The 121,896-nt window shown below is 34.9% G+C and overlaps 3 protein-coding genes, 1 long non-coding RNA gene and 1 other non-coding gene across 11 annotated transcripts; 3 read left to right on the plus strand and 2 right to left on the minus strand.

Annotated features, from left to right (window-relative positions):
* Positions 1 to 17,080: 17,080 nt before the first annotated feature.
* Positions 17,081 to 18,865, minus strand: LOC113693251 (uncharacterized). The gene is made up of 4 exons (XM_027211814.1): positions 18,580 to 18,865; positions 17,834 to 18,483; positions 17,515 to 17,719; positions 17,081 to 17,340 (listed from the first exon to the last, which is right to left on the minus strand). The coding sequence occupies exons 1-4, from the start codon at positions 18,863 to 18,865 to the stop codon at positions 17,081 to 17,083; spliced, it is 1,401 nt and encodes a 466-aa protein (XP_027067615.1).
* Positions 18,768 to 18,874, plus strand: LOC113694419 (small nucleolar RNA R71). The gene has a single exon (XR_003449370.1). It is a non-coding gene; the product is annotated as a small nucleolar RNA R71 (small nucleolar RNA).
* Positions 18,875 to 55,512: 36,638 nt separating this feature from the next.
* LOC113692275 (probable polyribonucleotide nucleotidyltransferase 1, chloroplastic) lies at positions 55,513 to 87,165 on the plus strand. Of its 7 annotated transcripts, none has more exons than XR_003448904.2 (25): positions 55,513 to 55,903; positions 57,915 to 57,983; positions 60,620 to 60,726; positions 60,864 to 60,906; positions 61,076 to 61,159; positions 61,266 to 61,330; positions 61,426 to 61,582; positions 62,870 to 62,926; positions 64,654 to 64,767; positions 67,821 to 68,084; positions 70,588 to 70,662; positions 74,547 to 74,660; positions 76,659 to 76,751; positions 77,402 to 77,580; positions 77,764 to 77,947; positions 78,165 to 78,212; positions 78,413 to 78,485; positions 80,773 to 80,846; positions 80,931 to 81,038; positions 81,150 to 81,244; positions 81,568 to 81,631; positions 82,521 to 82,574; positions 82,658 to 82,699; positions 83,715 to 84,178; positions 86,712 to 87,165. XR_003448904.2 is itself a non-coding variant. In XM_027210663.2 (24 exons), exons 1-24 carry the CDS (start codon positions 55,625 to 55,627, stop codon positions 84,099 to 84,101), a joined length of 2,829 nt encoding a protein of 942 aa, XP_027066464.2. In that variant the 5' UTR covers positions 55,513 to 55,624; the 3' UTR covers positions 84,102 to 84,179. The 7 variants fall into 7 exon arrangements, 3 of the variants coding, with proteins under 3 accessions (XP_027066464.2, XP_071909941.1, XP_071909943.1); XR_011816181.1 differs by having other exon boundaries at positions 55,679 to 55,903; positions 57,931 to 57,983; XR_011816180.1 differs by lacking the exon at positions 78,165 to 78,212.
* A 22,824-nt stretch (positions 87,166 to 109,989) lies between these two features.
* On the minus strand, positions 109,990 to 114,270 carry LOC113692460 (probable arabinosyltransferase ARAD1). The gene is made up of 2 exons (XM_027210869.2): positions 112,627 to 114,270; positions 109,990 to 110,870 (listed from the first exon to the last, which is right to left on the minus strand). Exons 1-2 carry the CDS (start codon positions 113,509 to 113,511, stop codon positions 110,316 to 110,318), a joined length of 1,440 nt encoding a protein of 479 aa, XP_027066670.2. The 5' UTR covers positions 113,512 to 114,270; the 3' UTR covers positions 109,990 to 110,315.
* Positions 114,271 to 116,479: 2,209 nt separating this feature from the next.
* Positions 116,480 to 119,935, plus strand: LOC140008102 (uncharacterized). Its single transcript, XR_011815509.1, has 4 exons — positions 116,480 to 116,938; positions 118,494 to 118,560; positions 118,666 to 119,005; positions 119,455 to 119,935. It is a non-coding gene; the product is annotated as an uncharacterized lncRNA (long non-coding RNA).
* The last annotated feature ends 1,961 nt before the right edge of the window (positions 119,936 to 121,896 follow it).

The raw sequence follows: 121,896 nt of genomic DNA on the forward strand, positions 1-121,896 counted from the left end.
TGCAAAATATCATAAAGTACAAGTACAAGAAAGATAAAAGAAAGCTTAGCCAATTGATGGTGAAGCCCTCCAATTTCAGCTATGTTCTTGTACAAGATGATTACAAGTGAAAACACCAAATGCTTCTCAAAGAACTCCTAGCTAGAGAGAAACTAGTTACAAGAAGAAAAACTAGCTACGTATGGTAATCAGACCTCTCCCAATGTCTTTGCATAAAAACTGCTCAAGAGCTCTATTTTTTCAAATCAAATTCTACCTTTTGATTCCCAAATCTCAACTTTGTTAGGATAGTCAATAACCAATGTTTTTGACTTGAAAATAAGCCATATTGTCTGCTCTTTTGTCTTCTGAAGTATGTGTGCCGAATTTCCTTACAACTTATAGCTGGAAAGTAGTCCGAACACAAGAGAAATGGCTGAGCAAATTGCAGATTTTCGGCTACAAAACGCGACTACACAAAACATGGCATCAACTCGCATTTTCAACTTGGCCTTGATTCAACAGCGATTTTCTCTATGGTGAATGCCGAACTAGCTTTTGTGCAAAACACAAAAGTTGTAGCCCTTTGAGTTAGCTTTCCATTGCTTTATGAATCATCCAAATTGGAGCTTTGTAGCCTGAGATATGATCGAAATGCTATCACTTGGTCAAACCCCTATTTCAATTTTCGACCACAGAATGCAGCTTCTGTATTTCGACTTTTTGTCCATGACAACAGCAGAATTGGATTTCGATGTCTTCATAACAATTGTAGATCTCTTTCTTAGCTTTAAAATGTTATAAAGATCATCTCAATCCGATAAGTGTAGCTCTAGATATAGTCGAAATACCAAAAAATGTCAAAACTGTCTTAAATTTCATTTCCTCACTTTGAACGTTTTTCACTTTATTTCTCTTTTAACCACTTGAATTCACCATCAATTATCTATTTTCACATCACTTGACATCCTTTGGTAATTGAATCATTAAATCTGCATAAAAATGAAGTTTTTATCACTAAAATCAATAGCAATGCAATAATAGCCATTTTTACCAAATAATTTATATTTTTACCAAAATCTATTTATTTTAGTTATAAAACTAAATAATCAAACCAAATTCAACTAATAAGATGCACTTAAAAATACGTAAAATAAACCCTTATCAAATACCCCCACACTTGAATCATTGCTTGTCCTCAAGCAATTAAAAACACTAACCAACAATGGTTCCAAGATTGAAAATAAACATACGTAGCATTTCAACTTCATTTTCTCGAATCAAGGTAAATAACCCTTATGTGATCTTTCAATTAACTTCAAATACTCATAATATCAAATAAAGAAGAGTCAAGTATACCATAATTTTACTAATTCAACTCAACTTCTCATTTTATCCAATTTCACAGGCAAGCAACTCCTATGTCAATAAAGATGCTAACTAATCTCATGATCAACTTCTTATTTTTCTTAAAGAGGGCTTTATTTTCTTCTCTTTTTTTTATATATATATCTTTTAAGAGTTAAATACTACTTAATTTGTAAAAAAATATTTTTTGACGCGAAAATCGATATTTTTAAATGAAGATCACCGGTTACTCAATATTTCACATATTCAAGTTGCAGTTCATACTCTTAATTCAAGTACCATTTTATGCGAAAGTCGACATTTGTAGATGAAAACTCCCGGTTACTAAGTACAAGAACCATTGGAATAGAATATTATTATTTTTTATTTAAATATATATAAAGAAATAATAAAATTCCCTCTAAGAATAATCATGAGAAAAGTATGACACTTATTAACAATATTAATTTCTTAACTTATAAAATCAGATAAAAAGAAGAATTTTCATCAAATATACAAAATGTAGGCATAATTTTCTCTACTTTACTAAATATATTTCCTATAGATGTAAAAATTATAATCACATAATAGGCATTTCCAAATTAAATGAGAAAAGAAGTTTCAAACCATATATATTTATTTCAAAAGGATAAGTGACAAAATTTTATTTATTTATTATGATTATTATATATATATGTATAAGGTTTTGAAAAAATTTTGACAGAGTCTCCCCTTAAAAGTGGACTAAACTCCCTGCCAGCAACCACAAGAAACAATTTTGAAGCACAAAAAATATAACCAACATCAAACACAACTAAAACCACAAGTACCACACATATTTCTACCCCACACTTAAAATACACACTGTCCTCAATGTGTAGGGAAGGAAAGAAAAGAAAAGAAAAGAAAAGAAAGAAATACTTCCCAAGGCAATGGCTGAGATCCTTATCAACCATTAATCACAAACCACTGCCAAAATACAAGTACCTACCAAATAGAAAACAGAAAAATAAAATGAAGTTAAACAACTTAAGTTCCACAATTTAAGACAATAAGGCAAACAAATCCAGCAACAAAAAATAGCATCTGCAGTGCGCCAAGTTAGTCATCCCCCTCGGCATCATTGTCATCCTCTGCATCACGATTGGGCGGTGGGTGAATGCCCAAATGATCTTCAATTCGGCTTAGACGATTCCTAAAGTCAGCAAACTGGTATGCAAAGTCGTCCATATGGTCAAAAAGTCGCTGCCAATTAGTCTGTGGCGGAGGAGGAGGTGGTGCTGTAGTAGATGGTCTAGTTTCATCGCGACCATGTCTAGCCTTCTGTCTTCGCTCACGAACAGAGCGTGGAACGTCCCCCGTGCCAATACCAAGCCGGCGGAGAGTAGTGATAGATAATTTAGCTCTCGGTGGAACATACTCCCACCGCATGCCTTCCAAGCGAACCTCAAAACGTGGGAAGATCAAAATTAGTAGACGAGGAAACGATAATTCGAAAGAAATGGTCTTACGCCTCGCCATAGACCGAATATGGCTAATGATAATGTTAGGCAGTGAAATGCGAGCATATGGAGACGTCCGATTATGAAACATATAATCCAAGAAGTAGATATCATTCTTGCGAACCTCCGTGTGCCCGTCTTCTTAGAAATTACATTGTGAGCCATCATATAAATGATAAGACGATGACGAGGTTCGAAGACATTCGCCACTATGGTCTCCTTCCTTGTAGAGCGAAAAGGTTGGTACTCGAGACCAAACCTAGCCATGGCCAACGAGAGATCCCACTTCCTATTCGGGGGAACAAACTCCTTCAAATCTACTGAACGTCCGTCATCCATACACCCCAAAATAGATGCCAAATCTTGACGTGACAAAACGATTCGTCGTCCACGCATCCAGGACTCAACCATTTCTCCAGTATGGCGCGCCTTACTCTCAATGTTGGCGTAAAATTCTCGCACCAAGTCAGGGTAGTAATAGTTTGGTAAGGTGAGAATCGGAACCCATCCAATCTAAGCAAAAGCCTTCGAGATGTTGTACATCATCTCAACTGGTGGACTCACGTGCATCTCAAACAAAAACTCCAAATTAGCATGCTCCTCATGCCACTCCTGATTCCTGCAATTGTTGAACTTAGTGTTGGAGTGTATGCCCTAAAACAATGTATTTGTTTTGTTTTATGCATTCCTTATTATATGTTTTGTATTTTAATAACTTTTTATTTATCTGTTAAATATTAGTTATAACCGATAAAGTCCTTAGAATATTTACTGATGTGATGGTAGTCACAAGAGTTGGTGACCATGAGATATCAATCGCATTTATAGTAATATTCTTATAATTCCCTAATTATAGTACTAATGAAATAGGACATCTTTAGTACGGTAAAACTAGTACATAGTTAACCTCTGATTAAGGTAATTAGTGGTTGTTCTCATCAACCATGGTATGAAGATATCTAGGCTAATGTGTAGATAATTTGAAGAGTTCAAATGCATTGGAGTGATCCGTTTAGAGATCCCATTAGAATATCTATCTAGTGCCAATGGTGTATCTCTAGTGAAAAATTGTGTAAGTGATCCTACGACTTGAGATTACCATAGTATCTTGAGTGTGAACCACTATATTTTGACTCTAATTACTTGTTACTCTTCATGAGTACTTTAAAGTGTAGAAATTGGATGTAGTGTGAAACACGTAAAGAAAATGGGTGATCAAGATAGAATTTACCACTCTGATAGAAGGAATTGATATCCGGATGGCCACTAGTAGAAAATGAACCCTGAAGTCGACTATTAGATAAATTGAAGAATGTCTTCAATTTAACCTAATTCAGGGTAAATTTCGGGAACTAGAAAAACTTAATTAGTCATCAGGGAATTGGCACTTATTCCTCATTCCTCACTAATTGGATATCATTGGTGAAAGGATAATAATTACACGGTAGTTTTTCACCGAAATGTTAGGTCAAATTCCCTTGACTAATTTTGAGGAATTGGGCAATCGCGATGTGTTGCTAGACACCGCTCGTGGTATAGAATTATGGATTGATGTTTTATTATAAGTTATGATAAAATAAAGTTGTTTATTTTATCTAATTATTAAACCATAATTATTACCAATTTATTCGGGATCTATTGGGTCATACGCAATAGAGATTTAATCCTGGATTAAAACTATGTAAATTATCGGGGTTTAATTTTAAAAGAAAATAAATTCCAGACCTATTTGAGTAGATAAGAGTGAACGATTATCCCTTATCTGTCAGATAACTGATAGATAGAGTCTTGTGTGATGAGAAGTCTTATCATTTGATTTTGAATCAGACAGACTCATCATTATATCTTATTATCTCTCTCTCTCTCCTTTTAACTCCTAAGAGAGAGTTAGAGGATGTTTTGGAGGGTGAGGGTAACCAGAAGGGCGAAAGAGAGAGTCTGTGAGCATCACATACTTCGAATAAGAGTAAGAAAGGCTAGCAACTTTTTCTTGCTCTTCAATACATAGTTCGTGAGTATATCTTATTATCTCTCTCTCTCTCCTTTTAACTCCTAAGAGAGAGTTAGAGGATGTTTTGGAGGGTGAGGGTAACCAGAAGGGCGAAAGAGAGAGTCTGTGAGCATCACATACTTCGAATAAGAGTAAGAAAGGCTAGCAACTTTTTCTTGCTCTTCAATACATAGTTCGTGAGACGACCCAGGGTTGCTCTAGCATAGATATCAATAGAGGCAGGACGGCTGGACTGCTCAAGTGCTGACCATTCTCAACAACACTACAGGGAGACGCCGCAAGGATTAAGGTAATCCTATAATCCTCCTTTTAATGCATCATACGTAAAATCTAGGGCGATTCCTGGATAGTTTTAGGAAAAAATTTTTATTTTTTCGCTGCATAGTGTCCCTAAAACCCATCACCTAGCACTGTTAAATACCGATTTTTCCGCTCCACGAGAGGTGCTCTCACCAGGTTGTCGGCTAACTGGTGGAGAATGAGGTAACATTTCCTCTTCAGTCACCTCCATTTCCTCATTCACCTCCCTCTCATCACTACTAGAAGATGAAGGTATCACTCATCTTCTCCTTGGCATAGTACCTAACAAATATTTTCAATTAACCACATGTACTATGTAAGGATCAAAGACAACCAAATGGAAGAGATAAACAATGTAAAGATCACAAACGTAACAATAAGTAAATAAAAAGTAAAGAATTGTAAACTAATTAACTACCCAACTCCTCTTGAGCTTGTAAATTAATTCAAACAAGATTCTTCAAATTGATGAATTACAATCACTCTTGTGTACAAAGAAAGGTTCACCTCCTCCTAACCCTAAATTCCACTCGGTCAAGTTAGGACGTTTTACTATCCCTCAGGACAACCCTCGCAGAACTACACTCATGAAGTATTCACTCACAAATGAAAAGTTTACAATGAAACTCACACTACTAAGACTATAAATTTTTCTTGGATAATATTTTCTCACTAAAATCACTCTAGATCTTTTGTATCTTCAGTGTGCAAAAGTTATTTTAAGTATCTGACCAACCACTATTTATATAAGACCAAAAAAGTGCCTCATTACTGCTTCCAACGGATAGAAAGTAGCTGAACAGTCAACTAGCCGTTGGAGTATCGGACGTCCAGTACTCCTGTTTTTTGCGTCCGACAGCAGACAGTGAGTTTGAGAAAGTTTCTTCAATTCTATCGGATGTATGGTGCAACCTTTTTGTGCGTCCGATAGCAAACAAAGAGATTTGAGAAATCATCTTGTTTCTATTGGACGTCCGTTGAAGACATATTCAGCGTCTGATGGTTTCGTTGATTTTGAAGAATCCTATCGGACGTCCGATGCTTATGTATGATCGAAGTCAGTGATCCAGGGGGAATGTCTTATTTCTTTCGGATGTCCGGTGGTGGAGTTCTTCATGCGTCCGAAGTTACACAATGATTATCGGACGTCCGATCCAAGCATCCGACAACTTTCAGCAGCCTTTGTCCCTTTCAGTTACGCTTGATTTTTTAATCTGATTTGCTTCACAATTGAAAATATTTCTTGAAAAGAAATTAGAATTATCCATTATTTTGTAAACATCAAAACCTAGGAACCAAGGTCAACATACTCCCCCTTTTTTATGATGATAAAACAATGGATGAAAGAAATAAAAAATTTTGCATATGAGAATAAACTCCCCCTCACTCATTGCATCAAAAAATTTTATAAACTCAGAGCAACTCCCTCTTTCACATAGCATCCATTTCTTCTCCTTTTTGTCATCATAAAACTTCAGTAATATTCAAAAATATTAAGAAAAACTCAGTTCAAAATATCAGAAACATCAAAAGAAAATTATAAAAAAAACATTGAATAAGAATCTCATCAATTTTATCATATCTCCTATTTGTTAGAGTTAGTATCATGTCTAACTATCCACATGCATTTCGTGCCTCTTCTAGTATTCTTTCTCATATAACAATCACTTTTCATGTGATCTTTTTTACAACAAAAATTAAACATAACCAAAGAATTATTTACATGAACAGGTTTAATAAATCTTACTTGTCTTCTCTTATAAATAGCAAATTCATTTGCAGCAGAATTTATTTTCTTCTCATAAGTGCAAAAATGAGGTTTTGATTTATTACTTTGAAAACAGTCTTATTTTTTATATTGGAGCAACTCATTTAAATTATTCATTCTTCTTTTCAAATCATCTTGTTCCTTTTTGAACATTTCATAAAGTCTTGTTTTTCTATTAATCTCAAAGTGTATAACAGTCTCACTCTTTTTTAAGAAATCACTTTCAGTTTTCAATTTTTTGTTTTCTTGAAAAAGACGTGCATTGTCCTAAAGAAGAAAGCTAATTTTATGTCTTAATTTCTTGTTTCTAGCATAAGATTCTTTCAAACTATCATGCAATTTTATAATGAAAGGTTCAAGATCATCATCAGTTTCATCATCACTTTCAAATTGAGAGTTAGAAGATATTACCTCATCATCTCCAATGACTATGAAAGTCAATTGAACAGATTTTTCTTCCTCTTCAATTTCACTATCGGAGTTACATTCATTTCATGTGAACTGAAAGTTGTTGAATCTTGGTTTTCTTTCACCTTTTCTCTTCTTCATTGGACACTCACTCATGTATGTCTAAGCTAGCCATATTCATAGCATTTGTCACCTTACTTTTTGTTGGTCTCATATCTTCCTTTGTTTCTTGTATTGTTGAATTGATTATAATCTGAATTGCTAGGTCCTTCTCTTCTAAATCTCTTTTTATTGAGAATCCTTTTGAAATTTCTTGTGATGAGAGCAAGATCACTGTCATCAATTTCCGCATCTTTTTCATCTAGGGAGACAGAATCATCTTCATCTTAAGATGCCTTTAGAACAATGCTCCTTTTTACTTTCGCATCCTCTTCCTCTTGTATTTTGGACTTAAGTTTCAGCTTATAAGAGATTAAAGAATTAATAAGAGATTCAATGGGTAAGGAATTTAGATCTCTAGCTTTTTCAATGGTAGTAACTTTACTCTCCAAATCCTTGGATAAAGCATTCAGAATTTTTTTATTTTTCTCACCTAGAGAGTATTCCTTTTTCAGCACCTCTAAATCCTTAATAAGGTCGTTGAATCTACAGTACATCTCATCAATGTTTTCATGAGGTTCCATCTTGAAGAATTCATACTTTGTAACTAGAATGGTCTTCTTTTGTTCTCTAACATTCTCACTATTTTCATGAATTTCTCTCAGTTTATCCCAAATTTTCTTGGCTGACTTGCAGCTTTTGACTCTAACAGATTCATTTGAGTCTAAAACACAATATAACACATTCATGGCTTTTACATTTAGGGTGAGATGAGTTCTATCTATAGCAGTCAGTTTACTTCTTATTTTTGGTTTAGATTTATGAGTATTTTCATCTATAAGAGAGGCATCATATGAACCTTCACTAATAATAAACCACAATTCAATATCAATAGATTGCAAAAAGATAATCATTCTTTCTTTCCAACTCACATAATTTGACCCATTAAACATAGGTGGTCTAATGACAGTGTGACGGCCCCACTTTCCCCTAAGGCGAACCAGAGGAGTCGGCGGACCGCCTGCCCATCTCTCGCCGGGACTCAGTCGATTACTACACTCACAGCTCTAAAGTACGCGTGATAGAAATCAAAGGAAACGAACAATTCGGAAGCCACCAAGTTAAATAATAACTGACCAAGCCACAAGATTGTCGAAAACCCCTGCCACACTTGTTTCTCTTTTCCTTTTTATGCCTGAATACCGTACTCGTACGAAACTTCAGTAATTACAATAACTCCAAGCAACCATAACGAATGAACATGTTGGAGAGGGGTAACACATTTACATGAGCAAACACTTTTAGATATATACATGATCACAATGTTACAAATCAAAAGGGAGTTGTTTGATCAAAATACATTCAAGGTTTCCATCTATTGAGGAGCTATACAAAAGAATATATATAACCAGCTCAACTCATGCTTCCAAAAGATTTTCCTGTAAGGAAAACAAGGATAACAAAACGGGGTGAGCTATAAGCCCAATGAGGTACCAAAATAAAAGATACAGTCAAGGACCAAGTCATTCCATGCTCAATTAATCACATACATGTACCCAACAGGAAAATAAGTAAACAATCCAGACAGAAAGGATACAGATGGCTCTCAGGAGCCAATTTCCCGTTGCAGTACTTGATCCGACTATGTTGACCCTCCGTCAACTTTCAAATAAGAAAAACCCGTCCAGTAGAACACCGCTTTAACGCCAAGTCCCGTCCACCATTCATACCCCTTACCGGGCCCGAACGCCGAATAGAAACAGGAATGGTAATACTCGAGTATACCGGGATTCAAGAGTCTCAATACTCAAGAATTCCATAAAGCAGGCACCCACGGATTGTCAATTTCCTCGACCAAGCCCTTGCATGGCTCGATTTAATTAACTCCCCATGAGGTTGAGCTCAGGTTTAATAAGGAAGCCGTTGGACGCATCCAAACGACATTATAACAAGTGCAGGTAACAGGTTCAAGTTCATAACATGTACAAGTGATAGATTGCAGTTTATACCACACAGGCAAGAGTACGAGTGTGATAAAGTACACCCTCGTCTCAATCACACTAAACAGGATTCACAGTCATTTATGTCATAGATTTCACGTACAGATAGCTTAAGTAGCAACAATACAAGGGGTGGTACACTCACCAGATCAAACAAGAACAGTTTCAAAAGTTTCCTTGCCAAATGTGGTTTTACTCGCTGGCACCTCCTAGAACAAACAAGGCAAACACTTACGACTTGACATTACAATTGGAATCAAAGAAATTTGCAAGTAACTCGGTTACAAGTCCTGTGCGTAACCACATGAACCATTAATGCAAAGGCAATGCGACTTCGGAGTGAAAAGGAGTAACAATCGGTCTTATAGGCATGAACAACCCCAATACTCTATCTATCATAAGTAACCAACTCCAAAGTTGAAGTAGAAAATGAATGTACAAACATTACTCGGAAAACAGGATTTTCCAGTTTTGCACAACCCTATTAGAAAAATCGTATCTCAAGTTTTGTAAGTCCAAAGTTGATAAAATTTACACCGTTGGAAACTACATTCAAAGGGTTATAACTTTCCAGAAAACACCATCTTATGATTCAGAACGCAAGTCGGTCAAATTTAGGTCGCAAGGTACTGCTTTAACCATCACAGGACAGAACAGGTTACAATTTTCAGTCAAATTTGAAAAATCACCATAAATTGCACAGATAGAAACAGGGTCTGAAACTTACACGGTTTATAGCCCTATGTGTCTAGTTTAAAACGCAACAAACGGAACTCAATTCCGATATTCCCACATCAAGATATAGCAATTTTCCTAAGACTACGCAGGAGCTCTTACGAAAATTTTGACAGCACTTCCTTTAGTTTTTCCTTACTTTTCCAACCAAACCTCAATACCAATTCACTCCTCAAATTCACCACAATCTTTCCCACAAACAACAAGCTATTAAACACCTTGAATTAAGACCACAATATCCTTCAAATGCAACCACATCAAGGAACAAAATATAAACCCTAAAACTGGAAATTTTGCTACAAAAGCTGAAATTCTTTGAAGACAAGTAAAACCAACATTCTCAAGCTCAAAATTACTCTTATCAACTACCAAATCATGCCCAAACATTAATCATCATATGAGGACAGAAATTTTTGCTATAAAACTGAAATTCACTATACCTCTACTTAAACCCATCATCTAAGCTACAAAACTTCACATGTAACCTCTCCAATCCACTACTTTGCAAGTACAAGAAGTAAAAGAAAGGTTCTACGTGGCTTACCTTGAAACTTAAGGAGAAATGATAGTTTAGAGCTCCCAACTCCAAAACTCACTCCACCAATCCCTTAAACCCCTCCTAGCTAGCACTTGTATGGAAGGAATTAGAAATCAAATGGTGAAATCTCAAGATCAAAGAGAAAATTGAAACTAGAAGTGGAAGAGCTTTCTTTCTTTTCCTCTCAAGCTAGCCGGCTGAACAAGGGAAGAAAATGAAGATATTTTGTAGCAAAAAGGTGATAAGTATGGAGGAAAACAGCCGGTCAAAGCTGCTGACCGGCTGTGCTACGTCAGAATCCGGCCAGAATCTGGCCGGATTTCCGGCCGGATTCTTGGCCGGATACTGGCCAGAGAGTAACTAGTTTTTTTTTCAAAAACGTCAAGCAATCCGGCCATCAATCCGGCCAAGAACTGGCCGGATTTCCGGCCGGATTCGATCCTTTAGTTCTTTCGAATTTTTTTTTTTTTTCTAAGGTCAATCCAATGAATATATATTTCAAAACTCACACAAAAATACTTAGTACACACCAATACATGTGCACATATATGAAATGAAACCCTCCTTAGTGATAGGTAACAAATTCTTTTCATTTACAAAAATAAGAGAAATAAGCATCCAAATAAATACGGAGAAAAGGTGAAAATTTAGGGTTCTCACAGACAGAATGTCCTTCAAAAAATATAGCATTATATTGATTGTCATTTTTACTCATAAGCCGATTGAGCTTAATCTCAAGGACACCAAGCTCTGATACCAATTGTAAGGATCGAAAACAACCAAATGGAAGAGATAAACAATGTAAAGATCACAAACGTAACAATAAGTAAATAAAAAGGAAAGAATTGCAAATCAATTAACTACCCAACTCCTTTTGAACTTATAGATTAATTCAAATAAACTTCTTCAAATTGATGAATTACAATCACTCTTGTGTACAAAGGAAGGTTCACCTCCTTCTTGCCCCGAACTCTACTCGATCAAGTTAGGACGTTTTACTATCCCTCAAGACAACCCTTGCAGAGCTACACTCATGAAATATTCACTCACAAATGCAATGCTTACAATGAAACTCGCACCACTAAAACTACAAATCTTCCTTCGAGAGTATTTTCTCACTAAAATTACTCTAGATCTTTTGTGTTTTCAGTGTGCAAAAGTTATTTTAAGTATCTGACCAACCACTATTTATATACGACCAAGAAAGTATCTCATTAATGCTTTCAATGGATAGAAAATAGTTGAATAGTCAACTAGCCGTTGGAGTATCGGACGTCCGGCACTCTTATTTTTTGCGTCCGACAGTAGGCAGTGAGTTTGAGAAATTTTCTTCAATTCTATCGGATATCCAGTGCGAGCTCTTTGTGCGTCCGACAGCAAACAAAGAGATTTGAGAAATTATCTTGTTTCTATCGAACGTCTGGTGAAGACATATTCAGCGTCCGATGGTTTCGTCGATTTTGAAGGATCCTATTGGATGTCCGATGTTTGCATTCGATCGAGGTCAGTGATCCAGGGGGAATGTCTTATTTCCTTCGGACGTTCGGTGGTGGAGTTCTTCATGCGTCCGAAATTACGCAATGATTATCGGACGTCCGATCCAAGCGTCCGACAGCTTTCAGCAGCCTTTGTCCCTTTCAATTGCACTTGATCTTTGAATCTGATTTGTTTCACAATTGAAAATATTTCTTGAAGAGATATTAGAATTATCCATTATTTTATAATATCAAAAGTTTGGGACCAAGGTTAACATATTAGGACATGAATCCTTATTCGGTAACAAAAATCTAGAATTAATCCAAATAACCTCAAATACAATTCCTCAAGTACTAATCATTCAATGATCATACAAAAAGAAACATATTTTCTGATAAAAATTGCCCAAAATCACCAACTTAAACAAGATATGTATCAATTATAATTCAATCAGTGAAAGTAGTATCAATCATGATTATAGCATTCTATAATTAATAATAATAATGTGCAATTAGCTATAATCATGGTTAGGCAAAAATTAAACTAATTAACTCACAAATGCAACCAAATTGTTCACTATACATAATGTACATGCTAAAACATCATCAACTAACCATTTTTAACCATAATTAATAATCACCATTAGCTCAAAAACATCCTAAATCTATTTTTCAATTTCCTCCAAATATAGCAATTGTGAATTTTAAAGCGATAATGACCAACAAATTAGTACATTTAAACATTTAAACATGCTTAAACAATCTTAATAAGCATGAATAACTTCAAAAATAGTCATATACATCATCAAATTTTCAAAATTAAAAGATGTAAGAAAGCTAAGGATAAAAAATATGAACTTCTAAAATCAAAAGATTTGATGAAGAAACTTACTTCAATCTCGTAGAAGAATGTTTGGTGATGCTAAAAATGTGAAAAGTCCTATGAAACAACCTCCAATTGAACTCTAATTGAAGAAATTAGAATTCACAAACCCTAGCTTTCAATTTCTTAAAAATCGAATTTAAGGTGTTTTTCTTGAATTTTAATCGGTTAAAAAGGTTGTTTGATGCTCAAAAGGTGCTGGGTTGATGTTTTCTAGCAAGATTATGGAATAAAATTGAAGATTTATGAGTTGGGTAGAAGAGAGCAGAGAAAATGCGACTGAAGTTGGGCAAAGAGGAAGAAAAATGAAGCTGAAATCGCGTTTCTGAAGCTCTTATTCGGACACAGAAAACGCGACTCAAAACGCGTCTTCAACTCGCGTTTTTGAAGTCACGTTTCATTCAGAAATCTTGTAGCAATGAAAACGCGACTATGTTGGAAAACGCGACTGAGTCGCGTTTTTGACTTTTGATCAGGCTTGCAAACACGATTGACCTGAAAACACGACTTTCTGTCGTGTTTTAAATCCCATTTTCTTCAGTGTAGGTGCAGAATTGAAAACGCGCCTACTGAAAACGCGACTCTAAGGCGCGTTTTCAGCCCAGGTACGTTTTTTCTGCAAAATTTTTGCAGAAATTCAACTTTAAAAAATTACCATGTACCCCAATCACTCAAAATGCATCATAAATCATTTGTTTGTCAAATTTATCGATGTGCACACATGTAAAACATTAAAAACATGCATTTTACTCCTTTTCAAAGGATCAAATACACCTGTAACGCAAATTAAGGGCTTGAGTTGTTTGATCAAAGTTCACCTTTTTCACCTCAAATGGTCATCTTTGCTTCCATATGTCAATCCTATAACACAAAAATAACAAATTAACTAAAATACATATATTAAACACAAAATCACTACAAATTAACACATATAACTTAAACATTGGGTTGCCTCCCAATTAGCGCTTTTGTTTAAAGTCGTTGGCTCGACTCTCCTATAGCTTCTTTAACTCTGTATTGCGTTTCCTAGGGAGTAAATTACCCCTTTAGGAACCTTTTCTCCGGCCAAATAGGGTTTCAATCTTTAACTATTTACTTTGAATGGGGCACCATTTTCTCCTTTTATTTCCACTGCTCTATAAGGAAACATGCGAACCACTTCAAATGGTCCGGACCATCGAGATTTAAGCTTTTCAGGGAATAATTTAAGTCTTGAGTTAAACAATAACACCTTTTGCCCTTCTTCAAAATGCTTAAGGAGAATGTGTTTATCATGCCAAATTTTCACTTTTTCTTTATAAATTCTGGCATTCTCATATGATGTTAACCGCGATTCCTCCAATTCGCTTAACTCGAACATTCTCTTTTCACCTGCAGATTTAAAATTAAAATTAATAGCCTTAATAGCCCAATAAGCTCTATGTTCTATTTCTATAGGTAAATGACACGCTTTTTCATAAACAAACTTATATGGAGACATTCCCAACGGCATTTTAAATGTCGTTCTACATGCCCACAAAGCATTTTCAAACTTGTTTGACCAATCCTTTCTCGATCGATTGACAGTTTTCTCCAAAATGATTTTTATTTCTCGATTGGCCAACTCCACTTGGCCATTGGCTTGAGGGTGATAGGAAAGTGACTTTTTATGCCTGCATCCATATTTAAGCAACAAAGTGTCAATAATTTTATTACAAAAATGCTTACCTTCATCGCTTATTATTGCCTTTGGGACTCCAAACCTACAAAATATGTTCTGTTTAAGAAACTTAAGTACAACTTTAGCATCATTAGTTTGTGAAGGAATGGCCTCCACCCATTTAGAGACATAATCGACTGCTAATAGGATGTAGTTATTATTATATAAGTTAGGAAATGGTCCCACAAAATTAATGCCCCAAACGTCAAATAACTCAACTTCCAAATATGTAGTCAAAGGTATTTCATTCTTCTTGAGATATTACTGATTCTTTGGCATTGATCACAACTTTTAACTCAATTTCTAGTGTCTCGGTACATAGTAGGTCAATAAAATCCAGATTGTCATATCTTTGCTACAGTTTTAGTTGTACTAAAATGACCTCCCGCTTCAAGAGTATGACAATGCATTAGAATACAATATACCTCTTCTTCCAGAACACATCTTCTAATTATTCCATCTGCACAATGTTTGTAAAAGAACGGTTCCTCCCAAAAATAATGTTTAGCATCATTTAAGAACTTTTTCCTTTGGTGAGAATTCAAACCACTTGGTATCACTCCACTAACTACAAAGTTAACTAGATCAGCATACCATGGTGACTTATAAATTGCCATTAAAAACTCATCTGAAAATTCTTCTTTAATGGAGGAATGGTCTTCTTGAGGCATGTTTTTCAATCTAGAAATATGATTAGCAACTAAATTCTCGGATCCTTTTTTATCTTTGATCTCCAAATCAAATTCCTGCAATAATAAAATCCATCGAATTAGTCGAGGTTTTGCATCTTTCTTATTTAACAAATATTTGAGTGCTACATGGTCGGTATAAATGATAACTTTAGATCCTACTAAGTACGATCTAAACTTATCCAATGCAAATATCACTGCTAGCAACTCTTTCTCTGTTGTTGCATAGTTAACTTGGGATTCATTTAATATTTTACTTGCATAATAAATGACATGAAGTCGCTTATCATGTTTTTGCCCAAGAACAGCTTCAATTGCAAAATCACTTGCATCACACATCAATTCGAATGGTAAGATCCAGTCTGGTGATGCTATTATGGGTGCAGAAACAAGTTCCTTCTTCAACCTATTAAAAGCAAATAAACACTCATCATTAAAGTGAAAAGGAACATCTTTTGCAAGTAATTCACATAAAAATTTAGCAATCTTGAAGAAATCCTTAATAAATCGCCGATAAAATCCCACGTGTTCAAGAAAGCTGCGAATGCCTTTCACATTGATAGGTGGAGCCAATCTCTCAATAACCTCTATCTTGGTTTGATCTATCTTAATACCTTTTGAAAAAATTTTGTGACCTAACACAATACCCTCACAAATCATGAAGTGACATTTTTTTCCAATTGAGTACAAGGTTGTTTCTTCACATCTCTGCAAAATTAGATCTAAATTATTAAAATAATCATCATATGTAGATCCAAATACAGAAAAATCATCCATGAAGATTTTCATAATTTTCTCATTAAAATCAGAGAAAATTACCATCATGCATCGTTGGAAGGTGGCTGGTGCATTGCACAGTTCAAAGGGTATTCTTCGAAATGCAAAAATGCCGTAAGAACAAGTGAATGTGATTTTCTCTTGATCTTCCAATGCAATGACTATTTGATTGTATCCTGAAAAATCATCCAAGAAACAATAAAATTCATATCCGGCCAATCTTTCTACCATTTGATCAAGAAAAGGAAGAGGAAAATGATCATTTTTAGTGGCTGTATTCAGTTTTCTATAATCTATACAAATTCGCCACTCAACTACAACTCTAAATGGAATCATTTCATCATTGTTACCACGTACTATGGTTATCCCCCCTTCTTCGGCACTACATGAATAGGAGAAATCTAAACACTATCAAAAATTGAAAAAATTATACCTGCATCTAGTCATTTAAGAATCTCTACTCTTACCACTTCTTTCATATTTAGATTTAATCTTCTTTGAGTCTCAACCATCGGTTTAGAGTTTTCTTCCAACAAAATCCTGTGCATACAAATAGTTGGACTAATTTCTTTGATATCAGAAATTGTCCATCCTATTGTCCTTAAATGCTTTCTCAAGACACGTAAGAGCTTCCCTAGTTGTTCCTCATCTAATGCAGAATTTACAATCACCGATAATGTCTCTTTTTCCCCAAAAAATGCATATTGATGTGTTTAGGTAGCGGCTTAAACTCAAGCCGTGGAGCTTGCTCACACGATAGTAGAGGTAATCCTTTGCTCAGTCCTAACTCCTCATAGGCATTTCTCCTTTTATAGGAAACCTGTGCCTGCAAAAATTCAGTCATTTTTTTAACTTGTTCCTCTTGTAAACCTATACATTAAGACAAAGTTCAAGTGAATCATCATCAAGATTAACTTGACTCATCTCTAATGCCAATTCATCACATATGTCAACAGAATAAACATGGTCAATAAAAGAGGGATATTTCTCCACTTTACTTAGATTAAACTCCATTTCCTCTTTACCAATTTGGAACTTGAACTTACCACATTTAACATCTATTATTGTACCTGCGGTGGCCAGAAATGGTCTACCAAGTATAATAGGTACATTGACATCTTTTTCCATATCTAAAACAATAAAATCAACAAGAATAATGAATTTCTGCACTTAAATGAGCACATTCTCCAATATGCCCATTGGATGTCTAATAGACCTGTCAGCTAATTGCAAGGAAATGTTAGTACGCTTTAACTCTTTCAACCCCAATTATCTAGCCACAGTTAAAGGGATCAATGACACACTCGCACCAAGGTCACAAAGTGCTTTAGAGAATTCTACATTACCAATAGTACAAGGAACTGTTAAATTCCCTGGATCTTTCAACTTGGGTGGCAATTTGTTTTGTAGGATGGCACTACATTCTTCTGTTAATGCAATTGTCTCGCTATCTACTAACTTTCTTTTTTTAGTCATTATCTCCTTGAGAAACTTTGCGTATGAAGGAATCTGCAAAATAGCATCAACAAAGGGAATATTAATATGTAATTATTTGAAAATATTGACAAACTTCTCAAATTCTTTGTCATTTTTCGAAGGTTTCAATCTTTGAGGGAATGACACCGGTGGAGGAATTGGTGTTGTATTTCCCATTTGTGGTTCATTTTCCTCCATCTTTTCTTTCCCTATGATTTCCTGGCCGTCCTCTCCTAACTCACTCAACTGCTTGTTTTCTCTTCTTTCATATTCAATTACCGGCAGTTCACCTACTTCCTTACCACAACGGAGGTTTATAGCCATCACAAGCTCTCTTGGGTTCACCTCAGTCTTGCTAGGTAAATCCCCTTGGTTGCGATTGTTTACCGCATTTGCTATTTGCCCTAATTGGATTTCAACATTCCTGTACATATTGGTGAGTTTGTCCATTCTTCCTTTAATTCTTTCAAACCGTTGAGTAGTGGCACTGGCTAACTTTTCAATTTTATCATTTGATACATTTGTCAGCTTTTCAATTGCCAATTTCCAAACTGGTTTGGACTCCGGAAGTGGTTGTTTTGATTGAAAATCCGGTGGATTAACTGGTCTTTGTTGGTTCCCTTGATCCTTCCATCCAAAATTCGGGTGATTACTCCATCTTGAATTGTAGGTATTAGAGTATGGATTGTTTTGGGGTGGACGGTTGTAATTGTTGAGGCATTGAACCTGTTCGCTGCTAGAACATATAGAATCATCATGATCTCCACCACAAGTAGTACAACATGCAACAACTACTCCTTAATTAGAGGTAGAACCAACGTGCCTATTAAGTATTTTAACCACATTATTCATTTTTGCACTTAACATATTCAAGGTATCTACTTCAAGCATACTTGCGGTTCTCCTTGTATTATCTCTTTCGTTGGCCCATTGGTGATAGTTAGCAGCCATTTCTTCAATTAGTTGTTGAGCTTCCTCAGCTGTCTTTCCCATCAATGCTCCTCCCGCTGCCGCATCTACATGCGTCTTTGTTGGATAGGTGAAACCATTGTAAAATGTTTGGACTACTAGCCAATCTGGTAAACCATGATGAGGACATCTTCGTTGCAATTCCCGATAGCGCTCCCAAAATTCATACAATGTCTCTCCTTCCTGTTGAGAAAAACTAGTTATATCCATTCTAAGTTAGCAGTTTTTTCAAGTGAAAAAAATTTATTGAAAAACGCCTTAGCTAATTCAGCCCAAATAGTAAAAGTATTTGGAGGATGAGATTGTAGCCAAACCTTAGCTTTGTCCCTTAGTGAGAATGGAAACAATCGAAATTTAATTGCATCATCACTAACGCCATTCAACTTAATTGTATCACAAATTTCAAGAAATGTTGACAAGTGAGAATTTGGATCTTCGATAGCATTACCTCCATATTGAGATTGTTGTGCCATTTGAATTAGTAATGGTTTAATCTCAAAATTATTAGCATTTATCGTTGGCCTTGAAATGCTAGTTTGAAAATCTTGTGTTCATGGTAAAGCAAAATCTCGTAGAATTTAACCTATTTGGTTCATTTTTCGCCATTTCTTGTTCAAATGGTAGCTCTATTAAAATTTGCTATATTGGTTGCCAAACCTTTTGTTCCTCTTGCTGTGGTGTATCCCTCCTTTGTTTGCGTAACGTCCTTTTAATTTCTAGATCGAAATGTGCTACTTCTCGAGATGTCCGATGCATACACTACAAACAGAAACAAGAAAATTTATGCAACTTTTATTTGTCAAAAATTGATTAAAATGTTGAGCTAACTATAGATAGTTCAACTAAAAATACAGATGTCTAAATTAATAGAGATGATTAGGCTCTAATATTACCACTCCCCGGCAACGAAGCTAAAAACTTGACGGAATTTTTATATCAATGCAAGTTTAAATCCGATTTAATACCCGTTGACTGCAAGTGTACAGGCCGAAATCGTAATGTAGGGTATGTATCGGGTCGATCCCACAAAGAGCAAATTAAACAAGTACTAGACCCTTATTTTTCTCTATTATTTAGACTTATAATAAATCTGAGTAAGAAAATTATAATGCTATTGTCTACAAATCTGGTTTAATCAATATTAAATGCAAATGAAGAAATTTCACTAAAGATTGAATCTAGGGATGTAGATTTCACTTATGGCATAAACAACACAAATGACTAGATTTACCTCTTGTTATTTTTCTTATTTAACCAGGGATTCATTTCCAATATTACCAATTCTCATTCTCATGATGAAATGCCCTAAAACAATATAGTTTTCCCTATTTTCATGGTGAAATACTAGTTTTACTCTGTTTTCCTTCATGAAATACTGGAAAACCCACTTAAGTGTACATCTATTTTCATGAATATACAATTCAAGCTCTACTCATGTTTTTTCATTGTTACTATCAATTCTCATTGAACAATAACAACTATAAACATGTTATTGGTGATCAATCAATAACAAGTAATCTCAACTGTACAAATAGACAAGTTAATACAAGATATAACAAGTGTAAATCACATTCAATTCATACTATTTAGCCATAAGTTTCATCTACTCCCTAGATAAAGAAAATTAGCTACTCATGAATGATTTAACAATCAAACTCACAAGTTTATTAATGCAAAACATCATAAAGTACAAGTACAAGAAAGATAAAAGAAAACTTAGCCAATTGATGGTGAAACCCTCCAATTTCTGTTATGTTCTTGTACAAGATGATTACAAGTGAAAACTCCAAATGCTTTTCAAAGAACTCCTAACTAGAGAGAAACGAGTTACAAGAAGAAAAACTAGCTACGTATGGAAATCAGACCTCTCCCAATGTCTCTGCATAAAAACTGCTCAAGAGAAATAGCTGAGCAAATTGTAAATTTTCGGCTACAAAACGCGACTATACAAAACGCGGCATCAACTCACGTTTTGTCAACTTGTGTTTTCAACTTGGCCTTGATTCAACTGCGATTTTCTCTTTGGTGAAGGCCGAATTAGCTTTTGTGAAAAACATAAAAGTTGTAGCTCTTTGAGTTAGCTTTCCAATGTTTAAGAATCATCCAAATTGGAGATTTGTAACTTGAGATATGATTGAAATACTATCACTTGGTCAAACCCCTGTTTCAATTTTTTACCACAGAATGCAGCTTCTGTATTTCGACTTTTTGTCCATGAAAACAGCAGAATTGGATTTCGATGTCTTCATAACAATTGTAGGTCTCTTTCTTAGCTTTAAAATGGTATAAAGATCACTTCAATTCCAAGTGTAGCTCTAGATATAGTCGAAATGTCGAAAAGTGTTAAAATTGTCTTGAATTGCATTTCCTCACTTTGAACGTTTTCACTTCATTTCTCTTTTAGCCACTTGAATTCATCACCAATTATCTATTTTTCACCTCACTTGACATCCTTTGGTGATTGAATCATTAAACCTGCATTAAAATGAAGTTTTTATTACTAAAATCAATAGAAATGCAATAATAGCCACTTTTACCAAATAATGTATATTTTTACCAAAACCTATTTATTTTAGTTACAAAACTAAATAATCAAACCAAATTCAACTAATAAGATGCACATAAAAATACGTAAAATAAACCCTTACCACAGCAGTCAGTTCACTCCTTGTTTTCGGTCTAGATGCATGAGTATTTTCATCTATAAGAGAGACATCATATGGACCTTCACTAATAATAAACCACAATTCGATATCAATAGATTGCAAAAAGATAATCATTCTTTCTTTCCAACTCATATAATTTGACCCATTAAACACAGGTGGTCTAATAACAGAATGTCCTTCAAAAAACATAGCATTATTGGTTGTCATCTTTACTCCAAAGCCGATTGAGCTTAATCTCTAGGAAACCTGGCTCTGATACCAATTGTAAGGCCCAAAAACAACCAATGCAAAGATCATAAACGAAACAATAAGTAAATAAAAAGGAAAGGATTGCAAACCAATTAACTACCCAACTCCTCTTGAGCTTGTAGATTAATTGAAACAAGCTACTTCAAGTTGATGAATTACAATCACTCTTGTGTACAAAGGAAGGTTCACCTCCTCCTTGCCCCAAGCAGCACTCGGTCAAGCCAGGACGTTTTACTATCCCTCAGGACAACCCTCACAGAGCTACACTCATGAAAGATTCACTCACAAATGAAAAGCTTACAATGAACCTCACACCACTAAGACTACAAATATTCTTTTTGGAGTATTTTCTCACTAAAATCTCTCTAGATCTTTTGTATCTTCAGTGTGCCAAAGTTGTTTGAAGTATCTGACCAACCACTATTTATATAGGACCAAGAAAGAGCCTCATTAAAGCTTCCAACGGATAGAAAGTAGCTGAACAGTCAACTACCCGTTGGTAGTGTCGGACGTCCGATAGCACTGTTTTATGCGTCCGACAGCAGGCAGTGAGTTTGAGAAATTTTCTTCAATTCTTTCGGACGTCCGATAGGCTGGTTTTCTGCGTCCGAAGGTATGATGTAAAACTGAGAATTTTTCTTCAATTCCTTAGGACGTCCGATAGGCTGGTTTTCTGCGTCCGAAGATATTCAATGGTTGTCGGACGTCCGATGCAGTCTTTTTGAGCGTCCGACAGCTTCAGCATGCTTTGTCTTTTTCCAATTGCACTTGTTCATGGAATCAAATAATTTCATAACTGAAAATATATCTTGAAGAAATATTAGTATCATCCATTTGTTTTGTAAACATCAAAAGATAGGGATCAAACTCAACAGGATCTATTTGAGCGTTGGGGTTCTAAGTACGATAATTTCACTGGCTTACAAGAGCAACCTACATACATTTGATCACTGATTCATGATATCATTTAAATGCATTATTGTGAAACTGGTTGATTACTGATTTTACTGGTCACTCGATGAACTTCTAACTCACCTAAAAATATATTTTTCCCCTCCACAGGGCTCGAGGCAAAAGATATGCGTGTAATGAGTTATTAGTATGACTGGATGGATTATCTCATGTACAGTTTGTTTTAGTTTTATCTTGTGTAATATTTGAGATTAATATTGTAAGTGTAATTTGTTTGAGAACTGAGAACTTGTTTCTTATTCAGGGAATTAGTATTTGCTTCGTTATGATATGTAAATTTATGGAGTATGTGATGTAATATTTGAGATGTGTATTTGTAATTTAATTGAGAACTGTAGTGAGTGAATGAGTCTCAGCAAGAGTTGGGTAGGCGGTCCGTCGAACCCTTTGGTTCGATTTAGGGGGAGGTGGGGCTGTCACAATTGGTATCAGAGTTTAGGTTTCAGATCTCTGCAGTGTATTCTAAGTTAAAGTTTAGGATGCCGGACTGTGGGACTGGTTTGAAAGTGGTAAGTATAAGATATGACCTTGTTGCTCTCAAGCGTACATCAATCGATTCTGGTACTAATGTACGGCCGGAGTTGTACAATTTCTTAGTTTTGAGATTCTTGACTTGAGTACTCGACACTTTTTCTAAAAAAATGTTTGTGAGTTTAGAAGGAACATAGTCTAGTGTATGATGATGTGAATAGAAATCATAAGTGACTTTGAGATAAGTTGTAATGGCACAGTTTCGAATATAACGGATTTTGTATTGGACTCGAGACTTAAATGAATGAGGAGATTAGAATGATGAATATTATCCTGGACGTGTCCAATAAGATTTTGGCTAGGGTTTTGATAGATTATGGTGCTGTTCGAATTTGTTAAGAAAACTTCTGATTTTTGCATCTTTCTTCTAGTCTTCTTATTTGATTAAGGTTTGCACGATCCAATTTATAAGTGATGAGATTTGAAATATTTGAACTACTTGAGACTGACTTTGAACTGCCTGAGACCAATTAGATTGAGTTTACTTGAGACTTGAACTTGTTTAGGCGAGTGTGCTCTTACGTACATTTAATGGACCTGACTTGACTGAATTTATGGTATCTCTTTTACGCATGAGTAAGTAGTTTGATTCGTACATGACTTATATGTGGACTTGAATACTGTGACTACTTGAGAAGGTGAATCGCTGGACATAGGTTAGACGAGTGTGTTCTTATTCGTACCAATGCTCCATGAACTTGAAGTAATTGACCCTACTTTTGAACTTGTATGCTTTTATGGGTGGTTGTAAACCGGCTACTACTCTTCTGTAGCGATTGAACTGAAGCTCTCTGGCGAGGCATTGCCTGTTGTGTTCTCAAGCACCGTCATTCTTCTGACGAAACATGCCTGTTGTGTTATCAAACACCGCCAGGAATGAACTTTTGAACTGAACCTCTCTGGTAGGGCATTGCCTGTTGTTTTATCAAGCACCTCCATTTTTCTGGCGAGACATGCCTGTTGTGTTATTAAGCACCGCCAAGGATGAACTTTTCGAACTGAGCCTCTCTGGCGAGGCATTGCCTGTTGTGTTCTCAAGCACCGCCATTCTTTTGGCGAGACATGCCTGTTGTGTTATCAAGCACTGCCAGGAATGAACTTTTGAACTGAGTCTTTCTGGTGGGGCATTGCCTGTTATGTTATCAAGCACCGCTATTCTTTTGGCGAGACATGTCTATTGTGCTGTCCAACACCGCCAGAGATGAAATTCTTGAACTAATCCTCTTTGATGAAGTATAACCGTTGTGCTAGCTTGTTGTGTTGTCTAGCACCACCAAGGACAAATTTCTGAGACTCTCTGGTGAAGTATGGCTGTATGCTAACTTGTTGTGTTGACTAGCACCGTCAGGGGTAAAATTTCCGATCTGAGGCTTCGCTATGTCCTGAATTTCTTCCAAATATCTGGGACTTGATTTCCAACTCAGGGCTAGTTGGTTGAACCAAGCCCTTTTACATGTTCTGTTTGGTTACTTGTTTAGCTATCTGTTGGCCCGTTGCAAAGTGATAAGAGGGATTAGAGTGATTCTTAGCACTTGATTGATTTTCAAGAACGATTCTGATCTGATTAGTATAAGTTGCTATCTGTTGGCCGTTGCTAAGTGATAAGTGAGATTGGAGTGATTCTTATATTTGACTACCATTCGTTTGAGGATTATTTTGATCTAATTAGTACAAGTTAAAATGTCGAAAATGACATTCTTTTAAGGGTGGGAATTTGTGACGCCCGGAAGAAGAAGAAAGGAATTTCTGGTGAACAGTGGGACTCCGGCAAAAAATCTGGCTAGATCTTGGCCGGATACCTAGCCGGATTGGCTTGGTGTTTTGAAATAAATGATTTTTGCCACTGCCATAAATCCGGCCTGGAATCCGATTGGAAATCTGGCCAGATTCTGGCCGGATTGTGACGTGTCACCTCCGGCAGCCAACTTTGGCTGACTGTTTTCCTTCATTCTTATCTTGTTTCTTAACTGATAATTCCCTCATTTCTTCACTTTCTTGGCCGGCACTTTGAGGAGCAAAAAAAGAGAGAAAGGTCTTCAATTTCTTGCTCAATCTTGAGATTTCATCGTTAGTTTTGCAATCCATTCCATACAAATGCTCATTAAGGAGGTTTAAAGCTATTGATGGAGTGATTTTTAAAAGGAAAGCTCTAAGTTGCTAGCTTTCTTGAGTTTTGAGGTAAGTTGGATAAGAAAGTTCTCTCTTTGCTTTAATAATGGTTAATTAGTGGTTTGTAGAGGTTAGATAAGCTATTTTGTGGTTGATTTCATGATTTTAAGTAGAGTTTAATCAATTTCTGATTTATTAGTGAATTTTTTGATTTTACATGATAATGGTGGGTTGGCCATGGAATAATAGCTTGATATGGTGTGAAATGGAGCCTTTGTGTGTTAGTTGTGATTGTTTGCGAAAAATTTCAGATTTGTGCAAAAAATTTCAGTATTAGGGTTTCTAATTTGGGGCTTAATTGTGTTTAATTGTGGACCTATCAAATGGTTATATGTGAAGGGTACGTGACCCTAAGAAAGTGTATTTACTAGCCTATGATTTGTGTGTACTATTTTGAGATGGTATTGGTGTTGTTTATAGGGTGGAAAGTCAAGAAATTAAGGGGAAGTGCTGTCCAATCTTTGAGAACACTTGATTGCTTTGAGTGAGTGGACTCGTGGTAGAAATGAAGGGTTTGGACTTGAGCAAGGCAATGAGTTATGATGGATGAGGTTCATGAGCCGTAGTTGGTGAGTGACTCCAACATTATTTTCGAACTAATTCTTGCATTTGTTACACGATTGCATATCATTTGTGTTTGCGTGTGTGCCATGACATGATTTGGCTCCAATGAGTTCTTGAAAAATCTTTTACTTGGAACCAACGTCTCCACCACTGGTTATTTGGAGCAAATGACTCCCTTGTACTGTTTGACTTACTGGATCTGTTTGAGCGTTGGAGTTCTAAGTACGATAATTTCACTGGCTCACAAGAGCAACTTACATACATTTGATCACTAATTCATGATATCAATTAAATGCATTATTGTGAAACTGATTGATTACTGATTTTACTGGTTACTCGCTGAGCTTCTAGTTCACCCCAAAATATATTTTTTTCTCCACAGGGCTCAAGGCAAAGGAAACTCGTGTAATGAGTTATTAGTATGACTGGATGGATTATCTCATATACAGTTTGTTTTAGTTTTATCTTGTATAATATTTGGGATTAATATTGTAAGTATAATTTGTTTGGGAATTGAGAACTTTTGTCTTATTCGGAGAATTATTATTTGCTTCGTTATGATATGTAAATTTGTGGAGTATGTGATGTAATATTTGAGATGTGTGTTTGTAATTTAATTGAGGACTATAGTGAATCAGTAAGTCCCGGCGAGAGTTGGACAGGCGGGTCCGCCGAACCCTTTGTTTAGCCTTAGGGGTAGGTGGGGCTGTCACATGTTTTCAGGCTCGGATCGGACCGGCCGATCGAATAAAAAATCGGACAGGTAGCCAGTCCGATCCTGAATAAAAACTCGGGGATTAATAAACCGGTAATACCCGGTCAAAAACCGGGTTTGACCGGTGACTCGGTACAATGTATTAAACCCAGTTTTTCAATTTTTTGCCTAAATTTTTTTTAATTCTTGACTTTGACACATTGACCGACTAAATAAGGAAAATAGAGGTAAAAAAACCTAAAAAAATAGCAAAATCAACAAAGTTACCAAACAATCTCTTTTTGATTTCTCTAATTCTCTTTCCATCTTCACTCTTCCGTCTTCCATTTTCTCGTGTAACCCTAACTCCTGTACAAGTCTGCCGTCGCTGCAGCGCCACTACCAACTGGTTAAACCTTTTCACTCACAGGGGAATTACAGCATCTGATTTGGAATCTGACATCAAGAAGACATATCGAAAGGCTGCTCTTAAGTATCATCCAGACAAGGTTTTCAAGTCATTCTGCTTTTTCTTTGGCTGTATATTGGTTGGAGGATTAGTATTTTCATTCATTTGCTAACTTTTTGTGCTAACATATGCTGGCCAGTACTTGGTGAGTGACGGCGGGGATAATAGGGCAGGATGTGACGCCCCCACTTTTTCCTAAAACGAACCAAAGAGTATCAGCGGAACGCCTGTCCAACTCTCGTCAGGACTCAAGTCAATTCCCGTTCAAACTTAACATATTACCAGCCATCACGACAAGGTAAGGTAAGAAAGATAAGTCACTTCCATAAATAACATTCAAACTTACACCCCGAGTTCCAAGATACATCAAGATTCAAAAAATTACATCAATTCCAAAAGTACAACCATCACGAGGTCTAGCCAAAATATATTTGAAACTCTAATACAGAAGTACATCAAGAGGGGTTTCTCCGAGTTCACTCCATGCCCATTCTTGTTAAAAAAAACCAAATCTACAGGCTGAATAAAACGCTCGTGAGGCCAAGAACACACATGCAAACACATAGTCCAAATAGCAAGCCCAAATAACAGGTCAAATGATAAAGTGCGAGTAATTAGCAATTTCAATGGAATGTAAACAGAAACAGTTCAAGGATATGGTAGCCCTCAGGATCTAAGTTCCACTTGGTTTGCCAATGTTATGCGTATACTTTTCCGCGATAACTCTCCGTCAACCGGGTTGGTATTTCAAATCCGTAGATCTCCACTTACTTCTCATGTCCGTCCAGCGTACACCGCACCGGCCCCGCACGACATTTATAAGGCGATACTCCACGAGTATGCCAAACGAGATCTCTCAATAGATCAAACTTATCATGTAATTCTCATGACTCACCGAGTTTCCCGACTAAACCTATGCCGGCTCGAGTCCCAAGATCGGCCTATGAGTTTAGGCGTCCCCCATGTACATTTGGGTGTCAAGGAGATTCACTCCAGCGACGTATACAACCATAGCATACTATTTCATGATATTCAAGCATTTGATATATCCAAACATTTGACACATTTTCAAGCATTTGATACATTCCAGCATTTCAAGTATGAGTTATTCATTTCAAATGTAAACGAGTGCGATAAAATACACACTCAACTCCATTTTCAGAATCTCAAGTCATGGATAACAAGTAAACATGTATCAAGTTCACAGGAATTCAAGTAATCATGCACTTGACACTCACCAAGTAAACAAAAAGTAATGCCCTCTTGAGGGTTTAAGTGTCCACTGTAGGATCCTCTTGAAGGTTCTCTTGTGTGCCTGAACAATTAATAAAAAACTATTACTTATAACCCCCAATTATCATAGAAGATCGTACGCTTGTACAATCTAGAAGATAGCGCGAAGATGAGTCTAGATTTTCCCTGTAAATTGAGGCTTAAAAGTGGGATTCAAAACTCAAGTAAAAAATCTGATTTTTAACTTTAAAATCATTGGACGAAAACGAGTAGGTATGAAATCATTCAATTAAATTTTCAAACGATCGATCGAAGATGAAATGAAACTGGCCACGTCACTATCCGATCGGAAATTGGCCGGATATCCGGCCGGATTCTTTGAAAATGTTCCCGCGCGAATTCTTTTCAAAACGGTCAAGATTTATCGAATTTGTGACATTTTTTAAAAAATCATAAGTCACTCTCCACAAGTCCAAAATTGAAAAATTTGGTACCGTTGGAAACTACTTCAAAAGTACTAAATTCCTAGAAAAACTTTTTCTTGATTTCAAATGGAAGATATTCAAAATTTAGCTCAAAGTGGATGTTCTAGAATATCAAAGCAGATTTGGGTTATTTTTTTACAAAGTTTGGAAATTCGGCAAAATTCACTCAATATGAAATAGCCTCTCAAATTTGAAACTCAATTAGAGTTGTAATCAAAGTTTATAACAAAATAAGCGGAACATGAATCGGTGTTTTGAGCACCAAGATATAGTAGCTCAAAGTTGTTGAAAATTTGAGGCAATTAGGCAATTTTCAGGTTTAAAGTACCAACTTTGGGATTTTGTTCGAGTATCGAAATGGACTCGGAAAGACACCAAAATTAGCAGTATTATACTACCATATAAGGGCTATTTCTCTGTAAAATTTCATAGAAAAATACAAATGGAAATTCGGTTAACAAAGCCAATAAAATTTTAAGAAGTTCCAAAGCAAATCTGCCTTGGACTTCCGTTTTTCCGTTTTCAAACATTTGGCCAAGGAAATTTCCTCAAACATGGTTCATTGGTGTAGACAAGGTCTAAACATCCAATATGTGTTTGGCAGGTGATTTACACCAAAACTTTCAAATAGCAAGTCCCAAATCAAGATTGCTTACAATCTGTCCAAAATGAGGGTTTTCGCCTACAGATTCGGTTTCGATATCTGGTCATAAATTACTCAATTCAACTCGGAATTGAGCATGGTTGGCAGCATTGAAAACTAGATTCATAAAGCTACAATTTCATGGAAGAAATCATTTCCAAAATCTGTCCACAGCTAGCTCATTTTTGAGCATCAACTAACTGTTCAAAACAGGGTTCCCAGTGTAAACGAGAAACAGGATAGTCACATTTAAACGTTGGTACGGATTGCTCAGGTGAAATCAAAAAATTCATATTATACCGTTGGAAATCTGGAAATATCTAGTTTCCATTGCCGTAAACGGCACTCGATTTCGATATCGAAGCAAAAAGTTATAGCCAAAACAATAATACTGCTAGAGCAGTTGCGGGGAAAAATTTTCGATTTTGCTGGTTTCCGAAAACACATCATTTGGCCAACCAAATCACGTTATTTTTTGATGAAACTCTCTACTCAACTCACACAATATATACACATTATAACCAAGTCATTAGAACCACAAAAAATCACTCTAAAGGTCACGGACAACACAGGGGCAGAAATGGATAATTTTCACCTTCACTCCCTTTTGAGTTTCTATCCAAAATATCACTCATTTCCAATAATTTAAGCACTAAACCAACATTAATATCATCAAAATATAACAAATTAGTCCATACAACTACAGTGGGAGTTCATAGAACCCACACATCAACTTTTTAATATAAATAAAGCAACCCACATGCATGCATGAGCTTATATGTGCAATAGATTTTCCATAAATCAAGATTTGAGAGGTTGATCGTTACCTACTTCCTTAGATGATTCAAGACAGAAATTTTGGCCCAATAGAGCTTAAGAAAACCGTGGAAAGCAGCCCCTTTTTGTAACTTGAGTGGTTCACCAAGTGATTAACTAAGTGTATGTGAAATTTGAGATGAAATGGTGAAGATTTGGTGCAGAAAAAGTGCAAGAAAATTGGAGAGATTTTGTTGTTTTTTCCTTCTCCTTGATATGCTGTTTGAGTGAGGAGAGAGAGGGTAAAAATCTGGTGGAGTTAGCTTCTAAAGGAAGCTTGATGGTTGGGTGTTTGATGCACAAAAGTCAACAGTGAATCGTGCGCATGCGCGCGCGTTTTGTGCTCGATTTCTCTCGATTTTGTTTCACTAGTGCACTAAACCTCTAATGCACTTCCATTCATATTATTATTATTATTTACTCTTAATAATCTAGAAATAAGGGTCTAAGGTCCCTCAAATAATCGCATACGCAAAAACGCGTACTTCCGATTTATACGCGATAAAACGAAATTTTTAAGAAATTCTTATAACGATTATATTACTAGTTAATACTTGAATACTTAAATATAAAAACACCTATTTTAAAACTAATGTACAAATCTCCAATTTTTCAAACTCACTGCACGCCCAAATCGGTTATTATTTCCAAACGCACAATCGCTATTCTCACTTAATGAGTTTCCAAAAATTAAATTTTGATACAAGTCATTTTAAAAATATAATTAAGTTATAGACCCATGTAATTAGGTCCAAGGAGGTTAGAAATAATATTCGGAGTAAATGACCAAATAAATAATTAAATGAGTTAGTAATAGGAATTTAAAATAGGTAAATTTTTGCGAGTCCTCACATGAGTCGAGTATTAATTTCTTAATTAACCTTTCTTAATCTACCATTGATCATTCTTAACTCTCCAATATTAATACACTCCCGATTCAAGTATAGCCCCAAAAAACGTGCACTCAATGTTCCGAACTAAACGGATTTTCGAAAAGCAAATTTTTTCAACAAAATACTTTAAAAATATGAAAGAGGCGTCGTTCCATATAAATGGATTTTAAATGGTCGAAATAAATAATTCAGAAAAAATAAGTAAATAAATATTTAAGTGAACTAGTAATATTCGATAAATAAGAAAATTTTCGGGTTCTCACATCCTCCCCTCCTTAAAAGGAATTTTGTCATCGAAATTCACACCTACGACAATATCATTCTCTTAATGGTTAAGTCTGCCAGATCAATCATTAACTTACGTTTTTTTTTCCAACCCATGCTTTACAATTTCTATTCATTCAACTGGCAGTCAAACCTTGATTTTCCTCATTAGATATTTTAATTTCCAGGTTATAGGGCAACACAATCGGTCTTATGTCTACCTCACATAGGTAACGTCTTCACTCTTAATGCTACTATTACCGCCACTAATTTCAAATCATGAGTTGGCTACTTTCTCTCGTGATATATTAACTTTTTAGAGACATACACAATTGCCTCATCATGTATCGTTAGTATACATTCTAATCCATCCTTTAAAGCATTTGGATAAATCACAAAACTACTTCCTCCGCTCGGTAGGACTAACACAAGTGCATCGGTTAAACACCTTTCACTTTTAAAATTTTTCCACACATTTAAAATCCCAAATGACTTGCTAAGTCTTGCACTATTAGAAAATTCCTTGATCAAACCAAAGGAAAAGTTCGACTACCTCCAAGAACTCCAAATTTCGATTGAATTTTTTAGTTGTTTCCTCTTAAACAACTTCCACTGTAGTTGAGTCAATAACAATTCCTTCCTTAGCTATTGTATAACCTATAAAGGCTATTTCCTTCCAATCGAACACACATTTATTGAATTTAACGAAAGTTGGCGCTCTCTCGAGGGTTATAAAACTATCGTCAGGTGTTTTTTCATGATTTTTTTTTCAAATCTTAGAATTCACCAATATATCATCAATAAATACCATCACAGATTAATTCAATTACGATTTAAAATCTTGATGCATTAAGACAATAATTGCTGCTGGTGCATTAGTCAATTCAAAGGGCATAACTGAAAATTCAAGCATCCCATCTTGAATTGGAAGTGGTTTTAAGTACATCAGTTCCTAGGATTCCCAATTGGTAATAACTCTACTTTAAATTCCTTATTCGCTGCTCCTAACCCTTGATTATAATTCTCGTTTATGTGAGGCTACAGAGTATTTGTTCTTAATAGTCACATCGTTCAAGTCTCGATAATATATATATATATATATATAGCCTCAAGCATCCATTCCAAATATGATATCCGGTCCTTAATCGTTAGGCTCATTCAATCCATCAAATATTCCCTTTCACTAACCCAAATCTCACAACTTTTAATATCTCAATTGGCGATCAAACATTGGATCCCAACTTTAACACCAAGTTCTCGATTTGGTCACGATCCCTAGTCGCCTCCAAGACCTCAGGGTGGTCTATATTCTCCAATACAATCTCGACCACGTCTAACACCGTTCGTATCTTATTATAAATCTAAAAGTGCGGGGCAAGATTTGAACATACATGTAAGTCATAAAACCAATCAAAAGCGAAGTAAAGTTTCATATGTCATAAAAATCATAATAGGTACATCAAGTTGGGATAGGTTTATCAAACCATTTCAAAAGGGGAAAGGAAACAACAAGATGTTGGCCTTGGTCCCTAACTTTTGATGTTTACAAAACAATGGTTAATACTAATATCTCTTCAAGAAATATTTTTAGTTGTGAAGCAAATCAGATTCAAAAATCAAGTGCAATTGAAAGGGACAAAGGCTGTTGAAAGCTGTCGGACGCTTGAATCGGACGTCCGATAATCATTTCGCAACTTCGAACGCATGAAGAACTCTACCATCCGACGTCCGAAGGAAATAAAACATTCCCCCTGACTCACTGACCTCGATCGAACGCAAGTATCGAACGTCCAATAGGATCGTTCAAACTCAACGAAACCTGTCAGACACTCACAAAGACAATACCGGACGTCGGATAGAATTAAAGAATATTTTGTAAACTCACTGCCTGCTGTCAGACACATACTAGGGTAGTACCGGACGTCCGATATTCCAACGGCTAGTTGACTGTTCAGCTACTTTCTATCCATTGGAAGCATTAATGAATCACTTTCTTGGTCTCCTATAAATAGAGCATAGTCAGAATCTTTGAATAACTTTTGCACAATGAAAATACAAAAGATCTAGAGTGATTTTAGTGAGAAAATACTCTCTAAGGAAGATTTATAGTTTTAGTGGTGTGAGGTTCATTGTAAGTTTTTCATTTGTGAGTGAATACTTCATGAGTGTAGCTCTGCGAGGGTTGTCCTGAGGGATAGTAAAATATCCCAACTTGACCGAGTGGAATTCGGGGCAAGAAGGAGATGAACCTTCCTTTGTACACAAGAGTGATTGTAATTCATCAACTTGAAAAATCTTGTTTGAATTAATCTACAAACTCAAGAGGAGTTTGGTAGTTAATTGGTTTGCAATTCTTTCCTTTTTATTTACTTATTGTTATGTTTGTGATCTTTACATTGTTTATCTCTTCTATTTGGTTATCTTCGATCCTTCCACAAGATTATAGCAAAACATGGCGAGTTACCAAGATACAAAATAACAAAAGACTTTCCCTTATACAAAAGATTAAATCTCCAAAAGTGCCAATCTAGTTTAGGGTAAAGTTACAACCTCTATCCCTCGAGTGGAGTTATCCACCCCCACTCGAAAACTTCCAGCACTTAAATCCCTTTTTGACACTCGATTATTTTGTAGCGAATCTAGCTGGCCGCTAAGTATTTCCTCTTTTTAGATGCACTGGGGCAATTCGAAATCTTATACTCAATACTATTGCACCTCAGACACTTTCCTTGATTTATCTAGCACTTATCCTCGATTTGGTTAATCTTGCCACAGTATGCACAATTTGCTTGAGAAGTGACGGATTGACCAGTTTCAGGATTTTCCTTGTATTCCTTCTCCAGTTCTACATTCTTACGTAGCAACTTAGTTTTCTCTACATATTCCTGTTTCCACCGTTCTTCCCAATAGTCAGCCAATTTCTTTTGAAATTCTACCTCATTTCGAAGAATATTTATCTCTTTACGCATTTCTTCCAAAATTATCATCTTACCAATTGACTTAAATCAAATGCTAACTTGTCAGGCAAATCAAAGGAACAAAATGAATAGCTATTCATAATAGAAGCTCGAGCCGTATTATTCGGGCATTTTTTCACTTATAGGTTACCAGGCATATAGATCTTAACTATTCTTTGCTTAATACGGGTAAGTTCTTAGATTTCCACGAGATTACTATCATCATTTACAAACACAACAAGATACGGGGCCTTATTCCTTAATGTGGAGATTCCATGTCTTAGTTCACTTTCCAACACTTATCTACAAAATTGTTCGAGAAGAAATCATAATCTCTCGCTCTCACTAGTGCTTTATTGTATCATTTCAAATCAATTTTACTATTTCGAAATTAGGTTCTCCGTGAAACCTAGATAGGCGAATTTCAAGAATCATTCCATTTTCACATCTCTCTTGATCCCCAGGGTGGTTGATTGGTTTAGAGCTTTAGTGCTCAACTAATTGTACTGGGGCATCAATCGTCTGGCTAATAGCAATAGCTACGCGATTATTTTCCTTCATTTCTAGGGTTTTGGTTCAGTCCAGCAGTCACTCTGTAATCGTCCCCTTGAACTTGGAGTTGTTTAACCCCTCGTCCTCGATCCTTTTTCACTCCTTTGGCCATCCATAAATTTAACATGTTTAAAGACATGACATAAAGTGAGTGCACATAATGGAGTTTGAAAAGTAACACCTTTATCACGCCAAACAAATACAAGAATAAAAGGGAAAACACCGAAATAATCGCAAATATGTACAACCCAATATGGATTTGAAATCGTAAAGCAGTAAAGTCAATCATGTCATGAGTAACGTTTAATTGTCTCAAAAGATAGGAAACATTGTAAAACAAGATACAAAATGTAATGGCCTTTAAGCGAGCGCCACCCCGTCTATCTTTGGCAAAACTATTAAAATAGTTTAAATCACTAGTTTAGTGATTGGCGGAGCCAAAAGTCTTCACTTCCTCCGTAGGATCATTTTCATTTCCAGCACTACGAGTTTTAGATCTCATGTCCCTTATCAAATATCTTGTCATTCTCCACTTGTTCAACCAAGGTAACACACCCAACCATCGACTTATCCATCCTGTCTTTAATTTCGGGCACTACCCTAACAAGTCGGGTCTTAGATCTTTTTTTTTATTTTTTTTAAAATTTTTCACAAGGAGCCTTTGTCTTCCTCGCTCCGTAAGTATCTCAATCTCCACTTTAGGAATTCTAATAGTCTAGACATCCGCAATTACCCTCAATTCTCGATTATCCCCTCGAATCACCATAATTTCCTCGGATAGCCACTTTTAATGATCGACCACTATTAACACCCCATTATTTGGGCGCGAACAAGTCCTTTGAAAATCACATGAAATGCTAATTCTGCGAATTGGATTATCTCTCCAATACTTCCTTAAGTCTTTCTCGATAATGGACCACTGGAAGGCGTCCCGAGACAATTTAATATCATCCTTAACTCCCATACCTTACCCTTAAAAGTAAAAGCTCATGTAAGTCCAGATATATTCAATAAACTAGATCTGATCATTTCGTACTATCCCACATGTATCACACAAGATCAAGACTCATTGTCATCCACTAATTCAAACCTAGGTTCTAATTTTCATTTTCACAAGCTGTCACTTAACTTTCTAACCAGTTCCACAGTCCGACATCCTAAACTTTTAAATCTAGAATACACTACAGAGATCTAAAGCCTAAACTTTGATACCAACTGTGACTCCCCCATTTCTCCCTAAAGCGAACCAAAGGGTATCAGCGGAACGCCTGCCCAACTCTAGCCAGAACTCAAGTCAATTCCCGTTCAAATTTAATATACTACCAGCCATCACGATAAGGTAAGGTAAGAAAGATAAGTCGCTTCCATAAATAACATTCAAACTTACACCCTGAGTTCCAAGCTACATCAAGATTCAAAAAATTACATCAATTCCAAAAGTACAACCATCACGAGGTCTAGCCAAAATATATTTGAAACTCAAATATAGAAGTACATCAAAAAGGGTTTCTCCAAATTCACTCCATGTCCATTCCTGTTAAGGAAAACAAATCTACAGGGTGAGCAAAACGCTCGTGAGGCCAAGAACACACATGCAAGCACATAGTCCAAGGAGCAATCCCAAATAACAGGTCAAATGATAAAGTACGAGTAATTAGCAATTTCAATGGAATGTAAATAGAAACAATTCAAGAATATGGTAGTTCTCAGAAGTTAAGTTCCACTTGCTTTGTCAATGTTATGCGTATACCTTCCTGCGATAACTCTCTGTCAATCGGGCCGGTATTTCAAATCCGTAGATCTCCACTTACTTCTCATGTTCATCCACCGTACACCGCACCGGACCCGCACGACATTTATAAGGCGATATTCCACGAGTATGCAAAGCGAGATCTCTCAATAGATCAAACTTATCATGTAATTCTCATGACTCACCGAGCTTCTTGACCAAACCCATGCCGGCTCGAGTCCCAAGGTCGGCTTATGAGTTTGAGCGTCTCCCATATACATTTGCGTGTCAAGAAGATTCACTCCATCGACGTATGCAGCCATAGCATACTATTTCATGATATTCAAACATTTGATATATCCAAACATTTGACACATTTTCAAGCATTTGATACATTCCAGCATTTCAAACATGAGTTATTCATTTCAAATGAAAATGAGTGCGATAAAGTACACACTCGACTCCATTTTCAAAATCTCAAGTCATGGATAACAAGTAAGCATGTATCAAATTCACAGGAGTTCAAGTAATTATGCATTTAACACTCACCAAGTAAATAAGAAGTAATGCCCTCTTGAGGGTTTAAGCATCCACTGTAGGATCCTCCTGAAGATCCACTTGTGTGCCTGAACAATTAATAAAAAACTATTACTTATAACCCCCAATTATCATAGAAAATCGTACGCTTGTACAATCTAGAAGATAGCGCGAATATGAGTCTAGATTTTCGTTGTAAATCAAGACTTAAAAGTGGGGTTCAAAACTCAAGTAAAAAATCTAACTTTTAACTTTAAAATCATTGGACGGAAACGAGTAGGTATGAAATCATGCAATTAAATTTTCAAACGATCGATCGAAGACGAAATGAAACTGGCAACGTCACTAACCGACCGGATTCTTTGAAAATGTTCCCGTGCGAATTCTTTTCAAAACGGTCAAGATTTATCGAATTTGCGACATTTTTTGAAAAATCATAAGTCACTCTCCACAAGACCAAAATTGAAAAATTTGGTACCGTTGGAAACTACTTCCAAAGTACTAAGTTCCTAGAAAACACTTTTTCTTGATTCTAAATGGAAGATATTAAAAATTTAGCTCTAAGTAGACGTTCTAGAATATCAAGGCAGATTTGGATTGTTTTTCGGCAAAGTTTGGAAATTCGGCAAAATTCGCTCAATGTGAAATAGCCGCTCAAATTTGAAACTCAATTAGAATTGCAATTACAGTTTAAAACAAATAAATGGAACATGAATCGGAGTTTTGAGCACCAAGATATAGTAGCTCAAAGTTGTTGAAAATTTGAGGCAATTAAGCAATTTCCAGGTTTAAAGTACCAACTTTGGGATTTTTTTTTGAGTATCGAAACGGATTCGGAATGGCACCAAAATTAGCAGTATTATACTACCATATAAGGGCTATTTCTCTGTAAAATTTCATAGAAAAATACGCATGAAAAGTGGGTTAACAAAACCACAAAAGTTCTAAGAAGTTCCAAGGCAAATCTGCCTTGGACTTCCGTTTTTCTGTTTTCAAGCATTTGGCCAAGGAAATTTCCTCAAACATGGTTCATTGGGGTAAACAAGGTCTAATAAACATCCAAGATGTGTTTGGTAGGTGATTTACGCCAAAACTTTCAAATAACAAGTCACAAATCAAGATTGGTTACAATCTGTCCAAAATGAGGGTTTTCGCCGACAAAGTTGGTTTCGAAATCTGGTCATAAATTACCCAATTTAACTCAAAATTGAGCATGGTTGGTGGTGTTGAAAACTAGATTCATAAAGCTATAATTTCATGGAAGAAATTGTTTCCAAAATCTATCCACAGCTAACTCATTTTTGAGCATCAACTCGCTGTTCAAAACAGGGATCCCAGTGTAAACGAGAAACATGACAGTCATGTTTAAACGAATGGTACGGATAGCTCAGGTGGAATCAGATTGTGCATTTTATACCATTGGAAAGTTAGAAATGTCTAGTTTCTAGTGCCATAAAAGGAACTTCATTTTGACACCGGAGCAAAAAGTTATAGCCAAAACAATAATACTGCTAGAGCAGTTGCGGGGAAAATTTTCCAGTTTTGCTGGTTTCCGAAAACACATCATTTGGCCAACCAAATCATGTTATTTTTTCATGAAACTTTCTACTCAACTCACACAACATATATACATCATAACCAAGTCATTAGAACTATGAAATATCACTCTAAAGGTCACGGACAACATAGGGGCGGAAATGAAAAATTTTCACCTTCACTCCCCTTTGAGTTTCTATCGAAAATATCACTCATTTCCACTAGTTTAAATACTAAACCAACATTAATATCATCAAAATATAACAAATCAGCCCATCCAACTACAGTGGGAGTTTACAGAACCCACACATCAACTTTTCAATATAAATAAAGCTACCCACATGCATGCATGAGCTTATACGTGCAATAGATCTTCCATAAATCAAGATTTGAGAGGTTGATCGTTACCTACTTCCTTAGATGATTCAAAACAGAAATTTCGGCCCAATGGAGCTCAAAAAAACCGTGGAAAGCAGCCCCTTTTTGTAGCTTGAGTGGTTCACCAAGTGATTAGCTAAGTGTATGTAAAATTTGAGATGAAATGGTGAAGATTTGATGAAGGAAAAGTGCAAGAAAATTGGAGAGCTTTTGTTGTTTTTTTCTTCTCCTTGGTCAGCTCTTTGAGTGAGGAGAGAGAGGGTAAAAATTTGGTGGAGTTAGCTTCTAAAGGAAGTTTGATGGTTGGGTGTTTGGTGCACAAAAATCAACCATGAATAGTGCGCGTACGCGCGCATTTTGTGCTCGATTTCTCTCGATTTTGTTTCACTAGTGCACTAAACCTCTAATGCACTTCCATTCATATTATTATTAATCACTCTTAATAGTCTAAAAATAAGGGTTTAAGATCCCTCAATTAATCGCGTACACGAAAATGCGTACTTCCGATTTATACGCGATAAAGCGAAAATTTTAAGAAATTCTTATAATGATTATATTACTAGCTAATACTTAAATACTTAAGTATAAAAACACCTATTTTAAGACTAATGTACAAGTCTCCAATTTCTCAAACTCACTGCACGCCCAAATAGGTTATTGTTTCCAAACGCACAATCGCTTTTCTCATTTAATGAGGTTCCAAAAATTAAATTTTGAAACAAGTCACTTTGAAAATAGAATTAAGTTATAGACCCATGTAATTAGATCCAAAGAGGTTAGAAAATAATATTCGAAATAAATGGCCAAATAAATAATTAAATGAGCTAGTAATGGGAGTTTAAAATAGGTAAATTTTTGCGAATCCTCACATGAGTCGAGTATTAATTTCTCAATTAATTTTTCTCAATCTACCATTGATCATTTTTAACTCTCCAATATTAATACACTCCCAATTCAAGTATAGTCTCGAAAAACGTACATTCGTTGTTCCGAACTAAACGAATTTTTGAAAAGTAAATTTTTTTAACAAAACGCTTTAAAAATATGAAAGAGGCGTCGTTCCATATAAATCAATTTTAAATGGTCGAAATAAATAATTCAGAGAAAATAAGTAAATAAATATTTAAGTGAACTAGTAATATTCGATAAATAAGAAAATTTTCGGATTCTCACATCCTCCCCTCCTTAAAAGGAATTTCGCCCTCGAAATTCACACCTAGGACAATATCATTTTCTTAATGGTTAAGTCTGCCAGATCAATCATTAACTTACATTTTTTTTCCAACCCATGCTTCACAATTTCTATTCATTCAATTGACAATCAAACCTTGATTTTCTTCATTAGATATTTTAATTTTCGGATTATAAGGCAACACAATCGGTCTTATGTCTACCTCACATAGGTAACGTCTTCAATTTTAATGCTACTATTACCGTCACTAACTCCAAATCATGAGTTGGCTACTTTCTCTCGTGCTATATTAACTTTCTAGAGACATACACAATCGCCTCATCATGTATCGTTAGTATACATTCTAATTCATCTTTTAAAGCATCTGGATAAATCACAAAACTACCTCCTCTGCTCGGTAGGACTAACACAAGTGCATCAGTTAAACACCTTTCACTTTTAAAAATTTTTTTCACATTTAAAATCCCAAATAACTTGCCAAGTTTTGCACTCTTAGAAAATTTCTTGATTAAACCAAAGGAAAAGTTCGACTACCTCCAAGAACTCTAAATTTCGATAGGATTTTCTATTCGTTTCCTCTTAAACAACTTCCACTATAGTTGAGTTAATGACAATTCCTTCTTTAGATATTGTATAACCTAGAAAGGTTATTTCCTTCCAATCGAACTCACATTTATTGAACTTAACAAAAGTTGGCGCTCTCTCGAGGGTTGTAAAACTATCATCAGGTGTTTTTCCATGATTTTTTTCCCAAACCTTAGAGTTCATCGATATATCATCAATAAATGCCATCACAAATTAATCCAATTACGATTTAAAACCTTGATGCATTAAGGCAATAATTGCTGCTGGTGCATTAGTCAACTCAAAGGGCATAACTGAAAATTCAAACATCCCATCTTGAATTGGAAGTGGTCTTAAGTACATCAGCTCGTAGGATTTCCGGTTGGTAGTAACTCTACTTTAAATCCCTTATTCACTGCTCCTGACCCTTGATTATAATTCTCGTTTATGTGAGGCTACGGAGTTTGTTCTTAATAGTCATATCGTTCAATTCTCGATAATTTATATTTATATATATATATATATAGTTTCAAGCGTCCATTCCAAATATGATATCCGGTCCTTAATCGTTAGGCTCATTCAATCCATCAAATATACCCTTTCACTAACCCAAATCTTACAACTTTTAATATCTCAATTGGTGATCAAACATTGGATCCCAACTTTAACACCAAGTTCTTGATTTGGTCACGATTCCTGGTCGCCTCCAAGACCTCAGGATGATCTATATTTTCAAACACAATCTCGACCATAAAACCAATCAAAAGCGGAGTAAAGTTTCATATGTCATAAAGATCATAATAGATATATCAAGTTAGGATAGGTTTATCAAACCATTTCAAAAGGAAAAAGGAAACAACAAGATTATAGCAAAATGTGGCGAGTTACCAAGATACAAAATAACAAAAGACTTTCCCTTATACAAAAGATTAAATCTCCAAAAGTGCTAGTCTAGTTTAGGGTAAAGTTACAACCTCTATCTCTCGAGTGGAGTTATCCACCCCACTCGAAAACTTCCAGTACTTAGACCCCTTTCTGACACTCGATTATTTTGTGGCGAACCTAGCTGGCCGCTGAGTATTTTCTCTTTTTAGATGCACTGAGGCAATTCGAAATCTTATGCTCGATACTACCGCATCTCAGACACTTTTCTTGCTTTATCCAGTACTTGTCCTCGGTGTAGTTAATTTTGCCACAGTATCCACAATTTGCTTGTGAAGTGACGGTTTGACCAGTTTGAGGATTTTCCTTGTATTCCTTTTCCAGTTCTACATTCTTATGTAGCAACTTAGTTTTCTCTGCATATTCCTGTTCCACCGTCCTTCCTAGTAGTCAGCCAATTTCTTTTGAAATTCTACCTCATTTCGAAGAATGTTCATCTCTTTACGCATTTCTTCCAAAGTTGTCATCTTACCAATTGATTTAAATCAAATGCTAACCTGTCAGGCAAATCAAAGAATCAAAATGAATAGCTATTCATAATTGAAGCTCGAGCCATATTACTCTGGCATTCTTTCACCTATAGGTTACCCCCGCGTATAGATCTTAACTATTCTTTGCTTAATACGGGCAAGTTCTTAGGTTTCCACGAGATCATTATCATCATTTACAAACACAACAAGATACGGGGCCTTATTCCTTAATATGGAGGTTCCATGTCTTAGTTCACTTTTCAATACTTATCTACAAAGTTGTTCGAGAAGAAATCATAACCTCTTGCTCTCACTAGTGCCTTATTGTATCCTTTCAAATTAATCTTACTATTTCGAAATTAGGTTCTCCTTGAAGACTACATAGTCGAACTTCAAAAATCATTCCATTTTCACATTTTTCTTGGTTCCCAGAGTGGTTGATTGGTTTAGAACTTTAGAACTCAACTAATCATGCTAGGGCATCAATCGTCTGGTTAATAGCGATAGTTACACGATTGTTTTCCTTCATTTCTAGGGTTTTAGTTCAGTCCAGCAGTCGCTCTGTAATCGCCCCCTTGAGTTTGGAGTTGCTTAACCCCTCGCGCTCGATCCTTTTTCACTCCTTTGGCCACTCATAAATTTAACATGTTTAAAGGCATGACATAAAGTGAGTGCATATAAACGGAGTTTGAAAAATAACACCTTTATCACGCCAAAAAATACAAGAATAAAAGGGAAAACACCGAAATAATCGCAAATATGTACAACCCAATCATGGATTTGAAATTATAAAACAGTAAAGTCAAGCATGTCATGAGTAACGTTTAATTGCCTCAAAAGGTAGGAAATATAGTGAAACAAGATACAAAATGCAATGGTCTTTAAGCGAGCGCCACCCGTCTATTTTTGGCAAAACTATTAAAATAGTTTAAATCACTAGCTTAGTGATTGGCGGAGCCAAAAGTCTTCACTTCCTCCGTAGAATCATTTTCATTTCCAGCACTTGGAGTTTAGATCTCATCTCCCTTATCGAATATCTTGTCATTCTCCACTTGTTCAACCAAGGTAACAAACCCAACCATCGACTTATCCATCTTGTCTTCAATTTCGGGCATTACCCTAACAAGTCGGGTTTTAGCTCTTTTTTTTATTTTTTTTAAAGTTTCTCACAAGGAGCCTTTGTCTTCCTCGCTCCGTAAGTATATCAATCTCCATTTCAGGAATTCTAGTAGTCTAGGCATCCGCAATTGCCCTCAATTCTCAATTATCCCCTCGAATCACCATAATTTCCTCGGATAGCCACTTTTAATGATCGACCACTATTAACACCCCATTATTTGGGCGCGAGTAAGTCCTTTGAAAATCACATGAAGTGCTAGTTCTGCGAATTAGATTATCTCTCCAATACTCCCTTAAGTCTTTCTCGATAATGGACCACTGGAAGGCGTCCCGAGACAATTTAATATCATCCTTAACTCCCATACCTTACCCTTAAAAGTAAAAGCTCATGTAGATCCGGATATATTCAATAAACTAGATCTGATCATTTCGTACTATCCCACATGTATCACACAAGATCAAGACTCCTTGTCATCCACTAATTCAAACCTAGATTCTAATTTTCATTTTCACAAGCTGTCACTTAACTTTTCAACCAGTTCCACAGTCCGGCGTCCTAAATTTTTAAACCTAAGATACACTATAGAGATCTAAAACCTAAGTTTTGATACCAACTGTGATGCCCCCCAGTTTTTCCTAAGGCGAACCAAAGGGTGTCAGCGGAACGCCTATCCAACTTTCACCAAAACTCAAGTCAATTCCCGTTCAAGTTTAATATATTACCAGCCATCACGACAAGGTAAGGTAAGAAAGATAAGTCGCTTCCATAAATAACATTCAAACTTACACCCCGAGTTCCAAGATACATCAAGATTCAAAAAATTACATCAATTCCAAAAGTACAACAATCACGAGGTCTAGCCAAAATATATTTGAAACTCTAATATAGAAGTACATCAAAAGAGGTTTCTCCGAGTTCACTCCATGCCCATTCCTGTTAAGGAAAGTAAATCTACAGGGTGAGCAAAACGCTCATGAGGCCAAGAACACACATGCAAGCACATAGTCCAAATAGTAAGCCCAAATAACAGGTCAAATGATAAAGTGCGAGTAATTAGCAATTTCAATGGAATATAAACAGAAACAATTCAAGGATATAGTAGCTCTCAAGAGTTAAGTTCCACTTGCTTTGCCAATGTTATGCGTATACCTTCCCGCGATGACTCTCCATCAATCGGGTCGGTATTTCAAATCCGTAGATCTCCACTTATTTCTTATGTCCGTCCACCGTATACTGCACTGGATCCGCACGACTTTATAAGGTGATACTCCACGAGTATGCCAAACGAGATCTCTCAATAGATCAAGTTTATCATGTAATTCTCATGGCTCACCGAGCTCCCGACCAAACCATGCCGGCTTGAGTCTCAAGGTCGACCTATGAGTTTGGGCGTCCCCCATGTACATTTGGGTGTCGAGGAGATTTACTCCAACGACGTATACAGCCATAGCATACTATTTCATGATATTCAAGTATTTGATATATCCAAACATTTGACACATTTTCAAGCATTTGATACATTCCAACATTTCAAGAATGAGTTATTCATTTCAAATGAGAACGAGTGCGATAAAGTACACACTCGACTCCATTTTCAAAATCTCAAGTCATAGATAACAAGTAAGCATATATCAAGTTCACAGGAGTTCAACTAATCATGCACTTGACACTCACTAAATAAACAAGAAGTAATGCCCTCTTGAGGGTTTAAGCATCCACTGTAGGATCCTCTTGAAGGTTCTCTTGTGTGCCTGAGAAATTAATAATAAACTATTACTTATACCCCACAATTATCATAGAAGATCGTACGCTTGTACAATCTAGAAGATAGCGCGAAGATGAGTCTATACTTTCCTTATAAATCGAGACTTAAAAATGGGGTTCAAAACTCAAGTAAAAAATCTGATTTTTAACTTTAAAATCATTGGACAAAAACGAGTAAGTATGAAATCATGCAATTAAATTTTCAAACGATCGATCGAAAACGAAATGAAACTGGTCACATCACTATCCGGCCGAAAATTGGCCAGATATCCGGCCGGATTCTTTGAAAATGTTACTGTGCGAATTCTTTTCAAAACGTTCAAGATTTATCGAATTTGCGACGTTCTTTGAAAAATCATAACTCACTCTCCACAAGTCCAAAATTGAAAAATTTGGTACCGTTGAAAACTACTTCCAAAGTACTAAGTTCCTAGAAAACTTTTTTCCTTGATTCCAAATGGAAGACATTCAAAATTTAGCTCAAAGTAGATGTTCTAGAATATCAAGGCAGATTTGGGTTGTTTTTCGGTAAGGTTTGAAAATTTAGCAAAATTCACTCAATGTGAAATAGCCTCTCAAATTTGAAACTCAATTAAAGTTGCAAATAAAGTTTAAAACAAAATAAGTGGAACATGAATCGGAGTTTTGAGCACCAAGATATAGTAGCTCAAAGTTGTTGAAAATTTGAGGTAATTAGGCAATTTCCAAATTTAAAGTACCAAATTTGGGATTTTGTTCGAGTATTGAAATGGACTTGAAATGGCACCAAAATTAGTAGTATTACACTACCATATAAGGGCTATTTCTCTGTAAAATTTCATAGAAAAATACACATGGAAAGTCAGTTAACAAAACCACTAAAGTTCTAAGAAATTCCAAGGCAAATCTACCTTGGATTTCTATTTTTCCGTTTTCAAGCATTTGGCCAAGAAAATTTCCTCAAACATGGTTCATTGGTGTAGATAAGGTCTAATAAACATCCAAAATGTGTTTGACAGGTGATTTACACCAAAACTTTCAAATAGCAAGTCCCGAATCAAGATTGGTTAGAATCTGTCCAAAATGAGAGTCGGTTTCAAAATCTAGTCATAAATTACTCAATTCAACTCAGAATTGAGCATGGTTGGCAACTTTGAAAACTAGATTCATAAAGCTACAATTTCATAGAAGAAATCATTTCCAAAATCTGTCCACAGCTAGCTCATTTTTTAGCATCAACTCGCTGTTCAAAACAGGGTTCCCAGTGTAAATGAGAAACAAGACAGTCATGTTTAAACGATTGGTATTAATTTCTCAGGTGGAATCAGAATGTGCATTTTATAGCATTAGAAATCTGGGAATATCTAGTTTCCAGTGCTACAAACGGCACTCGATTTCGACATCGGAGCAAAAAGTTATAGCCAAAACAATAACACAGCTAGAGCAGTTGCGGGGAAAATTTTCCAGTTTTGCTGGTTTCCGAAAACACATCATTTGGCCAACCAAATCACGTTATTTTTTGATGAAACTTTCTACTCAACTCACACAACATATATACATCATAACCAAGTCATTAGAACTACGAAAAATCACTCTAAAGATCACGGACAACACAGGGGCAGAAATGGAAAATTTTCACCTTTACTCCCCTTTGAGTTTCTATCCAAAATATCACCCATTTCCACTAATTTAAGCATTAAACCAACATTAATATCATCAAAACATAACAAATCAGTCCATCCAATCACAGTGGGAGTTCATAGAGCCCACACATCAACTTTCCAACATAAATAAAGCTACCCACATGCATGCATGAGCTTATATGTGCAATAGATCTTCTATAAATCAAGATTTGAGAGGTTGATCGTTACCTACTTCCTTAGATGATTCAAGACAGAAATTTCGGCCCAATGGAGCTCAAGAAAATTGTGAAAAGCAGCCCCTTTTTGTAGCTTGAGTGGTTCACCAAGTGATTAGTTAAGTGTAGGTAAAATTTGAGATGAAATGGTGAAGATTTGATGAAGGAAAAGTGCAAGAAAATTGGAGAGCTTTTGTTGTTTTTTTCTTCTCCTTGGTCGGCTGTTTGAGTGAGGAGAGGGAGGGTAAAAATCTGGTGGAGTTAGCTTCTAAAGGAAGCTTGATGGTTGGGTGTTTGGTGCACAAAAGTCAATCGTGAATAGTGCGCATGCGCGCGCGTTTTGTGTTCGATTCCTCTCGGTTTTGTTTCACTAGTGCACTAAACTTCTAATGCACTTCCATTCATATTATTATTATTCACTTTTAATAGTCTAGAAATAAGGGTCTAAGGTCCCTCAAATAATCGCGTACGCGAAAACGCATACTTCTGATTTATACGCGATAAAGCGAAATTTTTAAGAAATTCTTATAACGATTATATCACTAACTAATACTTGAATACTTAAGTATAAAAATACCTATTTTAAAACTAATGTACAAGTCTCCAATTTTTCAAACTCACTGCACGCCCAAATCAGTTATTGTTTTCAAACGCACAATCGCTATTCTCACTTAATGAGATTCCAAAAATTAAATTTTGAAACAAGTCATTTTAAAAATATAATTAAGTTATAGACCCATGTAATTAGGTCCAAAGAGGTTAGAAAATAATATTCGAAGTAAATGACCAAATAAATAATTAAATGAGCTAGTAATAGGAGTTTAAAATATGTTAAATTTTTGCGAGTCCTTACATGAGTCGAGTATTAATTCCTCAATTAATCTTTCTTAATCTACCATTGATCATTCTTAATTCTTCAGTATTAATACACTCCCGATTTAAGTATAGTGTCGAAAAACGTGCATTCGTTGTTCCGAACTAAACGGATTTTCGAAAAGTGAATTTTTTCAACAAAACGCTTTAAAAATATGAAAGAGGCGTCGTTCCATAAAATGGATTTTAAATGGTCGAAATAAATAATTCAGAGAAAATAAATAAATAAATATTTAAGTGAACTAGTAATATTCGATAAATAAGAAAATTTTCAGGTCCTAACACAGGATCATTGAAAGACATAGTTGAAAAGGTTCATGAAGATGCTGACAGACTATTCAAAATAATTGGTGAGGCATATGTTGTACTTTCTGATCCGACAAGGTAGGCCACTTCCATATATATTAGATAAGCATGGTTTGGACTAAAATTCCAGAGAATTTTTAAAAGGATTGTTGGTATTCAGAAACTAGGAGTGGCCTGAAACTAAAGAATCATTAATAAATTGAACACTGATGTTTCTATCAAGACCAAAGAAAAGGTAAAACAGGTTTAGTAGTGGTAGCTAGAGAAAGCGCTATGCTTAATTAAAGTTGCAATGAGCTCTTATTACCTCTACAATTTGCCTATAGTAATCACACGGGCTTTCTACTGATAGGTCAGGCCAATTGGTCATGGTCATAAGTCAGGCCAATTTAGTAATCAGACGGGCTTTCTATTGATAATTTGATATAGGTCAGGCCAATTGATCATATCTAATTAAGTTAATGAAAAAGTCTTTGTTTCATTGTCTAACACCTCTGCAGCCCACAATTTATTAAGAAACCCAACAAAAAAAAAGGAAAGAAAGTGTACGAGCTTGAGAAGTTTTATACAAGAAAAAAGAAATCCAAATGAGTTAGCCTCTGGGTTTATCACGATCCAAATTAAGTACACAAGTCTAGATAGCATTATGATTTTAACTAGATAGATGTCCTTCTATTGAAGGACCTTTATATATGTATAATATTTGGAATGGCTATTTTACTATAAGGCTGGCAGAATTGATCCTTATGAAAAAAATTTGTAAGATTCAAGATTTACTATCTTTGGTAGCCTGCCTTGCATGAACAGCTACATTTTGAGCTATAGCTTGTCTACGTTTTGGTCATATTTTTTCTTAAAGGAAGAAAAGTGTAGGTTACATAACCTTTTATATCTTAAATAGCATTGTGATTTAAAAGTGTCTATTCCTGCTTGATTTAAAAGTGCATTGTGATTAATTATAGTCTGCCTTATATTTATAATTGGCATGCATGAAAATTGGTTGTTAATAACTTGCATTATATTTACTCCTAAATGTGAAGGCATAATAAGAGAAAGAAAAAAAAAAAGGCAACCCAATGGCTTTGGATTGAGGCTTTTTTAATTTACTTAATATTTTCTCCAATTCATTCTAATAAAAGATAATGGAAGGTAGTAATTCACAATCCACACCAACAAATGAGTCAGCATCAAAGTCAAGTTCCGAAAATTATAGGCAAAAAACTAATATAGCTTGGAGACATGCTATAGAAGGCAGAAAAATTTTAATTTGTCAATGGTGCAATAATACTTTTAGAGGGGGAGGTATTAATCGAATGAAACATCATTTAGCAAAAGTCAAGAGTAATGTTGCTCCATGCAAAAATGTGTCGGATGATGTTTGTTTGTTGATGGAAGCTTCATTGAACGAAAATGTTCAAAAAGCAAAAGAGAAAAAAGGGATATTTGAAATTGGGAATCCATTTAGCCGAAGTGTAACAGGATTTGAAGGTGATGATGTTCAAGAAATTCCTCATCCAAAAAAAAAAGGCAACTCAAACTAATGCGGGTGAGAATAAGGGAAAAAGAAAGGCACAACATGGCATTGAATCTTATATGACAGGTATATCTCTTGATTATTCTCAATTGAGCATCAAGTCTTGTATGCAAAGTAAAGAGAGATGGCATGATACAGACATGGCTATAGCTTTGTGATTTATGATGCATGTATTCCAATGAATGCTTGTAATTCTCCTTATTATTAACAAGCAATTGGAAAAATAGCAAGTATGGGTCATGGTTATCAAGGGCCTAGTTATCATGCTTTAAAAGTAAATTTGTTGAAAGATGCAAAGAAACAAGTTGAATTAATTGTTGTGAATTTGCGTAGTAAATGGGCTGAATTTGGTTGCACAATTATGGGTGATGGTTGGAAAGATAATAGGTAAAGAAGTTTGATCAATTTTCTAGTCTATTGTCCTAGTGGGATTTCATTTATTAAATCGGTTGATGCTTCAGATTTTGAGTCTAATGCTGAATATTTGTGTAATCTGTTTTCTCACAGACAATGCAAGTAATTATAAAGCCGCTGGCCAATTACTTTCTGAAAAATATTCGACAATTAGTCGGTCTCCTTGTGCAGCACATTCTTTGAATTTAATTATAAAAGATATTGGAGAAATGACTCATGTAAAAGATATCATTACTCTTGCTTCAAGAGTCACTGTGTATGTTCATAATCGGAAGTGGATTCTTAGTTGGTTAAGAAAAAGGCTTGGTTGGAGAGAGATTTTTCGTCCTACTGAAACTCGATTTGGTACTAATTTCATTGCTTTGAAAAATCTTCATGATTTGAAACAGCATTTCGAGGCTTTAGTGACTTCTAGTGCATACAAGAGAGAGTTGAAAAATGAAAAAGGTAAAGAAGTCAAACAAATTGTTCTTGATGGCAAGTTTTGGAATAATTCTTTAATTACTGTAAGAATTATGGGTCCAATTATGTGCTTGTGATTCCGATGAAAAACCTTCATTGGGTTATGTATATGAAGGCATGTGGAGAGTTGTTAGTGGCATTAAAGAGTTGTTTAAGAACAAAAAAAAAATTTACAGCCGATACATTGATATAATAGATAGGAGATGGGATAATATGTTGAAAAAAGATTTTCATGCGGCTGCGTTTTGGTTGAATCCGGCCTTCCAATATGATAGAGACAACCCTTATCACATGTCTGAGATCATGAAAAGTGTTTTAGAAGTCATGCAAAAGTTGAAAATGGATGGACTTTAATACATGATGGATGAAATATCAATGTTTAGGTCAAAAAACCAAAGTTTTGGATTTCAATTTGCCCAAAATACTTACAAGACTGCCCGTCCAGGTATGCCTATTTTTAATTTTACATTTATTACATTAATTGATAAGAATTATTTTTGTTGTTTTTCTTTAAAAAGAGTACTAATTGTGTTTTACTAATATAGATGAGTGGTGGAGATTATTTGGTAATGATGCTCCATATTTACAGAAGTTGGCAATTAAACTCTTGAGTCAAACTTCTTCTTCTTTGAGATGTGAACGTAATTGGAGTGTATTTGAACGCATCCATACCAAAAAGAGAAATAGACTTGAGCATCAAAGGTTGAATGATCTTGTTTACATTCATTATAATTTACATTTGAAGCATAGGTATGAAATTACTATTACCCATTCTTACTTTCTTTTGTAAATTTATTAATTTTTAAAAATTTCTTACTTCTAATTTTTCATCTTTTTTTCATTGTAGACTTTCATATAAAAAGAGATCTTATGATCTGGTGGATTATGAAACTATTAATAAAGTTGAATTTTGGATAGTTGATGAGGAACAAGAAGGAGAGCTTGATTATGATGAGTTAGAAGAAATGATTGAAGAAGAATTTCCCAAGAATTTCTGACCGGGGATAGGTCCTATCACAAGAATATTTTTTTTATTAGGGCAATAGCTCTGAAAAGACAAATTGCCTATCTTTTCTTTAATCTCGGGAGAAATACGATCGGGGGGAGCTAATTCAAACCCCTCCGGTATCAATCCCCTTTTCTGTCGTTAAGGTGGAGAACTGAACCAAGAATTCTCTTTCTTCATCACCAATCGAATCACTGTTCGCGACCCAGGATTCTATTTTATCATCAATCCAATCCCCGTTCACGTTTTTTCTTTTTCTTATCAATGAATAGATCTCTTTACTTGTATGACTTAGATGTCTCGTATTTCTCGAAAAAGTGATTCGATTGATGGGATTTGGTATGAGATCGACGATATTGATGAGATTGATATTCAAATATTTTTTCTTAGAACGTATTGATTTGACCCCATAAGCGGGACCAAGCATGTTGCCGCTAGAAGCAGAACCCCATATTTCTTCTAGAGAATCTCCTAATTGTTTCAGAGCAGCTAGAAAGATATTCTTTAACCAAAAAGAATTTGGTTCAGATGTAGGATACCTATCCAGAAGTTTTCGCAACTCAATCATAGATGATGGAATTATCAAAGATTTGATCTTTTCGAACACTGTTTGTAACTCACTAGAGACCCGGGAAATGCTAATTTTATCTAAGTTTCTTTTTAGTTCTTGTCTATTTTTTAATATTTTTATTTATGAGTATTTAAATTATTTCTAGGTAAGAAAGACACAAATATTGTGCAACTTGATGATGAGAATGATCTTGATGATATCAACTTGGAAAGTTATGAAATTGGAGATAAGAATGATGAAGATGAAGATGAAGAATGGCTTAGATAATTCTTTACTCTAGAAATTAAACATGTTGTTTTATTTGAATTGATATTTATCAAGGATTGAACATGAACTTGTTATCTTCTGCGAATTGCTATTTGTTAAGGATTAAATATGTATTGGATTTCTACTTTGTAAATTTTGTGAGTTTGGCTGAATTTAGTGAATTTTTTGGTGAATTAGATATAAATTTGGATGATTGGACTCTTTGGTTATATTTTGTAAACTTGATTTGTATGGATATATATATATATATATATATATATATTTATATATGACGTATTTATGACGTTATCCGGTTCGACCCCCGGTCGAACCCATTGACCCCTGACCTCTGATCTCGGCCGAGTCGACTCCCGGTCCAAGTCTGAAAACATTGATTTTCCAATGATTTAATGTTAATCACCTATTTTGTATTTTGAAGACTGTGAGAAAGTATTTGCCCACTTTTCGATCACAGATTCATGCCTCCTCACCATGAAAGTAATTGCTGACAAATCTCCATTCGAAGTTTCAAGTCTAGTAGGATTCATTGTTGATGCTTTCCAAACCTTAAAACTAGATGAGAGTTTCAAGCATGGTAGTACAAGACTAATGTGAACATTTATAGAGGTGAAAACCCTAGGGGATAGAAATTAAGGGAGTTTAAGAGTGAAAACACTAAGTTTGAATTCATACTAGGTGTCCTTAAATCCCATTTTATCTTAATATCCCACTGGCTAAGTTTACTCTCAAGAGTCTCAAGAAAATTTCCATTTTCTTAATGTCTAAAAAATGTAATGGATTGCTTACTACCTTACCACTGCAACATCAGCTATCTAACTTTATTTGGTTATAGATTGCACTTTCACCAATAGCTAAATTTTGACTTCCACATTTTACTAATTCATACTGCCAATCTTTTGTCTTTATTATGCATATTAACAACATAAACCATAAATAAATTATTAACCAGATGTATTATTATACAAATTTTGCATATATGAAAATAACAATGTATCCTACAAGATTGAATATTACTAAGAATTTTCTTGTCCTTTCTTATTTGTAAAATTATATTACTAATCTTGATATATCAACTATAGCAATATGGCATACAATTTTTATGCAAATGGGTGGGCACAAATCTCCTACTACCATGCAACACGTGGTAGGAATTGCCTAATCTCCTTAAAACAATGTAGTTTTGTTTACTACCAAATTGAAGCAAAATAGCAAGTGCCATTTAAGCAATTTTTTACAAGCACTTCAAGAAAAGTGCCAACATATGGGTGCCAGTGAAGGCAATTTTTCTTGTAGTGGTAATAAAATCCAATGGTACAATATTTGGAGTTAGATAACACATTAAGTCATTTTTTCAAATCTATGTTACAAAAGAAAGTAGCCACCAAGATGCATGAAACTATAAGATGCAAAAATATATTATTTAAGTTATAAACACAGAGGTTTTAGCATTGTAGGCACTTCATAAAAGAGAAGAATAAACATGGAGAATATACCAAAGAAGAGCACATTGTCTCAGAACAAAAAGAAAGAACATATAAAATTAATGTAATAGTATTCCTACTAAAGAGAAAAAGACACAATAATAGAGATAGTAAGGAGAAAAACAAAACAAATTTATTGGGTTCGTTTGGGCCCTTTAGGTTAGTTGAATAAATCGACTAGTTTTTGTTTAAGTTGGACCTTAATTAGTTCATTAATTTGGGTAATTAAGTAGTTTAGTTTTGGCTAGTCAAGTAGTTACCTTGATTGTGGCGTCGTCTACCCAATCCACACGTTCTTAAACTATTCTTAAACGTCTAGGTTTCCATTGCCAAATTTAGATAGCATCCATTATTGAGCAAAACACATAAGTAGTTCACTAAAAAATATGGACAAATTTTGAAGCGTCTGTAACAAAAAAGTAAAAACAGTACAGATTTTTGTACATTATCATAGCGGATATTAATAGTTTTGACCATAAGTAGTTGCACAAACCACTAACCCAAACTATTAAATTGCATGACCCGCTGTTGCAAGGGTGGTGGAGGGGGAAGTGGTGAGGGGGGAGAGATAGGGTGGTGGGGGAAGGGGAGAAGGGAAGAGAGAAGAAGAGGAGGATGATGAGAGAGAGAGAGAGAGAGAGAGAGAGAGAGAGAGAGAGAGAGAGAGGAAAAAAAGAGGAGAAGTTGAGGCAGCCAGCGGCGGCAACATTAGAGAGAGACGGAGGAGAAAGAGCAGTGGCGATATTAAAATAACAATATTAACCTTAACATTCTAATGAAACTCCTTTATTTGCTATTTTGCTATATTTATACAAAGGATGGGTTTTATAATTCATTTTATAATTTCTCATTTTATTCATTACTCTTATATTTTGTCAGCAAAATCTCAGTATCATCAATCCCTAGCCTCCATCATGATTAAATGTCGAACTAGTAATATTTTTTTTGATAAATTTGAATATCTTCTAATTTTTTTGCAAATTATTTATTTATTTTTTTGGGTATCAAAATCGACAATAAATTAATAATAACTAAAAAATAAAATGGTCCAAAATCATTACTAAATTGTAGTAGTTCCACCACTTAACTAATTCACAAACTTTTCAAAAAATTATGGTGACACTTTTTTCTCCATTTTAAAAAGAATCTTTGGCTAAGACTGAAATCCTAAGCATCAGAGGTTCTGGGTTCAAATCTTTTTACCTCCTTCCCTTCTTGAGTCTTACCTCTTCTTTGTTGGAAAAATAAACTCTATCTCCAATAAAGCACTATTAAAAGTAGCCTATTCTTGTAATTGATTATCAAATAACAAATATGGGTATAAAAAACTTGACACTTATTCTTTTGTAATAGTGCTAAATTACTATACAATTATTTAGAAGATTAAATTAAACTTTATTACTATACAATTATCAGGGATTTAACCATCATCTGACCAGACGGGTGCACCACTCACCAGCATGGATTTAGAACTCCTCATATTGAGGCACATTGATGGGAGGCAAGATTTGAACCCTTGACCTCCCACCCCACTACATACAGTGGTGGCCAACTCCTCTATTGGGAGTTGGTTTATAAATATAAAGAATTAAAGATAGATATATTTGTTGTTTCAGGGGTAAAGTTGTGACTACACCTAAAGTTCAAGGGTACAATGTGCAATTCACTTAATAAAAAAGTAATCAAAATTAAAACCCTGCATCTATGACAACATGGCCATACTTTGCGAAAACGGATAAGTTTGTCCGGTTTCTCCCTCTCTCAAACAAACCCACAGCCGGAGATAGCCGTCCGGCCGGAGGCGTCGGCGGCAGCAGACTTCTTCAGAAATGTTAGCTTCTTGTCCTCTTTACCATGGCTTATCTTCGCCACAATTCGCAGCCTCGACTAAATACAAGCTTCTTCTCTCCTCATGTGCTTCTTCTTCTGCTCGTTCTCTTCAAACTCACTCTAAAAATCCTCATTTTTTCCCGCTTCACTTACTAAGTTCAAGAAAAAGAAGAAAGGGAGGAAATTCTAGTGGTAGGTTATGGATTGCAGCTTGTTTGGACTCCAGAGGTGGCGGCGCGGCGCCTTACTCCGTGAAAATCCCCGTGGGCAACCGACATGCAAGTCTCTCTGTCTATTTTTCTTCTTTAATTCGTTCTAGTATTGTGTGTTGAAATGCTAATATTGTGATGTACAATTGTTTCTGCTTGAGGTACAATGGTGTTTAAATGCTCGGTCCATACTACTTACAATTGCTAGATAAACAGGCAGGTTGCAGTTTCTGATAAAATTCTTTGGGAAAATTCATCACAAAAAAAGTACATTGTTATACTGTAATCAGCACAGATACCCTTTACATGATAAATAGTTTGAAATTACAGCCTGTTGATATGCTGGTTTTCCTGGACTTATATGCTGGACGGTGTTTGTTTATCGCTTGATAAGCAATAATGCACAAAGATATTGGATAAACTGAAATAGATAGAATGAATTCTTGGTCATCGGTTCAGCATTTCTTGTCCTTTTTTTTTTTTATTAAAGATATGGTTTGGCTGGTTCAGACTTTCATTTCCTAAGAGCAGGCTCTAGTTCTAGTAGCAGAGCAACTCTTTTGCAAGGCATTATGCCAGGTTTTGATCCTAACACTTTTTATTTGCACCACCCGTTTTATTCTTGCCATAGATTAGTAATATGATAAAAAGGATAAAAATGAAAAGTATCATTTCCAGAGATAATTATTTTAAAGGAAACAAATGCTATCTTTATAGAAAATTTTCTTCTAAGGCTTCTTTCAAGAAGAAAAAGGAATTGTCCATGAATTGTATTACTAGATTGAATATGTATCTGTAAGTCATGAGGTGTCCTGAGGTATTGTATTTTGCTCTAAACTCCAAGCAGCATGGACCTTGATGCTTTTATAATTGTCTCATGCTGTTTTAGAGAACCTAGGTTCTTTCTCAAAGATGTGTTGTATGATGATGTTTAAGGCTGTTTTAAGATGTAATTGGTGAGAACTGAGGAGATGGCAAAGTTTTCAAATGAATGTTCTTTTGGTTTTAATTATTTGTGTACTGCAGCATGGTTGGAATGTGAAGCAGCTATTTTTCAGATGATTTTTTGACAAGGAGAAATGGGAGACACAGTTTAGAGAGAAATTAAAATTTCATGGCTTCTTGAGAGTCTTACGAAAGAATATATTAGATCTGGCATGTGTGAGAGATATATGTAGATTAGTATCTGTCATTATTTGTTTTTCTATTGCAAATTATATGCAGAATTGAATTGCCTTTCCGAAGAGTTTCTTATGATAATAGAAGTTTGAAATCCTAACAAAGATTCTCCTTGGGAGTTAAAAAAGTTTGGCATGCAAAGTTTCCTATGCTTGCAACTCAAATGGGTGACAGTTGCAAGACCATGAGGAACAAAATTCAACATGGATTGTACTACCTACCAAAATGGCACTTTATGGGGGATTGACAAAACATTTTGTGTTATGAGTGTCTTAGAAGTACTCAGGAGCGAAATCAGAAATATATATTAGTGGGCAAGTGAACTGAGTAGGTTCCCAATTCTTGAATAATAATGAATCCAAATATCCTTTACATAAAATGCTTTCACATAATTGTGGTATCAATGACGTGGGCATGTATTTTTTTCTTTACACCAACAACAAATTCAGTAAAATTCTACTGCATGAGAGTCCAAGGTTCAGAAACACTGAAGAAAAATTTATAGCAACTTACCTGTTATTATTGATTATGCAATTAGATATAAAATACCATTGAAGTAACTTACTGATTCTAGCACATATGATCATATAAATAGTGAATGAAATATAATACGCGTAGTTGTTTAATAGCATTAAATGTTGTGAAAGGAGTGGTAGTTGCTCAGGCAGTGCGACCTGACAACAATCAGAGTGCAAATTTCTCTAGTTTTTACTTGATGGAATGGACCATTCCCCTGCAATTTCTCTCAAGAAGAATCACTAATCATGTGAAACCTGGAATGAAACATTGTCTATTAAAGTAAATATTCCTCTTTTTTGTTGGTAATTTAGAGTGAATAAACATCGAGTTGATGCTTTTTCCGATTGTTGGGAACTATTGAGTTTATGGTTTGATTTTGCAGATATTGATTGAAACAGGTCACATAGGAAGGCAAGCAAGTGGTGCTGTCACGCTGACAGATGGAGAAACTGTATGTATACTTTTGCTGGTTTGGTTGTATACAGGCTTGCTTGATCTCTCTGTCTTGATTGAGCTGGTACCTTAAGGGACAAAGTTCATCAATAATTTCTTCCCTTTAAATAGTTGTAACAAATGTATTGTTGTTTTTCTTAGCTATCCTATTTATTAAAGGTGAGCTAGCTTATGTAATTGATGAGTTTGTGACTGCCTTGATATATATTCTTTTTGTTGAACTTTCATATGCTTAGCTTTCTCATTGTGATAGTTACTGTCTGTAGAGTCACATAGGACCTAACTACATAGAGCAAAATGTAGTTATCATTTCCAGAGTAGGACCCTTCTCTGATCTCCACGAGTCTGTCTGTCTGTTACTCTCTCATTCTGTGTCTGTCTTTGACTCTATCTCTGTCTTTTTCTCCCTCTCTCTCACTCTTTGTCTGTCTGTCTGTCTGTCTCTCTCTCTCCCCCTCTCTCCCTTCCTAATTTATTAAGTATTTCATTTTGACAAATTTGTGGTTGCTTGTTCATGCAGAGATTTGGAGTTAATATGGTATTTTCTAAAGCTTCACAACTATAAGTGGTAAAAGATATGAAATCCTCTATCTAAAATACTAATATATGTTTTACAATTAGGCCTGAATTAGCCATCGCAGTCTCTATATCCTTTTCCTTTTTTTCCCCTCCCTACTAGGTCATGCATTTGATGATAAATGACAGTTGCACTTGGTGGAATTGTGGCATGGAAGAAAAAGATGTGAAGCATTTTGAGTACATCCTTATCATATACATGTGATGAAGAATAAATTAATGTCTGTTGTTTCTGATTAAACTTGGCAGATAATGAACTTCTGCTTGGCTTTGGTCTGGAAAATATGTTGGTTGCCTATGTTGATTTAAAGGTAATATGGGGTTTAGGGTTCAAAATGAAAAAAATTAGCATGACATTTGAGAAAATTGTGTTAATCTGGGGGATGTACTGTTGTCCACACTAGTATGTTGTTTTCAGTCAATCTTGTATCCTCCTTTCCAAGATATATTTCTTGCTGGAGGCTTCAAAGACCCTAAATAGTGGACGTTTTGGTATAGTGTAATAATTGGTTAAAGGATGGCAGCAAAATAAGCTTTAAATGTTGTCAGCGAAACATGATGCAACATGAAATTAAAGTAAAAGAGGGAGAGAAGGGAGTGAAAAGAGTTGGAGGAAGGAAAGATGTAACAAGTGATGAAGTTCCCTAGTTTGACACCCAAGTATCCCAGATCAGTATACGTGATGTTTGAGTGATATAAGACCTTATAGGCACTATGAGCTAAGTCAAAGGCATTAATTCAATGGGAATGAGAAGATGTTGAAGAAGATTCAGTGATCCTGTATGGTCAATGGCATCAGAGAAGGTGCACTTAGTGGCTTTAAAACAACTTTCTTTGTAAAGGAAGGAATGTAGAAGCTATTAAACGAGAAAGATTACAGCAAGTGCTGTTCTCCAAGAGATAATAAAAAAAAAAGCCTTCGCCGACCTGACTCCTTTGGCTTCCACAATGCACCAAACCAGAAAATAGCTGACTTCAACAACCGTCCATGTACAATCTATCCTAGATCTGACCAACGGCTGTTAGTTCGGTTTGCCTAGTTGCATTCAAGGGAGGAAGGTGAGGCATTGAGATCAAGTACGGTTGAAGTTTAGGAAATCTCTTTGAATGGATGAGAGACCCTTGCTTGAGGGCATGAATGAATTGACAAGAGAATTAAATTATCAGAAATGAAGGGTACCATATAATTCTACCAAGTCCCACTTTCACTCAACCAGCAAGTACAATACCAATAACATCGGATTCAAGACTTTCAACCTGTGCAGCCTCTGAACAAATGGATTTAAGCAGTTTGGATCAATAAGTTGGTATCATAGCGGTTTCCTAGTCAAAATTTGTAGAAGTAATTGCTATGCTTGAAGGGTGGGAGGCACCTGTGGAAACGATAGAATCCTACGTGGCTTGGTCTGATCCTGGGTTTTCAGTTGATTGGATTGGACATAATAGGGGGTGATTTTAGTGACATATTTATCCAGCATTTGTTATTCAGTTAATAAACTTATCAGGTTCCTAATAACATCACTTGAGCATTTTGTACTTCTGTCTTGGGCTTTGAAAAGTTGTGGCATCTGCATCTTTGATCGGTGTACTAATTGGTGTGCAAGTTGGCCTAGCTTAACTCTTGTCAAATTCAGGTCTGAGCCCGAGCTCGAGGCACGGAAAAGTTTCACATGCTATGCTATGTTCTCTCTGATAATATTTACATGCCCTAATATGTTTACACTAAAATTTTGGTAATGGGGGCCAAAGTCATTTTCTTTCATATTTGTTTTACTTCATAGTCCAGTTGAATGTGGAATGCCTTTTAGGAATTTTAAAGTGCATTGCCTGATTGCCTGTTGAATGCTGAGTCTTCTTATTAGTTCTTGAAGTTTTGTTGGAGCTTTGAAAAATGGTCCAATTAAATGCCATATCTGATTTTATCAAGTCTTTGATACTGTTTGCTGATTTGTCATGTATCTTTTAAGCTTGGAGATGATGCTGGATGTTGAAGCTTGCTTAATTTTCATATGATCTTTGTGTTTTTGAAAGAAAATTAATTTGTTCATTTTCTTGTAGATTCTATACACAACTGTTTCTCTGGATGATATTCCAAGTGAGCCTTCAGATTTTTTCCCCCTATCTGTAAATTATCAAGAACGCTTTTCAGCTGCTGGTCGAACAAGGTAAAGCGTATGCTTTTTTTCCCCTTCTCCTCTCGGTTACCATTTTTCTTATTATATAAGATATAAGATGTGTTTGTACAATTTATCTTTTAATTTATATGGAAGGGGATTGATCATCTTAATTCTAACAATTTTAGTGGAGGGTTTTTTAAGCGAGAAGGAAGGACAAAAGATCATGAGGTACCTTTCACTGTCTCCATATGTTCTCCTATATGTACCAACAATTGTCTTTTAGCAAATTATGTGTCTGTTCCTAGAATCTAGCTTCAGCAAACTTGGAGTGGTTTAGAGTTTTATTTGTATAAAGTGTTATCCAGTTTTAGGCTTTGACAACTATTAAAGTTTGCAGGTACTTATTTGTAGATTGATAGATAGGCCTTTACGTCCGACAATGGTTAAAGGCTTCTATCATGAAACTCAAATATTGTCCTGGGTAAGGTGTTGCAGACTGTGCATGTTTTCTTTACAGTTTCTAACAGTTGTGATGCTTGATGTTCTTAACATGGCTTTCGTATTACTACCTTGGGATGGACTTGCAGGTACTAAGCTATGATGGTTTGCATCCTCCAGATTCTTTGGCTGTTACAGCTGCTGGAATTGCTGTGTAAGCTAAGCTAGTCTTGCAGTTCTTGCTTCTGCTAGTTGTACTGGTTTCATGGTGAATATAAATAATTTCCCTTGATTATCTAAACAATACAGAGCACTATCAGAAGTGCCAAATTCCGAACCTATTGCTGGCGTTCGAGTTGGTCTGATTGGTGACCGGTTCATTGTGAACCCTACAACGAAGGAGATGGAAAAGTCTAAGTTGGATCTGTTGCTGGCAGGCACGGAGACTGCAATATTAATGATTGAGGTTCAATTTTCACTCTTACACATAGAAACAAGCTTTTGCAGCTCTTAATTGCAGATAAGGTCCTGGGTTACAAATTAATTTGAGTTTCTTAAGCAGATAAATGGGTAATGTATTGCCTGGTTCATCCCATTTTGCCATGAAAATTCAAGTGCTGAATTATCTTATGCCTTGTTTATGTTTTGCTCTATCTCCCTCCCTCCCTCCCTCCCCCTCTCTCTTTCTCTATCTCTGTCTCCACCAAAACATGTGTATGCCACTGTTTTCTGGGCAGCTAGATGCAAAACTGTAGGTGTCAGTTGCATGTTATTGGTCTCAAACTTCTGGTATGTCAAAGCTCGTGAAGCAATTTTGGCTGCTGAGCTGGTATATCGAAAGAAACTACATTCCTAATACCAAATAATGCATATGTATCTCCTTCCAAAATCTGGATACAAGATACTGATAGCTACATCTAATGCTGTATAGTGGTTAAACAAACATCTTGGTGATTTATCATCTGAACTAGAACATAAAATTGCATGTCAAGGTCTTAATTCACAAATTTTCAGAAGTTTGAGCATTTTTCTGGGAGCGATGTTTGACTAAATGAGTGATCTATCAATCATCGCTTAATTGGCAATCAAAATTCAATGTTTTGTGGAGAAGAACTGAAAATCCCTTTATTTGAGTGCTTTTTCCAGTGCCATGCTCTTCGTGCATTTTCCTGTGAGATGCAAGCTTAAATGCACTGTATTGACTTCACTAATTTGGCAATCTGAAATGAAGGTGGTAAGGTTGCTGTTGTGATGCAACTTTGTCTTTAAGCCCTAAATCTGTAGTTGATTCAATTGCGTACCATTTGCACCTCTTTTTTGCATTGAATAGTACTTCTGGGTAATGGTCATAGACCCAGAACTAAATCTGTTTATATTTGACAAAAGCCCTGCCTCCTGCAGTGGGAATTATTTAATTTTGATGAACCCACGATCTTTTATTGCATAAATATTAGGCAATCTGTCTTACACATTTTATTAACTTTTTCCGAACTCACTTTTCTACTTAACTTTACATGTGGAAAGTTCAAAATTTAAGAACCAGAAGTTGTATGAAAGGTGCAAAATAATGCATGATCCAGAAATTCTAGAAACTAAGGATCCAAGAACTATGTTTATTTTCTTTAAAATCAAGAGATCTGGTATAGGAATTAGTTTAACACCTTGTATCTGTGTTAGCAAGTTATGCAAGATTTTGCATGTTTACTGTGTTGTGTTTTACTGATTATGGGATCTTTTATGTTTGATCTCACAGGGTTATTGTGATTTTCTTACTGAAGAGAGGTTGCTTAATGCAGTACAAATTGGGCAGGTTGTTTATTGTAAAATGCTGCTTAATTGTTTAATACTTGGTTAATATTTATTTATCTGAAGACATTTCTTTTGGTTTTACTGTTTGTATTGCTTTAAAGTTCAAAATATCCAATTGCAAGTGTTTGGGAAGGTTAGCTGTTGTTCCTGCATAAGTAGAGAAGATGTTCGAGACTTTGTGTATCAAACTCCTGAGCTTATTGGTTACTTTGAAGCAACATGTGAATGGCAGACCATTGGGGGTGTAGGCCATTGGGGACATGGGGAGGCAGGCCTGCCTAAGAATCTTGAATAATTTCCTTTTAAGTATGAATAGTGTGCCTTCACATACTTTACATATAAATTATGGAGTATCATTAAAAAATGAGAATTTTGCCCCACGTATAGATTGAGCAATACCTCATTGTTCCCTCCTTTTTCTCTTTTTCTCTTTTTTACCAATGAAACTAAAAAGTCAAAACGTGACCATTGAATTTGTGTACAACTTTCCATCTTCAAGTTCTAGCAATTAATTTTTCGAAAGGTGGTCAAACAAGTTAATGTTAATTCTTTTGTTTTATTTGATTAAAAAAGTTATGTTATAGCACTTTATGTTTAACAAATTAATTTTATCTCATGTGCTAAATTGTACACGTATAGTCAATTTTTTTGGATAAATTTTCTCAAATATTTTTATTGGTTATTGTTTACCTTTTTTTGTGAAACAATCAATGACAGTTAAAGTTCTGTAGTTTACATGTTTTCTTCTTCGTACACTAACTTTTTATTGGTAGTTTTGGAGCATGCATTATGTTCTTTGTTTTGTATGAACGTATATCCATTCGGATTGAGTTTTTTTTTTTTTTAATTTTTTTAAACTTTTAACATGTTACGCCGTTGTTTGCTTTCCTTTCTTTTTTCTGGTTGCACATCATAGTCTCTTTTGGTCAAACTGTCAAATTTTAAGAATTTACTTCCATATTTCTAAATTGCTTTGGAATTTAACTTTCCAGGTGGTAACTTTATAATTTTTGCAAAGAATCTGTATATTGATAAGAAATGTTAATTACAAAATGAGTTCTTTTGACCAAGAGTGACATTATAGTGGGATAAAGGAAGTTTACTGTTCTCTTGAGCCTCATCACCCTGATGGTCCACCCAAAGCTAGATAATTGCATTTGTCATTGATTATTTCTACACTTAGACCCTTCATTACTGAAGGTGGTATCAAAGGGACAATTACTTGATGTGGATGGCTCAAAGGGTGACCTAGTATGGTCCTACTCCTGAATTTGTACGATCATTCAATTTATTATATTCTAGTATAGAAAAATGACCTAAAAGAACTGAATGAAGCTGACCCTAAATGAAGAATGTTAGTACATTATACTAGTATTTGAATCTCTAAAAGAATGTTGAAAATGTTAAGCAGTATTATTACCTGGTTCTATGTAACTTTCTTTAGGCTTAAAGACTGGAGAAAAGTGTTTTCATCCTTTCTGTATTGCTACAATAGATCTGGAAGAAATAAAAGTGAGAAAATCTTCCTCATGTTGCTGTAGCATTCCAGCAATTTTCATCATGATATAAGATTGCTTTATGCTATACCTTTTTATGTTGCTAGAGTTCCACTTACAAGTTTCCGTAGCTCTATAGTATCAATCAGAATCTTTCAGTGGTTAACTTCTGTCTAACAGCAATTTGTCATAGTGATAGTAATGATCAGATTCTTGCCTTTTGCAATGCCAGGATGCTGTGCGTGCAATTTGCAGGGAAGTGGCTGCTTTAGTGAAGCTATGTGGAAAGCCTAAAATGCTTGATGCAATTAAATTACCTCCTCCAGAGCTATATAAGCATGTTGAAGTATGTGATTATCTTTCTCTGTTTGGAAATTCTGATTCTTTTGTTGTTCGTTTACTCTTTGTAAATTCTTTCCTGTTGTTGACTTTGAACAACTGTATGTTTGCCACAATCCTCACATTTGTAAACAAACATACTACAAAAAATTCTATACACAGTAGTTAAGCATTATTATTCTTAACAGAAGATTCACTATAATTTTGTTTAGAGATTGAATTTTCCATGCATTCATAATTACAAATTTGTGAGCTATCTTGGTTCTACCATTCTTCGATGAAGGAGCTGTTTGGTTAGACTGGCTTCAGTGAAGCAAAGATTACCTATTTTCGAAAGGTTTTGGTGCAGCTTGGACTTAATTGTGAAGAAATTCATACTTTAAAGTGATGTTTTGTTTTTTGATGTTGTCAAATTGGCTGATGAACAATGACTGCAAAACAAGCCTGCAGTAATTGCTTAAAGTTATGGATGGATATCTAAACTGGACATTCAGGGAAAGTTCTGCTTTACCTGTGATATTCTTTTTTGGTGAACATCTACTGCATTCTGAAGTTGCAGGTACATGTTAGAGCCATTGAAGGTCAACGGATTTGATTATCTTTTCTTTTTAGATGAAGCCTTCTGGTTGGCTGGATATATTTGGGGAATCAAGGACAAAACATCTTTTAATCAAAAGAAGCATGCTTTCCATGTTGTTCTCTGTGTTTTCTTTTCTTTTTTCTTTCCTGTCTCTGTTATTTTTGCTTTGTCATTGTTTTGTTTCTTATTTCCTTGGGTTGGCTGGGTAGGGGGAGGTGCTAAGTTTGGTGGTCTGATTTACCTTGTTCTGTTTTTGTTTTCTAGAACAGTTGACCGTCCTTTCACTTATATGTTTACTTTCTGTCACAACTCCATTTTGAGCAGCTTCGAGGACAAATGACATAATTCCACTCTTATTGGATATCTCATGTTTATATATCTTACACCAAGAAGCACGGATGAACCAAAAAACGAAAAACCTATCCATTCCAAACCAGAAAATTTGGTTACCTCATGTGAGGCCCCCAATCCCACATTGGTGGGTGGAAGAGGAAAGGACATGTATATTAGCTTGGGCCCATCGGCTATCAAATATCTTGGGGTTAACCATTTTGAGCCTGTGGTTCCACTCAAAAGTTATTTGGGCTAGCCCGTGGATCTGGGCCATTACAGTTGGTATCAAAGCGAATCTCACATGGTCTGTTCATTGGATGAGCCAAGGCCAGTGTGTTATGGTTCCAACTATGCAAAGGAGTGCAGGAGCTAAGTACTGTGTGAGGCTAAGTGCCACGTCAGATGGGGACCACGTCTAGAGCCTGTATGAGCCATCTCTAGAATTCTAGCACAACTAAGTGGACAATCCGAATTATGACCAGGCCGTTGTGAGGACACAAAAAATCCCAGGAGGGTTGAATGTGAGGCCCCTAATCACACATTAGTGGGAAGACGATGAGAGGATATGTGTATTAGCTTGGGCCGATGGGCTATCAAATAACTTAGGTTAACCATTTTGACCCTAAGATTCACGCAAAAGTTATTTGGGCCAGTCCATGAATCCAGGGCATTGCACTTAGTTGGATTTTGGCAATTTGGTTATGTTTTGGTTATTTTTTGGTTATTTTCACCATTGGTATGGTCAGTGGGTTCAAAAATTTTTTGAACTGTATTTACCTAAACCACATCATATAAATTAGATTATTTTTTATTTTTTATTTGTGTGTTGAATATCGATCTTAAGAGTAGACATGCATTTCAACTTTGGATAATATCTGTTGAAAACTTCTGGACTAAGGTTTCTGTTGCTATATTGTTCTAGTGATTTTTTTAAATCAAGAAAATTGCAAATTTTTGAATTGTTTAGTGTATGTAATTTTTTAATATATAAATGAGAGGTCATTTTGAGAAGATTAAGAAAATTTATATAAAGAATTTGTTTATGGAAAAAGAATGGAAACATTTCTATGAAGCTTTTTTTTTTCTAAAATAATAATTCGTTTCACATAAAATGGATCGGTGACCTGATGTGTCCTAACCAACATTTTCGGGTAATGGACAACCTGTTACCTTGCAAAGATGAACTGGTTTTGGGTACATTTTTGGCCAAACTGGTTTTACTGGATCGAGTCCATTGACCAACACATGGACCAGGTACAAATTGCCCTATCTGTTAGCTGTTGGACTGTTAATACCATTATTAGGGTCTTAGTTTGATTCTTTCAGTTTTCAGTGTCAAGATGCATTGAGGAGTGCACCAAGTCTGCAGAATACCTTATACTAGCCCCATGAAAACCAGTTTGTTATCTGGCCTTATCTGAATTTAAGAGTACCTGTTCTAGTTCAGACTTAGTAATTTCTGGTAAACAATTTTTCTTTCTATTTTTTCAAGACCAATTGATGCCGCGTGGCATCCTTTTTTCGAAGTTAGCATTTTTACTGACCTTGGATAACTAAAGTGTTGGGTGTCAATTTGCATAGCAAACTTTCTGTCATGAAATGTCTTATGTTCTGTTGTGTGCCAATAGTGCAAGAACTTTTTATGGGCAGTGCCTATGGCCGTTAGACAGAGAGTAGTCGATGGTAAGCACTTTCTATTTTTTTTTTGTATATATTATTTATATATACTTTTTCTGTATGTATGTATGTATATGTGTGGACACATACATCTGGTTATTATTGGAGAAGTTATCTGGGATAGATCTTCGTGCAAGTGGAGTTCTTAAGTTTGTATTTGTGTGACCTCAATGCATAAGAAGAAATACATAGTAAATTAACTGGTTGTGGAGTAAGTGCTAAAAATGACAATTTTGCAGGGGTGGTGGATGTTTAGATCAAAATGATTTTTACTTTTCACATCTCAAAACAATGGTTTTTGCGCTGCACCTCTGTTCATTGCAGAGTTCCATCTGTGTAATTTTTTTCTTACCTGCCATTTCACATAAATTGCATATCCATCATTCTCAGATGATGGCCTCATTCTTTTGGTGCTCTAATCTAATACAAGATGTAACTATCATAATGTACAAATTCTGTGTGCTGCTCAGGATATTGCAGGTCAAGAATTGGTGGAAGTGTTACAAATTAAAAATAAGATCCCAAGAAGAAAGGCTTTATCATATTTAGAAAACAAGGTTCTGAGTATACTAACAGAGAGAGGTTACATTAGCAAGATTGATGCCATTGTTTCTACCGAGTTGGCACCAGATTTAATTGAGGATGAGGAGGAAGATGAGGAAGTGGTTGTGGATGGTGAAGTTGATGAAGGTGATGTTCACATCAAGCCAGTGTCTCGTAAATCCATTCCCTTGGTAGGGTTCAGCTTTTCTGTCTTCATTTCCAGTTTGCTTCGTTTCTCTCTTCCTTCTCCCTATTTTCATCCTTTCAAATTTTAAACACTTTTAAACATGTTTTGCTTTTTAAGTTATTTCCAGATTTGCCTGATGGTGGAAGTTTTAAGTTTTCTGCTTTATGTTGCTTATTATTCTTTTTAAACCTTTTGTCTTTTATTAGAATTAGAATTAGTTTTGATGGTGATCATTTGCTAGGATCACCTTACTCAACCCTGCTAATATTTCCCCAAACATCAACTTAAAATTTAGAAATTAAATTGCACCAATGATGTGATTTGCTCAATAAACCCTCAGCTACAAAACTTTTTTTTGGCAAAATCCTGTATACGGGGGAGGATGGCCAGACCTATATTTCATTAATACTTAAAATATTTACTAGGAGGGGGATATGACTGGTACTCCATAGCAAAAGTACAATAATCACAAAATACAAAAAGAAGGCCAAGCCTATCTAAGTGAAGATCCCCATTGACCAAGTGCGGTAGCTGAGCAAAAAACTTACCTTTTGCCAGTTTTTTTGAATTGTTGAGATTCTTAGGTTGGTTATCCTAATTATTCTTTGTCATCAATGGAGGTCCATTTTTCCACATCAGCATTCTACTTTTGGCTTAGAAAAACCATTTGCTTTTTTGCTAAACTAAGACAGGAGTTGTTTTGCTCCTCAAGTTGATATTGTTTTACCTGTTTTTCCATTTCTTAAAACTGATACTCATTAGTTTAAGCAACAAAATATAGCTAAGTAATTAGCTAAACTACTTTGAAGTAACTTAGAAATCAATATAAGTTTGCCTATGGATAACCTTTGTAAAGATCTTACATCAATCTGCTGAAATTAGCCAAATAACAGGATATCCCTAAGATTTGATTAAACACATCCAATGGTACTGAAAACAAGATGTAACATGACCAAAGACTGTTTGTAAGAGTTAGTAACACAAATGGTTACAACCACTCTGGACAAAAAAGAGATCGGCATCAAAGTGGTTGAGATTTAGGAAGATATCCATGACATACATTTATTGGCCGGTTTAGTTAAAACTTCTGGAATGATTGACGCCATAGATGCCAAGTTAAATCCCACTAGCCCCATTTTTATCAGAAAGGGGAAAGAAAATTTTATCTATCTGAAGCAATGTTGGAAATGCTAAAGATGCTTGTTGAAGTTTACTCTTACAAAAAAATGGAATTGAGAATATTAATAGGGATTAAACTCTGTGTTAATTAGTTCATTGGTTGCTGGATGTGTCTATTAGGCTTTTAATTATTTTTCTTGTATTTTTCCTTTTCTGCAGATAGTTTACCATGCCATCAGGGTACTTTATGTAGTAAATTTCTACTAAACCATGCAGATAAGGGCAGCAATTTATAGGAACTATATGTTGTTACCAATTTATAGGTCAAGGGAAACATATTCGACCTTTTGAAAAATCTACTCAAATCTAAAGATGCTAATTAAAAAAAAAAAATTGCTTGGTCAAGTAGAATGGTGTCCCATCTGGATTTGTATATTGTTATGTAAACTTCTCCTTTTTTAGCTTACACCTCCAGAAGTTGCTGGCATCTTCAAAAAGTTCTGTTTAAATGAAAATTTCAAAATGAGACTTTGAAACAGCATGTGCATAAGAAATCAAGGCAACTTTTTTCAGAAAACACGATTGTGTAAAAATTGTCATCAAAATACTAACTGTGGTGTGAACACATTACCAAAAACATATGAATAGGAATGTTTGAGTAGTTGAATAACCTCTGGGATGGTCTTCACACTATGTTGAGCTCATGGTTTTCGTTGGTGTATAGCCAATAGGTGATACACGTATTCCCTCCTATTAATGATAGAGTAGAAGGTAGTCACATTTTACTTGGACATCACTAGACCAATAGCACTTTGTTGTTCAAATCTGGTACCATCTTTCTAGGATGACTGGGTGATCTATGAATTGTCAATAACAAGATGTACAAGTGGATTGTATTCATCTTCCATAAGAATTCAACATGAAATTGTGGGAATCATTCTTGAATAACTTTGATTGGATGTGTACAAAAGTAGTTGCAACAGCAAATGTGTTTTGTTTATGAGAGTTGAACCCAACCCAAGTTTAGAAGACTTATTTATTCTCCAGGAAGTTGTTTATATAAGGTTATTTTTTTTCAATGATCTTATACTTGTCGATTTAAGCATGCGTCGGCTTATTTCATTTTGATTTATTAAGTACAGAATCCTAATATTGGCTAATTTTCTGTTAATTCTGATAACTGAGACAATGTACACACCTGAAACATCATTTACTGGATATTTTATGGTGAAATTTGGATTTATTGGGTAAGTTAATGCTTTCAGGCATCTGTTTTAGGGCTGTAATCAAGTTGATTTTTCAATTGTAAGGGTTGGATCATTTTGTAACAGGTCTAGTTGGGTTGATATACTTGCTCATTTGCTTTTTCTTGTTTCTTCCATTTTTAGCTCTTTACAGAGGTAGATGTGAAGCTTGTTTTCAAAGAAGTTACATCAAAGTTTCTCCGCAGGCGAATTGTGGAGGTACGATTTGGGTGGACTAAAATATTCAGCAACACATTTACTATGTTGTATAGCAAAAAGATTTCTTTCTTATATCTGGTTTGATCTTATTCAATGACCGATGTTGCCTGAGATCTTATCACTATTAACCTTTTCTGTGCCAATTCTTACCTCTGTCCCCTTTTCTAATCGTTCATCTTTTTTTATTTTTTATTTATGAAAGATGGTGGTGTCTTTTATATGATGTTCCAATGTTGCCCACATAAGTATGCATTGACCTGTCATTGTTCAGTGTAATACTTGACAAATGTGACAATCATCATTACATGTAGGCCCTGTCTATTTTGTCATTACCATCCAAAATTTTGGACCAGATTCTTGTAGTGATTACACAGACTACCATTCAAGGAACAATGAAAGTGCAGTGTATCTCATGCGAAGCAAAATTAATGGGCCCACTAATTTTGATAAAGAGTAGTAAAATTAAGGGAAGGAGTTGGAAATTGGTGAATAAGTTGGTGCAGTTGGAAGCACAAGAAAAAAGAAATTCACTTTGATCCATGATCAGAGGTTTGGTTTTTAGGATAAATCAGTAGGAAACTTAAAATGGGGGCTGGTTTAGTGGACACCCTTAGTAATTCTAGATGAAGAACTAATAAGAAATGATTATTTTATTAGATCTCCAAACTAAATTGCACATACTGAACCTGAATACTTACAGAAATGAATCTATGAGATAGGGTCTAATTTAATTTAAATTCTAACTAATTCTTAGCATCCTAATCTACCTTGTCTTCCTAATCTGATGAAAGTCGACTTTATCCTTCTAATTTTCAAAAATATATTTTGCATCGTAAATTTTTTGCCATTGTGGGTATGTGACAACAAATTAGGAACATATAGAAATTGGTATGGATGTTGATTTCACTTGGACGGAGGGAGTCCTCTTCTTGTAATGGGTGTAACAAGATGTTGAGGACCGTTTTGCCATGCTTACTGATCTATTTTTTTTTTTTTTTTTTTTTTTTTTTACTTTCCATCTATAGAATTTTTTATAAAAATTTGTACCTTAGTATTTGTTCAAAGCTTCGAAAAGAAAAAAATGTTTCTAATGTTTCTACAGTGAGGCTATCTGCTAAACATTAACATTTCTTTTTGGCTCTTTAACAAACAAGTGTTTGCCAAACTATGCGTAAGCAATGAACTTCAATGAATTTCACAATTCGAAACTCAATCACTGCAATTCTGTTTCTTTGCTTTTCCCTGTCAGCTTTGGTCCATGTCCTCGTCTGTCCTCCACTGCTCCACTAGTTCATCCTCCCTTTCTCCTCCTCGTAGCCCCACCCTCCAACCTTACAAAACCAGAGCCCTTCTGCTCCCTCTTTGACCCGCAAGACATTCCTCCTTCCCTTACTCAATACCTTCTACACCCTTCCTTCTACAGGAAGGCATTCTGTGGTGAAGCTCCATTTTGTATCCTAGAAGACTTCAGGATTTCTTTCTGAATATTGGTTCATTGTCTCCGTGGCTTTATATGGACTTTCATGGTGGTCTTGACTGATTTCAGTAATGAGTTTGGCTTGAATGGTTGTTAGAATACCGTAATAAAAAATTTGTTATTTTGGTGATTGTATTCCCTAGCTGAGTATAACAGAGCTAATTTGATGGGTGTTACTCAATTGACTAAATCTGATTGGCTGCCGCTGCCAGATGGTCATATGAAGATTAATTTTGATGGAGCTGTCCTTATAGACATTACTACTGATTGGGCTCAGTTGGTTGTGAGAAACCATGATTGTAAATTTTCGAGGGTCTGGCTAGGAAATTTGAGTTCTTCATGTATTCAGGCAAAGGAACTACTAGTAGATTCCACTCTTTGGTTTTGATTAAGTTTCTAAGAATTGTTGTAGATTGGTCCACAAATCTGCTCAAGATGCTGGACTAATTTTTTTTCTGAAATTTTGGTTGACCGATCCACCTTCTCATGCATGCAGTCACTTTTGCTGATATTTTATGTTGAAAATGAACATGAATTTAAGTTCCTTCTCTGATAAATGTTGGCCCTGTTCTCAACTGATATTGGAAACCTAATTTTAGCTTTTGATTTTTTTAAAAAAAGCTACCTTATTGTGATCTCAATTGCTTTTGACATCTTGATTTTAGGTTTTTTGGGCCCAAAAAACCTGAAAATCAGAAGCAGGTTCGGAGCTGCTTTTGGATTTTGATTCTAGGCTAACTTTTCGTCCAGACAAGAATCCCCTTAACAGTTTGACGTAATTACTAAAATAACTAAAGGCCACATAGTATTTGTTATTTTTTCAGTTATTGAACTTCTTTCGTGATATCTTGGAATTTCGTTTTCAATTTGAAATCATTTATTTAGTTAGTGAGATTAACTGCAATGTTAATGCCTAAAAAAAATGCATTATTAATGATAAGATTGAATCTCCATAAGTAACTAATTACATCAAAAATTTATTTAATGAGCATAAAAGTCCATTTGTGCAGCACATAAGGGTAATTTGGTCATTCAATAGTCAAAATCAGCTTGTCCACTTGTTTTGAGAACACCCATGCGTTCATTAAAATAGAATTTTTAACTGTTTACTGGCAAAACATTGAGTTATTTTGGAAAATCTGAATTTTCGAGAATCAATTCTACAAAGTCAGCTTTTACAAACAGTTGAGAACAAGTCCTTTGACTATGCTTTTCCTTTTGGCTTTGATTAAAAGATAATTATTTGAAAGATCAGCAAAATAAGGCACAATGTTTTTGTTAAATCTGATCTGTTTGTCTTAGCCGATTATGAAGCAATATTGATGTATGAAAATAAGTTAATGTTCTTCTTTTTGCTATTGATAGACAAGTTTCACATTTTGCCCATAGCAAAAACATGGAAAGTAAGTAACATGAGCTTTATGGAGTGGCCCCCAATTGATTATGATGAAACATAGTTCACCATAATAATGGTCTTAAAGCTTGCTGCTGCATGGACATGGTTTTGATGAGAATAAGTACGTAAATGCAGTTGAATTTTCTAGAGTAAATTTTTTGTGAGTGTGTTTGTATGGGGCGGAGAGAGAGAGAGTTTGTATTTGTTTCTGAAGCATGTTAGTGTATGACTACTGTCCACCTGGGAAAGTTTGGTCTTTTAGAAAAGTTGAACAAGGAAATTAGTATATTACGTATGCAAATGAGTCAATTCTTATGGAATAAATAATGATAAATTGAGATATTAATAAAACGGAGTATGCTGAAACATAGACACAGAAGGTGTCTGGGAATGTTTAATGGGATTTCCATCAAACTTGCAGTTTGGGAATTGTAGGAGGCTTAAATTGTAAAACTGCAGTTCATGGGTGTAGCACAGGAACTCTCTGTAAAGTTACATCGCTGAACATGACTTGTAGCCTTCAGAAAGGCACAACTCTGATCATATCATTCATTCGTTTTTCCCATCTTAAATACTTCCAATCCAGAGAAATGCTAAAAGTTGAGAAACAAACTCCTCAGGCAATTTATAGCATTCAAGGATACAGAGGTTAACGACTTATGAGGGGGTATGGATGGGAGGGTTGACAGATGTGGGCTTTAAGGAAGACATGGAGTTCAATGGCATGAGGTATGCAGGATAAATTAGTTATTTTAGTTTATTTGCAGAGAACTTGGTGGCTCTTCTTGGGTTTTTGTTTGTAGCATCAAACATCCATTTAACAAGTAGTTTGTGTGCGAGGTTGAATTGTCTTCAGCTACTAGGATTGGTGTCAGTCCATTGCAACCAAATTTAGGCTCATCTCTCTCTCTCTCTCCTTTAATTATTTATTTTTTTACTGTATTTATTGTTATTGTCATTAATATTAACATTTATTTACATGTATTGTTACATCCTTTTTTTGTGCTTCAGGGAGGAAAACGAAGTGATGGCAGAGCACCTTGTGAGGTACGGCCAATAAACTCATCTTGCGGACTACTTCCCAGAGTACATGGGAGTGCACTGTTTACACGTGGAGAAACACAGGTTTTTTTTTTTTAAAATACTTCCTTTTTTATTTTAGAACTTCATTGAATAATTTTACCATATTTAAGGCTCTTAATGCTCCTCAGATTTTTTTGCATTCTACTCATTCAAATGCTTGTCTGTATTTTGATATGATGTTTTTGAAGTGCTTCCAGTAACACTTTTCAGTTTCTGATTATAGAGCTCCTTTACTGGATATTCTTCATTAGATTCTCTTTATGCGTCTATTGTGGATTGACCAGTTAAACCTCTTATTCAAGGCCAGCTTCTGCAAAAACATTGGGAACTCAAATGATAATCATAAACCAAAAGGTTAAAGGTTTTTGTTGACGTATATCTAATTGGATATATGTGCTTTTAAATTAATTCGGTGAAATCTTTGGGTGGTAGTAAGATCTAATGTGCAAAATACTGGCCATGGCAATTTCAATAATGTTATACCAACCTGATACCTGTTCAAAGATCAAAATACTAGGTCATTTAAATGAGGGATAATTTCAGAAATCTCCCCTGAGGTTTGTAATAATTACAGCCACCAACCTTGAGGTTTGAAAAATTACGGAAATCTCTCCTAGAAAGTATGTTTTGGTAACAAATGGTGATGTAAGCACAAACAGTCTAATGAATATCCTATATTGCCCCTATTTGATTTACAAAAAAAAAAATTAAATGACAAAATAAATCAAATATCAGCATTACTTGCTAAGTGAAAATTTTAAGGTAGTTCTTTGGAGTAAAATTTAGATCATGTTTCAAGGCATCATTTTTTAATGTTTGGACTTTCTTTTTTTCTTCCTTTGCTAAGTAAGTTGTGAAGAAACTATTTTTAACAAATGCATCCCTACTAGTTTGCTAATTATAAAACTAAGCATGAAGTCCCTTTAAATGACCTAGGTTAGAGCTTTTGGATAAAGAAATATTTGCAAATGCGGTTTTCTTTTTTTTTCTTTACACCCACTTTTCACTTAGGATTTGTAGAGTTGTCAAGGCTATTATAGTCTTTTCATAACTTCAGGGGTGGTAAGTGTAATTTTTCAAACCTCAAAGGAGGTGGCTGCAATTGTCAGAAACCTCAGATGTAAATGTTGACATGGTTTGTTAATATCTGCTATGCCTATTTCAGACTTCCAATATTAGTTACGCAGAGTATGTCTACTATGTTTAACTGTGATTTTTTGGGTATAATTCCCAAATATGACTAATTCATTATATTTTTCTGTTTGATTTTCGAGTTTGTCATCGGCATCCTTATTTTATTAAATAGCCTCTTATTGTATACATTTGAGAATTTTTTTTTATGGGGTTATTCTTCAAGTATCCTGCAGTTTTTTGTTTTTTAATAAGATTATCGTCCATATGTAATCTCTGTGCAATCCTTTTCTTCATAACCTATATGCAACTCTAGAGCTCAATAACTTGAAGCTTTACTTGACAATTATGACAATTATGCCTTCAATCTTGTGTTCCTATTCATGAATCTTCTTTCGAAATAATATTAATCACTTGTTTCATTTTACTTGTATGTATTCACCAATGGGAGCCACTTATAAGAGGTCCCCATCTTTCAATGACTTCAGAATCAACTTTAGCCTTACATTGTAAAAATAGAGGAAAAGTATCTTTTGTGATAAAATTCTTGTAAAATTTCTAAACTCAACTGCGTACATATCTTCCACAGGAGATAATCAAATTTTGCCAATTTTATAGCTGAGATGCTTTAATCACCCAGCTGAACCTCTGAAACAAGCTAGACAGACCCACTTCTAGGAGAAATTTCTTACTTTCCAGAAAGTTGACTTTGAAGCTTGTATATCTGTATACTGTACTTTCACTAAACGTTATGCGATTTGTTCTTGGTATGAGGACAAGGATTTAGAACTACTGTATTAGGTATGTACAATTTCTGATGACTGATGTGAAGCTAAGCTTCAGGCAGTGTACTCTTTCTTCCATTGAAGCTTATCCTAGAGGTATCATTCTTTTTTGTCTATTTTACAGTCACTAGCTGTTGCTACACTTGGTGATAAACAAATGGCACAAAAGATTGATAATCTTGTGGATGTGGAAGAATTCAAGAGATTCTATCTTCAGGTGGGGTTTTGTTGCCTGTATGTTGTACAGTTGAGCTTGTGGTGAATCCATCTCTAATATTTATCTACATCCAGCAGAATTGTTCTCTTTTCTGGAACATCGTGAGCATAAAATATTCTACCATTCATATTGCATTTGACTAAAGTTCTTTGAGAGCTGAAATCTTGATATATTTGCTTTCTAAATTGGCTAAAGCATTCAATCTTTTTATATTGGGTAATTAGGCTTTCATCCAAGGTTGTATTGTTAATGCATCATCCTTACCAAAGCCCAAATCTCGCTTCACCTATTCTTTTCCCTTTCTTCCATCTTTCTATCTTTTTCCTTTCAATGAATAAAAACCGTATTGGGAGGTTGGTGCTGATTGCATTGCAGTGTTCCTCGACAGGACTGCATTTTATACTATGACAGAGATGAGTTTTTAGTTTATTTATATATTTATTTGTATTGTGTCTAAATTAGATCCTACGTTGTTCATTGCAAGTTCTGTGTTATCTGTACAAATCTGCTTCTACCTAGTTTGTACACGGTCGTACTACTGAGAATAGCTGCTAATTGGAAATTTTTGTTTAGAAGTTTAGCGCCATTGCTTTTGTTTGTTTGGCATGACTTGAAAACTTATCTGATGAATCTATTGCTGCTTCATGTAGTACTCATTTCCACCCTCATGTGTTGGTGAAGTTGGGCGGGTGGGGGCACCATCTAGAAGAGAAATTGGTCATGGAGTGCTGGCAGAGAGAGCTCTAGAGCCTATATTGCCTTCTGAGGATGATTTTCCTTATACCATACGTGTTGAGAGTACCATCACTGAGAGCAATGGCTCGTCAAGGTAAAGCAGTCACTTGATGAGTGATACAAGATCTTCTGTCTGAAGTTCTTTTGTATGCTTGAATATTTGTGGAAAAATCTATTTCATCTTTCTGGAGTTCTGCAGATTGTCTCTTCAACATAAGAAGTTCCTCTGCACTTAATTACTGTTATATCCCATTCATTGACCTAAATCATATTACAGTATGGCATCAGTGTGTGGTGGTTGCTTAGCTTTGCAAGATGCTGGTGTTCCATTAAAGTCCTCTATTGCTGGTATAGCAATGGGTATGGTATTGGACACAAAAGAATTTGGCGGAGATGGAACTCCACTTATCCTTTCTGACATAACTGGATCAGAAGATGCATCTGGAGATATGGATTTCAAGGTTTGTTCAATTTAAGTCTTCTATCTCTAGGGATCCAATGTATTCTGTATTTTTTTGGTTATTTTTGTTGGATAGCTTTATGTTGCATTGCTCATTTTTCATTTACAAGGTGACAAAGTAATGAATGAACAAATAGGACGGTACAAATTACTGTCACGTTTTGAAGTTTCAGAGCAAGAGAACCTTTATCATGGTAATCTGTAATCTAATGCTACAGGTAGCTGGAAATAATGATGGTATAACTGCATTCCAGTTGGACATCAAGGTAATGTGATGTTCTATTTTCAGCTGTATATATTTCTCAGACAAGTTATTCATTCTGCATACATCTTTGCATTATCTAGTTCTGCATTTTTCTTCATTGACGGCAAATATTACCATGTTTTCTTTGGTGATGGCACATTGTCTATCCTTATTACTTAAAAGTCTCAGATGTTTTATCCTAGTTCAATTTCTCTACTGTAGGTAGGAGGGATTACTTTACCAATCATGGAGCGGGCTCTCCTGCAAGCAAGAGATGGTCGAAAACATATCCTTGGTAAACTTCATTGTCAAGTAATATCTGCTTCTATGGTTGACTGACAGTGAAACAGCTTGTACTTTTTTCAATGTTACTAATGTGAAGGAAAAGAATCTGGTCCGATTTTAATATTCTTTGTAGATGGGTAGTTGGTGAGAATACTCTAACAGAAGCCTGAAGAGAAATGCAAATACGAGTATTGTAGGAATAGTAATGATAAAGGATTGCAAGTACATATTTTATTTGACATAAGTTGAACTCATTTGAAGCAGTGTTTCTTCATGAATTTAACGATGTAAGAGTTTTATTTAATCTTGAAATTGCAAGAACAGGACTAGGTACTGTAAAGACAACCCAGGATTTGCACCTAGAATTTACTAGGAACAACACCAGATGCTATTTCTAAAAACCAAATGCTATTTCTGGCAAAAAGTCACTTCCACAATGAGGTATATCTCTTTTTAAATAAGCCTTACATATTTTATGGACACTTTGGTTGTTTTTCACTATGAAGCAAGCCTAAGTGACATTGTCTTGGCTACTTATTAGAAAGAGCATCACTGGTACTTATTTTATACCACCAAACATGACTTGAAATAAAGAATTATACCAGTATGGGCCTGGGAACCCTAAGGAGAAAATTCTTGGGCTTCTTCGTTTACCGAGTTGTTCCTATTTTTCAGTTTCATGCCACGTTAATGCTGGTTTTCGGCTAGTCTAACTTGAAGTTGGGAAGCACCTCTGACATTGGTGTTGCATGTCCTGACACATTGTCACTACCAACTTGGCACAATGAGAAATGCAAATATGACTTATATAGTTAGTATGGATTGTGACTGCAGGTACATGTTTTGCAATTCTTGTGAGTGCAATGTTGATAGTGATGCAGTTGCGACATCTAACACCGCTTTGAACTCTTGGATTTCTTGTGGTGCCAAGTTGACAGTGGCGCACGCTAAGTTCAACTTTTATCAAACAAAACCCACATGCATTCTCAGTCCTTACAAATAGTATCCCTACTCAAGTCATATTTGGGAAACAGGTAGCAGCTGAACAATTAGTACCAATTTTACCATTCTTGGTAAGCTGTAGCAAGTTAAAAGCATTATGCTTTAGAAGAAAAAATAAGAAAGTACAGGACTCTCTAAAGGAAACGAACTGGTATTCTTGGTAAAAAGGTAAGAAGTAAAGAACACTGTAACTTAGAATACAGAAGTAATAGGTATTAGACATTTTCCAAATGACCACACAAGGCAGTGTGCAAGACTGCGCCTGTCCAAGGCCCTAGAATCCTTGCTACATTCAGTCCAATTAATTGCGTTCTAGGACCATGCAAGGTGGTCTAGATTTGATAGTTTGTTTGTAGGTGTTCAAAAGGTGGTTTCCACTGTGCACATTGTGGCTGTAGTCCTTTGGAGCACTTAATTCCTAATATTCTTACTAAATAAGGTATGAAATTGATACCAAATCAAATATCTGTGGACTGCACTAGCTAACAATTTTTTTTTCTTTTATTAATGTCCCAAAATGCATAAGCCAATCTATTAGACTTTTTATATTTAAGCATTACTTTCACATCCGGTGTGGGACACTTGCAGTATTAGTAGAGGAGACAAAAGTTAATGATTATAACATTTTAACTTCAAATTAGCATCACAGAGCATTAATGGAGTAGAGGAATATAACTCACTCTCTGGTCCCTAGTAAATTTTTAGGTATATATGTCCTGGACTGAGGAGAGTCGCAAAGATGATGTCATTAGCATCCTGATACTTTTGTTTCTGTATTAGAGATGCGGTACTTAATCGAAACTATGTAGCTATTAGCCACATAATGGGGAAAATCTAACCCTTTCTGACAATGTAGCATCCGAGTTTGTGAATCCAACCCTTTCTAACAATGTAGCATCCAAGTTGTGGTTTGCTGTCTTTAATTATGTTATGTGTCTTGCATCAGTGACTTGGTACTGATCTTATTTATATTCGAGTGGTTTGCATTTTGTAGTCAATGAATTTTTGTGAACTGGAATTATCCTCTGTTCAGTGTATTAATGCTTCCTATATTTTCTCTATCCTCTATATATTTACTGATTACTGAGTTCTGATACTGACTTTTTGTTTTTCGCTTAATTCTCTGTTAGCTTTTACAAACACAATGCCGATTGTAGAGTTTAGATCTTGAATATTTTGTGGATTTGGTTTCTCTTCAGAAAAACTGTTCTGTAGGAATTCTTAGGATTCTTCTATCTTTGCAAGGACTCACTTCTCCTTTGTTGTTCAACTAAACACTTTTATTCCTGCTTCAGCTGAAATGTCAAAGTGCTGCCCTCCTCCTTCAAAAAGTCTCTCCAAGTATGCTCCAATAATTCATGTTATGAAGGTTTGTTATCTTTTCTATTTGCAATTTGTTCAATGATAGGATGAGTTGAATCTGATGTTTTCTTTATTTCTGAATGCTCAACAGGTCAAACCAGAAAAGATTAACCTCATCATTGGTTCTGGTGGTAAGAAGGTGAAGAGCATTATTGAGGAAACTGGGGTTGAAGCTATTGACGCACAGGATGATGGAACTGTAAGCCAATATACCACTTTGTCATCAAATTTCTATTTCTCCTGGCATTTTCTAATCTTCTTTTGATTCCTTCATTGTGCTATTAATGTTTGTTACACATTATCCTTTCAGGTGAAAATAACTGCCAAAGATTTATCCAGCTTGGAAAAGTCCAAAGCCATAATTAGCAATCTTACAATGGTTCCAACTGTTGGGGATATTTATAGGTAACTTCTCTTCCTTTCATCCTCTGTTTATAATTGCGGTGTCTTCCAAAGACTTTTCCATTATCTATTATGCTATTATCCTGGCAAGCAACTTCTCTTAATCATTCTTGCTTTGTTTGAATGGTACTGGCAGTAAATATCTTCTGACCAAATTCAGTTCTTTAATTCTTACATATAGAAGTGTCTTTATTTTATTGTAGTTGCTGTGTATTTAATCTTCATAGTTGTCACTGACTCCTGTTCATCTTAGTTCTTAGGAGATCAATTTACTTAGCTGTTGAAAACTTGCATTATATCATAATGTTTCTATGTTTTCCGCTCAGGAACCGTGAAATCAAATCCATTGCTCCTTATGGAGCTTTTGTTGAAGTTGCACCTGGACGGGAGGTACATATTTGTAATGCTTCTCTCACACCATTCTTTTCAAACACACATATCATTTACCTATATAGAGTGCGATTCTCTTTGAGAAGTTGCATGCTTTGCATAACATTGTTCTCTAACTAAATATGTAACAAAAGACAAGGAAAGTACTTATATGTCAGGGAGAAAAGGCAACAAAATGCATGTAAAATGATGTAGCAAAAACAAGGCAATCGCTAACCATCTAGTCCTTATAAGATAAACAAAGGAAGACTCAGAGAGTATCAGTTTCCATGTGTGGAATGCTATCTGATTTCATATTGGGCAAAAGACATGAAGTATGTTTAAATCATTTTCTATCAATAGCCTGCATATATGAAATTTTGTAGATAGGACAGCAAGAGAAGGAGAGATTGACAAGAATGGCCAAAACTGTTAAACAGTTTGCACATATTTGGAAGTTCCTATGTTGACAAGGGACTGTCAAAATGGCCAAAAGTGTAGCCCATGTGAAATTAGCTATTTTCATGTAAATGAGAAAGCTAATGAAGTGGCACTTGAATCTGCACAAGAAGAAAACAAGTAATGTTAGAAAGGCAAGTGGCTCTTCAATTATGGTTATACATGCACAAAAGAAAAAGATTATTAAAAATGTCCATCTTGAAAAAGAAAGGGAAAACTACGGCATAAACTGATGCCATGGAGAATCTTAAGAAAAACATATGCTTCACCAATTAATAGTGTCATATATAGATGAAGGACATTTTTTAAGCTCAGAGGGGAGGAATATCTTGTATTCTCGATTCCTTTCTATGATCTTTTATGGGGAAATGCATGTATCTCCTAGGAAACTAGAGAAAATACTGCAAAAGCAAAATGCTTTTAGGACTCATAGCTTCCATTTTTCTGCCAGGGGCTCTGCCACATTAGTGAACTGAGTGCCAGTTGGCTGGGTAAAGCAGAAGATGTGAGTTAATTAGCCTTTTGTTTGGTGCATCATTTCTGGAAGCATACAATATAGTAGTTTCTTCATTGTTAAACTTGTTTCAGGCTGTCAAAGTTGGAGACCGAGTTGATGTGAAGCTGATTGAGGTCTGGAAATTCCCTCTCCCTTGTGTCATATCAACTGCAGAAATGTTTTCCCCATTGTTAATCTGCTTTCTGATTTGAAGTTACAGAATTTTGGTTTTATATACGTCTAATGGTCATAAGTTTCTATATGGATAAGTTGAGGATCTATCTGAGTTGACTTATATACTGTTCCAACTTTTGGGCCTTGATATACCTAACTCAGGGAGAGCTTAACCTGGCATACCACATTCACCTGCAGAAAAAGGTCCTTTTTTTTTTTAATTTGGATCAAGCTTCATAATTACTAAATTAATTCCTCCACCCACCTTCCTGGTGGTACTTGTGTATGAAGGGGAAAAAATCTTCATGTTTTGGGCAAATACTCAGGTAGGCTTGGTCTACTGGCCCAACTGTTGACGTGTTTTCTTGCATCATCAGACATTACTCGTCATTACTTTTCTTACATCATCCTACATCATTAAAACCATATGGCTTGGACTATACTGCATGGCCTAGGAGTGGGCTCATAGACCAAGCCTACCTTAGTGTTTTGATATGCTATTATAGATGCTTCAGCCGGTGACAACAAAGAGGTTAGTTGTTTAAAGGGGGCAGAAGTTTCATGTTCTAATGATCTGCTTAGAAATGTGGATTTTTTTATCGGTCACAGATGTTTTGCATTTCAGAATGACTGCAATTTTCCATAGATTATAGCTAATTTTGTGTTCAAATCAACGGAAGAGCCGCTAATAATGTCTAATATGGTGTTGATTTATTTAGCTACGCAAGTCATAGAAAAAGCTGCTCTTGGCCGAAACCTGAGTTTTGGCGTCTTAAAGATGGATTTTATTGATATTCCATAATTAAAATATTGACTACAAAAAATCTAACTTTATTATCATTTAATTGCACATTTGGACGTCTTTGGTATTATGATTTTTGGGGTTATCTACTGTTTTGACAGATACTTCAAGAGTCTTTCTAAAGTGCTTTATGTGCAATTCAAGAGTATCCATAACTTTTGACTCAATTACAGGTCAATGAGAAAGGGCAGCTTCGTTTAAGTCGCCGTGCTTTACTTCCAGATCCTGATAAGGGAAACCCCTTAAAAGAGACTACAAGTTCTCAAAAGTCTGTTGATAAGGGTAAACCTAAGAAAGCAGCAACAGTTGTAAAGGATACTTTACCAGTGGAGAATGCTGAATTGGCCAAGGGTATTAAACTTCCAAACCCAGGAAAAAGTAAGCCAGTAGAGAATAAATTGGTTTCAGAAGATAAGTTTGTGAAGAAAATTGTCGTCTCAGACAAGGATGGAGCTCATATTGACAAAGGAAGGCCCAAGAAGAGCAGCAGTAAACAAGTTGTTAATCTTGCCAGCAAAACAGATGGAGCTGTGATAAATGGAGAGGCCAATGGTGGGTAGTAAATTAGCATAACCTTCAAATTCATATTGGCTTTACTGTGACTGGGGTGTGATTTTCTCTCACCTTGAGAACTGAGGTATGCACTTCAGCCGTCTCTTTTTGTCCATTTCTTTTGTATATTGTATGGGAACCATCCTTATCAAAAGATATCACCTTCAGTAAACAATTACATTACAAAATCATTTTCTTTCTTTGTTTTTCATTTTTTGCCTTAAATAGGAACCATTTAGAGAAGAGAAAAGCTAAAACTAGATGATAAACAGAAAGATTAAAACAAAATTGATAAATAAACAGAAAGGTTAAAAACATAAAATAAAAAAGAAAACAAAAAGCCCTGAAACAAAAGTAACCAATTCTCTTAAGAAAATGTAGTCCTTTCTCTTTGGTTATGTAAACTGATTGATTGTGTTTTGATATCATCTCCTGTTATGAACAGGAATATTTGTGATGATTACTGGTTCCCATTTTCTCAACTACTTACTGATTTTTATTAAGAACATTACTTTAAGTAATCAGCTGATATTTAATTCTCTTACTGATGGTACCATACATTGTTCACAGAGCATCTAATCAGCCAGGTGAATGTGTTAATAATATGCTGTGGTTGTGCCATCATCACTCAATTTATTCATAACAACTAAAACAATATATAATCATCAATATCCATGGTGTGTATGTGATTTATATTGGCACCAATGAAACAGTGCTGTGATAATCTGTTTCCTTTTTCCTCATTTTTTATTCTACTTTTATGACTACATAATTTTTTGAACACTAGAAGCTGCAACAAGTAACCTCTTTCTGCATCTAGAAACTTTTCTTGAAAAGCAAGAGGAGACAATCTATTGTTTGGTTAATACTCTGTTTGTTCACAAAATGGTCTTACAAAATCTTGAGCTTATTTCTAGTAAGATACCAGCCAAAGTCCTATTATTGTTTCTTTCTGCCTAAATATAATTCAATGTACAGGTGCTATATCTCATCTCCGTCATATTTTTCCTTTTTCTTTCCATCCTGTTACGTTACAAGTCCTTTGCAAAACTCGGTCTTGACCATGTTATCTTCTCTACTGGCATGAATGAACTCAAACAGTCCAAAAGCGGGTGCGACGAAGTATCAAAAAGCTGTAAATGTGGTTTCTTTTACCAGTTGACATGACGTCTTCCCTGTTTTTCATAATTCCTGCCTCTTATAGTATTGTTTTCACTGCTTCCCAACCGAAGATATTTCTTGGGGAGCATAATGTTATAATTTTGGCATATTCCCAACTTTTGTATGGTGAGGAACATATCTAATTAAGTTTAACGCTTGGAATATGAATAAGAAATGATTTAGATCAAGTTGACTGATTTCAGATCAGTGTCACGAGAAAACTGGTTTTAGTTAAGAGAACCCTAAAGGGTTGGAAGTCATCTATTTAAATACTTACTATGTTATGAGGAGTCATTGAAAATTCCAATCCAAGTAGTCTAATAAACTTAGATAGTGCTTCCTGTACACTAGTTGGAATTGTATTGTGTTGGGGAAGGTTGCAGGTCTCAGACAATGAAAAATTATGTGCACTTCAGCATGACAACAGTGCAAATTATCTGATGATCTTTCCTTGAAAAAATTAACTTCGTAAATACCATTCCTTGGCTCCGTGATTTTGTTGATCCAATTGGTACTAGTGGAAAAGGCAAAGGCAAATACAGAGATATTTTGGCATTTCTTGCTGCAGCAAGCTGGCTGATATATAAGCAATTCTTAAACTGGAGTTGTGATTGGTATTTCTCTAGTAGATAGTACAAATAGATGTTAGACGCATTTAGCTTGCTTTTGGATCTTCTTGTGATGTAAGACGTGAGATATTAAGGTGGCCGAAAACTTGTTTAGGGAAATAATAAGAATATATTTTGCCAAATAATCACCAGTCCAAGTTCTATATTCTTCAATATTTTGGCGGCTCATAAAAGTTAGAAACTATATGAAAGTATGGTTGCAGGAAATTTTCACAACCCAAAGTTCCTAATAGCATGTATACCATTTTATAACTTCAGTTCGTCTCCAGTCACTTAGGCTTAAATGTGAATGCTGAAATTTAACTGACTATAGCTTTCTTGTGTTATTAATCCTTTGATACTATATTCCAACTCACAATGAAATTCCACTGGGGGCATCGACTTGATGGTTTCTTTGTATTTCATAGCCCTCACTGAATTGCAGGTATGGTACAGTAATAGATCACAATGTGAAACAAGGCTATTAGAATTGGTATATCGGTTGCAAATTTGAGACCTTGTTATGTTCGACTATTTTAAGCATTCAAGTCTTGATCATAGCTCATCATTACCAATTGCAACTATAAGGCCTTCAGGCATGATTTAATTTTTCGAATTCATTATGCAAATGAACAATGTGTATTGTCTTGCATCTTTTATTGAAAATGTTTATTAGGCTTCCAGATATATATGGTGATTAATTTGAAAACTAAGAACAGGTTCAAATGCATTACTTGTATATTCTTTTGCAGCCATCTGCCAGAACTGCCAAATTTGACAATAAAGCTGCATTTAGAAAAATAGGAGATGAAAAAGAGTTCATTGTCTAATGGTTCAAGTTTGCTGCAGGAAATAAATTGTGCACATCCTTCTGTCAGCATGCAAGAGCAGTACAAATATCATGTCTTCATACGCGGGCATCCATGGAGTACACTCATGATAAATTCATTAACTGGAAGCAGAGGATGGATCTAAGGCAACTGCTGCTTATTTTATTGGTAATCTCGAGTTTTGCCCAAAGTGATGTTGCCCCTGATTTCTGAGTTGACAGTGACAAGTTTTTGCTGGAACCTATTGAGCAAAAGTTATTCTGAAGATGAGATCAGGGTTGGCCTGTATTCATTTCTCAGTTGCAAGTTTCAATTTAGATTCGATGAGTTTCAACTCCTTTTAAACTCCACCTGAGAGATTGCACACCCTCCATCTCATTGAAATCGGGTAAAGGATCCATGTAGAACAATAGTTTACAGATTGAAAATGCGTTGCGAGTATTTATGGATAAGAGGCGTTTTTCTACATGAAACCTTGGTACTCGAACTTGCTTGCATCAATTTTCCTTTCAAAAAATTGTAATTTTCTTCTCAGATGATTATCTCTAGTCTTTGCTGGTCTGGTCTGTTGTACATTTAAAATAAGAAACATTCAGTTGTTCGAAGCAAATAATTAAGTCATAAAGGTTCTTTTTATTAGCTTTCGGTTTATATTAAAAATAAGGATTTAACATAGATCGGGCATCAATTTCAGTTTAGGATCTTTTCTTATTAGTTCAATGGAAAAATCGTTCAAAATATCTTTATATTTTGTTACATGAATTTTTTTGCCTTTCACTTTTAAAATAGTAACTTTACGCCTTTTATAAAATCAAGTTGATAAAATTTTATTCTAACTTAAATTTTCAACTTTTTTTATTATGAATCCATCACATGATTCACATATGGTCCTTTTTCAGAGTAAAAAATTTAGATTTCATTTATAGTCAAATAAATGATCCAATTCATTTTCCTCTTAAAAACTAGAATTTGGTCCAATTCTTAATCATTTTTACCACTTAAAAAGTGGAATATGACATTTTTATATATAAAAAATGATTGTACATGGGTCATGCGATGATTTTATCCTAAAAAGTGGTTAGAAATTTAAGTTGGGATTAAATTTTGCTAATTTAAATTTGCAATGGATGTAAACTAAAAAATGAAGAATGAAAATATTTCTTTGACGAAATGTGATAGACTTTTTGAATTATTTTTTCTAATTCGATTAATTTACACTTCTTAGTTAAGAGAATCATCTATTCATTTTCTATTATGATGCTTCTTTGATTGAAGATTGAGAACCAGATCTGCAGTTCTCCAAGGAGCAAGAGCAAATAATACATAAAAAACAAATTCAGAAAATCTTTCTATTCTATGACAATCTCTAAGGTGGTTATCCTCTGTCTTTCTCTGTGTGTGTGTCGAGTAGCGGAACCAAATGGTTGTGAGGGTGGACAATTATCCTCAACTATCAAAAATTAGAAATTAGGCATAGAACTTTCTATAATTTTTCAGTTAATCTAACATTTGGACCTCTTGAATTTTGTAAAATTTTCTTTTACTCTCATATTGCCCCCCCCCCCGGGGTAAAAATATAAAAATTTCCCACTATCCTATTTGAATAGTGAAAATACCACATGAATAAATAAGGATATGAAGAAATAAAAATTTTCGTTAATTGCAGGATGCTCGTTGCAGAAGAAAGTTGTTCAAGATTAGAAGCATGTGGAAATGTTAGCGGCAGTTGCAGCATTTCAGTTAGGCTATCAATTGGAAGCCAAGGGCTCCGAGCTTGAAGGGGATGCACAAGGTGTCATAAATCGATTTAGCTATTCAAGCATAGATATTGATTTATCTAGTTTAGGCCCTTTAAATGATAATATTATGAGGGACTTAACTAGTTTAAAGGGTCTAGTATTTCATGAGTAGAAATCATAATAAAGTTACTCATATGCTAGCCAAGAATCCAAAATTCATATGTGATCATGTCTTTTGGTGAAGAGATCCTCCGGGCTTTGTTGTGCCATTTCTAATGGAGAATTTGTTAGAAAGTTAATGAATATTTAATTTTTAATAAAAAAATGTGAAGACTTGTGAAATTAAGCACAACATAAGAATATGTTATAAAACTACTGCTAATGTGATATAGGATTTGAGTTATTTATGTGGTAGGAATTATACTAAGAAAACAAGAAAACTAAAGAGCTCGGGAGAAAAGAAGTGTAAGAAAACAACTATTCTTTCGTTCACTCAAATGGAACCTCAATTTTCTATCACTTTGATACAAAGGGGGTAACCCTATTTATAAGGGAAAGTATAGCAGCTAACTTCTTCAAAATGGTGATACAATCTTCTCGTAAGACGTAATAACTTTATCGACAGTCGTGCAATTTTATTGAAAGTCATGTTGTCTCTATCACCTCAAAAATCGTGATAGTTTTATCACCTCGAACAATGTAAAAGACTTGTCACCATCTAGAGGATGAGATAAAGGTGATAGACATCCACAATATTTAATTATTTCATAACAGAATAACTTTTGTCTAATTTTTCTTTTGTATAACAAGAATTAAAACTTAAGTCATATGTTATTGACTCGAGGGATTGTTGCCCATCCTAATTATTGTCTTAGCTCCGCCCCTGAATATTGTTGTCCTCCAAGAACAATCCCTTTGTGAGCTATATTATGGTCCATAACATGGCCTTACATCTTGAAATCTCCAGTATTCAGTGCGCCCCTAATCACAAATATGCCTTCCACAAAAAGAATAGGTTATATAACACATCTGGAACAGTGAATCCTCACCAAAAATTTCTGGTGTTTATGTCCCCTATGTAATTTATCCAGGTGATGGTCTGCAATATTTAAGTTCAAACATAGTGCAATGCCTAAAACACCATTAACTTCTACCTCTCTCTAAGAATACTCAATTAACTATTCTTCAACTATGCAATTCTTTTTATTGGAAACCATTTCCCTTAGTTAATGTCCTATCTTAAAATTGAATGAGTCGTCATGTCTAAATTTAGTCCAAGTGAGTCAATCATTAACTTTAAGCAAGCTCTATCTAATTAAGCATTATCCTCATCACCAAACCAAAGTACGGATTGGACAACTTTTAACTAAAGAAATATATCACTATTTAATATTAAAAGGTGTCAATCAGGGAGCTTTATTAATTGGAATGAAAATCAAATAGGAGGGAATGATGCTAACAATATTAAAGGGGAAAAAAATGAAGCATGAAGAAGGATGATATCATTCCTCCATCAAGCATACCCTGTCCAGATTTTTACTTACAAACTTAATTTGCAATGTTGACGTGCATGGCAGTTTTGCAGTACAGTAACTTTTTGGTTATATGTGCATATATATATATTTATGTTTTGATTATAATATATTTTATGTTGTATTCATTATTATGAGAAAATTTTATGGTCCCTTTAGGGAACCATTTCCTCAAATTGTATCTCTCAGTGATAATAGTGATTCGTATGGTTAATATGTAAGGGTCAGATCCAAAAAGGATTGTTGCTTCTCCTGCTATTATGATGTATTTTTAAAATAAAGAACTATCCATTTAGTACTCGCACAAGATTAAACCTAAAAAGTCTATTGCCATGATGAATCAGTGAATAAAGTATTTCGAGTTCCAACTATTTAATAATTCAAGAATAAATTTGGGGTGAGGGATGGGTTGAGCAGTTCGGGGGGAGGGAGTGAAAGTGAGAGGTTTCGGATTCGAGTTTTCCCACTTATACTATTAAAAAAAATCAAGAATAAACTTAGAAAGTACGTTCAAGTACCTTTATATGGTCAAAGGAGGAGGAGGAAAGAGGAGACTTCAAGTCCAAGCCTTGTATGTCCATATAATTTTTTTAAAACTCAATATTGTGATTGGACAATCTAAAAACTAAAGGAAGCATATAGAAATAAAACAAAAACCAAAATGAATTTGAGAAAAATCTGTAGGGTTAACATATCTACTTTGAATTGGTTTAAATCAATGTCTCCTAATTGGGGAACACATTAACAAAGCCTACTATACAAGGAGTTTTAATTAATTTTGCATAATCAAAATTTTATATATTACTAATAGGTATGAAACTGAATGATTTGGATGAATTATTAATGAGAGAATTGGAATGGTTCACTTCAAATTCCTTCAATAAAAACTTTTATCCATAACTTTTTTAATATAATTTTCCTAATAATCCCAAATAGTGATTGACCCACTCTATTTTGGCAGTAAAAAATTGAATGATATCATGTTATTAAACTATCAACATAGGTCCCATAATTAGCTGTGCTTGCATTACAACCTAGGTTTTGAAAAAGTGGTTTTAGTAATTAGTATTGATTCGCATAACATATTTAAACCTGTAGTTTGAGATAATTTTTTCCTCTAGATGATCTTTTTCCTTTTCATCCTTTCATATCTTTTTTCTATAGTAGTGAAAAAGATAAACATCATATACTTTTCTAAATTGGACTAGAGGAAGCCTTCACTACTTCTATTAAGATGTCCTTTTTATTTTTTTGAGCATCAAACCTAAAACTTTCAGATATTATTATCTAAGAAAGTTTCTAAATTAAAAATTTTCAACTCATCTAGATGATCTATTTTCTTTTCTTGTAGTTTTTTTCCTTGGAAATTATCTTTTATGTAGTTGTGGCTTGATTAGTCTCAAAACTTTTAAAAGTATTGTCAATTGAACTATAGATTTTTTGAGGACATATAAGTAATGATTGCTTCAATTGAGATTTCCCTTTTTATATGTTGAGCCTTAACATATTATTTAAATCCTTAAAGTGTTTTGATTCAAGACACGCGTAAGCTAAGTTTCCAACTGCAAGGTACAATTTGCTCTCCAACAAAACTAGAAAATAAAATAGTAAATTCTGAGCAAACATTGTCTTCGAATCCAATGTAGAACAACAAAAAAATGTTAGACACTAGAATAATTGTTAGAATACATAACAATCGAACTTAATCTTATTTCTTTCATGCAAAAAGAAAATTTATTTCTGATCGAGTATCACCACCCCTTTGGTTTTAAAGGAAAAGGACAATTTTTGTTCAATCATCAATAATTTACGCTTATAGAAGTCAAAAAATAGTGAACTCAAACTGTAGAGGTTGAGTTACAAAAATAACGATCTACACATGAAAATGTCGTTCTTGATAAGGAATAATTATTTAGTAGCATCTCCTCCCTTTAAGGAAGAGTTTATTTTTCATCAAATACAAAGTTTCCTTCTAAGCTTAAGGCACTTGTTCATTTAGATAATATTGGCATGCCTTATGTTCACTTATTCAATCTATATCATGTGCTGGATCTTAGGTCAATGTCCTCCTCCTTCAATAATTTATTATTTTTCATAATAAAATCATAGGGCTGACACTCCTTCTTTGTGTATGGGAGTTGTCAAAAAAATTAATAATTAATTGGTAGATACAAACACATTGAAATTTAAATAGGATTAGAGAGAGCATCGTCTTTAGCATATTGCCTAAGTAATTATATAGCATATCTATTGAAACACTTTTAGAATATTTATAGCATATCTATCAATGCAATTTTTGAATGTTGCCCATGTAGTAAATGAAAAGAAACTACAGCCTATTGTTCACTATAATCTCAATGATGTTTACTGATGTAATGGCTAATTCAATGAACAAAAAATAGACCAGTGGTTGGGGGAGGGGTTTTAGAGTCTTCCCATTGTCAAGTTCAAGGTTCAAATCTTATGCTTGACAGTTGAGGGTGGGAAGAATATATGAAGGGATGGGAGGTTAGAGGATTAAAAAAAATGAACAAAAGATTGTTTGGGAAAATAAGTAGCAAGAAGAAATGTATTCTTTTATAACCCCTACTGCCAACTTGTGAATAGAATTTTCAGTTTCAACTATTTAATAATTCAAGAATATACTTAGAAGGTACTCTCAAGTACCTTTATTTGGTTCACACATATTCATATTTTTTGTTTTGGTTCAATGAGAGACTCCAAACTTTATAAAGAACGAGGAATGAGGAGACTGCAAGCCTTGTGTATACTTATTTTTCGTAAACTCAATCTCGTGATTGGACTTTCTAAAAACTAAATGAAGCATATAGAAATAAAAGAAAAATAAAAATGAAGTTGGGCAAAATTAGTAGGGTTAACTCACTAACTTAAATTGGTTAGGGTCGATGCCTCCTAATTGGGAAACACTTTAACAAAACCTACTACATAGAGAGTTTTAATTGATTTTGTATAGTTACAATTTTAAATATTAGTAATAGGTGTGAAGCTAAATGATTTAGATGAATCCATGGATGAGAGAATTGGAATAGTTTACTTGAAAAAATTTTTATCCATAATTTTTTAATGTGGTTTCTTCCTGGTAATCAATATGATGATTGACTCGCTTTGTTTTAGCAGTAGAAATTTTAATGATATCATGCTACTAAACTACTAACACAAGTCATATAATAGGCGGCATGCTTGCATTATAATCAAAACTTTGAAGAAGTGGTATTAGTAATTACAATTGGTTCATATAACATGTATAAACTTGTGCTTTGAGAAATTTTTCTTCTAGATGATTTTTCATCATTTCATATCTTTTCTCTATAGTAGTGGAAAAGATATGCATCATATACTTTCCCAACTCCTAAAATTTTCTAAATTAGACTATAGTAAGGCTTCCTGGAGTAGGGGCGAATTTCTATAAATAATGTTAATAAGAGAAAATGTTGGAGAAGTGGTGTTGTTTCAGGATTCGTGATGGTAGAAGGGTCACCACATTTAAAATTATCGGTAATAAAATTTTTTTTCTTTTTATTTTTCTGTTCCGCAACTGGACTTTTTTCATTAAGATGCTTCGCCGCATGCAGTAGTGCATGTGACGATGACCCAAAATTTTTAAAAATTTTTTTAACGAAACCCTAAACCCTAATTCATAAATTTTGAACCCTAATTTATAAACCCTAAATCCTAATTAATCAATGCTAAACTCAAAAATGATCTTAGAATGTATTATGCTTTTAAGCAAAAATTACGTTAAAAACATGCTAATTTGTTTTCGTCATCATTCGGTGATCAAATACCGATGAATGGGTAAAAGCAAGGTTGAGATTCCAAATTCAAATACAAAAATTGATTTAAATTAATGATGCTGCATCCTAATTATGAAAGTTTTTTAATTTTATGAATACTTTTCCATTTTGTCCCCTTAAACTATATGCGAAATCCCACTTCATTACCTAAACTTTAAAATCGGACACTTAAATCCCTAAACTACAAGCTCCGTCTCAGTTTAATAAATTCATTAACAGAATCTAGAACATCGTTAGTGTTCTTAAAGTGTGAGAAACACGCACCGTTAACTAAGGTCATTGAGGGAATTTCACAAAAATATAAAAAGTAAGGAAATTAAGGAGAATAAATTAGAGAAGTGTTTCCTTCCATCTAACCATCACATTTGATTTGAGTCATTTATTTGACTAATCCAAGTCCTAGAAGTGCATTCCATATGCCTTGTACATGTAGAAACCAAGTTGTTGAATCTTCAGGGGAAGAACGAAGAAAAAAATGCAAATCCGAGTCCATTTTCTCAGATTTTGATCTGACACCATCAAATAAAACCAGATTTCACTTTTTTCTTACTACAACAATCAGCAACTAGTAAGGGTTATGAAGGTTCGCCTGGGCCTATTCTTCAGATTTTTAGCAAGAAATATATAGGGGAACAGAACAAGGAAGACTAAGAGAGGCGGGTTAGCTTCTAATTTTTGACGATCTTCTTGGGCGGCAACATCGACGGCAATGGTAGGGCAAACACCGATAGCATTTCTTAAGTCGGTCACATGCTTTTTGCCCGTCATTTGAGTCACCGTACGATGTGCATAAATTTCTCCAACCGCTTCGAAATTTAATGGATAAGAAAGAATTTTGGTATAACAAGAAAAAATGGATGAGGAAAAATTTGATCTTTTTTCTATTGCACTAGTTCTTGAAAAGATGATTAAGTTTTAGGAGACAAATAGAAATAGAGAGGAAGCTAGCTTGGGGGGAATTGGTAAGGGGGCCGATGGACAGAGTGGTTGTCCTTTTTCATGTAACAAATAGATAGATTCATTGAAGGGGCTGCGTTGGGATTTGATTAATTAATGGGATTTTTTTTGGTTTAGTGGAGAATTGCTTTTGTTGCTGATTTGAATATTATAGTGATTATGGGAGGAGCACAAGGGTATGGGACGACAAATGGATACTTGAAACTCCAAAAGGGCAGCCAACAACAGTACGGCCACAAAATTGCAACATCAGCACTGTGGACCGGTTGATTTCCAACTTCAGATGGAATAAACCAATGGTTTTCAGCACTTTCAATAGTGAAGATGCAGGAAAGATACTGAAGATTCCTATAAGCTGGACAGGGAGAGAGGATAGCAATTTTTGGATCCATAGTGGGAGTGGACAATATATTGTGAGATCTGCATATAAGGAAATGACAAACAAGGAAGTTCAGGATACCAGTAGCAGTGGAAGTCTGGATAACCCAAGCGAGAGTTTAGGGGGCAGATTGGGGTGGAAGCATCTGTGGAACTTGAATGTCAAACAAAAGATTAAGGTCTTTATCTGGAAATCCATGAACAATGCGTTACCACTTAGAGAACTTATCTGTGACAGAACTAAGCTGGGTGAGCCTATATGTACAGGTTGTGGAGAAGGAGAAGAAACGGTGGAACACCTACTCTTCCACTGTAAGTATGCAGAACAAGTGTGGAACATATCACCTGTACAGTGGGGAGGGGTAGCTGACCAAAGGGAATGCTTTAGGAGATGGTGGAGTGCCCTACTAGGAGCAAGAGCTAGGCAAGGAGGATTGGAGCACATAAGTCTGACTGCTAATATTTTATGGCAACTATGGAAAGCGAGAAATGAAAGAGTCTTCAAGGAAAAGAACAAGCAACCTTTACAAGTAATACAAAAAGCTATGCAGGAATGGATGGAACATCGGGAAGCTAAGGAAGGTATCAGGAAAGAGAGCATTACAGAAACTTTTGATGTTGTGGACGAGTCAGAACACAACATAGGTGATGGGGAGGGCATTGATGTACAAGCACCTATTACTATAAAGAAGGAAAGACAGGTGGTAATGGTCAGGAAAAAGCTATATGGGCTATGAGAGAGCGGAGTGCGGGACAATGGCTACTGGATTATGCAGAAGCTTTAAAACTGACCATGGCGAAAGCAAGAGCTAAGCAGTGGTCCCATATAAGAGTGGGAATCACAGACCAACAGTTTCTAAGACAACTAAGGTCAGGAAAAGCTAAAGATATCAGGTTGTTCGCTCAGGTGGAGGAGATTGATAGACTAAGCTCCATGTTTGTGCAATGCTCTTTTTATCTGGTACCAGATGAACAACATGATAGACTTAGACAAATTAGTTCATATGCTACAAGCATCCCATTAGATGAGGAGTGCTAGCTTCCTCCGTGTCTGTGTACATGATGTATAGGTGGATTGGATCTTTGCCCATACTTTTGTATTTTACAATGATTATCAATACAACCTTCTAACATTTCCGGAAATAAAAAAAAGAATATTATAGTGATTAATGGTATAAAAAAGAAGAAGAATGAAAATTGACAGATAAGGAAGGTGATGGCAACATCGAAATTAAGAGGAACATGGAAATGCAAATGGAAACGGTGACTGCCTCTAACTGACTCACTAATATGGGTTTTGATTGTTTAATTGCATTAAACATTAATTTAAGAAAACAAGAGTAGGAGGGAGGATTCATTAAATTTGTGTTTTGACCGGGGAGGAAAGGGCTAGAGTGAGAGCTTGGGTTCCAAATGAAATAAACAATGATGAATCATTTTTTATTTGTTTGTTAAATGTTTATGGTGAAATTACATTTCTATCCTCGTTATTTTGATTTTCAACACTAACAGAATCGCACTACAGGTGCGTATTTCTCATGTCCTATGAACACTGACGGTTCATCAATGATTTTACTTAATTGGGATGGATCTTGTAGTTTAGGGACTTAAGTGTCCCATTTTAAAATTTAGGTATTGAAGTGGGATTTTGCGTATAGTTTGAGGGGACAAGTGGAATTAACCCATAATTTAACATACCATAAATAATGTAGCATCAACTATAAATGTCTAATATAGCAAAGTATAAAAATATTGTCATTGCTTAAAGCTACAAATCACAGATGAATGCTACAAATCGTAATCATCCATCGTGCCCCTTGCCCCTATTGCACAGGGTAATAAAACAATCGCATCTCCAATGCACTCTACGGTGTGGCAGATCGTGTTGCAACTATAGCCGTTCAGACCTCCTAAGTAGTGTCTCGGGCATTTGTTTATCTTTGTCATCGTCGGAGGGGTCCATCACAGGAGTCTAACCACATCTCTAATAGGAAAGATTTATAGATGTGGTGGAATTACCTTGATGAGAAGCGGTGTCTGAGTCTGTCTATAAAACTAGTGAAAAACCCATCGAGAACCCTAAGAAGTCATAGATACAATTAAAGTTTTCACCGAACTCATTATTCATCCCAAATGATGTATATGGCCTATAAGAAAAGGAGGCAACACCTACCGTAAAGTCGAATCTGGTTAAAAAAGTAGGTGTCATATGAAAATGGCCTTTGAAAGCAGGAACTTATACGAAATCTTGTTAGCTTTGAAGTTTGTCAAAGTCGTTTGCATCAGGAATAGTGATCAAGTTGTGTTTTAGTGGATGATTGAGTTATTAGTTGTAGTAGTCGTTTATTTTATCCAATTTTCCAGTCAATTGGTTGAGGTTGGTTTGAGTAATCTTAGTTGGTTTCATCTTAAGTTGAGTCAATACTTTTAGAAGAATAAAAGGTTAAGGTCATGTTGACCATAGTAAGGATTAGTTACTAGTATATAGTTAAGGATTAGTTACTAGTATATAGTTAAGGATTAGTTACTAGTATATAGTTAAGGATTAGTTAAATGAGTTCTAGTATGGTTAGGAGTATTGAGTCTTGTAAATACTATAAAAGCCTTAGTATTATGTTTGTCAAATGTTGAACAAATTTGAAAAAATTTCCAAAAATTCTTCCTTGTGTGAGAGAGCTTCTTTTGGCTTATGAAAGCCGCCATTGAACATCTTAGAGTAGGCCTAAGGTGATTCGTCAACTTATCAATCAAGTATTCACCTTGATTGTGGTATTGTTCTACCGTTTTGGTCTTTCTTGAGCGGTCCAAGATCGATCATTAATATCCAACCCCAAACGTTGATCCTTAATCTAGGTCCAAGCTTGTGGTTCACGTTCTTGATTCGTGTTGGCATATCGAGAATTGTATCAGTTGATATCAAGAGGTAGGGTAAAGGTATCATCGCTATATCTTTTTTTGTTTTGTTTAGTTTCTAGGATTTCATTTGTCTCAACCTTGCTGTCCGAATTTGTGTAGTCCAATTGATGTTTTCCTTTGTCAATTGTGTCTTGTTTTATGTATTTTCTCTTTGTTGTCTCTTGTTTTGTGCGTTAGCAAACCTGTCCGAAATTGTCCTTGTTGAAACGCTAGGGTTTCTTGTGTCTCCATAGCTGTCCACATTTGTTCATTGCTGTCTGTTGTTGTTACTTGGTCCAAATTGTGTTTGAGTCTTGATTTTGTCTCTTGTTGTCTTGTTCTTCAAGTCTTGTGTCACTTAGATTCCAAAAAACAAAAAGACAATTCTATTCCTTGAGTTTATTGTGAGAATCCGTGGCTGCCCTTGTCCTTGTTGCAAGTCCGTGGCTATTTTCCTTGATTTCTTGAAAAGCTTTAGAGTTCTTGAAATTTCTGGACAAAAGTATTGAATTTCTTGAAGTTTCTTGAACAAATTCTTGAAAATCTTGAAGTTCTTGTGTTGCATAATAGGGTTTCTTGAAAATCTTGAACCAAAGTTTCCAAATCTTGAAGTACTTGAAAATCCTAGTTCATATTTTTGAGTTTGTGAATAGCGGCTGCCTTTGTTTCTTAATTGGGTGAACCGAAGTGAAAAAAAAAAAACAAGAGAGACAAAATTCTAAATTTGATCCGTGGAAAAAAAAAAGAAACAAGTCTTAATCAGATCATTAGCATGGAGTTTAGAAACAAGAACCCAAATTGGAATTGGCAACCGAAATCAACTTGGACTCTTGTTTCCAAAAGCTGGACAAAGAATCTTTATTGGTTTTTGTTTACTTTTTCCAACTATAAAATCTAAACATACACTTAGGAAACTACGTAAATAGCATCTCGTTTCCTATATTTGAATCCAAGAACCATCCAGATTAGATTCCAATTTCCAGCCAAGCTACAATCGGGTAGAGTGCCTATTTCTAGGATCCCAAATTTCTGCCAACTTGTTCCTTGTTCCAGCCAAGTAAACTGAATTGTCCAGCCTTGTATAGTTCTATCTTGAGTTATTTTTCCCGCTTATATTCAAGTTTTAGTAGTCAAAAACAAGTCCAAATTGGTCTTGGACTATAAATGTCAAAGAGTTTCCTAATTCTAGTTATCTTGTCGAAGTTCATTACTTTCCAGATTTTTGTGTAATTCTTGTCCAAGTCAAATTTGGTTTTGTAGGGTAGATTTCCAACAATAATTAAAGTGTCCAAGTGTGTTCAATTCTTGGTCCAAAATCCACCAAAATTGAACACCAAACCTGTTCGATTTTTGCCTATAATCGTCTAGAGTTTCCTTAGTCTTGTTAGGGTTCATCTTTGCACTAATAAATTTGCAAATTTCCAGCTTTGTTATGTACCGTTTTTCCAGCATTCTTGAGGTCTAATTTCTGTAAATTTCCAGCACTTTTGTTTGTGTTTAATCCTTGCTTTTGCTTGTTAAATCTATCCGTGCTACAATCTAGTGCATATTACTTGATAAGTGGATTTTCATCTCAAGCATAGCTCTAATTTATTCAAGGCGCAAGTAACATCCATTAGAGCTTGATTGTGAGCTCATTGGAGTGTTAAGTGAAAACACGAGTGTTAAGTGTAAACATGTAAGGAAGTGTATGAGCCAACATGCAATTGTTTCTTGCTTACTCTTTTTACAGGTTACCTTAACATGTCAAACGGAGAGGAATCACGCATTGCTGACTCTAAGCTTACCATGGAGGGTATGATGAGCGAATTCCAACGTAAGATGAGATTGGAATTTGACTCATTAAATGAATGGAAGGATTGTCTTGAAAATTTCCAAAATCGAAGTGGAAAAAGCCAAGGAAGGAGTCATAAAGTAGAAATTTGAGCTTCTAATGATGAATATGGGGAGAATGAAGGTCGAACAAGGGCTATCCGAAGCATCAATAATAGAGGTGATGATCAAATCAAGGGAATAAAGCTGAAATTTCCATCTTTCCAAGGAAAATCCGAACCCGAGGCTTACTTGGAATGGGAGAGGAAGATTGAGATGATATTTGAATGCAATAGTTACACGGATAAGCAGAAAGTAAAACTTGCAGCCGTGGAATTCACTGACCATGCATTGGTATGGTAGGATCAACTATACCTTAGTCGTAGAAGGAATTGTGAGCAAGGTGGGAACACTTGAGAGGAGTTGCGAGGATTGATGTGAAAGAGATTTGTGCCTAACTATTATCATCAAGACTTGCATAATAGGTTACAAATTCTTACTCAAGGCAATATGTTCGTGGAAGATTATTACAAGAAGATGGAGATGGCTATGATGAGGGCTGACGTGCAACAAGATTTAGAAGCTACAATGTCCAGGTTTTTAAATTGTTTGAGGCCTGAAATTGTAGAGATAGTTGAGCTCCAATACTATCTAGATATGAATGAGTTGTTGGATAAAGCGATGAAGGTGGAAAGGTGCCTCAAGAGGAGGGGTAACACTCACCATAATTCTAACTATGAAACAGGAAATTGATGAAATTCTTCTTTAAGACATGAAGATAACTATACAAAACCTTCTTAACCACCAAAATCGAGGCCAATGGAAGCTAAACCAGCAACTAAAACTGAGGTTGAGGTTGGCACACGCACTTCAAAATCTTGAAGTAGGGATGCTAAATATTTCAAGCATCAAAGAATTGGATACATAACATCTCAATGTTCCAACCAAAGGACCATGCTCATCCTACCTAATGGAGAAGTTCTGTCAAATAATGAGAATGATTGTGAAGGTATGCCACATTTAGTAGAGGAAAGTGACAACTCGGAAGAAAAATTGTCTTTTGAAAGGAACGTTGGAGTCTTAGTTGTAAGAAAAGTACTTGCTGCCCAAGTTTTAAAGGATGAATATATGCAATGGAACAACTTATTCTACATTCGTTGTCACATCAAGGACAAGTTGTGTAGTCTAATAATTGATTGTGGGAGTTGCACAAATGTGGCAAATTTGTTCATGGTTGAGAAATTGGCTTTTCCAACCACCAAGCACCCTAAATCATATAGGCTCCAATGGTTAAATAATGATAGTGGTGAACGAGTTTATAGGCAAGTGAAGGTACCATCCCGCATTGGTAAGTATGAAGACGAAGTGATAAGTGACGTGGTACCAATGCAAGCAAGCCATTTGATCTTAAGTCATCCTTGGCAATTTGATAAAGCTGTCCACTTTGATGAACGAGCTAATAAGTATTCCTTCATACATGGTGATAGAAAGGTTACTCTTGTTTTCCTTATCCCTAGACCGGTTCAAGAGGATCAAGTGAGATTACATAAGAAATATGAGTTAGAGTGTGAGTTGAGCAAAAAGGAAAAGAGTGAGGCCGAGAGTGGCGATGAGAGAAAGGCATTAGTTAGTTTGGCCAAAAGGGCTTATAAAGATAGGAAACATAGTTTGTAAGTACAAGTTGAGCGTGATGAGGTTCTTTCTTGTAACTTTATTAACTTGTTTGCTACTAGTTTTTCTTCGTTTTTGTAGGTTAAGTGAGAGGACATGGAATTGCATGATTGCTATCCAATTTCAACCAACCTTGCTACCATTCATTTTTGTGAAGTTGTCAACGATACAATTCCAGAAATTCATATCTTATTGCTGTTGTTTCTTTCTTCTTATCATGTCTATGTTTCTTTTACACATTTATCTCATTTTTGTGAATTGTCTACTAACCTTTGCTATCTTATTTTCGTAGACATTGGGGTTAATTGTGTACCAAGAGTTCATTTAAAGGGTGCGTTCCTCAATGAGCATTACAAGTATTATTTTCTACTTGTAGATAGTCCAAGTGAAGTTTCAACATCACCAAATCAGATTTTGTACTTTGCGAGCTTCATTGAGCTGGAAGGGTCAGTTTCATAGAAGATGCTACGTACCAATTTGAAAATCCATATCTTGTTGATACACAAGCATTAAAGCTGATCCGTGAGCTTCAAGGTGCTACAATCGATCATTTTCAGCATTGCACATGGTGGTTCTTGTGTTGGATGCAATTCTTGATTGTGTTCATCGTGAGGTTGTCTCGATGGCATGTAACTCTTCTTGTGTCTCTTCGTGCATCGATTTGTAGTCTGACCACTTTCAACAGGAGGGGAATGATACAGAATCTTGTTAGCTTTGAGCCTTGTCAAAGTTGTTTGCATAAAAAATGGTCATCAAGTTGTGTTTTAGTGGATAATTGAGTTATTAGTTGTAGTAGTCGTTTATTTTATCCAATTTTCTAGCCAATTGGTTGAGATTGGTTTGAGTAATGTTAGTTGGTTTTATGTTTAGTTGAGTCGTTACTTTTAGAAAAATAAAAGGCTACGGTCATGTTGACCATAGTAAGGATCAGTTACTTTTAGGTAGTTAAGGATTAGTTAAGTGAGTTCTAGTATGGTTAAGAGTATTGAGTCTTGTAAAAGTTATAAAAGCCTTAGTTTTACGTTTGTCATATGTTGAATAAATTTGAGAAAATTTTCAAAAATTCTTCCTTGTGTGAGTGCTTCTTTTGGGTTGTGAAAGCTGCCATTAAACATCTTAAAGTAGGTCTAAGGTGATTCGTCAACTTATCAATTAAGTATTCACCTTGATTGTAGCTTTGTTCTACTGTTTTGGTCTTTTTTGAGTGGTCCAAGATCGATCATAAACATCCATCCCCAAATGTTGATCCTTAATCTAGATCCAAACTTGTGGTTTACATTCTTAATTCATCTTGACATATCGAGAATTGTATCAGGAACACATGAAGGTGTGGAGAGTGCTCCAGAATAGAAAAATTAAATGATAATCATAAAATTGTACCTGACATGCAATGAAGCATGAGAAGGTTGTATGATAGAAACATCATCATCACGTAATGAAGTGACCCTCCTACAAAACTTGCCTCCCTAATTCCTACTATGCACCAGCTTGGGTAGATGCTCAACAGGCATCTCGAAAGGTGCAACTTGTGAGATAGATGGACTAACATCCTATTGATCAAAGGATCCAATGCAATCCGAATTTCCTGATTCAAGTATTGTAACTTCCCGAATGTCTCTTCCTGTATCAAAGAGAGTCTGGGATGAGCACACTGAGCAGGGTTTATCAGATCAAAGTATCTATTGCAAATAGTTCCGATCTGAAATATATTATCAATTTGTTGAAAGTAGAAATTGTTTATTGTAATTATTACATATGTTATTTAAGAAAAAATAAATACGTGCTAAGAAGTAAAGCTAAAAAGGTAATTATTTACTTAGTAATCGAACCGTCCCCCATCTCCTCGATAACCATCCCGTTGAGGCAATTGCGAAATAGGAAGTGGTATGTAGTGGACAGTCCAATTATGGTACCAAATCATGTAGCCATCTATAGATCTGTTGGGATCGTGATGATAGCCTCGAACATATGCATTAGCATGACACTCCCAATATTCAATCCAATGACTATGGTACTAAGTTCAATCCTTCCCGACCTATTCTGATCAATATAGAGAATGCAATTTTTTATCACCATTTGTGTCAACTCTATCTGTATGAGCAGATGCATCCCAAACTATTTTAGTACCTCATCTGAAAGGTGAAATTCAACTACTTCTCAATATATCAGTGAAATGATTGACCGCCATATATATTGTCCAACCGAGCAATAGACGAAAAGATGTGGAATAAACTCGTCAGGACAAAGCTCCCAAATAACCTACTACCACTCAAAAAAGTATAGTTAGTTGTTATAGTAATTACAAACATAGTTAAGAATAGAAACAAGGGTTAATTCCACTTTGTCCTCTCAAACTATACACGAAATTCCACTTGAGTCCCTGAACTTTAAAATGGGACACTTATGTCCCTAAAATATAAAATCTAACCCACTTAAATAAAATCCGTGACGGAATCCAAAAAATTGACGGTCTCTTAGAGGTGTGGGAGGCATGCTCCATCAGTGTGTACGTGTAATCCTTATAAAACAAAAAAGTAGGGACATAAAGGTAATTTTACATCCTTTTCTCCCTTCTCCCTCATTTTTCCTTTTTTTTTTCTTTTTCCTATTCTTCTTCTTCCCTCATCCGCCACCACTGACGGCTCCAATGAATATTATGCATGGTATTATATGTGTTAGTTTGTTGTTTCGTTTTACAAATTAAGTTGGGATTGTAGGATTAGTTTATCAAAATGAAACGAAATGTGACTTGCGAAAATTCAGAACCAAGGATCAGCAGGCGAATCACCAATCCCAGTGGATCCACTCACGGATCTCGAATCCAGCCATGGATTCCTCGCTTGGATTCTGTTTAAATAGTTTATAATTTTCTATCTAGAATCTGGCCATGAGTCTAGTCTAGATCAATAGCAATTCGAAGCCAGATTATGGTAACGGTCAGAAGTTTTTAGGCATATTTTCATTTCAAATGGTGGTTATATTTGGTACCAAAGGTTGTTTTTTGAAGACACATTGATTTTGAATGTTAGAAACAAGTGAAAACACCATTTTCTTATAAAAATAAACAAGTCTCAAAAAATTAAACTAATTTTGTTATTTGATCATTTCTTAGTATAGAACTCCTGTTTTTACTAACAATGGTTCTTTCTTTTTGTTCTATCCTTAGCCTGATAGCAAACTATTGAATGTAGTGGGGCAATAAACATCTTAAGAATAGTGTTTAATCACATCTCAAGAACTTATTAAATTCCTCCTACTTCTTTAGTAACTTTGTAAGAGAATTTTCTGCACTCTTAAAAGTGCATTTGTACTACTTGCTTGCATCAACATCCATCTAATCTGAAACCTTCCTTTTCATGCTGTACGGGGTTTTAAACCATTTTAGATGCTAAAATCGAACTAGTGTATGAAGGCCTATAAAACGTTGCTAGTATGGGTCTTAATAACAGTAATATTACTACAGCTGCAACTTTACCTTCACTTGGTCACATTTTTACTCCACCCATTAGCGTTTTTTATTTTTCTTTATGGTATTGCTAAATTCTCAATAAAACACCTGTTTCTGCAATTTGATTAACATTAACCTATTGTACATTTCCAATTGCTCTCACAATTTGGCATATGTTGCAAAAGTTAGATTCTTTCTACTTCATCTCTATGTATATGTATAAACATGGTAGTGGTTCGTTTCCTTTTTGGTGATATGTAGATATAGTAATTCTTTTGCTCTTAGGTACAAATTATTTAGGATAACCATTTGATGTATTATCACTTATTTGTATCAACTTTAGCTGTATCACTCAATTGCTTGCACACAAAAAAATCAAGAAATATTCAACAATTATATTACTAATAATTTTGTTATCAAAGAAATTATTTACTTTTTACCACTTGGAGAAAAGAGAAAAATAAAACACATTGCTCTTCTTTAACATACTTTCTTGATACAGTAACTTAATTAGATTTGTTAACTACTAATGTATTAATGCCACCATTAATTACTTGTGTTCCTAAACTTAATTCATCCAAATATAAATAATTCTCATATAGGAATAGGACAAAATTTTGGAAGTTAATTTTTATTAGCAGGTTGTAGTTTGGAGATAGATCTTTGGATTCAGTTTGGATGTTGTTGTGTGATGTGTGCTAACTATCTACTATTTATCTAATCAAAATTTTCATTTTTTTTCATTTTTCAAAATCAACTTGGTCTTAAATTACGTTTTCTTAATCATTCTCTGGTCAAGTGTGATATTTAGTTTTCTTTATTCAAACCACTTGTCCATCATTCTAAGAAATGGACGGACCTTGTAAAACTTACAGAAGCTTTCTTTTTTGTTCCAAGTTAAAATTAATTTTTCATTTTGTTACACGTTTATAGTTATGTATCCTAAATTTTATACTGGTGTCTTTTATTACCATGCCATGCAAGTAAGCAAAAATTTCATAACAATTTCATCCCTTATACAGTTACCCCTTCAACCACTAGTCCCTCAACTAGGGGTGGGCGCGGGTCAGGTACCCGTCCCATTCACTATTTGGCTGACCCGACCCGCACCTTACGGGTCAGTCATTTTCTAACCCTTACCCGCCCCGCATATCAACGGATATCCGATTATAGGGTACCTGCTGAGATAGGGTCGGGTCAGCGAGTACCCGCCCCACCCCATTTATTATTTAATTTTAAAAAAAATGATTTATACCAATTTAATTTTATATTTTACATATTCATCTAAGATTTAATAAATTTTTTTTTTCTAAAAAAAGGTTTCCCACTAAGAAACAAGCATGTGAAGAGAATATAAGATAAAGGAAAAAAATTTAAAAAATTCAAAATCAATAAAAGTTTGAAATAAGTAGCACAATTTTTAATATATATGTTTCATATTAATTAAACTTTTTTCTATAAAATATAAGATAATGACCTCTACAAATGATTCTTGTAAATAAACTATAGTCTCTCATATTTGTAATACAATTTGTTCAAGAAAATTACTTATTTAGTTCTAAATTATTATTTTATAGTGTGTGTATAAAAATAAAAATAAAAAATATATATATGCGGGGCGGATCGGGTACCCGCGAGTTTTTAATTATGTGATCCTAATCCGTCCCGCATCTTAGCGGGTACCTGATCCTCTTTTGACCCGATCAAATAATGAAAATCAGATATCCTAATTTTCGGATCGGATCGGATATGACAGGTTTTCGTGTTAGCGGATAATTTTGCCCACCCCTGCCCTCAACAACTTTTTCACCAACTAACTATGCCCCTAACAAATAATCCTATGACAAATCCACTAGCAAATTCTCCACCATCGACGTCACCAAATACTTTTCCACCAACAATTTCTACACGTCCAACAGCTACTCCATTAGTTAGCTCTATACCTGGCAATTGGACGGGTTGGGCGGGTTTGGGGTGGATTAATAGTGGGTTTTCATTTAAATGGGTTACACCCAACCCGCCCAATTTTAGATTGGGTTGATTTTGGGTTGGGTCATATTGGGTTATCTCAAACCCATGATCTACTATGACCCAATAAATTAATTAATACATTTTAATACATAAACTTTTTCACATACATTTTAACACACAAAAATTTTTTTCACATATATAAACACATTTTCACATACATAAATGTATTTTCACACACACAAACACACACTCACTTCATAAGTTCCTTGGAAACACATCATAAATAGAATAATATTTTATATTGCTTGTATTGTGAATTTTAGATAATAAATTATACATTTAAATAGATTAGCTAAAAAAAATTGTTTACTTTGTACTTTTTTTAATATTACTAATTGATTGAAACTTATTTTTGTCATAACTGATTAACACTTTTACTATTCATATCTGTTTTATAGTAAATTGTAATATTCTATGTATATAAATTATTGAATGCTAGATTATATTATACTTGAAAATGTAAGTAAGAGACATATAATTTGTTGTATAATAATTTTGAAATTATAGAAAATAAGTTAGTACTTTAGTCCTTATATTCTCAAAAATTTTGATTCGACGTTGATTCTGCAAGTTGAGTCCCAACTTTACCCATTGATTCAATTAATTTTGTTGAAATTGCCTCTTCCATTAAGTTTAGTTACTTCTGCACACATTTGTTAGAAAACAGGATTTTGTGTCGGAATTTGTTTATCTAGTGTAGTAATCTAGGTTCGAAATGGATTCTCCCTCTTCTTGTTCCCTTGAGTCTCCATTGGATCCTTCATTTTCCCATAGCCACTTTTCCTTTACCACAAAATTTTTTTAAAAAAATACTTAAACAAATGATAGCCAACTATATTGATTCGAAGTTAATATCATGATCTATATACATATAACATATATTAGAAGGTATTTTTTTTATTGATTTGATACAGTTAGATAATTCGTCACCTAATTAATTAGAATCATCTAGGATCATACATGATGCTATGGTCATATTAATATTTTAGAATTACCACAGTTCTAATATAAAGCAGAAAATATTATATACTTGTAAAAAGTACTAGTATTGGTTCCCAAAAAATTATTAAGGAAAATCCTAAACTTTTTTAGAAATAAATGAGAGGAGAATTCATGAACTATTGACATTTTTACCACAAAAAAAAAGAAAAAAAAAAGAGGAGGAAAACAACATACTTTTAAAAGGCATTATAAATTATTATAGAAGTTGAGCAAGTTTAACTACTGTTATAAAAGTAAAATAAGCATGAGTTTTTATTTCAAATTTCTTTTTTATTTTAGATAAAAATTAAAAAAATGATTGAAAAAAAATATATATATATATGAGAATTTTGAATACAAATTAAATAATGAATTATTAACACATGTCCAAATGTAAATAGTTGGGCATATATGTATTAAATCTTGTATTTATTATTTTGAATTACTTTTAAACAAGTTGGGTATTCAGTACCCAAATAAAAAACCCAACCCGCCCAATGAATAAGTTGGGTTGTTCTTACCCAACCCAATAAAACCCATAACCCAATTGACCCAACCCATCCTCTAAAATTAATGGACGGGTTGGGTGGGTTATTGGGTTTTGGGTTTTTTTGCCACCTCTAGTTAGCTCCAACAGCTACTATAGCTAAGGTGAGTCTCGGAGACTCAAGACGCATTTGATAAAACTGAAATATGAAATATAAAATTTGAATCTATTAAATTAGTGAATTGTTAAGTACTAAATTTGATACATTTGAATGTATATCACATTAAATGATAAATGAATAACTTATCACTTATTTTTGGGATCAATTTTTACTTGAAAAATTCGGTACCACTTAATAAATTCAGATGTTCTAATTTTGGTATCAAACGTATCTGAATACGTTAAGATCTGAATCTATTAAATTTAAGTACTGAATTAAGTTATCAAACAGGCTCCGGAAGAAATTACCTTCGTGGTAAAATTGGTTGGCTTCTTGATTTACTTGTGTTGACACAACTGGTACAAGAAGGAAAAGGCAAACGCACAGGAATGCTTTGGGACTACTTGCTGGGAGCAAGCATGCTGATATTATAATCGATTCTTAAACTGCCAGTTCCTCAGTATACAGTACAAACCTTCAAGTATTTAAGCATAGTAAGTCTTGATCATAGCCCATCGTTAACAATTGCAACTATAAAGCCTTCAAACATAATTTAATTTTCAAAATCATGTGCAATTCAACAATGCTATTGTTTTACATCTTTTACTGAAAATGTTTATTAGGTTTGGCACTGGTTTAATAGCATAGACTTGCATATTCTTTTGCAGCAGCGTGACTTCTAATTTTTTTCATTTTCAGAACTGCCAAATTTGGTGATAAAGCTGCATTTAGAGAAGGGGAAACGAGAAAAAGTTACTGTATGATACTTTCAATTTTTGCTGCAAAAAATAAATCATGCTACATCCTTCCGTCAGCATGAAAGAGTAGAAAAAATATCATGTCTTCGTATGCTTGCAAATTTCTCATGAACCACACACACTACAAATTTATCCACTGGAAGGAGGATATGAATCTAAAGAAACTCCTGCTTATTTTATGGGAATAGTTCATTTTTTTTTATGCTGCTCCTGATATCTGAGTTGACCCTGAAGTTTTGCTAGAACCTGTAGAACAAAAGTTACTCATAGAGAAGATCGGGGTTGGCCAGTATTGCATTCTTAGGTGTAAGTTTCCATTTAGATTTAACAAGTTTCAACTCCTTTTAGATTTCACACCAGAAACTTTAGTCCCTCCATATCATTGAAAAGATCTATTGAACGATAAATTTGCGGACTAGAGATGTACTGATGGACCAAATTCGACCTTGGCGAGTTTTCCTGGATAAGAAGGTTTCTATAATATGAAAGCCTTTATTACTAAATTTGTTCTGTCAATTTTCCTTTTCAAAATATTGTAATATTCTTCTCAGATGATTTTACCTGGTCTGGCTGTTCTGTTGTACGTTGAGAGTGACATGCTCGGTTGGTCAAAGCAAATAGGAACACATTAAGTTGAGAGAATCTTCATTTACTCCTTTTCTGTTGGTATTTCTTTAAATGAAGATTCAGAACAAGAATTGCAATTCTCTCAGGATCCAAATCAAATAATACATAATGAACTAATTCACAGTCTGTCTAAACTATGATAATTTTTAATATGGTCATCCTCTGTGTGTGTGTGTGTGTGTTATCCCCCACGAACAATCCCATTGCTATTCTATACTATCGCCCGCAAAAGGCCTTCTATCATGAAATTTGCAACATTGATGCGCTTCCAATCCCAAATATGCCTTTTGCAGCAAGCGTAGGCTATACAGCAAATTTGAAACAGTGAATCCTCACCAAAAATTATTTGGTAAATTTATTGAATTAAGCCATCCTTCTCGAGGTGCATGAGTTCGAGAATATCTTTTGCCTTTGTGCAACTTCATCTTGATAGCAGGAACCTTTCTTGCAATGGCCTGCCATATCATTTGGACTGCATCATTCGCCCTAGATGGGAACTGATACTCAAAGAAACTCTCAACCTCTTTAAGCCTTTTCCACATTCTGGTCCACTCATCTTTTCTGATGCTCCTTATAAGATTTATAACAAATTTTTCCTTGAGAGCATCTGATGTCCGAATGAAGATAGAGAACTCTGAATAGTCCAAAACATCTTCATAAGGAAGCTCTATATCATCACTAATGATCACTGGAACACAGTGGCTAGCAATAGCATCAAAGAGACGGTTTGATGAGGGAGTGTCACCTGCTATATTGAGGCAGAATTTAGAGGAGTGCATACCCTGGGTAGCACTCTTGATACCATCTTTCTGGACACTTCCAAATGAGAAATGCACATCTTTCTCATCTTTCAGCATGTAAAATAACTCTTGACGAACAATTCCACCCTGAAACATGGAAAACCAATATTAACCACCAAAAAAAATCATTGGCCGGTTAGCAGACATGCCTGTAAAAACTAATTTAATGTAGATCAAAGTGTGAAAGTATTTGTCAGACAACTAGGAATTGTAATCCACATTTCATTTCAAGCACGTAAAAAGAACTATGTTTCTTTTAGTACAGGCTAAGAGTTTTTTATTTTTTATTGCTCATAACAGTGAACCTTGTTTCAAAATATGCAAGCCTTAATTTTGGCAGTAAACTAACAAAGTAATCTACTGGTCATACTCGTGAAACTTTTTATTCGAGGGAAGGCAAAGTCAAAGTTGAATATCTGGCTGGGCGAGTATCACAACTCAAAATGTCTGCTTATCTTAGAAGCCGCAGTCACTGTCTACCAAATTTGTGGGTATGTCATTGTGAACTTCACACTGAGAAAGTGTAGCTTTAAAGTACCATTTGATGGAGCAAAAGTGAGGGGAACTGAGAGTCATGTGGCTGATAGTTGGAACCAAAGTGAAGCATCAAGATGAATAGTAAATTGCATGGAACCAAAGCAAAGAATCTTGGTTGACCAGTTACATGAAGTTAACAACTTAGACTTTCACAATTTTAAATGGTTCAGGATGCAACTCCACCAAACCCCCCCCCCCCCCAGGCGGGACTGAAATTGAAAACGTGAGGAACTTTACAACAGAAAATAACCATCTAACTCTTCTTCGTCTCCTTTTTTTTTGGCAGAACCATCTAATTCTTCCCCTCTCTACTACTCGTTTTGAGTCAAAAGATAAGACAGCTAAGTACAAGAAGCCCCTGTAAAGCTAAAATTTCAATCTCTACTTCATCTGATACAAAACCTTAAGAAGTTAAATGATTTCAAATCATTATTGTTGCTTTTCCTCCACAAACTTCACTCATGGTTAATGCAACTTTCATGTAGTTGTTACTTTTGTCTACACTAGGATCCTTGTCCACTTGCTTCCCTTACCAATCTGTCCTTCCTTGGATGCATAGTACAACAATCCTACCATTGTAGACTATCTTTTACAGTCAGAATTACCAAATGGCCTTCTACAGCAAAATGGCAAGGCTTAAGCCAAACTTACTGCCTATCGGCTTTCATTTCAGGGAGATCAAATTGAACCATACATATCACCTACAATCTTGATTGGCAACAAAGATAATAAATGACTGAAATTCATTGCATGCTCGCAAAATTCACATGAAAATTTGAAGAATTTATTCACCAGTTGCTCCCCTCTTTCTTTTGTTCAAAAAGATACTAATATTTCGATATATATTCAATAAAATGCAAATAGTGTATATCTGCTGGACAAAACATGGAGAGAGAGAGACACACACACACACACATTTCTAGATATTTCTTCTCTTCAAATAAAACTCATGCAGCTGAAAGTCACAAAAGGAAGTTAATGTAATTCGGACATGGAATCTATCCTTCTCTGTAGCATTTTATGTTGATGCAAACTGCATTGTGCATTTTTATGGATGAACTAAGTAGTAGTGTTACAGCACAAGTACTAAACTAACATTTGTGGTAGCCTGAATTCTAAACAGGAGTAGCAAATGAACAAACACAGGTACAAAATGATGAAAAAACTAACAGCTAACAACACTAATCTAATTGCCAGACGACAGTGGTCAACTTTCAAATGATTAATCCAGTAGTAAAAGTTGAAAATTTGAAGTAATAACATATAGTTAAGTCATCACAATAATGATGGAGTAAAAGTAACTTACATCTTTTCTGTATATAGCTCCCTGGAAGTAGAGCAAAGTTGGACGAGTATCAAATTCAGATGAGTCATTGACAAAACTTCTAATTACATGTTTGTAAGGTGCAATTACATCTTTGTCAACATTTGCAATGGTTGGTGGATACCTTCCGAAATCTGAAAGGATGAACATTGCTGGCCAAAGCTGTGATCTGGCGTCCAAAAGGCTATTAGGATGGTGTGCAACAACTATATGGTCAGTACCCCCAGATTTTTGCCATTCCTTCTGAGACGTTACATAGGTAACCAATTTTTGCTGAAGCAAGGTATTGCGAGTCTTCTTTTCATGTGGTTTCAACCTTGAAAACCGGTTATAGCAGATAGATGAAAAAAATGGAACAAACACAACATCAGCTTCACTAGAATTTCTGACTCTTACTGCACTTCTGCCACTCAAATCTTTGCTTACAAATTCAGAATATAAAAGATCTAATGTCAACCAATACTCTATACTATGTTGCAAGTTCAATCCTCCAGGGTATTCAGGTATATTAATCCTAATATCTGGCCAAACACTTTTGTTACCTTTATCTTTCCAACCCAAAAGGTCAAAATGAAACTCCGAAGGTAAATCATACATAAAAACCTTCAAGACTTCTTCCCTGTTAGAACTGCATTTTATGACATCCTTGTTAGAACTGCTGACTTCTTCAAAATTATCACCATATCGGGATTCCGAATTCTCGTCATTATCATCTGGCACAGCAAGATCACTGGGGCTTTGCCATATACTAAGGTCTAAAGAATGAGTCCGTCCACTCAAGCGCAAGACAGAGAACCAAGATAATATGAACAGCACAGAAGTTATCAAGAACAAACAAAAAAATGATTTCTGAGATATTAGCCCCATTTCAATTCAAGAATACAGCTAACAACACTTTCTGCTGCAGACTACTAATACTACTTCTCTCTTCTGCCATTTACAAGCCACAACTCCCAAAGAATCACTAAAACTTGCCTAAATTAATCCCATTTCCTATTCCAAGAACAACCCTTTTCTCATTTAAAAGAACGAACATGGGCTAAAGGTTTAATCTTGAACGCTATGATGGAAAAAATATATCAAATGGGACAGAAGGAATGGGACAGAAATGGGACAGAAGGAATGCAGAATACTGAGAACAATAATGTAGAATACTGAAATGGGACAGAAGGAATGCAGAATACTGAGAACAACAATGTAGAATCAAGGAAACCATAACAAACAGAGGAATAAGACAAAAGAGAAACCTAATAATAATCGATATTAAATCCTACCTACATTTGTCAATAGATACATATGTATGAAAGATAGATGGGTTAAAATAGGAAGGAAACAACAAGATCCCAAAAGGAATAGGATGAAATGGGAGCCAAGAAAACGGGGGTTTAATTAGATTCAAGAAGATTACAAGACAAAAACAGATGAACCATAAAGGCAGCTAAATAAAGAAAAAAACAAACCCGCAATTTTATTCCATTATTTCTGTTGGTGCTTTCTATAAATACAAAGGGAGAACAAGAGTCTTTCTTGAGATCTGATACGAAAACATCAACTCTTTTTTCCTGAGCAATATTTTTTTTTTTCCTTTTTTGTTCTTTCCAAGAAGGCGGCGTTGGAACAGGAGGCTCTACTGAAGGAGCGGGCTCATCGGCCACTATGATGGGAATTTGGCGGGTAATTATTTGGGATAATTTCAGAAACCTCCCTTGAGGTTTCTGACAATTGCACTCAGCTCCTCTCTGGTTTAAGAAATTACACTTACCTCGACATATTAAAACCCTATAATACCCTTCACTGAGAAGAAAATTTTAAATTTAAGGCAATAAATTTACAAAACCTAAAAAAATCTATTTTTCTATTTCTTGTCTATTTTCTAGTTAATATAACCTCTTTTTATTATTTTCAATTTTGTGGATATTAGCAAATTGAAATTACAAAATCTATAAAGGGAATAGATTATGTGTCAAATTAGAACGAAATGAAGAGACTCACAGTGATAGAGAAATAAATAATGAAATTGATGATTGAAATAAGAAAAAGAACTAAAGATGTGGAATTTGTTATATTTTGTTTATTGTTAAGAAAAACTTTTATAAAATGCCAATAATTACATAATCATTTCTTTCATTAGATTAGAAATTTTTTATTATGATTTTATTGTGGATGTAGAATTTATTCTCAACTTTTGAGATATTAATATTTTTAAGGTCATAGGAGAATTGTAATAGTGGTTCTAGGTCAAATTAACTTATATTGAAAAGTTATTTAAGTATTGATATTTAATTTGAGGGTACAAAATCGGTTGTCAATGGGGTTTTGTGTATTTTTTTTATCATGGCAAGTGTTGATATTGTATATGGAATTTGGGATCTGTTGAATAGTTACTTGATTTTAAAACTTATGCTTGGATAGTTATTAAGGATTTGGCTTGTTGATTTATGTAAAGTGTGGAAAAAAATGATTGAGTATATTATATTTTTCTTTCTTAGTTTTGTACAAAAGAGCAATTTAGGATTTTTGAAAGAAAATCTAAATTCTTGGACCTATATTATTACTAAATAGTAAAAGTAGGGGAAGTATATGTAATTTTTAAAACCTGAGATTTGTGCTTTTTGCAATTGTGAGAAACCTCAGGGGAGGTTCGTGAAATTATCCCGAATTATTATATATCCAATTTATTTGTTTAGGTAAAATGCCCAAATAGCTCTCAAACTATTACAATTTTTAACTTTTAGCCCTACAATTATTAGTTGACTAATTTAGCCCTCAGACTAAGTAAAACGTATACTTGTAACCCTTTCATCAACTTAAAACAGCACCACTAGGGACAAGCAAGGGTTTGTTCGCACAGGAGATATTCATTCAACTTTCACATTAATCATCATCCAAGCATCAAGAACAAGAAAACCACCAATTCTTTACCAAAAATCCAACCACTATCTTATATTTCCCTTATCCTTAAGAATCATCATCATATAACTTCATCATCAAAAGTCTTAATCACTCTAACCACAAACCTCAACTTCCATTTTGCATCGTCCCTTAAATTTTAGTCACAAAAATCCATTGCCCATTTTCATCTTTTTCAACTTTTCTCTAAAACCAACCACCAAAAGTCCTCCAAATCTCAACTTTAACCTCTTAAATTTCATCCAAATTCAAAAAGAAAAAATAAAGAAAAGAAAAACTAGAAAAAATCAAAAATAAAATAAGTAAAAGAGGAAAGAAGAAAGTGGAAGTGTAAGAGTTGCCGATGCCTCTATCGCCACTAAAATCATCCACACATGTTGAACCATCATCAAAATAGTATTGTAAAGGTCTTTCTTCCTTCTATCCCAAATTTTCTTTTGACAATTTATGAAGTTTATGTGAACCACATGCCAATTGCTTTTCATTGCTCGTAGGTAGCATGCTTATTTGCTTTTGTCATTTTATCACTATGAATGAATTAAAATGTAAGAGCTCGAAATTTTAAGTCTAATTGCGTACACTACCATTCGAAATTTTGATCGTGCAATCTTGTTGGACTATCGACTACTGGGAGTGTTTAATTGATTGCCTTATACTTAAAGTGTATTAGAATATTTTAAATTCATGCATGATTCACATTCATGGAAATTTAATACGAATTTGACAAGAAACTAGTAGGGCAATAGTGAGATGGAATGAAAGTGCAAGGTCTAAATTTTTATTTATCCATGCATTAGACACTTGGCGTGAGTTTGACACTTGTCAAACCACTAAACCAAGTCTACGCCAGCTCATTTGTTTCTTGACATACAAAAGCAATTTGACCAAGAAAGCAAAGGCTTTGTTTGGATTATAAGTATTTCATTTTTGTAATTTCGGAATAATAAAAATATTTGACCAACTTCTTTTCTTGACCCAAATAATTCATCCCCAACTTTTGCTTCGAAAACAATAAAAAGACAATACAATTTTCTGATCATTGTACTGAGTTTCACAAACCAACAAAACCGTAGCTGAAGTCTTTTTCTTTCTTCCTCTTACTCCCCCTCTTCATCATCCCTAACCTCCAAATGCAATAGTATTATCTTAGATGACATATGTTGTTTTGTAAAAAAATGAAGCTGCTGTTTTGTAAGAAAAATGAAGCAACCAGCAAATTTTTGGAAAAACCAACAACTTACAATTACATGGATCTAATAGTTTCCATCAAGTTTGACTTTGATCTAGGTTCACCATCTTTGTTAACTCAACGCCTTTTTCCGCTGCCAACCTTCTTTATCAACCTCGTTTCCTTGGCTCCACGTGCCACATGTTTGTAAATTAGGTACGTTTCCTTGGCTGGAATTCACGAAGCTTTGTCTTTATGCTAAAAAGCATATGTATTGTATAGTGCCCAAGTGCTGCTGTTGTTTAAAATTAGGGTTCGGTAATTATTCTATAAAATTCATCTCCCTGAAACAAATGCATGATCGTTGCATTTTAATTAGCACTTGTAGTGATCCAATTTGCTTCATGGTCTAGTAGTAAGCTCATTTTTTATTTGGGCTATTTACCATTTTGATAAAAATAAATGCACTCATTTTGAATGACTTGCACACGTCTCTAATATAGAACCAACATTGTTTACACTAGCAAAAATGTATATGCTGTGTTTAGGATGTTTTGACTAACCCACTGCACCAAATTGCAATTCCCCTATTTTCACCAATTCAAACCTATTGCCAATGATTCAATTGTTCTTTAGTTCGTAACTGACTATATTGTAGGTATTCGCTTTCTCGACAGTGGCTTCTTATGTTTTTCTATTGTTTCTGGAGTTGGTTGTTATGGTTACAATGGATATTGTGTATGGCTGTTGATGTAATTAAGATGTGCTTCGTAAATGGAAATAGCACCTAATATTTTCAATTGCACCAGGCCTCATTCTTGTAATATCCATCTAAATGATTAAATGATTGCATTTCATTTGGTTAGTATCTGAATGATTATTAGGGTGCGTAGTCTGTGATGGTGTGCTTTTGGGAATAGGGTATTTGAATGGGGGTATGTTAGGTACCTTGTAGGCAGAGAGGAAATAGGTAAGAAGAGCTGGGGTTGTCGGTGGCCGCAAGGAAGACATTGCATGGCACAGTCAGTTTAGGGGAGGGTGGTGGTTAGAAAAGGAAGAAGAGGTGCGATGAAAAGAATTAGTGATGGTTGAGGGAGGGAACGATGATGCTTCTGCTTCTACTTTAGTTGCAAGAATTCAAGGGTTAAGATGATGCTGACTTCATTTTTTTTGTTCCCTGTTTGCATATTTGGCTAGATTGCAAAATTAGCTATGTGTGTCCTATTACTTTACATTTTTGAATACTTTGATTCTTGTAATACTAGTTTACTCAATTATAAGTGTAGTTGAGGGTGAAAAACCTTAGTTATGTCTTCTAAAAATTCCATATATGTGTTTATACCTAAAATTTGTGCACTAAATTGCCACGGTTATACACTTGCACATGGTGTCTCTATCCAATTAAAGGCAAGGGAGATAGGTTTGGGGGAAAAGGCTTTACTACTTACCATTCCAACGTCCTATTGCACTTGTTTTTTGCTTAATTTTTTTGCAGCCACTGAGTATGGAACTGTAAGGTTCCTCCAATCTTTGTTTTACCCACGTTTATATGCCACATAAGCACTGTCGAGTCTGTAAAAGCATCGGTGAGACCCTCGTCCTAGTAAATTTCTGGTTGCATTGCTACTAATTTACATTACTTGTGCACTACGTAATTGTGTAACTATTTTTTACTCAAAAAATCTGATGAATTTTGACACATACGAATGGTTCAGAGGTCTTACTCAGCCCCTAACTTGTGTCCTATTGTTTGTAATTCATTTCGATGCAGTCCAGCAAACACATTGCTAGACCGGTTCAAACGATTTGAGTGCTTGTGCAAGAAACTACTTCATAAGGTTTGAAATGGCTCCATCTTTGAAGTATCGGCACCTACTTACGACTATCGCTTTCCTTTTACAATCTGCCTATGATTTGTCAATAATATACATTTATTGCATTAGATGAATGATGATTCTGAAGTGGCTGATTGGAAAAATCACCTTACGTTTGAGGCATTCTTCGTTGCAACACTTGTAGAGTGGCACATGAATGGTGCTTGGGACAAGCCACCAAAAAGACAGGTTAAACTGGCATCACCTGAGCCTATACATGAATGACAAGTGCCACGTCAATTTGAGATGGGAGCAATATCACTCTAAATTCTACAGGCTGGAAGTTGAGTGGAAGTGTTTTGTTTGCCTAAATGGGATGTCTCAGTCAACAGCAGAGACGGGAGTTGGATTTAACTCGGAACTTCTGTGCTTGCAAGTTACAAAGAAAAAATGGGGCGCTCTTAAGCAGGTAAACTTCTTCTTTATCTCCATTTTTTCCTAGAACAATTGACCAGTATGTTGAAATTTTAGTGCAGTTGCATAATTTTAGTAGAGCCACAGAGGTGGTAAAACTAAGAACCACAATTTTTGCTTTGCTGACATTTCACTATATGCGGTATCGCTCATGAGTACTGCTTTTGAGTTTAATAATATGAAGTAGTGCTTCTGAGTTTAACTATATAGGGAACAGATTGTCATTGTAGGTCAATTAAAATTGTTACTCAAATTGCTATTATGTTTTGTTGCCCTCAATATTTATTTAAATATTGTTGACCTGTTTATCATTGACATTGCTGCATTAGGTTGGTTCTACTTTTGTGAGTGCAAGTTATAGTTCGTAAGTACATTTCTTTTCTTGTACCTTTGGCAGTATCTTCTTGTCGTTTTGAATTAACCGACATTTCACATGGCTTGCAGGAAAACAAGCACTATGCAAGGTTCAAAGAAGGCCGCAGCTACAGTTGCTTCTATGAATTGACAGACATTCTTGAGGGTTGAACAACCATAGGAAAACATGCCCAATCATCTACTTAGAGTGATGTCCTCCACTTTCTATGGTCTGCTGAAAAGACCGCTGCTTCTGCATCAAGACTCAAGAGGAAGGCAAAGGTAGATGAACTTACCTCAGACTTTTGGTGACCAATTTTGGATTGTTAGTCTCAACAAAAAGCTTTCACATTCCTCCAGCTGTTATTTCTAATTAGTGTGGCATTTCAGATAGACTTTTTCTGTGTCTGGAACAATTTTTAATCTCTTCCTCTTATGAATTTGATAGTAGTAGCAACTTAATTTATTGATTAGCTGCTGAGTACTCCTGTCGTTGTGCTACAATTAAAGGTTGAGGACAATTTTCTTTTCAATTTTATAACACCATCATTAGCATATTTGGATTTGTATATATATGTAACAGGTATACATACATATAATTCAATATTGTGTATATATCATATTAACTATATTATATATAATGTAGTATGTGTATACATATACACTTACATATATATACATAATTTTGTTTCAAAATATATATAAATTGGCATATGTTGTAGTTGTATATGTATTTGAATATACAAATATTAAATTCAATTTCTAGGTGTAGTACATATATTACATACATATATATAAATATATTTATATATTTATATGTAAACTTGTGAATATATATATATATAAATATATGTACACTTTTGGGCTGCTTTGCACTATAACTACTCTTACTAGTTGGAACCCAAGGACGCTTCGCATAAGCTTTTGCTATTGGTTGATATATTACTACTGGCGCTGGCTACTCAACTTCGTGAATATGAATATGGTTTTCATAACAAGTTTGCATGTAACTTTAAAAAATAAGGTAGATTCTTTTGCATCTTCGAGATTCAGGTGTACTAGTAATAGTTGGCATAATAGTAATGCAGGAAACACACACAAGTCTCTAGATGAGGAATTGAACACAGATAAGCCTTTTGTGAGGCCTCCTGACTTTTATTTCACTGTTGCTTGGGTTGGCAAATTTGTCCGAGCAACATTCATCTGTCAATCAGTATTAAGCTACCGACACACAATGCGCTATTTGGCAACAACTTTTGTTAGACGAGTTTTTTGCCAAAATGACCTTTTCTTTCAAAAAATATTCCCACAATGATTCAACTCCAAATTTTATTACTAATCTAATCTTCTGACTTTATCCGTTAATAAGGAGCAGCCTCCTCCATGGTTTCTAAATCAAATTTTTCAAACTCAATCAAATTATCGTTACCACCATTATTAACATAGGAGGTTCCAGACTGATGAGTATCCATTCCAAATAAAAGCATAAGACTGTTTTCCTCAGCCTCACATGCCATTCCTCCCATATAGCCACATACACAATGAGTTCCTGTTTAATGTAGTATGACAAAATTAAAACTAATTTTTGTACAATTGATTGAATGGAGAGAGTGACGGAAAATTTTGAATTAACAAGTGATGAAAAATTTTGTATAAACATGACATTTGTTTGGATAGGAAGTTATTTGAAATAATTACTGTAGCACTTTTTGTGATTTGATATATGTGAGATAAAAAAATGGTTGAAAATTGTGCGTATGATGTAAGCAAAACAAAATCTAAAATTTTTATTTGAAAATCTTGCAATCCGAACAAATAATTCCAATTTTGCTAGATTTGTAGTGAGTTTTTCCTTTTTTTCTTTTTTATTTTTAATAGGAAAGAGAGCATCAGAAACAGAAAATTACTGCAATTGAAATAGAGGTGAACAATCAAAATTCTAGATTTTGCTTTCATGTTTAGTGATAATTCCAGTTTCCCTAGATTTGTAGTGAGTTTTTCTTTCATTTTTTATTTTTTTAATAAGCAGGAAAGCATCACAAAGAAAAAAAATACTATAACTGGACCGAAGATGAATGGTCAAATTTTAAATTTTGCTCTCATCTTTGAAAATATTGTCAGGTTTATTTAAATATTCAAGATTTTTGCTCTCATGTATAGAAATATCATTAGATTTATGTTAAGTATTCAAGACTTTTTTGGACAGTAAAGTGACAAGTAAAATCAGAGTATAGTATTATAGTCAAAAAGGAAAAGATAGATTCAGAATAGAATATTATAGTCATGTAGGGGATTTTTGGACTATATTAATGGCTCATGAAGGGTTTTACCCTTTTTCGCATTTCCATTTGAATTTGATCGGATGGATAACAGAAAAAGTTGTTATGGGAATAAAATATGAAATTGAATCATTTTAGGAATATTTTTTGTGAAGGGAGTTATTTAGGCAAATAACTCTTTGTTAGACAGCCTGTCGTGGTCATTCAAAGTAGAAGCTTATGCACAGTGTCGGTAGCATGAAATTCTTATAAA

The sequence above is a fragment of the Coffea arabica genome, chromosome 6c, assembly GCF_036785885.1.
Source record: "Coffea arabica cultivar ET-39 chromosome 6c, Coffea Arabica ET-39 HiFi, whole genome shotgun sequence".
Taxonomy (NCBI): domain Eukaryota; kingdom Viridiplantae; phylum Streptophyta; class Magnoliopsida; order Gentianales; family Rubiaceae; genus Coffea; species Coffea arabica.

Excerpts from the sequence above, each read along its gene's own strand:
- LOC113693251 (XM_027211814.1), bottom strand. The coding sequence starts at position 18,865 with ATGGATATAACTAGTTTTTCTCAACAGGAAGGAGAGACATTGTATGAA. Across the intron at positions 18,484-18,579 it reads TAATACAAGGAGAACCGCAA|GAGTAGTTGTTGCATGTTGT; the intron begins GTATGCTTGAAG and ends CCTCTAATTAAG. Across the intron at positions 17,341-17,514 it reads ACTTTGTGACCTTGGTGCGA|ATATGGAAAAAGATGTCAAT; the intron begins GTGTGTCATTGA and ends TTATTGTTTTAG.
- LOC113692275 (XM_027210663.2), top strand. The coding sequence starts at position 55,625 with ATGTTAGCTTCTTGTCCTCTTTACCATGGCTTATCTTCGCCACAATTC. Across the intron at positions 57,984-60,619 it reads CGCTGACAGATGGAGAAACT|ATTCTATACACAACTGTTTC; the intron begins GTATGTATACTT and ends ATTTTCTTGTAG. Across the intron at positions 82,575-82,657 it reads GGCTGGGTAAAGCAGAAGAT|GCTGTCAAAGTTGGAGACCG; the intron begins GTGAGTTAATTA and ends AACTTGTTTCAG.
- LOC113692460 (XM_027210869.2), bottom strand. The coding sequence starts at position 113,511 with ATGGGGCTAATATCTCAGAAATCATTTTTTTGTTTGTTCTTGATAACT. Across the intron at positions 110,871-112,626 it reads GAGCTATATACAGAAAAGAT|GGTGGAATTGTTCGTCAAGA; the intron begins GTAAGTTACTTT and ends TCCATGTTTCAG.